Source organism: the organism of the source record quoted next, unplaced genomic scaffold (genome assembly GCF_019419815.1).
Source record: "Pyrus x bretschneideri cultivar Hongxiangsu unplaced genomic scaffold, Pyrus_bretschneideri_v1 Contig64, whole genome shotgun sequence".
Taxonomy (NCBI): Eukaryota; Viridiplantae; Streptophyta; class Magnoliopsida; order Rosales; family Rosaceae; genus Pyrus; species Pyrus x bretschneideri.
Window position 1 is genome coordinate 1,972,159 of NW_025999803.1, and position 142,811 is coordinate 2,114,969.

At 37.2% G+C, this 142,811-nt stretch overlaps 11 protein-coding genes, 3 long non-coding RNA genes, 2 other non-coding genes and 3 pseudogenes across 23 annotated transcripts; 8 read left to right on the forward strand and 11 right to left on the reverse strand.

The window, feature by feature from the left end:
- Window positions 1-6,455: 6,455 nt before the first annotated feature.
- LOC125472127 lies at window positions 6,456-7,795 on the reverse strand. The gene is made up of 2 exons (XR_007254058.1): window positions 6,924-7,795; window positions 6,456-6,824 (listed from the first exon to the last, which is right to left on the reverse strand). It is a non-coding gene; the product is annotated as an uncharacterized LOC125472127 (long non-coding RNA).
- Window positions 7,796-12,830: 5,035 nt separating this feature from the next.
- On the reverse strand, window positions 12,831-21,061 carry LOC125472100 (protein CHROMATIN REMODELING 25). Its single transcript, XM_048573164.1, has 21 exons — window positions 20,652-21,061; window positions 19,813-20,196; window positions 19,559-19,645; window positions 19,186-19,426; window positions 18,995-19,120; window positions 18,836-18,892; window positions 18,673-18,759; window positions 18,238-18,333; window positions 17,988-18,038; window positions 17,370-17,444; window positions 17,166-17,252; window positions 16,307-16,398; window positions 16,074-16,206; window positions 14,809-14,928; window positions 14,571-14,684; window positions 14,372-14,455; window positions 14,172-14,249; window positions 14,032-14,090; window positions 13,725-13,914; window positions 13,538-13,636; window positions 12,831-13,411 (listed from the first exon to the last, which is right to left on the reverse strand). The coding sequence occupies exons 1-21, from the start codon at window positions 20,876-20,878 to the stop codon at window positions 13,046-13,048; spliced, it is 2,853 nt and encodes a 950-aa protein (XP_048429121.1). The 5' UTR covers window positions 20,879-21,061; the 3' UTR covers window positions 12,831-13,045.
- A 465-nt stretch (window positions 21,062-21,526) lies between these two features.
- Window positions 21,527-21,599, forward strand: TRNAR-ACG. The gene has a single exon. It is a non-coding gene; the product is annotated as a tRNA-Arg (tRNA).
- A 1,422-nt stretch (window positions 21,600-23,021) lies between these two features.
- LOC125472091 (protein PLANT CADMIUM RESISTANCE 2-like) lies at window positions 23,022-24,688 on the forward strand. Its single transcript, XM_048573148.1, has 4 exons — window positions 23,022-23,264; window positions 23,372-23,443; window positions 23,541-23,753; window positions 24,315-24,688. Exons 1-4 carry the CDS (start codon window positions 23,024-23,026, stop codon window positions 24,389-24,391), a joined length of 603 nt encoding a protein of 200 aa, XP_048429105.1. The 5' UTR covers window positions 23,022-23,023; the 3' UTR covers window positions 24,392-24,688.
- Window positions 24,689-38,921: 14,233 nt separating this feature from the next.
- LOC103932595 lies at window positions 38,922-41,204 on the forward strand (annotated as a pseudogene).
- Window positions 41,205-41,579: 375 nt separating this feature from the next.
- LOC125472109 (calmodulin-like protein 30) lies at window positions 41,580-42,422 on the reverse strand. The gene has a single exon (XM_048573175.1). The coding sequence runs from the start codon at window positions 42,266-42,268 to the stop codon at window positions 41,714-41,716; it is 555 nt and encodes a 184-aa protein (XP_048429132.1). The 5' UTR covers window positions 42,269-42,422; the 3' UTR covers window positions 41,580-41,713.
- Window positions 42,423-42,446: 24 nt separating this feature from the next.
- On the reverse strand, window positions 42,447-45,128 carry LOC125472108 (annotated as a pseudogene).
- Window positions 45,129-52,642: 7,514 nt separating this feature from the next.
- LOC125472118 (putative leucine-rich repeat receptor-like serine/threonine-protein kinase At2g14440) lies at window positions 52,643-55,982 on the reverse strand. The gene is made up of 9 exons (XM_048573187.1): window positions 55,907-55,982; window positions 54,934-55,492; window positions 53,922-54,385; window positions 53,558-53,693; window positions 53,352-53,423; window positions 53,180-53,248; window positions 53,019-53,090; window positions 52,839-52,907; window positions 52,643-52,691 (listed from the first exon to the last, which is right to left on the reverse strand). Exons 1-9 carry the CDS (start codon window positions 55,980-55,982, stop codon window positions 52,643-52,645), a joined length of 1,566 nt encoding a protein of 521 aa, XP_048429144.1.
- A 531-nt stretch (window positions 55,983-56,513) lies between these two features.
- Window positions 56,514-56,586, forward strand: TRNAR-CCU. The gene has a single exon. It is a non-coding gene; the product is annotated as a tRNA-Arg (tRNA).
- Window positions 56,575-58,392, forward strand: LOC125472101 (EKC/KEOPS complex subunit Tprkb). Its single transcript, XM_048573165.1, has 8 exons — window positions 56,575-56,704; window positions 56,794-56,900; window positions 57,185-57,251; window positions 57,371-57,493; window positions 57,583-57,666; window positions 57,775-57,867; window positions 57,962-58,055; window positions 58,156-58,392. The coding sequence occupies exons 2-7, from the start codon at window positions 56,833-56,835 to the stop codon at window positions 58,046-58,048; spliced, it is 522 nt and encodes a 173-aa protein (XP_048429122.1). The 5' UTR covers window positions 56,575-56,704; window positions 56,794-56,832; the 3' UTR covers window positions 58,049-58,055; window positions 58,156-58,392.
- A 10,154-nt stretch (window positions 58,393-68,546) lies between these two features.
- On the forward strand, window positions 68,547-72,606 carry LOC103941899 (protein CYPRO4). The gene is made up of 2 exons (XM_009352098.3): window positions 68,547-70,305; window positions 72,002-72,606. The coding sequence occupies exons 1-2, from the start codon at window positions 68,659-68,661 to the stop codon at window positions 72,278-72,280; spliced, it is 1,926 nt and encodes a 641-aa protein (XP_009350373.1). The 5' UTR covers window positions 68,547-68,658; the 3' UTR covers window positions 72,281-72,606.
- Window positions 72,607-73,051: 445 nt separating this feature from the next.
- On the reverse strand, window positions 73,052-76,194 carry LOC125472132. Its single transcript, XR_007254061.1, has 2 exons — window positions 75,956-76,194; window positions 73,052-73,501 (listed from the first exon to the last, which is right to left on the reverse strand). It is a non-coding gene; the product is annotated as an uncharacterized LOC125472132 (long non-coding RNA).
- Window positions 76,195-81,969: 5,775 nt separating this feature from the next.
- On the reverse strand, window positions 81,970-83,013 carry LOC103941900 (ethylene-responsive transcription factor ERF109). Its single transcript, XM_009352099.3, has one exon. The coding sequence runs from the start codon at window positions 82,930-82,932 to the stop codon at window positions 82,108-82,110; it is 825 nt and encodes a 274-aa protein (XP_009350374.1). The 5' UTR covers window positions 82,933-83,013; the 3' UTR covers window positions 81,970-82,107.
- A 2,857-nt stretch (window positions 83,014-85,870) lies between these two features.
- On the forward strand, window positions 85,871-87,767 carry LOC108866836. 4 transcript variants are annotated; one of them, XR_007254066.1, is made up of 5 exons: window positions 85,871-85,926; window positions 86,263-86,390; window positions 86,499-86,581; window positions 86,908-87,302; window positions 87,506-87,767. It is a non-coding gene; the product is annotated as an uncharacterized LOC108866836 (long non-coding RNA). The 4 variants fall into 4 exon arrangements; XR_007254065.1 differs by having other exon boundaries at window positions 86,263-86,378; XR_007254064.1 differs by having other exon boundaries at window positions 85,894-86,390.
- A 16,772-nt stretch (window positions 87,768-104,539) lies between these two features.
- LOC103941902 lies at window positions 104,540-114,827 on the forward strand. Of its 5 annotated transcripts, XR_007254054.1 has the most exons (8): window positions 106,352-106,489; window positions 106,668-106,742; window positions 107,096-107,238; window positions 107,331-107,403; window positions 107,790-107,909; window positions 107,995-108,114; window positions 108,468-108,660; window positions 113,651-114,827. XR_007254054.1 is itself a non-coding variant. In XM_048573198.1 (7 exons), the coding sequence occupies exons 3-7, from the start codon at window positions 107,192-107,194 to the stop codon at window positions 108,549-108,551; spliced, it is 444 nt and encodes a 147-aa protein (XP_048429155.1). In that variant the 5' UTR covers window positions 104,540-105,161; window positions 106,668-106,742; window positions 107,096-107,191; the 3' UTR covers window positions 108,552-108,792. The 5 variants fall into 5 exon arrangements, 3 of the variants coding, with proteins under 3 accessions (XP_048429155.1, XP_048429154.1, XP_048429156.1); XM_048573198.1 differs by lacking the exons at window positions 106,352-106,489; window positions 113,651-114,827 and adding an exon at window positions 104,540-105,161 and having other exon boundaries at window positions 108,468-108,792; XR_007254055.1 differs by lacking the exon at window positions 113,651-114,827 and having other exon boundaries at window positions 107,331-107,473; window positions 108,468-108,792.
- LOC103941903 (alpha-amylase) lies at window positions 108,848-111,060 on the reverse strand. The gene is made up of 4 exons (XM_009352103.3): window positions 110,900-111,060; window positions 110,647-110,776; window positions 109,638-110,440; window positions 108,848-109,258 (listed from the first exon to the last, which is right to left on the reverse strand). Exons 1-4 carry the CDS (start codon window positions 110,984-110,986, stop codon window positions 109,004-109,006), a joined length of 1,275 nt encoding a protein of 424 aa, XP_009350378.2. The 5' UTR covers window positions 110,987-111,060; the 3' UTR covers window positions 108,848-109,003.
- Window positions 114,828-125,767: 10,940 nt separating the features above from the next.
- On the reverse strand, window positions 125,768-127,969 carry LOC103941037 (annotated as a pseudogene).
- A 547-nt stretch (window positions 127,970-128,516) lies between these two features.
- Window positions 128,517-130,971, reverse strand: LOC103941038 (alpha-amylase). The gene is made up of 4 exons (XM_009351222.3): window positions 130,834-130,971; window positions 130,570-130,705; window positions 129,187-129,992; window positions 128,517-128,948 (listed from the first exon to the last, which is right to left on the reverse strand). Exons 1-4 carry the CDS (start codon window positions 130,918-130,920, stop codon window positions 128,679-128,681), a joined length of 1,299 nt encoding a protein of 432 aa, XP_009349497.2. The 5' UTR covers window positions 130,921-130,971; the 3' UTR covers window positions 128,517-128,678.
- Window positions 130,972-131,563: 592 nt separating this feature from the next.
- Window positions 131,564-136,230, reverse strand: LOC103941039 (ceramide synthase LOH2). Its single transcript, XM_009351223.3, is given in 7 exon segments — window positions 131,564-131,983; window positions 133,031-133,209; window positions 133,302-133,387; window positions 133,389-133,488; window positions 133,612-133,767; window positions 133,990-134,198; window positions 135,776-136,230. Coding segments are annotated over 7 exon segments (867 nt in total). The 5' UTR covers window positions 135,893-136,230; the 3' UTR covers window positions 131,564-131,963.
- Window positions 136,231-142,811: the final 6,581 nt, after the last annotated feature.

Consider the following 142,811-nt stretch of genomic DNA (forward strand, 5'->3'; position numbering starts at 1 on the left):
GAAGTGAGCATGAATCTGAGCATGCCTTTGGGTGCTTAATTTATGAGCATGAATCTGAGTTATTTAGAATTTCAGAACGAAATTGCACTTGGGAGTTGAATTTATGAGCATGAATCTAAGTTATTTATATTTCTCCATTTGGAAGTTGAATTTAAGTCAAAAGTTATTTAGATAGCTACATTTGGGTGTTAAATCTTAATCGATCCTGAATATTGTTGCTCCTAAGGACCTCAGCACCTTGAATTTAGGATTTCTGCACTGGAAATTTTCTTCACACTCTTGTTGCTCAAGACCCCAGTCTCGAAGCGTACCAAAATACTGAATTTTTTTCAGGGAAGTGTTATTGGCACTTCAAAAATCTCATTCTACACTCCTCATAATATATTTCTTTTATAATATATAAAATTTAGAGTCTAGAATGAGATTTTTGGAGTGCCAATAATAATTCCCTTTTTCAAACTCCCGAAATTCAGGAATACTGAAATTTTGGTTTGGAATTGGTTCGAATTCTCGTTCCGAAGGTATTGGTTCAAGAATCAGTATGACATTAGGGTTTTATAGATGACACCTCCCAAGGAGGGTTTTCCAAATTCTTCTCACATGTTTTTTTAATGCTCGTGGAGGTTTGTTTTTCTTCCCTAATCTCTATTGTTCGTGTCATACAACCGATTCAACCCATTTAACAAGGTTAACATATGGAGATGATTTTCACACCTTCTTTTTAGCAATCAGATTAAATAAATCTAACAAAAATAATGGTTAGGATTGAACATGATAATGTGAGAGGCTAAAAGGAGTGTGTATTTATCATTTTTCTTAATAATATATAATTTGTGTTTCGACCTACCCGTTTAATCCAAATATGACATGCTTTAGACCTACTCTAACCCTTAAAGTAAAACTCAAATTTTAGGTTCTAACCCTACCCCTACTTGCACCAACCGTTTTGGGCCAAATTTGAGTTTTAACCCAAAACTCATTTGTGGGACAAATTTAGGCCAGAATCTCTCTGAGTTAGTGGGCTGACCGCCATATAAGTGTACTTTTTTTTAGTTTTATATTTATAAATTTATTAAATCCAACGGTAAGAAAAAAAGATCTAATTGTCCAATTTAAATCCAACGGCTAAAATAATTTAAAAAAAAAATTCTTTCATGTGTTTCATATTCTTTGATAGTGTTCTACGAGTCTCATGGTGTCGTTTTAGTGATGTTTCAATATTTAACGGAATCTAAATATTTTTTTGGTTAAAATGTTCATAAAATTAAATTATGATAGTCTACATAATTATTTTTCTTATAAAAAATTAATTCAAGAAAAAAAATATCTTAAATTCATTCTTTAATAATCTCAGGCTAAAAGTTTAACCCGTAAGGATTGGAGTAGAAAAACTGTTTCTAGGTTAAAAATTTTAGGTTTTAACCTAAGGGTTGGAGACGGTCCTAACATAAGCCTGGAAGCCAATTAAACCTATATAATGCGGGATAATTTGTTTCAATTGAATGCGGAAAGACAAGTTTAGTATATGGGTGACACTTAGTAGTTAATACTATAGTCTAATGTTGTTCCTCCATGACAGCTGTATTTGTTCTTATCTCTTCGGTTGTACTATGTTGCTGGATCCTTTCCCAAGTGGAAGGATCCCAACTTCTGAGGCTCTAGATGGTTGATATTGATCCCTGAAAAATAGGATGTCTCCGAGCCCTCTATATGCTAGGGTCTGATGAATGAAAATATAAATGAAATGAATTACTCTCTCTTTACCTTCTCTGTGTAGTTTTGTTCTTCAATTTCCAGATTTCTAAAACCAAGCTTTCTTACAAAAATTAACACTAAAGATCATAGTCTGGTTACCATTTCAACATCTGTTCCATGTCTAGTGGCGCAGCCACTAAAGGACAAGGGTAGTCATGGGTCTATCCCGCAATTTTTTTCCCCCTTTTCTATGTGTAAGATGTATCATAATCTCCTTTTATTTCTGGTAAGTTTAGTTGCAATCTTGAAGTTCATGGATTTGGGATTCTCTTGTTCTAGTTAATTATAATGATGTAGCTTCTTCTACTTGTTAATTACTTCACATTCATTGATAGAGATTTTACCACATACGCAAACCGGTTAAAAACTCCTATATTACTTGCAAGAAAAATAAGGTTGTTGTAGTATACAATGGTTCTCGCAAGGTCGTTCTCCACAGGGATTATTAAATAATTCGAAACAAACCAAATTCCAATTAATTATTGTAAAGCAGAAAGTTGAGATGATTGGTTTTATAAACTACTTAAATTAAAACGAATTTAATTAATAAAAATAAACTAATCTGTAATATTAAAGATGAAAGGGAAAGAAAACTGTTTTGGAAAAATCAAATTAAGAAAGCACTAGGGTTCCACCATCACCTGGCAATCCTATGTATTTTTACCAATTACTTATGATCTACACATGCCACTTTGAATGTTAGGTTTTCCTAATTTATATTCTACTTGGAACATCCAACATAGAACGTATATCTAACATGCAACCCGTCCGGACGTTCGGATCAAATCTGAACATGAGAGATTCATTATGTTTTATGAAAACCCTTTGAAAAACCATGCAACCCTTAAGATGTGGTGTTCATCTTAAGTGAAATTACAATTATTAATCATAAGAAACCAACCTCAATTTCAGGGAACTTTTCGACCAAAATTGCATCAAATTACTTTTCTAAAGAACCTAATGGTGATCAGGCATTAAGACAATTAGATAGTTTTAATCATGGTGATCAATAATTCAAAGTATGCATGCAATCAATCATAAGCAATTAAATAAAAATCACATATTCATGCTAAGGCTTATGGCTTCACCCTAGCAAAAGGAATTAGTTACGCATATTCATAATTGAAATCATAGAAAATATTATTAAGAATAAAAAGAATGAAAACACCTTAAAGTAGAAAATCTCCAAGAACCCTAGCAATTCTCTCTGTCTCCCCAAGTAGCATAAAAGAAAGCCTATCAAAGATTAAGAACGGCCAAGCCATCTGTTTTCTGAGCCCTTCACAAACCCTAAAACATAGGTCTCTTATTCCAACTAGGAAACTAAATAATAATAAAATATCTTAGAAAATAAAACCCTAATTAAACTAGGAGAATCTGCCAAGTACTTGTCCAGCCACGTTTTAGCTTCAAATCTCCTCCAAATCTGGCCCATAATAGCTTGTTTTAAGGATCAGGACATTCTGAACATATCTCCAGAAGGCCATGAACCCATCCGAGGTCATCTTGGGCTCAAAAAACACAATTCAAGCCCCAAACGTCACTATTATAGCACTGCACATTGCTCTTTTATTTTATTGCCAGAAAATAATCGATTGGTAGAAAAAATCTGATATTTTGACACGATCAAGCTAAGTGACTCACGAACGTCCTCCAATTGGAATTACTCCAAAATTCGTCCATTTGACCATGTTTTGCTCCAGAGGAAGTCGAAAGTTCTATATTGGAAATATAATTCAAAGTATCAAAATTCTTCCAAATTATTAACCAAAATATACTAAAAATAGGGTTAAATATATAATATATAATATACTCATCATTCATCTTTGGGCGAAGGAGATTAATCTAGGTCGAAGTTTTCGAGTGCGGTAGCTGATCTAAATGTCAGGATTTATCGCTTACTACTTTTAAGCTAAGAATGTTGGGTGATATATACATATTTTTTTTGTTAGCTTGAACTTCTAGTCCATCTGCTCTTAAATATTAGTTGGATTAAGTGACTATATGGTCGACACGGTATGAAAATTGTAATCTACCTCTATCTTGCATATTAACCTAAGATGTCTCTCCATCTAAGTTGAGATAAATAAATAGAAATACAATCAATTTACACCGTATTTGATGCATTAAAAAAATAAAGTTTCATATTTGTAAAAGGCCCTCTGTGACTGTGCATGTCTTCTGTTGGATCGAAAAAAGGATTCCAATGGATATGCTAATTAACAAAAAAATAAAATATTATCACCTTCGAAAATGTGAAGTTCTGGATGATTTGCTGCCCTTTCGAAAATGTATATGCAACAACTTGAGGAAGTTTAAGGTCTGAAACTCTATAATGGCATCAACAGTGGTGTCAAGAAAAGTCAGAGCCAATAACTTCATTCCCTTTCAAGCTCTTCCAGTTTTATGCGACGAACGATGTTCACTGAGGTTCCTGGATCAAGAGCCTGCAGTATAAATTTTATCCCCAGTTTTCAGCTTACGGCTGTAATATCCCATCAAACCACACTCACTTTAATGTAGGAGAGATTTCTCAAAGTTCTTGGAACCCCACCTTATCATTGACACTTGAAGCACCACTCCAATCATATGGTGCCCCCGCTCCTCTAAAAGCCACATGGTTTTATCTTTTCTAAAAAATACTAAAATTAAAAAAAATGATTCTATGATACATTTAATTAAACAAAAAAAGAAAAGAAAAAAGGGTATTGGTACCATTTTATTACACTGTAAAGGTAAGTTTTTATGCTTAGTCGTGATTGAATTACAATATAACAATGTTCTTTATTACCATTGATGTCCTATTGCAATATAGATGTAGGTTATTACTAGGAAAAGTCATGAAATATGACAATCGTGTTACACCATGACATAGCTTCAACATCTACGGTATGGTTATACTAGGGTACATCATGAAATTACACAACATCTTGATAGTGTCAGCAGAATGGAACATTCAACATCTAAAGTAAGGTTACACTATATCGTTCATTTACACTATAAGATTAAATAAACATTGTAACGTTATATTACAAATAATGACGTTGGTATTATGCACCATAACAAGGTTGCCTTTTATAGCGTTGATGTCAAGTTACACTTGTAAGGAAGAATTATATGTAGTGAAAAAAATCATGGATATCATCCTTTTGGTCATAATACCTCAAAAGTGATATATGTAGTGAGGAAAGTGTTAACCATGTATATGTGTGGTTGAGTCGGTTATCATTCTTAGTTAAAAAAGCGATTTACGTCCAAATTTTGCCTAAAAAATTTGGGTGTGAGGTTCACATGCAGGTTAAAAAAATACCATGTGAGCATGATTAACTCTGTCTTAACACGTGTCATTTTTTTTAGCCACAGTAGGGTATATATGAGTCCAGTCAAGTCGAATATTATGGTGGTCAAGCTCGATCATTTCTATGTTTTGCACTATAAATTTCTGTAAACGCATGCTCAAGCTCGTCTCGAATGATCATTTCAAACTTGCTCGGCTCAGCGCATTTGAAAACGAACACAAAGGTATAATTTATAAATGAGCTTGAACCTAATTTTTACTCAACTTAATGAATATTTTTTTTTTGTTTCCCAAAAGGTATAATTTATTATAGATGAATAGAAATGTTTACATCTTGCGCCAAAATATTAAATAGGAACTCAAGGTCAATATAGTCTCATACAAAAGAACGACCCTCCTTAAACACAAAAATCTAATTGTGCACTTCTTACAAGTGTATTTATTTTTCTACATATAGAAATTTTGAAGTACATAATACAAATTTCGAAGTGCTAATAACAATTCCAAGGAAAAAAAAAAAAAGTTAAACATAATAATTATATGATACCCAACTTCCAAACCTTGTCGGAGACTCCAAATTGTGGTGCAAAACATTTATTTTTTTCTTCTTCAAAATTATATGATTATTCTGGATTCTTTTTCTAAGAGGACAATACATGGATTGGTAAATAAGGTAAAGGAACATTTAAGAGTCAAGTTTTAAAGAATGAGCCGAGCTTGAACCAAAGTCAAGTTGTCTCATATAAAGACACAAGTTATTCACGAACTTTACGAGCCAAACATACTAAAACTCAAGCTCGACTCATTTTTCCAACTAGCCTAATATTTTGTTCAGCCTCAGCTCGTTTGACTTAGAAATCAAGCTTGAACGAGCCAAAAGGAAGCCGAACTCAAACCGTTTAAGTCGATTTACAGCCCTAAACCACAGGGATGATAAGTGCAATTCCGCCAAAGTTGCTATGTAGTCAACTCCTTGCTTAAATTGTTGCTTAAACGACAAGAGGTTTGAAGTCCAAATCAAAAGAACTCAAAGAGATCCATCATCTTGTGACTCTTCCTTAAAGAGAATGGCCATTTGGTTGGCTGGAAAGTTTAGTAGCAACATTTGATCGATTCCCATGACATAAGGGCTTACATGAAAGGGATGGCTATGTATTTATGCATCACAGGTTCCAAAGGTACCCCCGATCATGAGGAAAATTGGTTTAAATGATCAAATCAAACTTCAATTGGTGAACTGATAAAAAGTTAAATATTCACAACATAGTGAAAAAATATGAATTTTATATATTGATAACATATTAAAAAATTGATCATTTCAATAATAGAGATTACGATCATTTTCGTAAATTTCTCAATAAACTATAATGTCAAATGAATATTCGGAAGATCAAAACCCATATATAACAAAAGAAACCCGAATCAGATAGATCAAGACAATAGATTTAATTACATAAAAACTCATAGAACTCCATCAACTGCAAACATTTGTACAAAATGGAACAGCCAAATATACTTTCTTGTTCATCATCATCTTCTACTTCTCTGAGGAGAGAGAGGATGAATATGCTGTCTAGAATTAAATGGAGAAAAAATAGAACTAGGAATTGCTGAGCCAAGCCCTAAAACTCATACAACTCCCCACAAAAACCACTCTAATATTAAGATAACTAAAAAGTAAGCAGGAAATCAATTTTCCTTCCATAATGATACCAACTTTTGCATATCAGATTCCGTCGTCTCTACAACTGAACCCTCCAAATAGAAACTCCTGCAAAACCCCAAATCTTAAATTAGAGGTTTTTAATTAATTTCCATGTTACTTAGAAAAACCAAAGGGGGAACAAAACGAAAAAAAGAAAATTATTACCTAGCTTTCCTTGCTAATAAGCACAGCCTCATGAACAAACACAGGCCTCCTCTCTTCTGCAATCCTCTCCAACACTGAATGGCCTCTATCGCCTTTTTTCGCAACAATTTGAGCCCTCTTGAGCCCCAAACGCTCCTTCCACCTGCTCAAACTCTTTGTTGCCCTTGGCAGCACATCCCCATATTCTTCATCATCAACTAGTAGTTCATCTCTCAAAGTAGTAGTCTTATTCCCTTGCTGGCTGTTGATACCATTATCCTTCAACGGCAACAATGTGCCCTTGAATATGATCTCGTCTGCTGAGATCATTCCAAAGTTGTTCACGGAGAATTTGAAATCTGAAGAAACGGGCGCTTCTCGGTAGCTCAATTCGTGCTTGTTCGCTTGTTGAGTGTCTGCAAAGTCATTGGAGAAGGAGATTCTAGGATCCATTAGAGCTAACTAGATAGAAGTGTAGGAGTACTGCTACTAATACTACTACTAGTCAGTGAAAAATGCAAAAGGGTTTTGTTGCTAATTATTGAACATTTTTAAGCCTGGCAATGGACGTTGAAAGGAAGCCCTGGTTATAAACCTTTTTTAAATCGATAGATTTACTTGTATACAGTTAGATTCCACATGGAGATGTTTGCATTTATATTAGGGAGAACTTGTTTTATGCGTATGTCTGGTAGACATCTCATGTTACTCAGATTTGTCACCTTTTAATAAAAAATGCAAGTAAAAATTCATTTTGATCTCTCTTTGCATATTACCATAATATTTTAACCTAACTTTCAGTTAGCTGCACTTTAGTAATATTTCTCTTTATTTGTGTAAGTATAAAGTTTTGAGTTCTACTCCCATGAATGACGAGTTCGTGAGATTTGATCCCCTTTTGCCCCTTGAAACTTGAAAGTCGCCTTTATAAAAATCAAAATTCGTTCTACATTGCCTTAATCTGTTACTTTCTTATGTGTATTTGATTTGGGTGCATCATGTTAATCAATTTCTTTTTATTTGTTTCATCTCTTCAATTTATTTTAAACTTAATATTCTTTGATTGTTGAATGTTTACACATAATGAAGATTTATAATTAAATTTATTACACATGTGACATAGTCTTATTAGGTGTTGGGTTCCACATATGTTTTAGGAAGCGATCTATAAGTTTAAGAGAGAAGAAAGAGTCCACAAATTAAAATGAAACGAATTTTAAATTTAAAAAAAAATTAAGTAGTAACTTTTAAATTACAAGAGCAAAGAAATAAGCTTGAAAACAATAAAATTCTACACATAATAATATAGTTTTGCCTGGGGCTGGGATGGCCAATCTCATTCATTTGTAAAGAGGGATGAGTGGATGACAATTGATGGCAAAAGTTTTCATAGTTCCACATTAGTCAAATGTAGCAGACACTTTTATAAATTATTTTTTGCTTTCTTTTATGGCAAAAGAGTTAAATTTTCTATCTGTCCAAATAAGGAGCATGTGTGACAGTCACATGTCATGATATTGGGTCAGATCGCAAATCTCGTATGATCTTTCCAATGCAGCCCTTCTCCGGTTTTTAATTGGTGGTAGAACAAAAAGGAAAATGAAAAATATGGGAAAATGTTATTCCAACATGGTTTTCTTCAACCTAGTCATTAACAGATATATATGCACACTACATTACGCATCAAACAGATATCAGTTTCATAGTAATATGAGAATGCCCTTTGAGTTGTAAGAAGTCAAGTTGTCCGACACTCTTTCCTTGAGTTAAATTATAGCCCTAGCGGTAAAGTGCGTTTATTTGCTTTCACAAACCTAATTCGGTAATTTCAGTTCGACTCTCATTCTTACCTTTTTATGCATCTTAAAAGAAGAAGTGATACGTGGTCCAATTGCAAGTTCTTTTGAAGAAATAAATAAGTGAAATTTAGAATATCATCCCCACTTCTTGAGATTCCCCATGTGGTTTGACATATTCTTTTAGTGGTTTGTTTCTCATGTTACTTCACCTATATTTTAAGCTATTCCATATAATTGGTGTCATTAAATCTCCTAATTGAGTATTTTTAATCGCCACCCTACTTATTATCGTTGGATAAGTTTGAATTTTGAGATTTGTGTCTATCCACTACATAAATCTCAAAATATAAACTCATATAACAATAATAAAATCGAATGATAAGCATCACTATCACTTGAGGATGGTAAATAAAAATATTCCCTCGTAATTAGCTCACACAATCCCTTTTTCAAGTACTCTCTCTCTTCATTAGCAGAGAAAAAAAAAATAAAGGAGATGAGAATAAGAGAGGGAGAATCCTATCCCTTTTCTCACCCATCAAAAGAAACAGGTTAGCTCCAATCTAGGACCTTGGATAACCCTAAAGCTGTACTGAAAGAATAAAGGTTCTTTATTCCAACCCTAAAACTATATAAAAAAGACTAAAGATTCTCACCCATATCCCTAAGTTATTAGGGCTATTGACCTTAACAGTAGAGTTGCACATGGTTTACCCTCATCTAGATTGAAATTTTCTAATGGGTTTTTGACAAGTGGCTGATTCCCAATTGACAACTGTAACAACTCTAGCAGGTACTTGAAGTGAAGGCATTGCAATTAGGGTCATGGGACAGAGATAGCAAGAAGAAAGCTTGGTCAAAGGGCACTGTCTCCCTCCTGGTCTCCCTTTTTGTTAGCAAAACTTGTCTTTTGCCTTCTAGTTTAAGGGCTGCCCTGTCTTATCTTAAAATTTATCCAATCTTCAAGGCTCAATTTACAATGCCCGATTAGTATTTAAGCTGTATTATGTTAGGTGCTTTGAACGTTACCCTAATTGTGTTTATACTTTTCTAACATGCTTTGTGTTGAAGTAGTAGAAATTAAGTGGCTCATCACCATCGCAAATCATATATTCAAGACTACGAAAGTTGTCAAAGGAATAATCAAATGGCTAACCCTAAATTGGGGGTGCAATTGAGATTTTTAATAGTAAAATAATTAAATATTCTCAAATTTCAATCATGTCAGTATCTTTTGTTAGAAACAAATTTGCAAAGACACTATTACAAGCTCAAGATGACGGTTTTATCCTTGACGTTGTGACTAGGTCGTCTTCTCAACCTCGATGGGCCTAGCAGAACTGCCCATCCCAACATACCATTTTGAGCCTGTTGCAGACGTCATGACGCTTTTTCGGCCCATGAAGTCTCTTTCTCACCCCTCTGCCCATTGGGCTTGAGCAGGTTAGGAACGACTCTTTGGAGTCCTCTAGGATGTTTCCTTCCCTACAGTAGTCCACTAGCCAAATGACATGTCCTCCATCAGACCATCTCCAATGGTGACCTAAAACCTAAAAATATTTAGCCCAGAAAATTTAGGTTTTAGCTCAGAAACAGTTTTTCTACTCCAACCATTTTAGCCTAAAATTTTAGCCCCACATTATCAAAGAATGAATTAAGGCTAATTTTTTTTTAAATTAACTTTTTTTAAAAAAAAATTATGTAAACTATCCTAAATTAATTTTATGAACATTTTAACCTAAAAAATTTAAATTCCGATAAATTTTGAAAAATCACTAAATCAATATATGAAAATCATGATAAACCACACAAACTTAAAAAAAAAAAAAAAAAAAAAAAAGAGAGAGAAAAAAAAAGACAATTAATAAACCACATAAACTTAATACAATCGAAAACTCATAGACCACATAAACTTAATAATGATATCCACCATCTTGACTTGGTGATGGATTTGGGTGATAGTCTTGAGATGAATCATTATCTTGAAATATACTCCTTGTGACATTCCGTCGTAAAATTCCCTTTTGCTTACCACGTAAGTATTTCTTCCTCTCTGGAGTGTATTTGTCGAGGTCCTCCATTATCAAATTAGTTTCGTACCTTTCTTGCTCCCTATCCCCTTCTTCCTTCATGGCCAAAAACATTTGGGCGATTCTTCTTGTCGATGACACTAGGTTTTTATTCATATTTGTCATTTCGCTAGCAAATTGTGCACGTATTGGATCTTGGGACTTCCCTTTTCTCTTTGTTTCCTTTTGCTTATCTCTACCTGGGGACCTTGGAAAAGAAGAAGTTGGGCTCATTTGGTCGACACCTTCATTGTCGGCAAAATTCACACCTTCATTGACATCATTTGGGGGTGAGGCTTCATTATGAAATAATCTTCCACATTGTTGATTCCCATCGGTTCCCCACCTCGGACAATCCTTGAGGATGTTCCAAGCATGATGCAACTTAAAAGCTTAATTTTTTGGTGTAGTTCTTGTCTTGTAAATTGTCATTGCTTTGTCACCCTATGCAACAAATACATAAAAACAATTAGTTGCAAAATACTATTATGTACATGACAACTAAAATATCAACAAAGAAACTCACAATTTCTGAGGCGCCCTTTCCACTAGGCATGTCAACCATGGCTCTCTCCAAGCTTCCCTTCCACAAAGTGCACGCTTTGTTGATAATCTTCCACCGATCATAAACACCACCAACTTCCCTTCGACCGGCGTTGGAGTTTTCATGGAACTTATCAACGATTTTACCCCACAAAACCTTTCTATTTTGATTGGTGCCGATGGCACCATCTTCGCTAACAGAAATCCATGTCAAACATAAAGCAATATCTTCGTCAAAGGTCCAATTACAACCTCTAACATGCTCTTTTGCCATCTCAAAAAATTTGGAAATGAGAAGGAATGGTAGAAAGAAAAATTGGAAGAATTGTAGGAGAAAAGTGAGTTTTGTGTGGATGTTTGAACAAATACATAGGTATTTATAGAGTTTTTGGTTGAATTTTAAGTTAAATAATTTTTTTAAATTATTTTAGCCGTTGGATTTAAATTTGGACCATTAGATTTGATTATATTCGATCTAAGCCGTTAGATTCAATAAATATATAAATATAAAACCTAAAAAAAAATAATTTGAACTGGACCGTTGAATTAACCAACGGCCCATTTAAATGGAGCCGTTGGATGAAGAAAAGTAGTCGTTGGGCTACAGTAAAACTGACAGTAGAGGGGGACAACCCACGTGGGTGGGCCTTCAGTTGCACTACTTGTGGCGCGTGAGGGAGATTGGGTTTTGGGGTGTGGGCTTCACAGCCCACTTTTCACTCTCATCCGTGAGTCTCACTTCAATTTGTGGGCTAAATTTGTGACCGGTGTTTGCCTTCATTTTAAGTTTTAGGTTTTAATTTTGGTTTAGGTTTTGGGTTGGAGTGGATTTTAGGGGGGAGGAAAAAAGAAAAAATTTAAGTTATAAGCCACCATTGGAGATGGTCTCAGAGGTATGCTCTATTAGTCAACCTAGCACAGTGCATCCCTGCCAGCAAACAACGTATTGGCAACTTCTCCTGTAAATACCCCAAGTTAGCTAGAAAAATCAGTATTGGCAACTTCGCCTTACACCCATTTTCATCATTTTCTTCCATGTTTTTACACATCCTCAATAAGTTGCTTCTTTTAATAGTGTGTTTGAATGAGGAATTTTCAAGTACCAAGGAACTTAGGCTAAATTAGTTATAAATGCACCATATTACAATATAATGGTATCTTTTTATTATTTATAAATAAAAGATCTTAAATTCAAATATCGTAAATAATGAGTTTGATATCAATTTATTCTCATGAATTACAAATCTCTTTCAATGCTCTGCATGTATTGTAGTTCATTCCTTACTGATGTTGTCTAAACCTCTGCTCCTACGTTTAAACCCTCTCCCTTTTTCATATTGTAGATTTATGTAGAATAGTGTTTATACTAAAAAAAACCCTACATGCTTAAATTTTAGGTTTGAACTTTTGAATTTTAAGCTACTTGTTCAAAGCCAACCGAAAGGGAGCCGATCGACCGGTTTCGGCCTCTGCATGAAAGACCAGACGTTAAGGTCTAGATAAGGAAAAAGCACTAATCTCGCCTAATCTTTCTTCATTTAACAAAAAAAAAATGTAAATAGAAATTGAAAGTAGAAAGCTATAATTTGGTAAGGGCCTAATTATACACAAGGCAATGCCAATATCTGTGACGATTTCCTTTTTGGGAAACACGAGACTTGAATCCTGTATACATTAGCAAAGTAATGAAAATCAATGCCACTAATCACCTTATAAAAGCCAAAAACAAAACTCACACAAAATCGTCGTCGTGTTCCACAGAATCAGGAGACGATCTTTTCTGGGGCAATCGATTGTTAAGAGACAGTTTAGGCGTTAATGCAACATGCACTGGACCCTTCAAAGAAGTTTTTACTGATTTCACGGTGGACTTTTCTGAGGGCTTGAAAGGGGCAGATGTGTTTCTGATAGAATTTTCACCCGAAGGCACAGATTCGAGCGGTTTTCTTTGCCAGGACAATGGCATGGATTTCTGGTTCATGTTTTGTTTTAATCTGGGACAGTTCTCTTTTCCTTCTTGTTCCTGAATCTTTGGGCTTACTTTTGATTCAATTGGTACAAGCTTCCCATCCACTTGGTTTGTAAACACAAATGTGACCTGAAAATAATTATGTATCATTACTTCCGCTAATGGATAGCAGTGTGTGAAATTGGTTTTTGTTCTCTGAAATATCGAAAAATGAAGACAACAAAAACAATTTAACGAAGAACAAAGTATTCATACCTCATCTCCAGCTGAAGCTTGGAGAATAGAATCAGGTACTGAAGTTGGGGAGAAATGGTGCCCCCAATTACTTAGATCTTCTTCTAGAGGTGTCCCTACCTGAAAAGAAAATGTCTCTATAGAGTTACAAAAGCATAAGTTAAAGGCTACGAGCATCTATGACATCTCATAAATTGATGTGGCCAACCTGCTTCTCCGAGCTCTTTAATTCACGGAAGCATCCAGCACGTTCTGCAAATCCGCCTATATCAGATATTACTTGCCCAGACTGACCATTTTGATTGGTTGATTCGTTTGCTTCTCCCTCGGCTGTGGTCTGAGGTGTATCATTGGTATTTTGGCAACGGATGCAGTTCATCTTCTCATGCACGTCAGACCTACATGCATGATTAATAAAACCCATCAACAGGAAAATGAAATTTTCAGGGCATGAAAATGATACATAGAAGATATACAAATGATAATACAATGGTCAAGGACACAATAGGCATTACCTCACATTCTCATGAAATGTGAATAGATCGCGCAGGTCTTCTGTTGAAAGAAGGTTTCCCTGGAACAAAAGAACTGTTGTATAGTATGCACTTAAAGGAGAACACCAATCATGAAGATAGAAAGATGTACAATTTCAAACCTGTGCCTTCGGGTTATCTGTTTGTTCGTGCTGAATAACCTTTTGAAGCCCTTCTTTTGACATCTGGCGCTGGTACACCTGCAGAATACAAGGTTGGTTTATTAGCATGAAATTGATAGAACTGATTGCATAAATCATACAGATGCAGAAGGAAACAGTTAAAAGTGATTATGATAACTCGATTTGTGCCAAATCAAAACCTTTTCTTCAATTGTTCCAGTACTCAAAAATCTGTAAATGTATACTCTCTTCTTTTGCCCATCCCTCCAAACTCTTGCAGCAGCCTATTTACGGAATAAGAAAGAAAAGAAAAAGCTAAAACGATAAGAATATTATACGAAGAATGTGCATATTTTATGATCTCTTTTCAGCTGTGCACAAAGCACTTGACCTACGCACTTGTTTATCGTTGGCAGGATTCCAGTCAGGATCAAACAAAACTAGCCGATTTCCACCTATTAAATTAAGACCACAACCACCAGCCTTGCTGCTTAAGAGAAATACAAATTCATCCTGCAAGAAGTTGAGTGTTTATTTGTTTAACGAAATATGTATGCCCAAACAGAGCATAGAAAAGCATAAAGAAACTACAAGAGTGTATATTGCATGTATAATTACAAATGTTATAGCTATATACCTTTGAGGGGTCATTGAAATGGTTTACTAATTTCTGTCTTTTACTGATAGATGTGGTTCCGTCAAGCCTCAAATATGGGTATCTTCTTTCTCGACACAATTGCGCAAAAAGGTCCAGTGTCTGGTACATAACAATTGAACTAAATTACAACAAGGTAGGCTGCAAAAACCTAGTTTTTTCCACAAGGAAATTGTGGCAATTAATGCTAGAGTGAAATCAGATATTATGTCTTTTTCCTACATAAGAAATTGAAGAATATTATTTTACAAACCATGGACGAATGCACTGCAAGCAATCAACTGAAGGTACTATATAACCTATAGGATCTGACTAATAATATAACTAACAAGTAACAACAAATGACAATTAGGAGTAAGAGTGACTTGAGAATCATCTCCCTCAATTGACATGAAGAATGGAATGTCTTTATCGCATGACTTCCATTTCCCACCTCCTCTCTTCAATTCCCTAAAATAATCCAATACTTCTTTCAGGCCAAATTACCCAGAATATTGCCAATACAACACAATTACACAATTTCATAAACATTTGACCTTTTTTACCCCACCAAAAGCACAGACATTCTCATGAAATAAACATGCACTCGAAGAATAAATCACCCATTCAAGTTTGCCCCATGAAATACCTTATGCCAGAATCTCAAAGCAACATGACAATGAAGGAAGAGATTATGAATACTTATAAGCCTCTTTGTCTTTGCATATGATACACCAATGCAGTGATAAAGTAGCATAACACCTCTCTTTTTCTTAATAACATCAGATGCATTTTCCTCTTCCATGGTCAATAATCCAAGCAATTACTCATACCTAAATACCTCAGTTTCCAAAATAAGCACATATGGTTTGGAAAGGGTAAACATGAGTCATCAACTCGAATCAATGGACTAAATAAAAAATGCACAGAAAATGCAAAGGATTCCGTTTTCAAGGGTCGTATATCTAATAGCGACAGATGTAACAAAACATTTTCAGTCAAAAAAGGTAGAAATGAAAACTGCCAACTTCAAGATCATTCAAAATTAAGATACTAGGAAGTAAATCCCAAAAGAAATAATAAAAATAAAAACTTGTCCCTGATTAGCTATAATGTAATTTTATTACAGTAAAGGAATCCTGACTGGTGCCAAGAATGATTTATTTGTGAAAACCATGTGCTGCCCTCACACAAGAAAGGACAACCATCCAGTAACATATATACACATACATACATACATACATATGTAATCTAGGATCAATTTTTACCTGCGTATAGTTTGAGACAAGGACAATACGGTCATCAGTCTTCTTACGTAAATGGGCCAGTAACCGAGCTAAAACATGCATTTTTCCAGACAGTTCAACCCAAGCACCATCCCCGCCAGTCCATGATCCAGATCTAAGAACATAAGAAATCAATGGTATTAGACTATAAGTGTTGAGTGTTGGAATATTATTAGATATGAAAAATAAGAATAAAGTACAACAGGAATGCATACCTTCCAGAGAACATATCTGGAGGGAAAAAGCGAATACAGTCCTCAAAACCTGAAGTTCCCGGACTTCCACTTCTTATAGTATCATAGATGAGCTACAATGAACAAATTTCATGAGGATGAAAGCAACTCAAAGTAGAATAACTAACATGGGAAGGCCCCCGAGGTAATAAAAAAAGATGCATCAGGATGATAATGTAATAGAAAATTTGAAACCATAAAATATAAAACCCATGAAGACCTATGTCTTCTGAATTCTGATATCGCATAGCGCATGCATATTTTTTTCAAAAAGAAACAAATTTTAGTGCAGAAAACAATAAAAATACACGAGTGGACAAGATGGCCGCAACTTGGACGGCAACAGTAAAAGAAAAATCATAGAAATAATATTCTAAGGCACTACAACATAAACAGACCATACAATTAAAATTATAACAGCTTTCCAGTCCAACCAAATAATAGACTAAGATGAAGCCATTCGGTAGAGACTGAAGCCCATAAAGATGACGAGACTCGAATGGAGTTTTTCCCATAAAATATCTGTCCCACCACCGGCAACATCTTCAAAAATCATCTTGTTTCTTTGCAGCCAAACTGTCCCAAAAAGGCCAATACTATGCATCCCCATAAAACTTTGGCCTTCTTGCTCCTCCCTGGTATTGGGAGATGTGGTTTCTTCTTATAACTTATAAGAGATAGCAAAGACTTCTTTAGAATAAAAAATAAGGGCTATTAAAAAAATGTTACCATGTATCCTCAGAATAGGTCCAAAAATAATATTGACAGAAAAACATCTCGATGAAATTATGTGTTTGCATGCATATGTGTCAGTGTAAGTGTGTTTACATATATGCCATACCTTTGGATGATTGCATAGCTTCTTAAGAGCTGTAATATAAGCCAAAATCTTTGATTGCTTCGTGTCTTCAGAAATTGCTCGTTTAACCTGTGTTTGAGAAAAACAGAGTAAAAACCATATCCTGTCAGACAGTCTTTTCGCTAACTCCAAAAGTTCTGCATCTTTCAGGAACTGCTTGATGGCTCGATAAGAATGAGAACTCACATTTTTGGAATGTATGAAATGGTTGTATATGTCTATTTGGAGAGGGGTCAACTTGCAACAAACAACTTCAATTATCTGCAAGGGGATAACAAGACATTGAAATGCAGAATTACTTTTGCAACTTCTGTAACAAAAATAGACATTTTTTCATGTAATCCTGTCTGAGGCAAGACATTTGAATTTTGACTGCCTATATTAGAGCAAGCTGCAACCGAAAACAAGAGAACCATCCACTGCAGTAGAATTCTCTGAAGTTCCATAATGTAATGAAAGTAATAATAGATAGCCTAAGTAACTCTCTAGACATCCAAATGTAAATCCAGAAATACTCGGTCCTTCCAAAAGTACCTTTAAGTCACGCTAACAAAAGATTTTTCTATTCAGCTTATAAGTCAACTAGACTTGACTTTCCAAAATGTGTGAAGATTCATCTACCCTACCCGACCATATAGGTTCCAAAACTCAGATGAAGAGTAGAAAGTTAAGTTTGTACACGAAACTTCAAGTAAGGGGCAATTAATTATGCTTATATATATATATATATATATATATATATATATTATCTTTTTAATGAAAGTATACACGTATATTTAACTTCGTCTAACATTAGTGGCATACCTTTGGTGGGAGGTGATTTGATAGTAGTGCATTAGTCCGCCGCAATATAAACTGAAAAAGTTTGTTAATCATTACTCATTAATCATGAAAAAAGATTATTTACGTTAAAATAGAAGAGAAATGCTGATTTAAAATATTAGTTAGCCTTTCACAACTCCAACGGTCAGTGAAAGCTGTTGATACAACTTTATAAAACAAAGCCTGGATAAGGGTTATGTCTATAGCTATCGTGTCAGCAAGGAAATATAACCTGATTTACTGTTCCACTTAGTTCAGCTGATCGCTCAACACTTAGCTTCCTCTCTTTTTCAGAGGCATTAGGTTCTCTTCCACAAATAATGGGTGCCTTCACAAAACATATATGTAACAGTTCATAAAATTCATATACGGTAAAATTCAAGCCAACAGCGAGAAAAGAAGAAAGTAATTCATAAAATATTATATCTTGGTATATTTCAAGTATAAGAATGAGATAATCCTCATAAGAATTATGTCACTGAAATGATATTACCAGAAAGAGGCCCAACTTAATGGTTTCTGAGCTTGGCATATTTAGTTATTTACAAAGGGAGAAGCAGAAAAGAAAAAGGAAAAAGAGAAACTATAAGGCAGCCAATAAACATGGTGATGTAGATTCATTCTAAGGGTCAGTGGTCAGACATGAAATGTAAAGCCATCAGCTCACCTCATAGTAGCGGCGAAAATATGCAGCATCACCTAAGATTCCCGGATTAGTAAAATTGACCATGGCAAAGAACTCTTCTAGGTCATTCTGCAATGGTGCAGACGAAAAGAGAAATTAGGCATCAGTTTGGAATCGTAAGACAGCATGCACAATTGCACCCTACCTGCATTGGAGTTCCCGACAACAGAATACGCCGCTTGCATGAAAGAGCAGCCAAAGCCTGAGTTTTGTTGGGGGGGAAGGGGGGGGGGGGGGGGAGGTGGGTTATGTATAGAGGTAAAAAAAATAATCATAATGGAAAACAGAATTGTATGCATCATACCCGATTCGTCATTGTCTGATCATTCTTCAGACGGTGAGCCTCATCACATATGAGAAGGTCACAGGACTCGCTTTGGCTAAATTTTGCAGAATGCATCCGAAATGTCTCATATGAAACAATCAGTACCTGATTTGTAGTGACTGTAAGTTCATTGTTCAAAGATAAATGTCAGACCAGTTATGCAATTCTACCTGTACACGGCCTTGAGGACTTGTGAACCGATCAATTCCAGAAACAACATCATCTCTGGTACTTTCACAAAGGGCAATAAGATTAACTCTTTCTCCAACCCACTTCTTTATCTCAGCCTCCCAGTTGCTCACAAGACTGGTAGGGGTGACTATAATGGCCTTTTTAACCATTGGTTTCCCATCAAACCCTTGACATAGAAGAGTATATAGTAATGTGATAGACTGCAATGTCTTTCCCAAACTGCAAAAGCACCAAAATTAAGAACAAACCTGAATACATGATCCCCTATAGATAATAATGTAAAAGAAAATCTGCTGATATAATTGCACAGAATTCAGAGAGAGAGAGAGAAGGATGAAGATAGAGAATTACCCCATATCATCTGCCAGAATGCATCCATATATATTTGATGCACTATTTAACCCTGAAACACATTCAAACATAAACTGAACGCCTTCTCTGCATTAAAACTTCATCTCATCAATTTTACCCAACAGCAGCCAATGAAAACATTAAAGCATATTAGAAACTTTTCTCAAATTCGATGGATGCATAGCAAATGGTGAGCATTGCTATTAAAAATTTACTAAAACGAAGTAAATCAGTTTTAATAACGAGAGAAAAACCTTTGATGTGGTCGAAGGAAACGAACAAGCACTGGGTCCACTACTATCTGCACCATATTAGAAGCCGCAATTTCGAATTCTTCAGATTGCCACAAGACCAAAGGATCAATTCCGGTAGGTAGTGTCACACTCTTTTCCACTGGATCTTTCTCACCCTCATTTTCTATACTCAAATTCATATTAATATGTGGAATGAATGCTGCAGTTGATGAGCCCCAGGGAACAAATCGTCTACGTGCACAGAGACGACGCGTGAGCTGGTCAGTTCCGTCCTCATAGCCAATAGAGCATGGAGGTTTAAAGGGTTTCCTACAAACTGCTGCTCCTTCCGTCACTGAGAGAACTCGAGGAAGCAGTGGCTGCCTTTTCACGACAAGGTTACCTCTGACAGAGAATCATTTTACCCCAAATTTCAGTTCAAATACAAAACTTGGGATTAGAAAACACTTATACCAACAATTCAACCTAAAGGGTTTCCAGTTCCTATATATGATTGCACAATGAAACTTCATAAATTGAACGCTCGGAGTGTTTCAGATTCCAAGAACCTTAAGCAAGAATACCAGCACCAAACAGCTTAATCAAGCAATATCATTTCTTTAATCCCCCATTATATACCCAAAAAAGGCAATATCATTTCTTAGAAAGCAAATCCATCCGAACTCAATGATTCAAACAATTGGTTTTTCTTTTATCCTTCACTATTTTCTTAGCAACCAAACAGGAACGTAAAATCCATACAAAGACAAACCCTAGGTGACGCTTCAGCTGTGGAAAATTGGAATTTGAAATCTAAGTTCTTCAGCAAAAATAAAATTGAATATAGAAATCAGCGGTACCTGACGAGAGCATCGACGTTCTTCAATTTCCGATCTTCGGCGGAGGGCCGAGGAGGGTCTATGGGTTTTCGATTATTCTCGACCACCACGAAGTCGTTTTGGCGGTCTTCTTCTTCTTCTTGGTCTAGCTCTTCTTGGTCAGCCGAGTACCCCTCGCTGGATTCGGAGGAGGAATCGGATGAACCGGAGGCATCGGAGATTGAGAGAACTTCGTCTTCTTCCTCCATTTGTGCGAGCGTCCGAGTGTGCGAGAGACTTCTGGGAAACGCAGAGAAAGTGATTTTATTTGAATTGATGCGTTTTGGCGGTAAAAGGTTTTGGGCAGCTAAATTGGGTAGTGAAAGAGCGGGAGGATTTTATAACTCATCGTCCAAACAAAATTGAAAATTAAGTTCCATTAGAGCATCTTCATCTGTTAGTGAAGGATAATACAAAATGAAGAGTAAGAGTAATAAAATTATTCTTACTATCCATTTTAAGTAGTAATTGTTTTTGTGAAAGTTTACATGTTTAGAGGAAGCAGGGCAAGAGTAACGGTAAGGACGATTCTTATTTACAAACATAATTTTATATTTTTTTTAATGTTTTCTTCTTCTTATTCCTACATATTATTATCGATGTGGACTTTTGGGTATTTTCAAATGTTTAATTTGCAATTGTGCTGAACTTTGTAAGTTTTTTTAATTTTTATAATTTTTTTTAGATTTTTTAAAGTTGGATTAATCCTGGTTGTACAAAATCGAGAACTCATTGCTTGGGCCAGTTTTATTGGGCGAGTTTGATGTTAGGTTTGTCCTCATCATTAAATAAAATTATTGGATGACTACGGACTTGATAATAATAATAAAGGAATCATGGACTTTGAAGTCAAAAGGGACTCCATGGCCCAATGGATAAGGCGCTGGTCTACGAAACCAGAGATTCTGGGTTCGATCCCCAGTGGAGTCGTTATATTTTTGTCTAAATACCATGTGGAGTCGTTATATTTTTGTCTAAATACCATGTCATTGTATTTGACAATTTGTTTTTTGAGTTTAGAAACTAACTCATCAGTAGTTAATCATCAACTGTGCATCATAATATAAGCTCCACGTTTTGCATATAATATTGTTTGACGTTGAAGGATTATTAGGATAATTGTACCTAATAATTGTTAATCTATTGTATAATGATGAGATACAACTTGCTATATAATTGTTAATCTATTGTATAGGTGATTAATTGAGGAGATTATAAGAAGGTGCTCAAGTCCTTCCCTACGAGTGAAGACAACGACTTTACAACTTCCGACTAGATTCCCATTCTATATTTCATTAGTCGACGTAAAAAATATTAACAAAATCATATAGCTACGAATATTAATTACATGAACTAATCTATTATGATACAATGAAGGAAGTTGATGTTCTTATCCCAAAACAATCGACAACGAGAAAAAACGACTTTAATGCTTTGTATAAGTTTAAAGTTTTCTAAATTTCTGATACGAGACAATTTTTTACATTCTTTCACTGCGTGTCAAGTTAGCTAAGCAGGAAGATGAGAAAAGCCAAAACTAGTCATTTATCATACTTGTTCATAATGGACGTCAACCTATATCGGAACATCAGCTTTGAATTCAAACTAGCTTATATAATGATATTTATGGAGTATAAACATAACCAAAGCAAGTCAACGGAAGAAAGTAGTCGACCAGTGTCCTTTGTCTCCAAGCCACTTGTCTCCCACCAAGATTCTAAACAACTTCATAGGCTTGGATAAATGAGAAATTTTTAATATAAGTGGCACACTACATGTTATTATATACGTAATGAATTTTTTTGATTTTTATGTTAGTAATATTTTAACACAAGAATCTCACCAATTTTCTAGAGACACGTGGTGTATTACCCTGAATTCCAGACACATTGAAAAATATCTTTGAATAAAGGAGGCCTGGCCTTTAGCATAATTATGCATTTTTCCTATTAAATACTCCCTATCTATATACACAATTGATTATGAGCACCTTTGCATTTGAAACTTCTCCCTCATTTCCATTTTTTTGTTTGGTAATTTTTTACAAAATTATTCTTTAAAAGGTGGTTTAGAAAGTAAACGTTTCTAACCTACGTGAAACAGTGTAGGATGATAAGGAAAGCGGAAAAAACAAATGAAAAAAATCAAATGAGAAGGTCAGTGATCATATCTTAAATGCTTAAACCAGACCAAATATGTAGGCCTTGGACTATACGAAAGTTTCCACCAAATGATGACAATTGTTATATTTGTATAGCTGGTTGCCTACTATAATATATATATATATATATATATATATATATATATATGTTATGACTATTCTAAGTGCAATCTAAAAACTAGCCACAAAAACAATGTATTCAACTCCTACAGAACCTCATGACCATGAGAAATATGCAGTCGATCACAACCATCGCCATGCCCATGTTCCCAATCCAGTCTCAAGTGCCCCAGGACTAAATAGTTCTGCGGGTTCAGTACCCACATATGCTCCTCCCTACATCTACACTGTTCAGTCTAATTCTGTTCCTGCAGTTCCTGCACGAGGGAACTGGTCCACTAGTCTTTGCCACTGTTGTGACGATCCTGAAAATTGTTAGTGGAATATATATAAACATTACAGCTATATGTGTGTGTGTATCTGGTTTTATTTTCTTTTATTGTTTTTTCCTGATTAGTAATTTCAAATTCAATTTTTGAAGGTATGATCACTTTCTTTTGCCCTTGCATCACGTTCGGTCAGATCGCTGAGATTGTGAGCCAAGGTTCCACACGTAAGACTCAAAAATTGCTAGCTAGGTCTACTCATAAAGTTCGGATATGATCCTTATTAAGACTCCTGTTTGATTTTTATTGGCGGTGTGTGTTCAGCTTGTGCTTCAGGAGGAGTGTGCTATTGTATCCTTCTTTCGACAACTGCAAATGCATGCTTGTACTCATGCTCCTACCGCTCGAAGATGAGAGCTCAATATGACTTGGAAGAAACACCCTGTGCGGATTGCCTAGTGCACTTCTGCTGTGCTACTTGTGCACTTTGTCAAGAGTATAGAGAGCTCAAGAATCGCGGGTTCGATATGGGAATAGGTAAATTTATTATTGTGCTAACTTGATAATTTATAAGAATCTCACATCAAATATCTGTTTTGGTGTGCTACCTATATATCCGTGGCTGTGAATACAGAGTTTGTGCCACCATCGACTAGCAGTTTTCTGCCATTGGAACATGATCCGAATTCCGAAGGCGTTCAGAGGCCATCAGTGATTGTTCAGGCCGCAGACCTGGGTTAACCAAATCGGCTACAGCAGTGTGCTTTCTCCCTTTACACCCAAGTTTCAAAACCTGCTCCCTGTAGTTTAGATTAGACTAATTAGTACATTGCTCAAATAAAAAATACATATAACACCAAATTCCAGCAGAATAATACAATGACTTGGTCAATGTGTGAGCCTTATTAAAAATCTTCGGTACCTCCATTGTAGCTGCCAAGCTATGTCATCATTAAAACAAAAATCCTGCATAATAATACGAAACGGTTCCTGGATAGTTTGTAAACTTGCATTCAGTTTATAATTCATTGACTGACTTTGTTTCTTGTTATACGTTTGACGGAATTGTGGGCGATCGTTGTTTTGTCGGAAATGAAGGTTGGGAAGCCAATATGGACAGACGAAGGCGCGGCGTTACTGCAGCTCCAACTGTTGTACCGGGCATGACAAGATAAAGAAAAAGAGAATTCTACGGAACCATTCCTTGCGTATCAAGGTTCTGAACATCATTGAACTGTTGTGGCCGGACATTTTGGTTATGATACGAACTTTTATGTGTGTACTCTTTGATGCTTGTTCGGAGTGTGTAACTGTGTGTTGCTGATGTAAATTTCAATAAAAAATATGAATGGCGTTCAGGGATGATGATAAACCATGATAAGAATAAGATATTAACACTTGTTTTAGGTGTTAATTAATTATTATACTAGATCGGTTCCTTGAAGTTGGTCTAGAATGTGGAAGCTTAGGAGTTGTAGGCCTCGGCCGAACTGTATGGCTCTACCTCTAGTTTCAATGTATTTATGAATCATAAATTTACAAATCTTTGTGGTTGATTTAGAAAGGTTGATGGATGTCTGCATGACTCCTTCAGAATTTACATTGTATTGTTATGATTTATAAAGTATGATTTTACGAATGTTGCTTATAAATTGTGTGATCGATGGGCTTGTTTGATGATTATCACGTACTTCGGATTATTGTCACTCACACAAGTTTTGCAGCTTATCTAATAGAATTGTATTTCTCAATAACTTGAATGTTAAGATTACAAGAGTATTTATACAAAGTCTTGACCTCTGCACATGTGTGGACTCCACACTCTAACAAATTATAACTACCAAAACAGAAAGGACAAAATATCTTGACAAACTTACAGACTCAGTTTTTATCCTGTACAGCTAAATGATTCTTATTAGCCCCTAATTTGTGCAGATGCAGATGTCTGCTAAACTGAGGAACTTGAAGTGATAGTTTGTGTCTAAGAAGAAGAAATCTTGGTTTTGGCAATGACTTTGTGTAGATGTCTACGATTTGATCTTGAAAATATACAAAATGCACTAAAATGGCTTTGGAGAGGATTTAAACAAAGCCTTGACCTCTGCATACGTGTGGACTCACATTCTAACAAATTATAACTAGCAAAACAGAAAGGACAAAATATCTCAACAAACTTACAAACTAATTAAGTTTTATCCTTTACAACTAAATGATTCTTATTGTTATATGGGTTGTTACTTTGCTCGATGCACCATTCCTACGGCATAGGGACAATTGTGCAGGTGACAGGTGTTAGTTAATGGGAGAAGCTCTTGGGGTACCAGTAAGAGGTCAGAGACTGAGGAGTGATTAGGTTATCCCAAATCTTTCCTTGTATTTTGTTGAGACCTTTATTTTTTTGGAGCTTACAAGCATGTTATCCTAATAAGGGTTATGAGTTTTTGTTGTATATTTGTGGTAGAGACCCCACCACTTTACTTTTATTTGTGAATTCAGTTGAGTATTTCTTTATGTATCTCGTTTGTATTCCTCGCACCCCTACAGTCGAGTGCCTCGCGTCAATCTTGGACGTCGGGATCGGGGCGTGACAATGTTCATCTATTCCTCTTTATCTTTTATTTCTCCCTGCTTATCTCCTTCGTCTTTAACCACATCCAACAGGAGAAGGATACGTGAACTATACACTCACTCTTGCAGTTTTATCCTTGACGTCGTGAGCAGACCACATATTACCTCAAGTGAATGTGACATTTGACGCCTTGTGAGTAATAAGCCTTTGGGCTACCAATATATCATAGGTGTTTCAGGCCCATGATATGTCTTGTCATCAAGGCATACCCAGTCTAATGGTGGCAAAAAGTCGACTCTTTGGAGTCTCCCCTTGGATGTCTAACGCGCCAGCGCTCATACCAACAATGATCTTTTGGACTACTAGTTGGCAGGTTTACGGAGATTGGCCTACACCACCAAGGACTGCCTAGTATGGTCTGCAACCTTCCTTCCTAGCCGCCTGCTAGGGTTCAAATCTTTATGAATAACCAAGTCAATCAAAAGAAACGATAATCACCATTTACTACTCAAAACTTTCTCAAGTTCTCTTTTTCTCTCAAACCATTTTTTTGACTTAGGCATTGAAGGCCTTTTGGCGGACACCCTCTCTCATTTTTCAGGGTGTTTGCCAATTAAGCTAACGATGTTTGTTCTCTTATATGTAAAATTTCATCAAATCAACCGTGTACGTAATTTGTATCTGCACTTACCATAATCCACCTTCTTATTTTGATTACTGTTGCATATTAATAAACACATGTCACTAGAAAGTTATCTAAAATCAAATAACTATTAAGAGTGTAATCCCATTTGCATGACTCATATGCACCCAATCAGTTGATACAAACCACTATGCACCCAACTTTATTTGATATGGTCTTCTAAGTATTTTCATATAATAAAAGAAAACTATATTCAAGATCAACTACATTTATTCGGCATCTTTCCAAAATAAGCCATGAGATTTAATTATTAGTAATTTCACCATGAATTGCATCAACTTAAACCTTCCATATAAAAATATTTAGTTTTGTTGTTAAATTGGTAATGTGGCAACTACATACCTATACTATTTATGCTAATATGTGGAAAGCGAGTGGGACATACTTTCCTCTTAGTGGCGAGCATGCTGTAATGAAAGACTGAGATTGGGTTTTTTTCATGTATAATGAAAGGAAGAAGAAAAGACACTCAACTCAATGTATAAGAATACTTCTAACCTTCGAAAGCTTTTTTTCATTCATCTCTTTGTAATGCAAACACCATTTACCTTTATTGTTCTACTACTTCCCTTGTAGTATTGATTTTCTGTACTGAATTTTCCTTTCAAAAACACTTCCTTTGCTTGTAACAACTTGCCTAACTGGCGGTCAATGTTACCCGAATAGGTGCAAACTTTGCTCGAATGCTTGTGTTTCTCATTTCCTTTCAAGTTATTACCCTTTGTATGCAAGTTATCATTTTGTTGAATAAACATTTAACAATTGCTTGGGTTAATATTTAGACTTTGGAGTTAGAGGAAAGAAAGCCCAAAAGAACTAAAGAAATGAGACTTGCCCGAGGCCCAGCACCAAGCTCATCCATCTATCTCAAAGACAATATGACAGGCCCTCATTAATGCAAAGGTTAGGTCCTTACAAGGGAAGTGACAACCGATGGAAATCAACCTACTCTCAGCCCAAAAGCACTTTCTGAATGGCATAACATGTAAAAAAGGTGATGACTCATTGAAGTGCTTTTGGGTAAAGCTTGCAACAGCTAAGGTCATTGCCTATAAAAGGGAAAATAGGGCCCAGAGACAAGGACACTCAACCAATCAAACAAACAAGCATACAAACTCTGCTCTCAAGGCAGATTTGCATTCAAAAGTTGTAATCAGCCCAGTCTTCAATCATTTTCAGGATAACTCCCTACAAAAGCCATCTTTTGTCTAGTTTAAAGCTTTGCTATCACCCCTAGTAGCGTAGTATCGATTCTTTCGTAAACTTGTTTATCCATCCATTCTAAACACAAAACACACAACCCTTTGTGATCACAAAGAGAAGAGATTGCAAGACGTTCAACCTTGCCCGACAAGGTGAAATCTTGTCCGATTCTTTTTATTTCATCTTTCTATTAGTAGATTGGTATTATGATGTATACTCCAGTATATGTTCAAGTTATTTCCAGTCTTTTGGTGATCAGAAGCTTCATTGGTCCTCAGATCTGGTTCATTTAGTGGTTTTACTATCATAAAAGATGAACGGGAATTTGACCGATGGATTAAGCCAGATCTGGACTTTCATCCTTTAAAGCATACAAGATAATGAACTAAAAGTCCTTGGTCTTAAGGCACAAAAAAGAACTTAATGTAGACTTAACCCATCTACGACAATCATTTGATAACAAGAAGTCATAATAACTTGGGGCGCAAGTAATTGACTTAAACACTTGTTCTACATCTGCCATACTGAGATGGCAGTGGCACGCCTAAGCACTTAGTTTTGATTGTAAGCCTCAAGGCTTACACCTAAGGCCCCACAAAGGCACCTTTCAGAGCTAACTTTGTTCTCCTCTTACAACCTCTTAGCAGGAAGAAGCCCGACAACCAACTAAAGTGCCAACTCCTCGAGGAGCTGTGTGCTTGAGCCAGGAACCTTTCCCAGTGAAATTTCTGCCCGAACAACAAGTATTTACATTCTTGTACTTTTAATTCTTTACTTTTCCATCTAACTTGTCTTGTTGTTTTTACTGTCAAACAAGGATTGCAAACTGACTTGGACCAGTTCTAATCAACTTGTAGTTGTCTCTTGGCATTAACAAAAAGAGAAAACATAAAGTCCTTGTCCCCAAGGCGTAAAAAAATCAAAAATAGATTTAACCCTCTATGGACAATCCTTTGATAAGAGGCTCTGTGGCATAGGCAAACGATCTAAGTAACAAAAATCAATCAATCTGTTATCTTGGCCAATAGTGGCATGCCAGAAAACAACAACTCATTTAAGATAGACTGGATGCCTGCTCACGGCTTCCCAGGGGCACCCTTAAATTAACAAGAATTCATCTTCGTGCATAAGGAATTATGCATCCAATATAATTTTGGCACACCAGGGGGATTCCTTGTGTTTTATGCCAAACCACAAGAAAAGAGACAGATTCCACATGAAGGTTTAAAGTAGTTCTACCACACCTTCTTAGGCGAATTAAGATGGTTGATAAAGTGAAAAACCTAATCCTCGGCAAAGCCCTAAGGTAGTTGATAGCCCGACTCATTCTAATAGGTGGGGCAAAGAAGTGTCCAATGGAGAATTGCAATCAACAATGACCCAGGTGATAAAGAACATGGTGAAAACTGCAATAGATACCAAATGAGAGATCAACAAGTTGTGCTTAGTCACTTGCAAGTTACAAAGAAGGCTGGAGACAAAATTCTCTAATATGTCTCACTAAGTGATCAACACCAAGATTACTGCTGAAAAGCCAAATTAAATATCGGAAAAGAAGAGGTAGTTGCAGTCCTTTCTTTTCCCCAAAGAAGGGAAAATAGACGTTGCTAGGAGTTTTCTTTCCATTTGTTGCCCGATGATGATGATAAGGTCCTCATAAAGTTTGCCCGCACCAGTTCCCATCTCAACTACTAGAGCAATGAAGGTCCTACCCTGAAAAAAAGTTGGCTTCAACAAAAAATGGTCAAAAGTGGCTTCTTGTTGGAAAAAATAAACGATGCTTGGGCATCAAGGTTCTTTCTCGATCTGAACTGAAAAACCAAATTAAGTTCGGTACTTCTGAGTTTTGGGATTCCTAAAATTTCGGTTCAATTTTTGAGTTTGAAATTCCCGCCCCAAAATATTTATGTTCCACTTTTGGGATTGTGTTTTCGAATTGGGATCCTGAACTGATTCAACTCTAGGTCTTGGTCAATAGTGGCACGCCTGAAAACAACAACTCGTTTAAAATAGCCTAAAGACCTACTCAAGGCTTCCCAGAGGCACTCTTAAATTAACACTGAATTCGTCATTCGCGCAGGAGGATTTATGCACTCAACAGTAACTTAACAATCAATAAGACATAAGACTTAAATTGGTATTGAAAACTCGTTGACCATTTTAAAAACTACCTCAAAACGAAGGCTTAAAATGTAGTTAATTCAGGTTTTAACAACCTGACAACCAAAATGGAAAACGAGAACTACATACTATTTTTCTCACTATATATTTTCTTGCTTAATTATGTTTGGGTGTAGAGGAGAAAATTAGTGTATCATTTTCTTTAAAAATAAAAAAAAAAGCATAAAATGCCACTTAGCACTATAATGTAGTGGTATTTCTCTTTATTTGTAAGTGAGATGTCTTAGATTCGATTTTTAGGTTTGACTCTCGCCAGAGAAAAATTTGAACCATCTTATTATTAGGTCATTGTGAGGCATAGCCTAATCTCACACCCTTTTTTTTTTAGCACATTGATATATTTTACATAAGGTGAGGGGGAGTTCGGCTAAGCCACACAATGGGAAACCTAATTTGGTATTGAATAGGGGAGGGGGAGCTCGGTTAAGCCACACAATGGGCAATCTAGTTTGGTATTGAATTTGTGACAACCCGTCCCTAATTTTAAGTTTTATAAAATTTAAAATAGTGATTTTACGAAAATTCCCCTAGAGGCAAATATTTTGACTTTCGTTGACCATCAGTTAAAGAGACGTAAGACTCATTCTTTTAGCGTATCCTCGCAGTACTCGTCACTACGAGTGCATAGGCGAAAGCCGTTTGCGAATTTGGGTTTTAACGGTATAGTTACATACATTTGAAGTCTCAAACACATAACTTACATAAAACACATCCCCAAGGACATTCTAGAATGATTTGAAACCCATTGACCAAAAGTTAATCGTCAGTCAAAGGTCAACAGTAGGGTCCACAACACTAATTAACTTGATCCGGAAGATCCACATCTCAGATTTCTGATATGAAACTTCCAAAGATCCACATTATACTTCTAAAACAATATACTAAAATTTCATTATGATCCAAAGGTTAGATCTCCGCCAATTGCAAATTCAAGTGGCAGTCGACGTTTTATTTTATGAACTTACAAATCCAATTCGGGAAGATTTGTATGTTGGATTCCCAATATGTAAGTTTCTAATGTCCTCAAATATTACGTACTATAACATATTAAAGTTTGGTGACGATCCAACGGTCAGATGGTCGATTGCTATAATATTCAAGTGGCGGACCTTAATGAAATTATACCCAAACAATGGAATTCTGTCAATTAGATGTCAAATATGGAATCAGGGTATCCAAATTATCCTAGGATGGGTAGGTGGGTCTCAACCCACGCGCCGCTGCATGCGGCGGTCGGCTGCCCCGACTTGCCGGAAAAAAACCAACTATTTCCAAAAATTACCAAATTTTACAAAAATGAAGATCTCAATTAGTAGAGCAAGTTTTATAACTATGACCAAATCCAATTTGGCCAGGAAAAGCTCCAATTTCCCTTGAACTCGCCATAAACCCTAGAATAGTTGAGCTTCGATTCTCCTTCCTCGGTGTTCCGACGCACCAACCAAGGCTTGGGACTTGTTCCTGGGTTCAAGAAGAGTTGATTAAGGGTGGTAATGGGTGGTGAAACTTTCCAAAACAAAAGAATCGCCGTTGAGAACCACCGAGTTCTCCAGTGAGGTTCTACACGATTTTGGACCTAAAACCCTTCAAATTTTGGTGGAGATGGTAGATGGGAAGTTGTGGAAGAGGTTGCAGGTGTTGGATGGTGGTGGTTCGATGGAAAAAATGGCGTGAATCGCTGGAATTTGGTCGGGTTGGGTGTGCGGATGTATGGTCGACAAGAAGGAGAGGCTAGGAGCTTTCTCTCCCCTTCCCTCATTGGCTGCTGCCTTTTTCCCCTCATTTTCTGATCGGTCCTTGCCTTTAGTTTGATTGGTCCATAATAATTCATAACTGATTGGGCCTCTTTCCCACAAGGTGGGAGTTTAATTAATTTCTAATCTAAAATTTAATAAAACGACTCCAAATGTTTGTAACTATACCGTTAAAACCTAGGTTCGCAAACGGCTTTCGCCTATGCGCTTGTAGTGATGAGTACTATGAGGATACGCTAAAAGAATGAGTCCTATATCTCTCTAATTGATGGTCAACGAAAGTCAAAAGCTATGCCTCTAGGGGCGTTTTCGTAAAATCACTATTTTAAAATTAGGGATGGGTTGTCACAATCTACCCACCTTAAAAAAATTTTGTCCCTGAAATTTAAAATCATTTGATATACATAATATACTCCAAAAGATAGAAACAAAGTATATATAGAGAAGAAGTCAAGCTAGAGTGGTTGCATAAAAGAGAATGTTATTCTGTCGCGACAGAATTGCAATGATTTCTCTTTCATGCCTCCAAACTCAAACTTTCATTCTCCTTCAATACAATACCAAAATATACTGCTTTTATAAAATCATAACGTCGAAAATATTTATATATGCATAATAACATCCCGTCAAAATACATATATAAAATAACGTAAAGTTAAATAAAGTAAAGTTAAAGTAATTGTACTAAAATTAAAGCTGAAGATAAAATATTTTTCACCTACGCACTTGTTGCGTCACGTACTCCGAGAATAAGCGTGTAGTATCATTGGGTTAAGCCCGAACAATAAATAAATAACCAAACGTATAAGTAAATAAAAATACTAATGTAGACGGACCTAAATGTCCACTTGCTTAACGCGTTCAACAAATAAATTCTTGATATTACAGTCTGCAACCCGCGATATCGACAACTCTTTATTGTCACGTTAAACAAGCAAATAATTCATGAGGGTGCAATAGTACCATCTTGCCCCTCCTTGGGAAATACACATACATCGTCTGATTAGGGCCTTAGTCGCGCTCATGTACTACCCTCTCGGGTGATAACGTCAATAGCACACAAATTGCTACCTTGAAATCTTGACCATTTAAATATGTTATCGCAATATTCACCTGTCAATCATGTGCTATGCATAAAATCTCCATACTATGTCTCAACAGTGTCTTACAAAAAAAAAAAAAAAAAAAAAACCAAAATGTAACCGTAGTTACATGCAACTAAAAATAAAGATATTTGTATGTTGCAACCATGCTAATTGTAGGATGAACAAAATGCAACACACCTACTAAGGTCTAAGTAGCTCATTTCAGACTAATCGTTAACTTAAGGGTAAAAATGTGATACTAGCATAAACTTAGTACACATGGCCTTCAAGAAGACTACCAAAGACTTGGAAGTAAAACACATGTCACGATGAGATATAGTAGTGACACACACATCATATAGCCGAGCAATGCAGTTCACAATGCCATAGTGAGCCGATTCATATTGAATTCCTCTCGAATTTAGCGAAGAACTATGTTGAAAAAGCTAAAAGAACACTCAAGAATTTGAGGGTCCAAACAAGTCCATAAAATTTAAAGTTCAAGATATCTAGGTTGATTGCGTGCCATCAAACTACAAAAGCAACTTTCGGAAAATTTAATCACCAATAGTAACGATTCATTCAATGAAGCATTTGTCAGTTGATTGAAGAATTTACGATCACAACTAGATTTCAATATTCAAGCAATTCTTCTTAATAGTCTACCTACCTTTGAAATAGTACGAACCGCAGTAGAGTAGACACATACCCAGAGTTGATTAGAATGTCTTATAACACAATGAGGTGGCTATGGTATCATGGTCAAAGTAGATGTTGATCAAAACGCCATAAAACCCGATAAAATAAAAAATGAGCAATTTACCCAGAGATCTAAACTGTTGTTCATCTGGACCAACGTAAGTGAGTTGACTTGTCAAGTCGATCTATAAACATTGATACGTCATCATAATCTCCACATGTACAAGAGACCTTGTACCGAACGTGTATGATGATATTTCCCAACTTCATCCATGTACAGGAAGTGATTATAACCATTCGAACGATTTCTTGGTGGTTTGTAGGTAATGCCATGTCAATACTCGTGAATTCCACTTGAAATGAGATAAGACAAGCTGAAGGTATGCAAAGGTACACACGTCTTTTGATGTGGTAAATAATAATTACATTTGCACAACCAGAGAAATGCACGGTAGTGCAATCGTAGATGTTGATTTGGCTCCTCTAACGCCATTGTCAAAAATCTAATTCTTTTCAAATGAATATGCACTTGAGAGGTCTAAGACTGATAAGGATTTTGGACACGTTTCTCTATATAGAAGTGTCATCCGGTTTTCAAATTAAGGTGACTACTGTTGACTCCAGGTCATGAATAAGATGGTTCACATTCGGACGGTTCTAACCGTTGGAAAATATAAGTGATACTCCACTATGCTAACTCTGCACAGTCGGAACGCCCAAGGAACACATTAACATGGATTTCCAAAATGATCAATGTCATCGAAAGGTGTAAAACAAAGGTGAGATGAGACAATAGTTCAATTGTCAGAAACTTTATTCATATCTAACATCACAACTATACTAACTTTCCTCGATCGATAAGTGAGGAAAAATACTATAGCCAAAAGATTGCTAACAAATTGTCGATAAAATCGACAAGGCCAAAGATATCTCGAATTTCATAACACTTCATGAGAATTTCAACTTTCTTCCATTACAACCTTTTGGGAATAAGAAAAGAATATCATCTACCAAGATCACATCTCCCAAAAAATGTACCAATTTAACCAACTAACATTTGAGAAATTTGGTATAAAGCTGACTGTTGGTATTTAGGAAGTTTGATCTTGCTGCTAAAGTAGGTGGGAAAATCATCTGTAAGACTACAACGAATTCAACAAGCTATGAAAGAAAACTCGAGTTCCAAAAGTGATCGGGTAGGCCATCAATTCAAAGTATTGGCTAACGGTTTTAATCGTCACCTGATTAAGTTGCTAAAATCTAGGTACGAACCTAAAGTTCGATCTTTTGCCTTCGCGAATAGGTTCAAGGTTCCCTAGATAAGGTGTTTGGTTGGGTAAATTCCTAATAAATAAGCTTTAGTAACTAAGTTATCTCAATAATGTAGGACTTCTTCGAAAAGATGCAAGGAAAACTGATGTAGTACGAGAAAGTGGATTGATCGTGTACTCTACTTCTTGCATTCAGTGGCATCGCAAGTAAAATTTTGAGACATGACGCCAAAGGTATATGTCCTCGAAATGTACTATACTACTAATCAACTCTATGACACGAACTAAAGGTCTTCATTGTTTTCTTGACACTCAAATCACTCTAACAGTGAGATATCATCTCGTATTTTGATTCTATTGTCTACTTGTGGACGTGATTGAGAGGTGGCTAGTCGAAGAAGTTTTGATTACCTAAATGGGTAATATAGTTAACATAACTGTGAGTTTACTGTCTTATTACAAAGTATGCTCCTAAGTTTCCACGATTTTGTTTCTTCGACTCAAGTAGTCACTGTTAATCAGTCTATCAGTCGGGCCACTAATTAACATAATTATGATATTTTGATATTGTTCGCTACACTGAAACTGTGAATCGCATTCTGGCACAAAGGTATCACTCCCAAATACTAGCATGTGTCTGGTATCAGAAATCATACTGCCTGAATACTGGTTGACAGTTTTGGATATCGGACAGTATTGTCAATTAATAGTGCTACCATAAGCTAATTACAGGCTAGAGCCCGCTCGGATAGTTGGTTAATGGACGATTGGTAAGGAACTGGTCTGGTGAAGTGGTTTCATTAATTCTAGGGAAAGTACTTACTACTTCGGGGATTTCTACTGACCGTAGGTATAACAACTCGCACATATGTGCCTATGCTCGTCGAAATGACGAGTACATCACCAAAAGAAACTCCAGAAACTAGCTTTGGCTGGAATGTCCTAAGGCCGGAAAAATAATTTTCTAATAATCTACTTTAGGACGAACTTAAATGGAAGTTGATCTTCCTCCTGAAGATCTGGAATTATCACTAGTGGGTTTGGAAAGATTAGTGCTGTTCAGGGACCAAAAGTGATTGTCCCCCTGATGTTCTTACGTCGAGTGCTACCTTTTTAGCACCACATTGACACTAGAGACATTTCTGAAAATTTTGACGAAAGTACAACTTCGTAGGAGTTTCGATAAAAGGTATACTAACGGATACTGCTAAGGGATCAAAACTATTATTAGCTTCCATTCTCAAAAGGGTTAGTAGAAATGACTAGATGGTAGTGGAATTGGTGGGTAAATCCCCCGTGATGCACAACTATCGATATAGTAGCCCTACTTCAGGGCCATCAACTTGTCTCAAATCCACATCTTTCCTTGGCAGGGAGGTTCGTCGCTTAAATCTAAAGGCTTCTGCCAAAATGATGTTCTAGAATGTCGATAAGTCGTTTAAGTCACTCAAAACTTAGAGAAAAAGTTAATACATTTTTTGTACTTAACGAGGTGGCAGGATTCGGAAATTAGGCTCAAGAATAAAAAATGCTTACATCACACGTGTGATGAACGCAATACTACCCAAATTTATGCTCTTATACCAAACTGACACACCCCGACCTGAAACGTCCACCTAGACTCCAAATCGAGCTGTGCTAGTTGACAACTGGAGGGTGACGAAGCTATAAAGTGTAGTGATGTAGAAATGTGAATAAATTTAAACCTAAAAGTGCCTAAATATAAGAGTGTGCTGTGAGTGGGAATGAACCCAATTCACATGGATGCTAGAGTATAAGTACAGTACAGTACAATAGGGTGAGAAATTATACCATCGAAGGTAACCGTCTACCCCAAGATTTTCCAAGAATCGTCGTCGATATGAAAGCTCAACTACTAAAACGTGGAGGGGCAAAAAATAAGGGTGAGTGGGCCTGAAAATAAAGTTTTAATAAAAACCTTTGAAAACATTATAACTCCTCGCTGTAAAACTTGTATAGTTTCCAAAATATACATACTATGTATGGTATGAAAATACTTGTCGTACCCTGCAAAATGTAAATAAGGCATGACATCCCAAAATTACAAACTCTTAACAGTAATATAAGTAAAATCAGGTGCTCAACAAACTATGCTAGCACAACAGTCGGAGTCGCCTAATGCGACCTGTACGACTGTACTAATGCTTATCAATCTATGCTAGCACACGAGTCGGAGTCACCTAATGCGACCTGTACGACAGGACTGGGTGTAATCATAATATAGACTCTAGTGCTTCGATCATGTGAAGACTGGCGATAAATCGCGGTCACCTACGAGTTGGAGTCGCCTAATGCGACCTGTACGACAAGACTTGCACCTACTTGGATCTAAGGCGAACGTGTGGTGTGGAGGTGAACATACCAGTGCATGACTGGCCCTAGCCCGGGGTGAGCACTAACAACGGGGTGCAGTAATGATGAGCAGACTACATAAATATAAGCATGCCATAACAATTCAATAATTATAATCAACATAATAAACTTACCTGAGTATCCCGTAGGATTATTTAGGCATCTCACAACAGTGCAACATTTCTTATAACATTATTTAATCAGGGCATCAAAGATTATAAGCATACCTATGCATCCCGTAAAATTTATGATAACTTCATAATTTTCTGTTATTTCGTTAATTCTTATAAACTTTAGTCTAGACCAGGCGTACGTAAGAAATTCTTTTCCAAATGCATAAATGGAAACTATCAATCATACACACACACACACACACACACACACACACACACACACACACACACATACACTATAAAAAGAGAAAAACCCACTCACTTGAAGTCTGCGCTACAACTCCCTAGCACGAATAACCAGGCATCACTAACGATTGTCGCCTATAACAAATATCAAATCATGTCTCAGAATTCTTATCGATAGAACATGTAGCTTACATAAAACACATCCCCAAGCGTTCTAGAATGATTTGAAATTTGTTCTAGGTGACGATCATTAATGACGCCTCGATGTTCGTGCTAGGGAGTTGTAGCATGGATTCCAGGTGAGTGGGTCTTTCCCTTTTTATAGTGTACATATATATATATGATTGGTAGTTTCCATTTATGCATTTGGAAAAGAATTTCTTATGTATGCCTGGTTTAGATTAAAATTTATAAGAATTAGCGAAATAACAGAAAATTATGAAGTTATCATAAATCATACGGGATGCATAGGTATGCTTATAATCTTTGATGCCATGATTAAATAATGTTATAAGAAATGTTGCACTGTCGCGAAGTGCTTAAATAATCGTACAAGAAGCGCAGGTAAGTTTACTATGTTGATTAGAATTATTGAATTGTTATGGCATGCTTATATTTACGTAGTCTGCTCATCATTGCTGCACCCCGGTGTTAGTGCTCACCCTGAGCCAAGGCCAGTCGTTCACGTGTATGGGTCAGTCTTGTCGTACAGATTACATTAGGCGACTCCGACTCGTGTGCTAGCATAGTTTGTTGAGCACCTAATTTTACTTATATTACAGTTGAGATTTTGTAATTTTGGGATGTCATGCCTTATTTACGTTTTGCAGGCTACGATAAGTATTTTCATATTATATGTAGTATGTATATTTTGGAAACTATACATGTTTTACGGCGAGGGATTCTAACGTTTTCAAAGGTTTTTATTAAAACTTTATTTTCAGGCCCACTAACCCTTATTTTTCACCCCTCCAGGTTTTAGTAGTGAGCTTTCATATCGACGAGAATTCTTGGCAAATTTTGGGGTAGACGAGTTACCTTCGATGGTATAATTTCTCACCCTATTTTACTGTCATCACGTGCGAATTGGGTTCATTCCTGCTCACAACGCACTCTTGTATTTAGGCACTTTTAGGTTTAAATTTATTCACATTTCTACATCACTACACTTTATGGCTTCATCGCTCTTCAGGTATCGATCAGCACAGCTCGATTCAGAGTCTAGGTGGACGTTCGGGGTCTGGGTGTGTCAGAATTTGTCATCCATGAGATTTGAACCTAAGACCTCTCATTTTCAAGTGAGGAGGAATACCATTAGACCGTAGTATTGACTATTGAGTGACTTAAAAAAAAAAAAAACAAAACAACAAACAAAAAAAACAAAAAAAAAAGCAGAGCATTTGTTAAAATAGGTGGCTTAATCTCAACAGTAGGATGATGTTGGACTGTCAAGATTAAAAAGGCTTGTATGTACAGTCGAGCACAAACCGAGTCTTAATTTAAGTGGCGGGTTTTACACACAAGGATTGAGCAGAGCATTTCATTAGGGTTTAAGCTAAAATCTCCCTCAGAAATGGCGTCTCTCATGGCGATTCGACGCGCACGAAGCCCTTCGCTGTCTCCTTTCTTAAAGTTACGGCCTCTTCACCATTCTCATTTCGCCTCCTTTCACGGCAACAACACCACCGCCATCCCAACCCTAACATCAGCGAAAACCCTAAGCACCTCCGCCGTCCCAAATGAGTACCCGAGGCCTCCTCAGCAGCAACCCCCGCCGTCCGATCCTAGGTATTTCAATGAGCAGGCGAACCCTAACCAGTGGAGCCCAGAAGGTCAGGGATACGGCAACCCGAACCAGTGGAATTCGCAGACCCAGGGCCAGAGGCCTGGGATCAGTTCAGTTATCAGGGTCAGAACCAGAGCTATCCCAATCGGGGATATCCTAATCAGGGTTCGGACTATCCCAATCGCGGATATCCTAACCAGATTAACCAGAATCAGAGCTACCCACAACGCGGAAACTCGAATCAGTGGAGTCCGGCTCAGGGGCAGGGGCAGGGCACTCCTCAGTATCAAAACCCTAACCAGGTGAATCCTCCTCCGCCGAGCCCCAATTTTCAGCAACCCAGAAGCCCAAATCAGTGGAACAATCCCAATCAAGGATACCCACAACCTGGAAACCGTAATCAGTGGAGCCCACCAGCTCAAAACCCTAACCAGTGGAGCCCCCAACCTCAAAACCCTAATCGGTGGAGCCCACAAGTTCAAAACCCTGCTCAGGCTGTGAATCAAACCCCGGAAGTTGTGCCCCGTTCGATCGATGATTTGAGGAGGTTGTGCCAAGAGGGAAAGGCTAAAGAAGCCCTTGAGTTGATGGATAAGGAAGGGGTCAAGGCTGATGCTGATTGCTTTCGTTCTTTGTTTGAGTTGTGCGGGAGGTTGAAGTCGCTCGAGGACGCAAAAAAGGCTCATGATTTCTTTTTGCAGTCTACCTGCAGGGTTAATCGTGAGTTAATCCATAAAATCATTGAAATGTATGGAAAATGTGCGAGCATGACTGATGCACGGAGAGTATTCGATCATATGCTTGAGAAGAATATTGATTCTTGGCATTTAATGATTAATGGGTATGCGGATAATGGGTTAGGAGATGATGGATTGCAGATGTTTGAGGTGATGAGGGAGAAAGGGTTGCAACCCAATTCCGAAACTTTCCTTGCAGTATTCTTAGCTTGCGCTAGTGCAGATGCGGTGGAAGAAGCATTTATACATTTTGAGTCGATGAAAACTGAGTATGGAATTTCTCCAGGAGTGGAGCATTATATGGGAGTTTTAGATGTGCTTGGAAAATGTGGTCATCTTTATGAAGCAATTGATTATATTGAGAAGCTCCCATTTGAGGCTACAGCGCGGTTTGGGAGGCATTGAAAAGTTATGCTCGGATTCATGGAGATATTGATCTTGAAGATCATGCTGAGGAGTTAATGGTTGCTCTTGACCCGTCAAAGGCTGTTGCGAATAAGATCCCAACTCCACCACCGAAAAAGCATACTGCTATTAGCATGCTTGATGGGAAGAACAGAATTAGTGAGTTTAAAAATCCGACACTCTATAAGGATGATGAGAAGTTAAAGGCTCTTGCTGCGATGAAAGGAGGAGGCTATGTGCCAGACACAAGATATGTCCTTCATGACATTGATCAGGAGGCTAAGGAGCAGGCCTTGCTTTATCATAGTGAGCGTTTGGCAATTGCGTATGGTCTCATCAGTACTCCGCCAAGGCAAACTCTTAGGATCATCAAGAACCTCCGCGTCTGCGGTGACTGCCATAATGCCATTAAGATCATGTCGAAGATTGTTGGAAGGGAATTGATCGTCAGGGACAACAAACGATTCCATCATTTCAAGGATGGAAAATGCTCTTGCGGGGATTATTGGTGAAGAGCAGATGTCACCTCAGAGCTGTCTAAAGAGTTCTTCCCAGTTGCAGTTTGGTGTGTAAAAATTTCGAACAATGCCGAGCTATATACGGGATCCTTTGCAGACCAGTACCCGTGCTTCTAGTTGGTAGGAGATTAACCATCCACTGCTTGTTTCGACATACATACTGAGCTTTATATGCATTGCATATCTATTTGTCAAAATGCCAAATCACATTTGCTTATCCTTTTTCAGCCTTCTGATTGCTTTCTTCCTATGAGATGCTTATGGAAATAGCTGTATTTTGGTTAATGATGTCTTGAAGCTATTAGAACATACTGTCAAAACATGTCAGGATGGTTGTTTCTCTAACTTTATGGTGCACAGATGGTGTTTTGGTATTTAGTTAAATTGCATGAATTTTTTTGGTCTGGTGGTACTATTTCTGCTCAATATTAGAAGACGTCCCGAATTCGAATTTACGGTCCCCATTTATAAAACAAGAAAGGAGGGACTTTGGCATGATAGATGACCAGTGTCCAATTTAGATGATGTTCATAAGACTATATTTTGATGAGATTCTTAGCTCTCTCTCTCTAGTTGTATATCCCTTCGTGCCTTTGATCATGTGATGAGTGAGATAAACACAATTGTGTCTTGATCATGTGATGAGCGAGATAAACACAAGGCAAATTATACCACCAGTGACAAGGCATATTATCTCGAAGAAAATAAGAGAAGCATTTGTTGTCTTTGGGAAACAACGTAATCTCAAATTATGCTACTGCCATTCACCATACAAGGCAAATTCCACACAAAAGTGCTTCACATGGATTTACATAAACACACACAAACACAAATGAAATTAGGTCTCTATTGCTCTATGCTGGTCTCATGGAACGAGTCATCATGTTCATGAACTCATCTAGGTCAACCATACCATCCCCATCAGTGTCAACCGCTCTCACCATCCGCCGGCAGTCTTCAAGGTTGCACCTCTCCCCCAACCTCCTCAGCACTTCCATAACTTCTTCTGCACTAATCTTTCCATCGCCGTTCAAATCAAACGTCCGAAAAGCATCCTGGATGTCCATCGTTCGAATCCCTCCCTTCTTGTGTACTTCCATGAACTCCTTGAAACTGATAAAGTCATCCCCATCCAGATCAACAATCTTGAAAATCTTCGGCACTTCTCCAATCATGTTTCCCTTTCCCAGTGCTCTCAGTATCGCCTTGTACTCCGCCTGAGATATCTTCCCATCTTTGTTGGAGTCGAACTTTTCAAATACTTTCTTCATCTCATTGGGATTTGGCTCGAAAGTAGGTGCTATGCCGGAGTTTTGCCTGTCTCGAAAGGAAAACATCTGAGATGGTTTGCGCAGAAACTTCCTCTTTGAGAGGTTGTATTGGAAGTCGAGGAAGTTTGCATTCGCCATATTCGTCTCAGCTGATCAAGAAGAACTACGAAAATCAAACTTCGTTGCAACGGTCCAGGTAGCCCTCACTAGAGATTGCAGAAACCGGGTGTCTCCGATCTTTATATACTGAACACAACAATTTGATTCCTTTACCAATTTGTGGTAACTCAAGAACAAAAGATTCTTAGGTGATAACTGACGGAAAAAGCAAGGAATAGATAAGAAAGAACACATTCTTTAGAAAAGCTACAAGCAACTACAATCTCCTTTCTCCTACTCAAAACTCTCCTTTTGAAGAGTGGCATTACTTTTTTTTCCCGGTATACCAAACTAATCGTAAAATATTTCCTGGTATACGAAAAAATCTCGTAAGAAATAACTCCGTTTAGCTCATGGCGGTTTTCCGTTATCCAAATCCTCCATCACTTCAATGTCCTTGCGAGCTGTTATCTTCTGTACATATCCTGCAATGGTGAACGTCTCGGTAAGAAGTCGTAGGGTTGTAATTCAAAGCCACAAGGATTACGAAAGAATCAGTAAAGTTACAAAGCACGCATTAAACGCAAAAATGAGGACCCGAAGGAATCAGTAAAGTTTCCTTTTGAGCTTTGAACAATCTTTCAAGCCCTTTAAGCATCCTACCCATAAAGGCTTCCTTCATAAAGTAAATACCAAAGTTACATTGTCCTTGATTCTAGTTTTAGCACTAAACCACCATCCAATAGAAAAGAAAGTTGGCAAAAAGGAGAGGACGACAACAACAACAAAGCCTTATCCCACTAGGTGGGGCCAGCTATATGAATCCTAAAATGTCATTGTCCTTTGTTTTGTGCCATGTCTTCCGTTAGATCCAAGTAGTCCAAGCTTTTTTTTAGAGTCTCTGTCCAATACTTCCTAGGTCTTCCCCTACCTCATTGGCCCTGAGCCTCTGTCTCGTAATTGCATCTCCTAACTAGAGCATCTGTAGGTTTTAGTGCAGAAAAAGAGAGAATTGAAAAAAAAACAGTAGAGACATGCTTATGTTAGTTAATTTAATTCCGTAAATCTTGAGATGATATATTTTATCCTTCACCTAAGTTGCAAACTTAACTTAAAGAAACATTTGAACGAGAAACTAATTTGAGGACTGGACTCAAAAACTTACACATCAACCAATACAACTCATGATTACTAGAGGAAAATCTCAACCAGCCAACAGGAACTGGTTTCTCGCTTCTAATTGTCTCTATAAATTCTATTGAATATAGTCATAGATGAGAGATGGAAGAATTGCATATACCAGAAACCACAAGGATGCTTCGTCCAACATTAGCCAGTAAGTTCATTGTACTCAGGATAACTGTCAATCACTACCTTATACAGTTTCATTTCCAATAGGAGCGATTCTTTGCCTTGACGCTGTGAGAGCTTCCGGTTCATGAGTATGAGTACTATCCGCTCTTCACAAGCTTAGATTGTTTATAATTCACTAGATAGTAACATAATACATGTAATTAAATAAATTAGATGATAACATACTATCATAGCTCCTTATATTTATCTCTCTTTCTCACACACACACAGAGATGGAGTCAATGTTTATGCCAACCGACAATGGTTAAGTTGTGCTACCGCCTGTTGGCCTCAGTAATTGAGAAAATGAGAGGTATGACAGGGAACTCTATAAGTTCTTGACATAATTTATGTATACGAGAGAGAATTCAGAGAAGCCAAATGGCAAAACGTACAACATAAAAATTTCCCAGAGGTATGCAAAGAAACCAAGTAGAACTTCCAGATACCCGAATAAATCATATCAAAGGATTATTCCCAAGTAAGAAGGCCTTTTTGTTCCCACTTGCCTACGTTAGAGAATTCGAACAATGACTTCGATGATGGCTCTATTCCCAAGATTTGCACTAAGCGTGTTCAGTTTGGCTGTCAAGCCTACCAGTCGGAGTATATAACTTAGCCTTGTATTGTTTAGAAGGGAGAACGTTGACATATTCCGACAAGCCAATCGGTATTTGTACCAGTCTATGTTAAAAATCAAAATACGCTTCTAAGCGTTTTAACAAAGTATCAGAAAATCTACTGTTTAAGAGATAAAACCCGTTTACTTACTCTTCGTGTGAGTGTTTAAAGTAGTAAACAGTATGAACACACACACACACATATGTAATGAACAATTCAATAAGCCCCCCATAAGAGAAGAAAATGTAGAATCATACATACCAATTCCTTGGCAGGGTACGCATTTGCGGACTGTCTCTTTTCTTCTTTTGTTGTAATAACTTACAAATCCCGAGCCTTGGCAACTATTGCACTTTCCTGTCCATTCGTACACAACTTCCTTGCAATCCTACAACAATTTCCTTATCTTTTTAATAAATATTTTGATTGAATGATCCACAAGCAACTTTGCAGAATACAAGAAGTTAGATTCTGACCTCAAGTACAGGATCGCATCGGAGCCTCCGGTCAATCTCCTCCACCGAGACCGGAGACGTATTGGGATAAGTCATGGGGAGCGGGAGGGCGTCGCCGTTGTCGAACAAGTAGCTCTCTCTATCACGCGACCATTTCCTCTCCTTGGCGTTCACCTTAACACCAGAACTGCCACTGCTGCCGCGTCGAGGTCAAAGTCTTGGCCAATTTGGACGCCGATGGAAGCCCCGTCAGCGGTGGCAGAGGGGAATTGGATTGGGCGGGGAATGTGGGGCCCCGGGGGAGGTCGCCGGTGCCGGAGCCGCAGCGGAGGGGTGAGGGTCTGGTGGGGAAGAAGAGGCGAGGGTTAGTAGCCAACATTCCAAGAAATGCTTAGGAGGTCAAGAGCCAGAGGAGAGAGACAGAGAGAGGGAGAGAGGTGATATTTAGAAAATCAACCGTCATATTTGAATATTTAAATCTTACTGTTACGAAAAGTTTAAAATTTAGATTATGCGGCTATGAATTTGGGGCATTCAATATGCCACATCCTATGATGCAGTACGGGTAAAGAATGCATGTGCATCACTTCATCTAAACATCTCTGGAAAAATTCATCTAATTTATATAACTTTTAGTCAGTAACGTATGTCAAATAAATTGTCATTTATTGTAATTTGGAGCATTCAATATTAGTGCGCATTGTAGCCACAATATGTGATGTAGAATGAGTAAAGAATGCATATGCATCACTCCATCTAAAGATCATCTAATATCCTCATGATTATTGTCAACTTGTTTGATTCACATATATAACTAAACAATTTTCAAATCAAAAGAAATTGTTTAAAGATGATCTTTAGATAATGATAAATGGAATGAATAATTCATATTATGATGTTTGCAAGGAGTCAAGTATTATCTTGAAAAGAATGAGTCATTCCTATTCCGCAATACTTTTTTGTTTATCAAAACTAATAGAATGGAAAGTTGTGCGAAATCCACCTACCGTTGCATATGAAAGGACAATATTGCCCTCTTACTCAGGAATGAGGACTTTCTTTCTTCTCCATAACATTATTTTGTTAGGATGCCATATGACATCATCTGTTTGTGACAAGCGTACAATGGATATAAGTTGGTTAGACGTAATTAGTTGGTAGTTACCACAAATAGTGCATTGCATCTGTTTGTGACAAGTACTATGTTAAACCCTTCTTTGTGCAATTACGAAGACATAGAGCAAGGAATCTATCATTGTTATCAAGCCAGTTTGTTCCTCTTGATCCTTAAACGTTGTATGACACAGCAAGCTTTGCAAAAAAGTATGGAATCCAAGATTTCCAGTTTGGAGACTGAGATCGATGAATTCAAGAACTTGCAAGATGAAGTTAAAGCGACTCAAGAATTGATCTTGGTGCAATTGCAGTCACTCATGGCACGTTGTAATGGCGGTCCTTTGGGTGAATCTTCTGAAGCTACCTTTGGTGAGAACCAAGGTCAGGATCACATGTACCCGAATTTTAATCACCAAGAATTTGGGAACAATGGTAATCAGCAGATTCAATCTTCGTTCTTGAAATTGGATTTTCCGAGATTTAGTGAAGGAGATGATCCTTTGGTGTGGATATACAAAGCAGAACATTATTTCGATTTCTTCAACATTGAAGAATCCAAGAAAGTGAAAATAGCTTCATTTCACATGGAGGAAGAAGCTTTACAATGGTTTCAATGTGCTCATTGCTTGATTAATTACACGAATTTGGAAGATTTTATGACAGTTATGTATCAAGAATTTGGTCCTTCTGAACTCAAAGATTTAGCTAAGAATCTGGTAAAGTTGAAGCAGTTAGGAACTCTTAAGGATTATGTGCTCAATTTAAGAAGATTAGCTAATCGAAAAAAAGATATCAGTTTTGCATTACTAAAATAATGTTTCATTGGAGGATTAAAGCTAGAATTATGACATCATGTGAAGTTACTGAAACCCAAAAATGTTCTTAAAGCTGCAGCTTTTGCTCATCAAATTGATGCAAAACTCATAGATCTTAAGTTGAAATCTAAACCTCCTTTTTGTAATCAAAATTTTGATCTCCTCTACAGAACTTGAATACTAATGTTGTGAGTAAAATTCGTCCCAAACCTCATAATATTAGGCGATTAACTCCTGAAGAAGTAGATTATTATAGAAAAATTGGCCTATGTTTTTATTGTAAAGAAAGATTTCTAAAAATGCATACTTGTGAAAGGAAGCAACTTCTTTTGATTGATGTGCAAGATTTTAGTTTTGTGAAACTGAAGACTTGGAATATGAAGAACAAGAGATTATTGCTCGTGCATTATTTGGTACCTCTGCACCTCCAACAATTCAAAACATGAAGGTTTCTAGTTACATTAAGAAATGTCTTGTGACTATTTTGATTGATTTAGGAAGTTCTCACAATTTCATAGATGTGGGATTAGTCAAGAGGTTGAAAGGTTTTTTTAGATAAAGGTCATGTTTTTAATGTCAAGATAGCTGATGGTGAGAAAGTAGCTACTTAAGGTACATTAGCTCAGACCTCTATTACCGTATAAAAATTCACTCGTATCTCATATTTATGTCATTTCTTTTGGAGGGTGTGATGTTGTATTAGGAGTGCAATGGCTTAGAACCTTGTGGCCTATACTTTGAGATTTTGATAAGATTTATATGTAGTTCACAAAAGGGTCTCAAACCTTTTGTATCACCAATCATAATTCTAGTGAAGAACAGATTCAAGATATTTCTACATAACAATTGCAGAAATTGTTAGAACAAGACACAACAATTGTTGCAGTTTTGTATCAAATGGAACCTGAAGAAAGCAATTTGTTGTAGTTAGATGTGCAGTTTTGTATCAAAATTCTCAAGATCTCACTAAATTTCAACTGCAATAGTTACCCTTTTTAAAAGATTATGAAATAGTATTTATCACTCCTACATTCTTACCTTTTCACAAAAGCCATGATCATAGAATTCCATTGATGCATGGTAACAAGCCACCTAATAGCAAACCTTACAAATATAGTCCAATATAGAAGGCTGAAATAGAAAAATATGTTACAGAATTGTTAAAGGCTAGATTCATCAGAGTTGGCAACAATCCTTACTCATCTCCAGTGATACTTGTAAGGAAAAAGAAAGGTACTTAGTGCACGTGCATGGACTACAGAGGCCTGAATTGCATCATCTCAGTTAAAGATAAGTTACATATGCCTCTAATTGATGAGTTATGAGATGAGCTATATGGTGCACAATACTTCTAAAAATTCGACTTAAAGGGTGGGATACCAACAAATTCAAATGCATCCAGATGATGTTGAGAAAAATGTATTTAGACCACATGATGGACATCATGAATTCATGATGATGCCATTTGGTTTAACAAATGCTCCATCAACCTTTCAATGCCTTACGAATGAGATTTTTAGACTACATTTAAGAAAATTTATTTTAGTTTTCTTTGATGACATCTTGGTCTATAGCTTTACATCGTAGTTGCATTTAGATCATCTTAGATTGGTATTTGATACATTAAATGAGCATAGTTTGTTTGTCAAGCAATCTATGTGTGCATTTGGCAAATCTAAAATGGAATATTTAGGTCACATTGTATCTAAACAGTGAGTTTATACAAATCCTACCAAGTTGGAATCAATTGCAAAATGGCATGTACCAAATTTTGTGATAGTATTAAGGTAATTAGTCCATTGACTGCTTTGACTAAAAATGATGGTTTAAGTGGTCTTCAGTAGCTACTAAGGCTTTTCTTACTTTGAAAGAGGCAATGCTACCTCCACAAGTGCTTGCATTACTAGATTTTAGTAAACCATTTGTAATTGAGATTGATGTAGTACTCCAACAAGAGGGTAGACCAATTGCTTTCACTAGCAAGACCCGTTGTCCAAGAAATCAAGTGTTGTCAGCCTATGAGAGGGAAATGTTGACAATTATTCATGCCATTCATAAGTGACAGTCATACTTAGTTGAAAACCACTTCATTATTCAAATTGATCATGACAATTTGAAGTATTTTCTTCAAGGAAAAGCACACATTCCATTTCAACAAAAATGGGTGACTAAATTTTTAGGATTTGACTATAAGATCTAATTCAAGCAAGTGTGCAATAATGAAGCAGCTAATGCTTTAAATAGGTCTCCATTGACTACTATAACTCTTCTCTGCAATCTATACAAGAGTTGGAACTTCAGGTTATTTCATATCTTTACTCACGGTGGATCGATGATCTCATAAGGGATTAGGGAATGATCCTTGGGTAATTTAAAAAATCCAGAAAATTTTGGTTGTTGATGACAATAATCTCACTATTTCCAATTTGAAGTTTCAAGTTGATATGGATTTCTTAGGTATAAAAATAGAATTATACTAAGTCCTGCTAGTACTTGGAGAAAGAAGATCTTCACATAACATCATGCTACTTCTACAACAGGCCATGAAGGTTTCTTGAAGACATATAAAAGAATTTCTAGGTGCTTCTATTGGGAAGGGATGAAAAGATTTGTTAAAAATTTGGTTACTTGTTATCCTACTTATCAACAAAACAAGTTCGAGACATTAGCTTCTCTAGGATTGCTGTAGCCTCTTCCTATACCAACCAAAATTTGGATTGATATATCCATGGATTTCATTGTAAATCTTCCTTCTTGCAAGGGTAAGACTATGATTTGGGTGGTGGTTGATAGACAATCTAAATATGCCCACTTCACTGCTTTGAGTCATCCCTATTCTGAATCTATGGTTGCTCAGCTTTTTGTTGACAACATCTTCAAATTACATAGAATGCCTAAGTCAATAATGAGTAATAGGGATCTAGTTTTATTAAGCAAATTTTGGAAGGAATTCTTTCACTTGTAGGGCTCTTCTCTTTGTTATAGTTTTGGTTATCACCCACAATCAGATGGTCAAGTACAGGTATTAAGCAGATGCATATGAAAATGGCACTACTAAAGTAGATTCAGTGGATCAATCTTTAAAAGACAAAGATAGAGTTATGTCAATACTTAAAAGCAATTTAGAAAATGCTTAGTGCAGGATGAAGGTACAATCTGATAAGCACATGTCTGAAAGAGAATTGAATGTTGGTGACTGGGTTTACTTGAGATTAGTTATATACCAGCACATGTCATTAGCTTCACATCCATTCCACAAACTTCAACCAAGACTTTATGGCCCATTCCAAACTCTGTATAAGGTGGGATCTATAGCTTACAAATTACAGCTGCCTGAGCATTTTAAATTGCATTGCATCCTATCTTTCATATATCTTGCCTCAAAACACATTTGGGAGCTACTATCCAAGCTACTGTGCCATTACCAATTATCATAGATTCTGGAATTCTGCAGGATGTCCCAATGACAATTTTAGACCGTAGAATGATTAAGAAGAACAATATTGTAGTTACTGAGGTGCTAGTCCAATGGCATAATCATTAGAAGAAGGATGTCACTGGGAAATTGTACTAGGATCTAAAGCTCAAGTTTCTAGAAGTGGTGCATTTGTAATTGTAATGTTGTTCTGTGCTGCAAAAATTTTCTCTTAGTTGTATTACTTGTCAATAGTTCTGCACTGCAATTTCTGTTGTTGTTTACTATTATTTGTTTTGCTGAGAAGGTATAACTTGTGTTTCAAGAAAGGGTATTGTTAAATGCCAGCTGACATCATCTGTTTGTGACAAGTGTACAATGGATATGAGTTGGTCAGAGGAGGTAGTTATTTGGTAGTTACTATGAGTAGTGCATCGTAATAGAAGTTGGAACAGTTGAAAATGTTGTTAGTATTATGTTAAACTATTCTCTGTGCAATTACGAAGATGTAGAGCAATGAATCTATCATATTTCATCATACATAAGGATAATTAGAACATTTCATTCTCTTTGGAAACCATTTTTTCATCCATATGTATCAAAAAACTTGACAATTATGGTAACAAGTGATGAACTTTCAATTCATATGAATGATGAAAATATCACAAAAACAAGGGTTGCACGAAGACTTGCCCAAAATCTAAGGGGCCAATGTAAGAAAATTGAAACTTCAGGGTCTATTTTAAAAATCACAACAAACATGGAGAGTGCAAAATGTGGTTAACCTAAACAATATAGCTCAAGAAAAGGATAAAAAAAAAAGGAAAAGAAAAAGAAAAAAGAGAGCTTGTTGGATTGGAATTTCCATATTTACCATTAAAATTTTCAATTTGAAATTCCAATTTTTTTGAAAAGATTAAATAGAAATTTGAATGCATATAGAGATTAAGAAAAATTACTAATATTCCAACTAAAATTTTCGAAATATTTCAAACTTATTTCGAATTGAATATTATATTTTTCTAATTGCTATTTACTAAATTATGTAATTTCTAATTAACTTTGTATTTTATCATGTTCATTGTTAGTTTTAGTTACATTTAATTCATTGTGTTTATACACTTAAATAAATTAAGATTATGAGAGGAGGGGATTGAGTTAAACCGCACAATGGTTCAGACACTAAATAGGTATCGAACTTAACACAATTATGTAATAATACGTCATTACCATTTATGTAAGTCGAACTTGAGACCTCACTCACAAGTGAAAAAAAAATATTGTTAGACCTGATATATAGTACGATTACAAATATTAATAAAGAACAATAAATTGTATATAATAAAGTATATGAGAATATAATAAAGTATATGAGAATATGCTTACTCTTTAGACCTACCACATGGAGATAATAACTATAGAAATATATTCTTCAATAGTAAAAGAAGATATTATATATATATATATATAATCCATTATATATACTCTCTCTCTCTCTAGTTCTTCACATTCTGCTTACACCTAACAAATCTAATAGAGAGATATATTAAGGATGAAGTGATTGGCTATGCCTCCGCATTCATATTATGTTGGTTTATAGAAGAGCAACACTTGTGTTCAAACTTCAAAATAGCAAATGACAAGGGAAAAAAAAGGAATCTGGATTTTAATGTGGTAGAATATGTAAGCTGGTTGTAAGTTGCTTTAGACAACTTTATTTTAACTATTTGCAAACTTTATTGCTAATCCAATCACTTAACAAGTTATTAGATTACATGTTTAATGCATCGTTTGTTCAAGTTTTATTGTGATTATAGTCAAATTGCACCTTTCTTAAGTTTGAGTTCTTTGTTTTTTAGTTGATTTTCGGAAGATAATGACATCGTGCCTGATTAACGAGATATAGTGTGAAAGGATTTCGTCTTTACGTTTGACATGATTAACAATGCAATGCACGCATGAACTTAAGCTTTTGGAATCCACTGATTTTCAAACATGATTAGCATGCAAAGTAATGTTGTTCTTCTACTATTTCCATCGATATGCCTCTTCATGCACATGACGTCATTGCAAATGAAAGAGGGTGTTAGTCGATTCCCTAGCTCTATTAACAGCACCTCTTTTATTAGTGTTCCAGCAAAATCCTCCGAGATCCTTTGCAACTCTAACATCAATTCATATGATAATTATTCTCATAGTTGTCTCTCCTAGGCTCGACTTTTGGCTGAATCGAATCAGAAATAGGTGTTTCCAATTTCAATCCAAAAAATATCGTATCTCCGATTTTTGTAAACAATGCAATTTAACAGAACAAAATAAGACTAGCTATCGGGATATCAATAGTTATGCACTTAGCCTTTCATAACATTCTCATTAGTAATTAAGTAAATTCTGTTCAACATGTTAGTGGTGAATATGTTACTCATATCGCATATGCTGCACTTGGTTTGTTGGTTTTACAATTATGGTATGACATTTTGAAAAATTAGATGCATATATAAACATGAAGACCTTCCTCCAAACACATTAGTATTGAAGCGGGGCTCATACATCTCACTCTGCCGTCTCTCCACGTTATGGTGATCCGTTCCTGTCATTTGACTCTTGTAGTCTGATTCCAGCGACTAAAACTTCCCAGTCACATGTTAACTGGAGATTCTGGTTCACTGTCAACCTCATTCTTCAACCTGAAATATTAACCACCATAAGTTGCAAAAGAACCATAGCCTTTTCTTTTAGCAGAATAGAAAATATATGCTCTAAGAATGATATAATGCATAGAAATTGACCGATTTTGGGGGAAAAAACTAGAGATTAAGGTTGTTGTTTCTTACTGAATGTTTATCTTTGTATCCTGTAGCGTCTCAGGGACATCACCCTCAAGCTTGTTATCCTGAAGGAAACTGTAAAACCAAAACAGGTCACCAAAGTAAGTTGATGCCATAGAATAAGTCCCAAAAATCGAATGATTTGCTATTGGATAACTATTTGATGATGGAAGACTATATACTCACATCTCGTGCAGTTTTGGAAGTCGGCCTAATGATTCAGGAATTGATCCTTCAAGCTGGTTTTTCTCCAAATGCCTTTATCATAACAACAACAAAAAACTAGAGTTAAAGGTTTAGCTATCTAAAAGAATGAAGAATGAGATAGAACTTTAAATATAACATACAAACTCTGCAATTCCTTCAATGAGCTCATGTCTGGGATGTTGCCTAAAAGTTTGTTCCCCCCAAGCCAACTGTAAGGAAATCATTCCATCAAACACGCAAGTTAGGAAGCGACCGTGACAAGGCAAGCCAGTGAACACTGGTAGTGCGACTAACAAGTGCATGGTTACTTACATATGGTGGAGTGCAGTTAAATTTGCTATGTTTGGTGCTAGTGACCCGGATATTCCAGCGCCGGTTAGATTCCTTCACGTAATAGGAAAACATTTGACTACGAATCAAATTTAAATCCCCTAGCATTAATCATTATCTAGGAAACATCTAATAATTATATTATTATATCTATACTCAGTTGTGCCATAAATCCTTGTGAAACTCACAAAGTTATTACTCGAAAAAACTTCCCGCGATCACACGTAACACCAGTCCATGAATTCCCTTCAGGTAGACAAGGATCGCCACTCCAATCGGGAGGTGGGTTGTCAAAGTTTCTTCTCAACTCATTCATTGCCATAACTAAGGAACACCAAAATTAAGGGTCAAAATCAACAAGAGAAGATGGAGTGTTTGATAAAAATAGGTTAGCGATTTTTGCACTACTGTTTCACCTTCTGCATTCTGCCCTTTGATCCTTTATTCATTTATTCAATTCTAAGGCTATAAAAGGAGGGCAGAAGTGCAAGAAGAGAAAAAATGAGTGCGTAATGACTTCGCTAAAAATAATCTTAGGCTTGAATGAAATACCATCTCTAGGGAGAGTCATTCCTCCAAGAGGCAAGACCTGCAAGATCTCACCAGCACTGATGACAGGCCCGACTGGTACCCCTTGACCTGGAGTCATGACAATCTCAGTTTGCCCGGATAGAGGCCATTTCGGCGCGTAAACTGTCAAACCCTTGGTGGTAACATTGACATTGGAATGGAAGTTCTTGCCGTTGATAGAAACATTGAAGACTCTCCAACTAAACGGGCTCGGGTTTCGATTGTCCTGGAAGTATAATGCAATGTAGTAAGCTGCACTGGGGAGTGGCCAGGATGGCCATTTGACATGCAATTGCTTCCCTCGGCTTGTTGTGATAGAATTGTGGAATGCTTTTGCTGGTGGGATGTTCCAGAAATCGGAAGGAGTTACATTGGCCTTGCATCTCACAATAGGGTTCTGGTCCATTTGTGGTTGCCATAACCGGTTGAACTTGTCATCTGGAAAACTAAGTTCATATTTTACATATTCAACATTAGATAGTTCAATTCTTCGGCATGTATACAATTTTCTGGTTAGTTCTTCATATATATATATATATATATATATATATATCCTACCACTTAGTTCAAAATCCAACATGTAAACTTAGGTTGGTATAGGATATGTGAGTCACTAATGAACACATGAACCACATTGTAGATTATGTCACTAACATAGGTATGACTCGCCTATAAACAATTATTAGACATGTAATCTACAACGCCGATCGATGAAAATGTTAGAACTTCAGACAATTTTATTAGCAAATGTGACACGAGCAGTATCATAAGTACCATATAATTCCAACGAAAAATTTTCGGATAACTTTTTTTTGCCGCATTATCTCTATTAAAGGTGAAACGTGACTCCCAAACTCTCTCACTAGTACGTACCTACACCTAGTTACACTTCCATAAGAGATCTAGTTTACTACGTATAGTCAAATTGCATGGCTCTTAAATCATAAAAATGCAGCAAGGAGAGTACTAATTAAATAAGGAGTTGAGTTTCTACCCAATTATGTCACCTTCAGATGTTCCAAAGCTACTCCTAACCACTGTGCTAAGTGCATACTTGTTAAAATCTGTGGTATTATACACTGAATCATCCAAGTACTCCAGCTCAAGAGCCGAGATAAAGGGGCTAGAATCCGACCCTGTCATGTTATTCCTCGCAAGGCACACGCTAAACGTCTTCGACTTGGCATGCACCACAATTTCATAATACGAGCTCAACCCATTTGCATAGTCCTCCGTGGTGTTAACCACACTCCATTTAGTCCCCTCCACAATTTGATCAAATACCGGAGGCTCCTTCCCGCCATCAAAATTGCCATAATAGTACGTGGTGCGCACGAGGTACTTACCACCTTTGATAACAGGGATAGAGTAACAGTACTTACGTGCGGACTTGTTAGGGAAATAGCGCAATGTGGCAAGTATGGGGACAAGGTCTTCCTGTTTGATGGTGCTGGTGTTTCCTACCAATATAAAGCCCTCGTCTGTCGTGTACTTTAGGTTCCCTACTGTTACGCTCTCAGATGTCGGCCCAGCTCCACAGTTTAGGAGGTAACCTGCATTTAAAGACATTAATTTGCATGTATAGCTCATAATTTGGGTACTTCAAGTGTATATTAAGAGTTTGCTTGTTTTATAAAACATATCAAATTGTGTTACCGGAAGTGGGAGTGAAATAAAACCTTAGAAAATTTTGAGTTTTGGTTATGTCCAAAAACGTGAGTGAAGAGAGATGATAAAAAACATTTGCGATTCATAACAATTCTAACCCTACAAAAAAATTGGATTATGCTTGTTTATAGAGACAATTAATCCTAGCAAAACCCTAATTCTGTCCAATCAACAAGATCACAAAAATGGTAGGGTTGGTTTTGTTTTGGATAAAATAATGAACAAGCAAGAACCCTAAATCCAAAATTAATGAGGAAAATATAGGATTTCATTAAAAAAGGAGGATGTGTGGTACCAACCTCTAGGGTTAGGTTGAGAGTGGGCGAGGAGAGGGATGGAGACTAGCCATAGGAGGAAAAGGAGGCAGAGGGACATATTGTCCGGGCAAAACTTTTCACCCAAAAAATAACACAGGACACAAAATTTTGCAAAACATTTGCCAAGTTTTTTTCTTCCTGCTAAATTTGACGAATGGGCGCCATTGGGGGGGGGGGGGAGGTTGGGGATTGTCTGGTTTTGGTTGCCACGTGGACGTCTTTGCTTGAAGATAGATAGACAAATGTTTGACCAGGTCAACAATTTCATTTAAAGGTCCGCTTTGACCGTTAAGAGTAAATAATTCGTTCCGTATGTCTTTTGTTCCACAATTTGAGGTTATGTACAACTATCAAATTAAGAATTCTCATATGTACTACCAAGTGCATCAAAGATACAATCATCCATTCGCCTGAAAGGCCACAATTAGCACGAGCAAACATATTAATGACGAGGAACACATTTTTGCTATGTTACCAATAGTTGTACTTGCTTTGTTATTCTGCCCCAGCCTGGCTGAGGAAGAACTACGGGCGTACTATAGTTAATAAACTAGTGATGATCCATTTTAGTGGATAGATGGATAAGCAAGCGCCTGTAGCTCAGTGGATAGAGCGTCTGTTTCCTAAGCAGAAAGTCGAAGGTTCGACCCCTTCCTGGCGCGCGATTAATATGTTTTTTATTTTATTTTATTTTTTCTTTTTTTTTTTTCGATCGAAACCTGGTGCCTCTAAAACCCTAGGAAGTGGCAGAGCAGCAGCCAGGAAATATATCAACTGCTGGTAAAAATCCATCTGCTGATTTTCTTTTGGATTTTTTGTATTCAATTCAGATAAGAAATTTAAGCTTCAATTCAATTGTTTTGTTGCAGATTTGCAGTGTAGAAAGTCCGGAGCTTGAAGACGCAACAATGAAGGAGTTTCAGGTCAATGGGAACACCCTCTATCTTGCTCTCTTCACTGAAGTCACCAACTCCAAGTACTCTCTCTCCCCTCTCTCTCTCTCTCTCTCAAGTTTTTAAACTGGCTTAACTGGGTTTTGCTTTCTCGTGCAAAATTCTCCAACCCCAATTTTGTTCCCCTGGATTTTCCCACCAAAACCTTGTTTAGCTTGAGAGTAAAATTGGGTATTTCGTTACCAAATGCCAGTAGGAAAATTTTGTTTCTTTTTCGGGATCGATGACGATTTTCATAAACAATTTGAATGTGATATCGAATTATCGATGCTATGCCAGGGGGCCTAATAGATTCGTTATCCTGCAGGGAGCTTCTTGGTTTGATGCAATCAGGGACACTAAACCCGGAAGTTGCATTCCTGAATGCTTCACTTGTATGATTCCGTGTACTTTAACCGCCTTTTGTTTTGCCTTCACTGTTGTGTACTTCTTTCTGCTGAGATGCTTGTTGTTGCGTTTCTCTAATGTTTGCCATTGTCCGCAATGGAAGCAGATCCCGGATGTTTTCCCTTTGCTTGCAGCTGCACATAAGACGCTCGTATCTAAGTCCCGAGAGTCACTGACAACGCGCACTCTTCATTCTGAGCTTGTTTACAATTACTCGGGATCCAAGCATGTAATTCTCTACCAATTAACTAGTTTGCTTTATGGTCTATTGCTTCTATTGCTGCAAATATGTAACCCCTAGCTTTGATCATGGCTTAGATCACAGAGTCCTTGAAAAGATGTGGCATCTCTGAAAGCTCGACTTATGTGCTTGCTGCTCGTTTCAATGCTTCTTCTGAGGAGGTAAGATCACTGTCTCATGGAAAGCCTGGTAGATCAAGCGTTGCATTGCTTCAGTATGTCAGAAGATTGTTAGCCATTCCGATTTTAATATTGTTCATGTTATAATAGATAGAACAAAAGGCAGTAGAGAAACTTGTCAATGGAAAAGAGATTGACTTGGAGGAGTTAGCAGCAAGAGCAGATCAAGCCCAAATACAAAAGGTATATATGTATGTTGGTCTCTTTTTATACTGGCAATGAGTTCTATTGCGATGGTGTATCTAGTTAGTGATCATCAAAATTTTTTTTCTTTCAGCACTATAAGATAACAAGTGTGGAACTAGGGATATCATCACTTGCTGATGCTATTACATGCCGGATTGCTTCTCGTGATGCCTTGTGAAAAGAAGGTCGAAAGTTGTTTATGTTCTATCCGTTTTCCCTTAAATTTTCTTGTGCCCGACTACTTTGATAGATTACATCTCTGACTAGAATGAGGTTGATGTTCAGGGAATCGAGGGCAGAATCGCAGAGCTATGTTTGTAAGGTGGCAAAGGAAACAGAAAAGCTGTAGCTTATTATTTCTGTTTGGGCAAATCCAACTGTCTGCTGTAATATGTAGAATACTTTTAGACAAAGCCGAAATTTGGAAGACGTGATTATGCTATAGCCTTCATCCGGTAATGTAATCTATGATTAATTTAACCTTAATTGCAGTGATAATGTAGTTGTGAGTTTTGTGACCTATTAATTCGCCTGATATTATCAAATGGAAACCTGCAACTAATGGTTCCCTTGTGCTGCTTCTACTTGAAACGAGTCAATGAGATTCGTTATTGCAAGCCTCTCATGATTTGGTCTAGGTTTGTGCAGTTGCCACAATCTGTCCAAGAACGAGTTTTATTCTGCCTATGGCGATTAGAGCTCGACTAACTGCTAACTGCTATAAGATGCAAAGGTAACCTGCAACTAATGTCGGCAGTTAGCCCACCGTGTTCTTTCTTCTTTATTATCTTGTTAATGATACTTATGGGTACTTGTTTTTCATGTGCTCTAACACACTGAAAGAAATGGTGTCTTTCTTATTCAATACTCTGCATTCTCTACTCATTCATATGGCTTCTGCTAAGTCGTGGAAATCAAACATAAAACAATCGTTGGTTGTCAAAGAAATTGGATTGGATAACTCACTAGATTCAATACGTAGTAAGTACATTCGCCTCAGCACCCAAAAGTCATGTGCTCAATTTCATCCATCCTGAATATCTCACAATGTTAAGGTGAGAGATTATGAGGTTCGTCATTCGATCTTTTACATATTTTAAATTTGAATTTTATCGTCGTGCCAAAACTAGCTTGAACTTGTGTGCAAGGGCCAACACATTACTACGACAAACTATCATGATCCACACTTACCAAGTGTATGATTCTTTATCATTATCGTAGCTCATTACTCCACATTCTCTCACCATTTATAACAACTGTAACAATTTCGAGAAGTGCCCTTGTCTTCTTTGGCAAACAAATAATATCTGTTGCTGGACATTTATGTCCATTAACTAATTGGTATAACTATTAGGTTATTAATTAAAATTCAAGTTCATGTCAACCTGAAATTGTGCGTAACATCCCATGAAAGTTTTGATATTTTCTTCTCACTTATGTGATTTTTATGTTTATCGTATTGTAATTTTTTTTTTCTATTTTGCGAAACCCTCACGTTAAGAAGAATCACCATGGTTCATGAACCCCTTAAATCTAAACTTGTGCATATTAAATTGAAATCAGTTGTTTGTGATTTTTGGTAATAAACATGTCTATATCATCTGGATGCTCCAATGAGCATCCCCATGCATTCCAGTCGAATGCCAAATTGCCTTTCCTGTCTAAAGCCCAACTCATATTTTAGTCGAATATAAAACCCTCATTCCAATTGAACGCATATTTTTTTTTAACTTTGTAGTTGAAAGCCCAATTAGCTTCTAGTCAAAGCTAAATCCATATTCTAGTCGAATATGTATATAGCCCAAATAATTCATCAAGTTACATGAATTGAGTTAATTTGTTTTGAGTTTCAAACTCACTTGACTTTAGAAATATTCCAAATCAAGAAGAAACAAAACCCAAGCCCAATTAAACCCATTAACTTGTGCTTCACTATGAGTTCACATCTTTGATCCAAGTTCACACCCTTAAGCTCATATTCACCGAATGAAAATCCGAAATTTTTTTTTCCAAGCCAAACATTTAATCCGGTTTTTACATCTATTTTGATTAAACTTAAAGTTTTAATCCACCTATTTCTCGGCAGAAAAAGATGTCAAAATTGAACAAGTTAGACTTTACTGCTCTTGATATCTTTGGCACCAATTACCTCAAGTGGGCCCAAGATGTCAAGATGCACTTAAAGGTGAAGAAGTTATCAGAAGCAATCCTAGATGATGTAGCCAATGAGTCTTTGAAAGCTAGGGCCCTCATTTTCATTCGGAAGCACATTGCAAAAGCCTTGCAAACCAAATTTTTGGTTAAGGAAGACCCGAAGTCTTTATGGGAAGCCCTAATGCACCACTCTGATCACCATAAGTTGTAATCTTGCCTCAAGCAAGAAACGACTAGTACAATCTCCGCTTCTAAGACTTTAAGACTGTTGACAAGTATGTCTCTGAAGTTTGTCGAATCCAGTCGATTCTAAAATTTTGTGGTCAGAAACTCATTGATTTTGACTTGTTGGAGATGATCTATTCCAACTTTAGTGCCTCGAATATTGTGCTCCAGTAGTAATACAGAGAGCATAACAATTAAAGGTTCTCAAACCTCACAACAGTTCTTCTTTTAGTTGAGAAGGACAACTTACTGATGCAAAACTATAACTCTCGACCTACTTGTTCCAACGGTGTTCCATTGCTTGAAGCAATGCTAATATTTCCAAGGGAAGGAAAAGAACCGAGTCAATGAGAAGGGCCAGTCGTCCTAAGCTTTGAAGAATAGCAAGGGGAAAGGCAAGCAAGGTTCAAACCAAGGGTCCCAACCTCGCAAAAAGTCTAGAACATCATCGATAAGGCTAATCGTCTTGAACCAAAGAACAAGCCGAATCTTTAATTTTGTTGTGGTGGAATTGATCACTAGCTAGCACTTGTCCTGCTCTGTTGATGTTGATTTCCAACACAACTGTCATTAGAAAAAAGCCAAACTTGTTGAGCATGACAACTTGGGAACCGAAGATGTGTAAAATGACACGGCTGTAGTCGTTTCAGATTTCATTGAGCAAGATAACTGCTAGTGAATGTGATTGGCATGTTGCCGACTTAGAGTTTTCCTTAATGTTTTTGGATAATCTCTATTTTACTTTTGGATTATTGGGCCATTTTGGGAAGTTTTTGGTTTCTTAAGCCCTTAATGGTTATTGTTTGTTTCTTTTGAAATTTTTATTCTCAAATAGTTTAAGCTGATAAAGTTTACCTTGGAAAACTTGTTGTGTGACTTAACTTAAATTTTCATAGGAATGTCCCACAAAGTTTGTTGTTTAGCAGTTCAACAACACACACTGTTTTATGTAACTGCATTTATTTCCTCAATTTCACACCTATTGTATCCTGGTGACAACAATCGATGGCCCTATGTAACTAATAGAGGGGCATGGAAAGACTCAACTCATGTTGCCCAATGGTGCTTTGCTTACCCTTAACGAGGCCTTATATCCTTCTCGTTATGGTCGAATGTTGTTGAGTTTTAAGGACATCCGAGTGAACAAATTTCATTGTGAAACATTGGAAGAAAATGGCGTTTAATTACTTTGCCTCACTTTCACTTCATGCAGCTAAAGCCAAATCTTAGAGAAGTTGAAAGCACTCTCATTGGGTCTTTATATGATGACTATTCAAAAGATCGAGGCAAACCTAGCCATTTGCCTGAAGCTAATTGATTCGAGCACTTTCCAACTCTGGCATGACCATCTTGGACACCCTGAAAGAAAGTATGACGTGTCCCATAATTCGTGCATCATCCATTGGTAAAGATGAAATACGTGATACTATTGATTACACCATGTGAAGCTTGAAGCCGTCCTATGAAAACAGCTATAAAGAGCATGCCACTTTCTTAGAAAGGATCCAAGGAGATATTTGTGGACCAATCCAACCACCATGTGGACCTGTCCTCTACTTTATGGTTTTAGTTGATGCATGGACTCAATGGTCACACATCGCCTTTATTATCCACAAGGAATGTTGCATTTGCAAGATTCATTGCCTAGATCATTAAGTTGAGGGCACATCACTTGGATTATCCGATAAAATCTATAAGGCTAGATAATGCCACGAAGTTTATGTGGAAAACATTTCACGATTATTGCAGGAGTTTGGATATTGAAGTTGAACATGTAGTCGCTTATGTCCACACCCAAAATGGCCTAGTAGAAATGTTTATCAAACATATCTAGACGATAGGCCAAACCTTGGTAATGAAGTCCAAGCTTCCGGTTTTTGCTTGGAGTTATGCAATAATGCATGTAGCGAATTTGGTTAGATTGAGGTCCACTAGTACTTAACCCTTTTCTGCACAATAGTTATTGACAGGGTACAATCCAAACATATAGTGCGTGGCTGGGTGTGATATATGTGCCAATTGCGCTGGCATAACGTTCCAAAGTGAGCCTTCAACAGAGGAAATTGATTTATGTTGGTTATGTGTCCCTTTCCATTATCTGTTACTTAGAACCCTTAACATGAGATTTACTTACTGTCTTGTTGACTAATTGTGACTTTGATGCTTCAACTTCCCGTTGTTAGGAGAAGGTCACACTCGTGTTCTAGAAAAAACATCACCAAGCCTACCATAACCACTACCACCACCACAAATGCACAATCCCACCGTATACACCATCCTTACCATTGCCACAACCAACAAAAATCTAAATTGAAAAATTAATCAAATTGAGGACCTAATAACTAAAATCCCAAAAATGGCAAATCTATGACAACCCGTCCCAAATTTTATTATTTATAAATCTTAAAATGTGACATTTACAAGAATACCCTAGAGGCGAAGGTATTGATTTTCATTGATCGTTAGTTCATGATGCGTATGAACTATTACCTTACCGTATTCCAAAAGTGCATTGGTAAGAATTGTTATTTATTATCTTATTCATTTCTTATTATTATTATTTTTTTTGTTATGAAAAGGGTTGTGGGAGATTAATAAAAAGGAAAAAGAAGAAAGAAAATGGAGGGATGGCTGCCTGATGGCAGTGAAAGAGAAGGAAAGGAAGGAGATGGGCACTGCCCAATCAGAAATGAGGAGAGAGGGAGAGTGACGAATGGGAGAGAAGAACCAGGAGGGAAAGGAGGGAAGAAGAAAATGAGGGAATCCAAAACGGGTCTTCCTTGACCCGTGTGACCCGAACGGCAGGAACCATAGAAACCAAAGGTTTCCCGGCCAAATTCCAGTGAATTAAGCCAAACCATCAACTGGAAACACCTCCCTAGCTTTCTCTCTACCATTCCTACCCCTAAATTCATACAATTTGGCCTTAGATTTGGGAGAAATGCACCAGTGGTGTGTACGGGTGTTCGGCGGTAATTCATAAATCGTGAAGCTAACATAGCCAATTTTCACTACCAATAGGCTCCCCTTAACCTCAGGAAAAAAGCCCAAGTGATGGTAGGGGCGTCGGAGCTTCCATGGAGTCGAATTGAGTATACCTAAAAACTAGGGTTCCGGTGGGTTTTCGTGAAATTGGAGCCTTTCCAAGCCAAATTGGTCTTAGCCGCAGGTATAAAGTTTGTTCTACTTGCTGAGATCTTCATTTTGTGAAATTTGGTAATTTTTGGAAATAGTTGGATTTTTTGATGAGTCGGGGCGGTCGACCGCCACTCACGGCAGCGCGTGGGGCGGCGCGTGGCCAGTGGGCCGCCAATACTATTTTTAGGCTATGTTAAATGTCTTGAATTCAGTTTTGATATTTGAATGACGTAGGTTGATTGTTGGAACCTAAATTCTCTATGATATGTTAATAGGTATTTATGTGAATTGACGATCTGACCGTTGGATCGTTACCAAACTTTATTACATTATAGTACGTAATATTTGAAGAATGTAGGAGGTTACAGATTGGGAATCCGACATACGGATCTTCCCGAATTGAATTTGTAAGTTCGTAAAATAAATGTTAACTGCCACTTGATTTTGGGCAATTGGCGAAGATCCGATCATTTGACCATAATGAAATTTTAGTATGTTATTCTAGAAGCATAATGTAGATTTTTGGAATTTTTGGATTAGAAATCTGATATGTGGATCTTCTAGACCGAGTTATATAGGTAGACCCTACCGTCGATCTTCGATCGACGATTGACTTGTGGTCAATGGGCCTCAAACTATTCTAGAATGTCTTTGAGGATGTGCTTTATGTGAATTACGTATTTTGTTGATAAGAGTTCTGAGATGTGATTCGATAATTGTTCTAGGCACCAATCGTTCAGACTCCTCGATGTGCGTGCTAAAGAATCATAGCGTGGACGCCAGGTGAGTGAGTATTTTCCTTTCTATCGTATATATATAATTGATAATTCCACAAACGTTTATAAATCGATTATTGCTTATGATTACTGTGAATGCTTTGAAGTAATTGATGTGAACTATGAATGACTTGATCCCTATTTAAGGTATGTAGACAGTCTAACGAGACGTTAGATGCAACCATACAATAAGTGAGATACAATAATTGAGACAAATACCTTGCTTGGGAAATGGAGCAATGTGAAGAAAATTGGTGGAAATGTGAGTTTTAGCTTTATGAATTGGTGGTTAAATGTGGTCATAAATCGATGTGTGAGGCATAGAGAATTGAAGTAAGAAATCATCAGTTTTGATAGTTAGTTAAACTAGTGTTTAGTTGGGTTTATCACCGATAATTATTCCTGAAAGTAAATAATTGGGAGTAGATTGTATATTTTACGCCGTATTATATATTTTGGGAATACTATGAAATGCCTGATTCTTAGATTTGTATCATGACATATTCTTATATATATATATATATATATATATTACCTGAACCTAATTATTGTGAATGCTTTGAAGTGCTAAATGACGCTGCAGACGCTTAAGTAAGCTTCAGGTGAGTACATGTTGATGATAGTGAGTATGATTGTGTTTAGATGTATTTAATGCTCATTATCCTGCACCTCAGTGTTAGTGCTCCGCCCGTGGCTAGGGCCTAGCCTTCACGTGATCGTTCACCTCCCGCACCACACACTCACCTTGGATCCAAGGTAGGTGCCAACCTATCGTACAGACCATATTAGGTGGTTCCGACTCGTAGGTGACTTGCGATACTTCGCACAGCCTTCACGTGATTGTAGCACTTGAGCGTATTTATTTACACCCAACCTATCGTACATACCACTTTAGGTGGTTCCGACTTGTGTGCAAAACTTGGTAGATAAGCTGATTGATGAGATATGGGTAAGTCGTGTTGGAAATGTGCCCTAAAACCAATCATATGATGATACTTTATGGACATTTCACATGTTAAACTAATCTAGTTTAATATTAAGGGCAAACATTATTGTTTGAGCCGTCTCATATAAATGTTATATGCTTAAACGATAAGTCCAAGGAATATGTGATTGGAAGAATGCGATCTAAAGAAGTTAGATTCATGAGACCATTCTTTCGTTGACACATCCTAAACGTTCCTGATCATAGGATTGTCAATTGGGCATTGACAGTCCGTTAAGATCAGTACGTGCTATGTCTTCTCTCAGGGAGAGTGACTAGTCTCGAGTCATTGGTGTGTGTGACATCAAGACAAGTACGTAGGTGCTCAATAGAGAATGAGTTCACTGAACACGATCAACGAAGAGTTCTCATATTCATGTCACATTAGAACTCATGGTTGGGATAATGCAAATTAGTCTTTTGACCTGAGGCATCACAGTTGTCTTGTGGTTAGGTCCTTAATCTTTGATTATGTCAAAGTCACTCCATCATGAGGGTGTCCACGGCATCGTTGGGGTTAAGCCACTTAGCCATGGAGGCAAGTGAATGCGCAACAAGGGATCTCTAACCTTCAAACTGTTTGAGGGAGAATACTCTATGATATGATTGAGAATCTTTGGCCAAAGTATGAATGAGATTTAGGAATGTGTTCCAAATCACATTCAAGGTAATCATATAAGCACAAGACTCACATTGGATAGTAGACATGAATAAACTATCAAACCAAACAATGTGGTCAAGAGTATTGTATTAGAGAAAGACCGTATTGCATTTGTAATCCTAAAACTGAATAGGTTCTCCACCTCTTCTGATTAGCTTGGGTAACCATGACATGCTGCTAGGCGTCAACCATGGTTTGTGGAAGCCTTAAAAGTGTATTATCACTAACGGGAGAATTGAAAGTAAGTTTCAATTCACAATCGATTAGAAAGAGTTTTAATCGCCCACTGCCTCGCTAAAAGGAACCTAATGGATCGTTCACCGAGTAAGGTAGAGTTTGAAGAAACAACGGAGATGAGTAAGAATAATTAAATGGTTTAATTATTTATCTAAGGCTAGGATTAATTAATATGTTAATTAATCAAACGAATAAGTTCGTTAAAGACCTCGGGTTAGTTTTGGGCCGCAAGGCCCAATGAGATTTGAATGTCAAGCCCATTAACTCAAGTTGTATGACAACTTGAATAAACAAAGGGCTTGAAAGCCCAATAAACCTATAGGCCGGCCATGTGTAAAAGGATAGGGCTTTTGGTCCATTAGGTCACTTATTTGAAGGGACTATATAAAGGACTTTATAGCCTAAAATTTACTAAGGGTTATTTTTAGGGAAATGATGAGAACACAAGCTCTCCTTTCTCTCAAGAATTTCGGCCACCTTGGAGAGATCATCTAGCAATCAAACTCCTCCAAGGTCACTCATTTCTTCTTCATTATGCCTTGGTGATGAATTATTAGAGGTTCTCAATTTTGGGAACTTGGAGAAACCTTTTCATCCATCCAAATCCATGGATCTAAGATGCAAGGAATGAAGGCCCTCTCTTTGGGTGATTAGCCTTTGCTTATGCAAAGAGGAATCTACAAAGGTATTGATTTCTCAACTCACTTTGTTTTGAGTTGAGTCTTGGTTCACCTATCTACTAGGCTTTGAAGTTCATGGGTTAAGTTTTGTTTTTGAGTGCATATAAACATGATTCCGCCTTTTAATTGTTAATTGCATGTTGTTGATGTTGCTCAAATGAACTTGTTTTTCACAAATCTTCCTTCAAGTCGTACATGTCACTATAGGTGACTCCGACTTATATGTGCTAGCAATGATTAATGAGATATGTGATGAGTTATGGATAAGTCGTACAAGTCACTATAGGTGACTCCGACTTAGATGTGCTAGCATTGATTGATGACATATTGATTTAGCCGTACAGGTCACGTGAGGTGACTCCAGCTAACATGTCGATGAGATATATATGTTTATTGAGATCTATGGCATGATATTCATGTGGACTTTGTTATGCCGTGTATGGGATTGAGATAGATATGTATTATATTTTCTAGGAAATTATACAGGTGTTACGGCAAGGAGCTACTGCCTTTGGTAATTGAAATTGGTTTGAAAAGTTTTGTTCACTCACTCACATTTTCTATTTTTACACCCCTCCAGGTTCTAGCAGCAAAGTTTCGTATCGACGAGGATTCGTGACACTTTCTAGTACAGACGTCTTCTTATGATGGTATAATCATTATCTTACCTTACTGTACTATACCTATGCTCTGTATCACGTGTGAAATGGGTCCAGACCCGCTCACCGAGCACTTGTGTACTTAGGTACTTTTAGATTTCAATTGATTCACATTTTATACATTATCACACTTTATGGCTTCGTCACTTTTCAGGTGTCGGCCAACACGCCTCAATTTGGGGTCCTAATGGATATTCCGGGTTGGGGTATGTCAAAATCGGGTGACTAACAAGCATAAAAAAGAAATAAAAAAGAAAACAAATTGGGGGAAATATAAAAGGAGGATAATACCGTGAGGGATAAGAAAGAGAATGAGCGAGAGAGAGCAAGTAGTTTTTTGAAACAGTAAAAATTAAAGCGTTACCTCTGGTATAACTTCTAGAGGTATCGTTTGGTATGTAGACGGGACGGGACGGAACGGAATTGGACGGAACGGAATTGGACGGGACGGAACAGAACGGGAGCAAAGATGTCCTCGGATGGAAACAAGGAGGAAGAAGAAGGAGACGGAGAGGTTATAATTTTGTGTTCCATAGATGTGGAACGAGTCGTTCCAGGGGGGTGAGGTGGAACGAAAATTCACCCAAAACTCGTCCCGTGGAACAGCTCGTTCCACCCGTTTTAGGTGCACCAAACGTGGGACGGAACGCCTTGTCCCACTTTGTTCCGTCCGGTCCCACGTACCAAACGGTACCATATGTGCCAAGGGATAAACTTATGAATAAAATTTTAATTCAACAACGGGGTCCTGGATATTGGGGATGGTAATTAGGAGGAGTATCTGGCATGGATTTCTTAGTCGAGTCTGATTGTTTAACTGGGCAAAAGGATCATCGTAAGAATTTAAGCGAATAATTATAAAAGGGGTGTACTATCTAACACTCTCTCATGGACTCCTTATTAATTTATGTTATTTAATTATTTTCAATTTATATAATTCGAAGATCGAAAATTAAAAGAGTGTGATTCTTGAACAATGGGGGAACGGATATAACAGCACTCAAAAGAAAACAACTTTGAACATAGACGTGGCATGTGTCTCACGAAATGAAAGATGGACGACACCACAGCCAATTCTTTCCTTACCCAAGAAGCAATCGCCGCGTGAAATCAACGCCACGCGGAAAGCAAAGCCTATATAATAATGCAGATTCGACCGAGTCAGCATACAACTCTGCACTCACTCCCACAAAATCATAACCTCTAAAGCTTTCGCATTTCTCCATTTCTCGATCTCTCCGACAAAAATCGGATTTCGAATTTCCAAAAATCCATGGGAACCGCTCAGAGCCGGGAGGATCACATCACCGACTCCGACGACTACGAGTCGGAGGAGGAGGAGGAACAGAAATCGGAGGACGAAGACCAATACGACGACGCAGAGGACAACTACAAGCCACCGCAAACCGCTTCTTCCAACCCCAACTCCAAAACCCTAGAGTCCTCCGTCGACGACGTCGATGCCAGGCTCAAGGCCCTCAAGCTCAAGTACGGCTCTTCTTCCTCCTCTTCCTCCGCCTCCGCCGCTCAAGGCCAGAACGCCGTCAAGCTCTACCTCCATGTCGGTGGCAACACTCCCAAGGCCAAGTGGATCGTCTCCGAGAAGACGGCCTACTCCTTCATCAAGACCTCTAATGTCGACGGCGACGGTGATTACGACGACGACGGAAGGATGGACCGCGAGGGGGAGTGGGTTCTGAAAGTCGGGTCGAAAGTCCGAGCCAGGGTTTCCACTGACCTGCAATTGAAGATGTTCGGCGATCAGCGCCGTGTCGATTTCGTGTCCAAGGGCGTCTGGGCTCTGAAATTTTACACCGACGAGCAGTACCGGAGGTTCGTGACGGAGTTTCAGGACTACTTGTTCGAGAACGTGTACGGAGTCAAGGCCACGGAGGAGAACAAGGTCAAGGTCTACGGCAAGGAGTTTCTCGGGTGGGTTAAGCCGGAGGCGGCAGATGATTCGGCCTGGGACTATGAGGATTCCGAGAAAAGCCCAAAGTCGGCCACGCCGGTGCGGCCCAGCCACGACTTGATGGAGGAGTTCGAGGAGGCCGCCAATGGAGGGGTCCAGAGCTTGACTCTTGGCGCATTGGACAATAGCTACTTGGTGAACGAGAATGGTGTTCAGTTTTACCGGAATTTCAACCATGGGATTCATGGGAAGGGAGTATGCGCCAAATTCGATACCGGAGGTTCGAGTTTGGGGAAATCAACACCCAAGAAGGCTTTGTTAATGAGGGCTGAGACTAATATGCTACTTATGAGTCCATTTAAGGAAGGCAAGCCTCAAGCTAATGGGCTTCAGCAGCTCGATATTGAGACGGGCAAGATTGTCACTGAATGGAAATTTCAAAAGGATGGAACAGATATTACAATGAGAGATATCACTAATGACACTAAAGGTTCGCAATTGGATCCTTCTGAATCGACCTTTTTGGGTTTGGATGATAACAGGCTTTGTCAGTGGGATATGCGTGACCGTGCTGGAATGGTTCAGAACATTGCTAATGCGAATTCCCCGGTCCTGCATTGGACTCAGGGGCATCAGTTTTCTCGAGGGACCAATTTTCAGTGCTTTGCTACTACTGGAGATGGGTCTATTGTTGTTGGGGGTCTGGAAGGGAAGATAAGGTTGTATTCCAAGACCTCCATGAGGCAGGCAAAGACTGCTTTTCCGGGGCTCGGTTCTCCCATTACGCATATTGATGTAACTTATGATGGGAAGTGGGTGTTAGGTACCACTGATACTTATTTGGTACTTATTTGCACTCTGTTCACTGACAAAGATGGAACGACCAAGACTGGATTTAGTGGTAGAGCTGGAAACAAGATACCGGCTCCCAGGCTGTTGAAGCTCACCCCTTTGGACTCACATTTGGCTGGCACAGACAATACATTTCAACGGGGCCATTTCTCATGGGTAAGCATACTTATTCTCCTTTTAAATGCTGGAATAATTAGACTGTTTAAAAGTTTATTCATCTAGAATAAAACCTTGGAAGGTACAATACATCGTTTTTCTGTAATTGGAAATTTTGTTCAGTTACATGTATTTAGGTTTGACTAAATGGTGTAAAATGACTGTTGAATGATTCTTTCGGGTGTTAATAAGTTATTCAGTTCAGTTTCATACGTGTTTGTTAAATTAAATGTCCATCCATGTTAACGAGTCTTGAATGAGATTTTTTTGGGTGTTCGTGCTTTCCATATTTATCATTCAGCTTTGTGTTCTACCTATAGTTTTTCAAGATCTTGTATTGCCTGGATAATTTATTTACTCACGATATATCCATCAATAAGTGCTTTATTGTTTTGATTCAGGTAATAGCTGTATCTATTTTTTCGTACTATCATTTAACCATGTATATGCATGCGATAACTACACCATGTCTTAACTAGTGTGTACACTAAAATGAGAGAACAAAATCTCAAGAACACCAATGTGTGATCATTCAATGCCAATTAGGCAACATAAAAAAAGTACACATTGGTGAAACTTGGATGCTTTTGAATATATTTTTATGGAAAAAGATTTTGACTTGTTTATGACGGAGGGATTTCATGACTAGTGATTGTAGATTCATATTGCTGGAAAAGATTTTGTACACGTAGCACAATGTCATAAATGTGTGTAGCCAGAGAGTGCCTTTCCTTTCCTCTCTAAATTTGTTGGTGATAAACTTTCATGTCTTCTTTAAACAAAGCTTGGATTTTTCTCTGTTAACATGTTGTGGGTTTTATTTCGAAGTGTTTAAAAACTTAAGATGCAAATTAGATCATGAAGTGAGCACCCACAACACAAAAGCAACTAACTTGGCACATAGGTAACTAAACAGAAAACAGAGGAACAAACACAAGCCAGCTCTAACTACTTCTCATTTCTTATGATATTCACTCTTAAGTAGGGCCAATGGCTTGTTTTACAGTGCATCATACTGTAAGAAAAATCATATTGGCTTTATAACTATAGGTTCCGCACTAGCATAGAGTCGCCCTGCATTATCTCGTTTCTCAATGGTAGACTTGTTTCAGTAGATATAGATGTGAGATGTAAATCATTCAATTTAGTTTGTGTAACTGATTCCCGCCCATGAATTGCTTCGGTGAACATCGATACGATCTTACACTGAGCTTGCTGTGGTTCAAATGAATTTTTATGGTTCTGGTTCTGATTCTTGAGAAGATGACCTCAAGCATTGATTAAACTAGTTTTAATATGCATCTATTAGCTTACAATTGTGCATTAAATGGGAAGTTTTGAGGTATGCTACTACTTACAAGTAAATGTTATTGGTTTTAGAAGTGCAGAACTAGGTCTAACTTCTGCATTTGCATAGATTTACTGCTGGATTTTGTCTTTCTTGTCGCATTGTCCTGCTTTGTTCTCCTAGAAGTAGACTCATCCATTGTTGTTCTGAAAGTGTTTGCATAGAATGTTCAGTTATGTAGCTCTTTGAAATTGATAGGAATAGGAGCAGAAAAATCTCACTTATCTGAATAGGTACCAAACAGTAATGCACTGATTTGGGAAGTTGAAAACGTAAATTGGATTCTTGATGAAAACTGTCCTTATTGAGAAATTCCTTTTGTTGAAAACACGTAATTTCTGTTTACAGGTCACGGAGAACGGTAAACAAGAGCGCCACCTAGTCGCAACAGTTGGAAAATTCAGTGTGGTATGGGATTTCCAGCAGGTGAAGAACAGTGCTCATGATTGTTACAGGAATCAGCAAGGCCTCAAGAGTTGTTACTGTTACAAGATTCTGTTGAAGGATGAATCCATCGTTGAGAGTCGCTTTATGCACGACAATTATGGTACCAACTCCCCCGAAGCTCCGCTGGTGGTGGCAACCCCGATGAAAGTGAGCTCAATCAGTCTCTCCGGCAAACGATGATCTTCGCCACCCCCCACCTTTGTATATGAGAGTTAACTTCGTCTTGAATCTGGTGCATCTGGGATTTGTTCTTTGCGCGTTTTTATTTTTTTCCTGTCTTGTACTTAGCTTGTGTTTGTGTCCATGTACATGTTAGTTGTTCTAACTGATGTTTGCGTACAAAAGTTCCAAAATTTGGTTGCAACTGATTTGTTCATAAGTTGGATACTTGATTTTCTAGATTTGTGACTGGTTTGTTCTAATTTATTGCAAATGTATCTCTTTTCCCTTGGGACTTTCAGTATGTATTTCTGCTTAATATTTTGAACTTAAAAGAGTTAAAATCACCCTTGTACAATTCAAATTTATTTGCGCGAAACTCTTTTTCCTTTCGATAGGGTTGAAATTCCCGGTAAGGTTTTTATTGATAGGGTTGAAATATATATATATATATATATAATATTTGTAAATATGGAAAAACCAAATAAGAAAAACTATAAACAGTCTCTCAATTTTAACCCAATTGGAGAAATAGTCTCTTAATTTTACCCCAATTGGAACAATGGTCCCTAATAGTCCTTCAAAAATGACTCATTTCGACGGAAGTTCTAATGGAGTTGACGAAAAGAACCATAGCTGCGCGTTTTGATGAGTTAAGAAACCAATCTTCATGGATTTTTAGTTGATGGACCATTACTCCGATTGTGTTAAAATTAAGGGATCATTGCTACTATTTCCTCAAAATTTATCTACATGTTTGAATGATTTGCAGTTGAGAAATTGAAAACAGAATGAAACTTACCAAGTCACACACTCATATTTCGAAATATACAGAAACATGGAAATTCCAGGATCCAATTAATTAACAAAATTTCCCTTCAATACACGTCGCAGAATCACAGCCATCAACAGAGAAAATATACGCAAATATGCAAATCGATAGAACTATTTTTAGCTTCTTCTAGTTGACGAAGCTTCTCCAATGGGCTTTTCACGAATCCATTACCAAGGGAAAACAGTTCTGGCTGTCTTTTTAACCCCGAAAGCATTGTTTTACGTTGGCGAGATATCTCGAGAGTACTTCACTGGTGGAATGCTCGCAGAAGGTGCCATCCAAACCAAGGAGTCTCTTAAGTCGGAGTCTCTAGCACCCGACGGAGAAAGAATCCTTACCTCCAGTTCCTTGACGTTACGCAACGGTGAAGAGCACGTCTTTGTGAAATCTTCCGGAAAATTGAGAGCCTGCACACCAGTCATTGAGTCAACAAATTAAAGCACAACTTGAAATACAGAAGAGCATTACAAACTGATTAAAGAGATGGCTACTTGCCTCAACATCACGAACAAAGAGGGCTACTTTTTCAGAGCAAGCAAAATTATGGAGAAAATCGCTCAGGGTAGAAAAATGATTCCATGACCAGTTGATGGCAGGTTCTGAATCCCCAAGTTGGATTCTAACCTCCGAGAGATTTGGAGCTTCGACTGAAATGTTGTTCATAGACCTCAAATGACCAATAAAAGTGAAACAGAGTTGATTTGGAGCAGTGATTGTGGCCTTCACCGTATCTTGGCATCCATCTCTTATACAAATTTTTGCAGGTACCGAGCATAGATGTTAAATATCTTAAGTTGCGGCATCCAGACAAAGAATTCTCAACGGGTGGATATTCTGAGACAACTTAAGATATCTTGCTCCCACAGCCTTGGCATTTTGGCCATCTTGATCAATATCTTGCTCTGTTGTATCATCCTGTTTTCTGAGCTTTTTATTTGTGTTTTGACATTCTGGGATGTTGCTAAATGGCTTCCCTTCAGTATCCATAATGCAGAAATGAGCAGGATTTGTGAAGGGTACAAGAATATATATTGAATCTGAAAAAACAGAAGAATATATTCAATCAGGATTTTTAAAAGGAATTTTACAATGAAGGATTTTGATGGTTTTGGAGGAATTTCATAAAATGTTTGGAGTGTTGTCAAATTAGATTTGATAGGATCTTAATAGACTTTAAAATCTCGGTATAATCAGTTATATATAATCTTAAAAGATTTTTAACAAACTTTTTATCTACATTAAGGAGACGGGGTGGGCTAAGCCTCACAATGAGTTACTAATAATGTGGTTCGAATTCGCTTTTGGCGAAAATCGAACCTAAGACCTCTCACTTACAAGTGAAGAGGAATACCACTAGAAGTGGCAATTTTAAAAGATTTTAAATTTAGTTGTGGTGTTGCTTTAGGTTTATTCGAAAGATTTGAATGAGTTCAATTCCTTATTTTTATTTTGTAGGTTGAAATTATTATTTTCAAGTTTAATTTTATGATTGATTGGGTATGAAGTGGCGAGTTGGAGGTGGTTGTAAGTCAATGATCTTTGTTTTAGTTGGTTGATTTTTTTTTTTTTTAATTATAATTCAAATGAGAAACGGAAAGTCATATTTGATCATTGTTCTAAAAATCTACCTAGGCGGTGAAGGCCCACCACGATTTAGTGCAAATCATTTCGAAAAATCGATCTGGAGTTTGGTGGCCGCTTAGGTGGGCTAAGTGGTCCTAGGCGGCACCTAGGCGACTCCTAGACAGTTCTAGGCCGTTTTTTTTTTTTTTTTTTTAATTTTTATTAATTGTGTGTTTTTTTCTTTTTTGGTTTCATGGTGATATACTTATGGAAATGGTGTACCTAATTTGCAAATGATGGATTTATTACAAGTTCATCCAATAGTGAAACGAATTGGAGCACTTTTGAGGGGATACATACAAAGAAAGGAAATAAACTAGATACAATAAGGTTAAATAATTTAGTCTATGTCCAATCCAATGCAAGGATCTTGAACAAGAAGAATTTAGTCTATCATCTAAGAGTCCTCCTCATTATGATTATATGTTTATTGTTTTTTAAATATTGAACTTTATGGATGTATATACTTTGTGTATTCTTCTACTTCTATTTTTGCATTTTATTATTATTTTATTATCCATACAAGTATAGGTTTTTTTTTTTTTTTTTTTTTTTTTTTTGAAGGTGTAAATAGGCACTTATTTACAAGATATATAATAAATTTACATAAATCCGCCTAGGCGCTAGGTTCCTGCCCGCCGCCGGACTAGCACCTGTCGTTATTTAGAACCTTATATTTGATTGGCTTATATTTTTGTATCAATATATGTATGTTTATGTTTATGTTTTTATATTTCAAATTGTGCACTGAGAGAAATTCATTTGATGTTGTAGATGTCAACTAAAAAATCCTAAGAAATCTATGAAAGAAGTCCATACAAATCTATAATATAAATCCATATAAATTTGCCAAAATTAATCCATATAGTATTGTAGAGTCTATTCAAATCCTTTGAAATCTGTCACTTAAAAAAAGTCTATTAAAATCCTTCGAAATCAAAATTGGCTACACCATCATGTCTCTCCGCGTGAGATTTAAAAAAAAATTCACTATAAACATGGAGTCTATAGAAGTTCATTAAAACTCTAACAAACTCCAGGATTTACGTGTCTTCTAAAATTCTTCAAAATCCCAATCGAATGCCCCCCTTACTCATTACAGATTAAACAATTAAACATGGAAATGAGCAAATTGTATGAAGAACTCAAAACCCCCAAAACCCAAATAACAGCTTGCTAACAGAAAAACTGAACAATAAGAGAGAGGAGATAAAAGGAGAGACAAGTAGGAGGCTGACCTGAAGACCTTCACATGGCCGTATGTCTGCAGTCGCGGCTGATTGAATGGTTTTAGGGCAGGGCTGTCAAGAGGATAGGACTAGGAAGAGTAAAGAGCTCATGAGGAGTGTATTGAGTGTTGATTTAACTTCGCGGAAAGTGATTTCGCACACGGTTTTTTTCCTTTGCACACCCTATTTATTTTTGTTCCTTAATTATTGTATGAATTATTAAATTTGAAGGCCCATAATAACTCAGCTCAAAGCTCCATTTTGCTGGTCGTTAAAGAGACCTATTGATTAATTTACTTGATATGAGCTATATATGTGCCTTTTGTTCTTAAATTTAGGGACAAGACACCACCATTGCTCATCCTTCACGATTCACTTTGCCTCTGCCCATTAGAGTTCGACACGCTGATGAAATGAAATGGTCAACAAGTAGGTTTTACGTACGCAAGTTTGTCTACGAGTTTTAGAAGATCATGGATTTGCTAAATTGGAAATAGAATGAAACTGTAGACATACAAATTTTGGTGAAAATAAATGTTCATCGAGCATTAAATTTTGGCATATGAAGGCTTACATGGTATGTACTATGTATCCCACAAATCGTATGGATATTTAGTATGTGACTCATCAAAACCAGACAAGCTATTAAGAGGACACATGTCAACACTTGGCAGAAAGGAGTTATTTGATGTTAATTTAAATAAAACAAATTAAATAATTTAAATTTAAATCTAGTAAAGCCAAAATGGGATGATTGATTTATTTGATTTTATTTGATTAAGTCAAATATTAATTGATGAAGTCAAATCACAAGTCACGAATCAAGACACAAATCAAGTCTTGGTTCTTTGTAAGCAAAGCTTGGAGAGTTTATAAATACAAGGCTCCAGGACAAAGTAAAGAGGTCCAAAATCAATCCAAACACCTAGATGCTGAAGCTCTCAAGCCTCAAACACTCAGAAGACTCAGAAAGCTCTTTGCGTTATTCATCACTCTCGTAAAGAAACACCAAGCACCTCTACACGTGTTTGTTCCTTCATTGCCAAGAGCCAAAATCTCGTGGCATCCATTCATCCAAGGTCAAGTCATTGCAACACTTGGATCAACGACCATACACATACACACTTTGCAACCCGAAGATCAAATAAGAAGATCGAAACTTTGTATCAGAGGTTTTAACCCTACATTTACATTAATACAAATTTACTTTGTACACGTGTTCTTGTTTGATTTGCCACAAGAAATTCGTGTTTACAAATTTGGCATGCCTAGTGGGACTATCTCAGCCTTTCATCTCTTTCTTCATTCAAAAAATCCAATTACATTTAGAAATCAATGGCTTCAAAGAAGGGACAAGCTACTCTCACGACCAAGGGAAGAAGCGTCAGCACTTCTACTGCAAGTGGAGAATCCATCGATGTTACAACTCGAAGCAAGGCAAAGGCCATGCTTCAACATGCCATTTCAAGTTGGTGCTGCTGAAGGAGTAAGGGGAGCTTCAGAGGCGTGAGCCTGTCGTCAGCCTAGCCTCACTCGAGGCACCAAAGCATGGTGCTGTGGCATGCGCGAAGGCATCCCAAAGCGATGAGCAAGGATCTTTCGCATCAAAGAGTTCATGAAAACGCTCATTATCACTGGCTTGAAAAATACTAAAAAATTGAAGAAGAAAGAATCAACTTTGAAGCCGCCAAAAAAAAAAAAAAAAAAAAAAACGCCAACACCCCCTCGAGAACCCTAATCCCCCCTCAGCCGCTCCAAATCTCGTGGCCTCACTTCCGTCAATCCCTCCAATTGTTAACCCTATCCAACCTCATCGGTGTGTCGCTGAAATCCTTATCCCTTATTCATATCGCTAAGGATTTATTCTCGAAATTTATGACGGCTCTTCCACATGACTAAGTTATACTGCCAATACCAACGACGACGATGACAATGACATCTCCAAAAAAAGCTGAAAAGACCGAAAGGTCGACCTCACTAAGCCCATCAATTTCACCTCCACCAAAATCATCATGCCCAAGGAGGTTGACGACAATTCAAAGCAGTAGAACGATGATAAGCGGCATGGCCTCGACGCCACCACTAGGTTTAGGTTTTGAAAATCATAATTCGGGTCCGTTGAGGGCGAGGACGACGACGAGGAGCAGAGTTTTTGTCGACGCCGTTTGAGAAGAAGATGAAGGAGGGAGCGGAGAGGGGCCACAAGGAGAGGGAAAAGTTGAAATTGCTACAACAGACTAGCAGTCAGTCTTAGGGTTGCGGAGGTTCTATAGAACGTCAAATTGTAGGACTAGGAGCAAAGGGCGGCGACGGTGGCGGCGAGGATGTGATTTAGGAACCTTTGAAAAACACACCAAGGGCATTGGAATGAAGATGCTTAACAACACGGGTCGCTACCAACAATTAAATAATTAAATTTCTGGTTCATTTACTTTATTAAATAATTACTAGCATATGGGCACACACAATTAAATTTTTTATTTTTGTTTTTGAAATAGAAGGAGAGAGGAAGAGAATGATAGAGAATGTGGGGGTGGGAAGTTTTATTTTATTTTTTTTTAATTAGATATATGTTAGGATTACATGTAAGTGAGGCTTTGAAAAAAAAAAAATTTTGGTTGTATGAAATTATATTTCTGCCCTATATTTCTTATTCATGTTCTGTTTTAATTAGAGGGTTAAATTGGTAATTTCATAGGGTTTTGGTTGGCAATGAGTGTTTATTAATTAGTAGATATATATATGTATTTTATTTTTTTTTTTCATTTTTTTTTAAATTTTTTTTTTGCTTTTTAGCCAAAATGGTTTTTGAGATTTGTATAACTCATGACTTTGGTCGTTGAGATTTGAAATCAATATAAGTGGTCCTTAAGTTTGTCCACCATCAATCATTTTGGTCATTCCATGAAAAGTTATATTAAATAAGGACAAATATGACAAAAATACTGTCACATCCCGGCCCGGGCGGGACCACTTCCCGGGCCCGACTCCACCGTAGCACAATATTGTCCGCTTTGGGCCCCCAGCACACCCTCACGGTTTTGTTTCTGGGAACTCACACGAGAACTTCCCAGTGGGTCACCCATTATGGGAGTGCTCTCGCGCTTTACTCGCTTAACTTTGAAGTTCCCATGGAACCCGAAGCCAGTGAGCTTCCAAAAGACCTCGTGCTAGGTAAAGATGGGAATATACATATAAGGATCACTTCCCTCCGCGATGTGGGATCTTACAAATACCCTCAATTTAATAAACAATGGGCAAATGATTTGACAAAAATTGAGGGTATTTTTGTCATTTTAGTCTTATTTAATGGAGATTTTCATATAAGGATCAAAATGATTGATGGTGAACAAACTCAATGACTATTTCTATTGATTTCAAATCTCAAAGGACCAAAGTGAGGAGTTATGCAAATCTTAATGAGCATTTTGGCTAAAAAACCTTTGCTTTTTATCAACTTGTCACAAATTTGTGTTCTACATCAATAAAAATGTGGGGGGCCGCATCTGTTATGTCATTACTTAACTGTCAATTTAATAGAAATATAACAGAGGTCGACATTGCAGTAAATTTGTAAGTTAATGTATGTTATTGCAATATTTAAAAGATGAGTTATGAGTTTATTAGGAGATCTAAAGTTGAGGTAGTAAAATGTAATTTAATGAATAATCAAACAATCAATTTGAACCCCTTGTCTTGATGCTCCTTAATTTAATGAGTAATCAAACAATCAACCCAACCAAAAGCAATACAATTTTAAAATCTTATAGTGCAAAATAAGAAAATTGAAACTTCATGACCATTTGAAATCATCCAAAATTGAAGGGAGTAAAATCTAGTAAAATTTCATATAAAACGTAGAGTAACTTTTATTAAAAAAACAAAAACAAAACAACATGGGCTAGCATTATTCAGTAAATTATCCACAATTACTAGTGTTCTAAAAATTGACTTAGGCGACCATCTTGGGGCAGAACGGTTAGCTACCGTTGCGATTAGCTCCTAATTGTTCATAAAAATCAGAAAGAATATTAAGCAGATACCTAGGCGGAGTTAGGTAGTACTAGATGGGGTTGGGCAGTTGCTAGCGGACGAATGTGGAGAACACCTAGAATCTGAAAGTATTTTTTTCAAAGTAGGTGTTGAGAGGAAGAAGATGACTTATTTGTCTTTGCATGATTTCTTTATAAGATGGTCCGCACGATCTTTTAATTTACTTGTTTTTATATTTCTTTAATATTTTTTCCATTGCTCTTAGGATCTCGTGCGGGAATTGCGTGTATAACTAAATAGAAAGCCATTTGGTTTATTTGCTACATAAAATTTTCATTATGATGGGAACACAGATGGTATACCACGTATTTTTATGTAAGTGGTGCAAAATTTTATTTTTTAAGTTATTAACTTTTTAACATACAAATTCTACTATTTGTATAATAACTACATGATATACCACATCGTGTATCAATCACATTGAAAAATCTTTCCTTTGCAAATCCAATACAATTTGTAGGCCTTTTTGGGCGGTGAGATCTGTGGACCTTTTGGGTTTTTTAATCAATTTATAGGCTTTCTTACAGATTGGTAGAATAGCAGTTGTTACAAACCAACTTGTATTCTTTTGTTTTATATTTTATTTTTTCTCACATTTCTAATATTATTATTTTGAAAGTGGAAATATCCTTATTATGAAATAAATAATATATTTATTCAAATTTGTCTAACCGTCTAGGTGTTAGGTTTCAGTCTGTCGTTCGATTAGTGCCTAAAGTCTTTTAGAACTTTGATAATTATTTAGATGATAAGTAATGGCGTTACAGTGTTTTGAACGAAATCCAATTTTACCTTGAAAAAGTTAAGGTGGATTAACAAGTGTTAATAATGTTCGAAAAAAAAAACATGTGTTAATCATGCTTCCTTATTAAAAAAATATTTTTAAAATGTCAAATTAGATGACCCTACTCGGTTTAGCCACACGTCCCCACCAATAAGACTATATTTTCTAGTTTCTCTCTCTTTGGATAATCCATTAATTTTTGTTTTATTTGAGAACGTATAATCCATTAATTTAGTAATGATGCGGTTCACATTAGCTAATTAAAACGTGTAAGACGTGATCCCTATTAATTTACTCCGGAAAATAAATGCGCACATGTCGTGTAACTCTCACAAGCGACTCAGATTTTACGCTTTAATTGCACACGGCCGCCTGCGGTGGGGCCTTCATAATATTTAACCGCACATGTTGTATTACATCGTCACTTTTATGTTCTTTCGTTTACTTCACAGCGAAACGACCAGCAATTGGATTGCTACCTGTGGATCCCACTTATATGTCTTGGTAAATGTCCTGACATTTGTCCCTAAGTAAAGAGATCATCTCCTGATCTATTTCCGTTCCCCTGGTAACAAAAGATAAATATTAAGGAGACTTTCTTCAAAAGTAACATTGTTAATTGATTTTTTTTTACTTCATGTTTTTTGCACAATATTTTGTAATGTTGACATATGAATCGACGTTAAACTGTTAGGTGACATCAAGTTTATGGAGAGTCCCAATTTGAGGATGAGGATCATCTTTGTGAGGATCTGAGGGATGAATTCATTTTAGTCGATCATCGTACATCCTAAGACCAGCTTTCATTATGTACTGTTTGTGTTCAATTCTAAATAAAATTTTCAAAATGATTTTTAACTGTATGATGACTAATGAATGGATATGATGAATTAATATCTAGGATCCTCACAAAAAGATCCATATAGGATCCTGTTCCTAATTTGAGAGTCTTTTAGCATTTCTAATAACAAAAATCAGACTTTTCTATCAGAAAGCATAACGGTGCTAGTGCAACTTGAATAAGAATATTCGATTTTGATCGATTTCGAACTGGAATATATTGTAAAATATACTATCGAATTTAAATCCAAAATCTGAAAAAATTCAAAAGAAAATTGAATTAGAATTGGAATATATTTAATATTCTGAATCCGGTCTACAATTTTGAAACTTGCACAAGTCGACATACACTTAATTTGTACTTATTGACTTTCCATTAAAATTGATCGCATCATTGGCAATTGAAAGAACAAATGAACTTGTTTCAGTCACATACAAGCTACAATTGAAAGAAAAAATCAAAAGAATATGAATTTTATTGTACTCAAATACTATGAGCATTCCCCGAATCTGAGGAATTATCAGTAGCAAAATCCAGCATCGTCATCCACTGGAATTCCTCTTCCCCAATATTTTCCCAGAACTCATTTTCCTTCAAAATCGCCGTCGTTTCGACTTCCCTTGAAAATTCGACATTTTTGTTTCCTTGCTCGGTAACTACTTGCTGCTGCTGCTGTTGATGTTGTGGTTGAGTTGAATTACTTTCTTGGTCCAACAATGTTGTGTCCGGAAACTGAAAATTGAGCTTTGCTCTGGGCCCACGGAACTCGATTGCAGCTTTGTCGTAGGCTCGGGCAGCGTCCTCGGCTGTTGTGAACGTGCCGAGCCAGACCCGAGTCGCCCGTCTCGGGTCTCGAATCTCGGCTGCCCATTTGCCCCAAGGCCTCTGCCTCACTCCCCTGTAGTTCTTCTTCACCCTCTTCTTCGGCCCCTTTTTGTAATTGCCTCCCTTTTCGTCCTGAGAGTGAGCTGCTGGCGGTGGCGGGAACAAAATACACCCGAGACACCCCTTGATTTTGCACACGTGGCAGGTGTCCAAATCGGACGGCGCCAAGAGAGTGTTGCTGTGGCAGTTAGTACTAGTATTATATCGGGGTGAGTAAGTGGCGTGTGAGGAAAGGAGAGAATTCAAGTCCATGGTGGCTGATGTGGCGGTTCCAGCGACGACGTTTCGAAGCGTGGAGACCATTACCGCGTATTCTTGGTCTTGGGTAAGGCGGTGAGGCGGCGGCGGAGACTGAAATTGAAGTGTGGCCGGGTCGTCGGGCTGGGTGTCGGAGAGCTTGAGTCGCTTGTAGGGATATTGCATGCTGTTTTGTTAGGATAGAGAGACTGTAGAGAGAGAAAGTCGAGAATGTTGTTTCAGTGGGAAAAGCGTTAAAATTGAGTTGGGAGAGAGAGTGGCGGGCGTTTATACTGGGAGGATGACATGGACGGCAGTTGTCTAACACCGTTTAGACACGGATTGGTCGCGCACGCGGGAGTTTTGGTTTTAAAGTGCGTGACAGTGGACTGTCGTTTGGGTTTCGAAAGGGCAGGAGACACACGCGCCTTATTGACTGTCGTTTGGGTTTCGAGGGGCAGGAGACACACGCGGAAATTAACGACCGTCTATGGATAGAGGGTACACGTGGCGCCTTCTGAAGGGTATAGTGTCTGACTTTCCACTCGGGACAAGAAGGTGTGGACTTTCCTTGTAGTTCTCGACCAACAGAAGATGTCTGACGAAGTTGTTGTCATCGTCATTGGTTACGCCTGTGTTTACGTCATCATCACTAGACAAGCACTTTCTTGACTTGTTGTACAGTATTCAGTCAAATATTTTTCTTGGGAATCTTGGAAAGATACGAAAGTCATGCCCGGCGTTCCATTTCACTGGGACTTGCCCATCTTCCTATGGTAGATTATACGGAGTTCCTGAGCCAGAAAGAAATTATCTTTAATATTCTACCCTTCAACACAATGGGAAGTAGGGGCATTCGCATCAAATAGATTTGCAGCTTGCAGACGAGGAGAGAGAGGGTCATTCAATTGGGGATTGCAGAGGACTTCAGAACTGCAGGGTTCTTGGTGATTGCAGAGGAGAAGGGAAGGAGATGGCGCGTTGAACATATGAATTGATTTCTGTCCACACAATTCACTACGGACCGCCAGAATGCTCTGATCATGCGGATCCAGATATAATTGATCCGGAAAAGATCTTAGTCCAACGAAAAGACCATAATTGACTGACAGTGGCAATTGAGCAAGCTGATGCAGTGCTACAAAAGCACAAATATGTGTTTATTGTAGACCCTAGTAACAGTATATGTCATCGGTGTTCACATCATGACCTATACGTGCAACTTTGGACTTTCCAATGGGAAAAACACTTCCAAAGGGTGAAGAGTAGGACCCTCTGCAAACTGTCAAACTATTTGCCGATTGATGGCCTTATCTAAGGGACGTTAAGTGCTGAATGGATATTTTTAATTTAAGAAATAATTTTCGCATACCATTTTCTACTTTATGGCACATACTATTGTTTATTTTTAGATTTTTTTAGTTAAAATGATTTATGAGATTGTTATAATTTTTTACTTTAGATTTGAAATTTAAAATCGATATAAAATGGTCCATAAAATTGGTCACTGTCAATTATTTTGAACCTTCTACGAAAAATTTTCATTAAATTGATTACACCATCGGTTCAAGTGGAAGTGTTGATTGACAAAAATATCCTCAAGTTAATAAAAAATTCTCACAGAATGACCAAAATAATTAACGGTGGTATGTGGACAATCTCGGAGGCCACTTTTATTATTGATTTTAAATATTATAGACCAAGGTGATGATTTATGTCAATCTTAATGATCGTTATGGATAAAAAAAAACATTATTTTTTTCTTTTTATTTCATCTTTGGTTTTTTTTCAATGTAAAGGAAATAAACTAGAGTGTACTGGAAAGAGTGACTTTCATTTAATAGTTACATGATCACAATGACATTTTAGACTAATAACTCAATGTTGTGTGTATGTTTTTCTTCACATGAAATTGTATTACTATTGGCCTGAAATGTCACCGACAACCTCATATCCATTTCGCGACAGGTTACTCACATAACTCAACCTCGAATAAAAATTATGAATAGAGATGCAAAAGAAGGATAGAAACATCTCTTCCCCCACTTAAAAAGAGGTATGAAGAAATACCAGTGCTATATACACGCGGTGCATGGAAGTTTTTCAAATAACTCATCTAGCTTTAGCACTAAAGATTGTTTATAAGCTATTGATTTAAAGGAAAACTAATGAAAATGACTTAAAAACTTTAAGTTTGAACGATAATGACAAAATAAAGAGTAAAGTAAATAGTACCATAATTGACTTTTTAGTGTAAAAATATAATTTTTCGTTAAAGTGAACAGTAATATGAGTTTTTCGTTAAAATTATCTTGATTTAATGATAATATTTCTTTTATAACGTTCAATCCGACTTGACCCTACCACTTATCAAACATGTGCTTATAATTTATGCAGTGCGGTACATTTGAAAAGGGGTTAACAGCTGACTGGGTCTGGACCGCACTGAAAGAGGATGGTTGATGTAGACATTTAGGTCCAAATGGTGTATAAGCTTAAAAAAAAAAAAAGAAAAAAAAAAAAGGTGTATAAGCTTTTGTCACATCCAGTATGCGACGTCTCCTTGGAATCATACTATGGTTCCAACTCATTATCGCAGAACATTCACGAAGTGAATAGAAATCTTCGAGAAGTACCACTTGATCAATCAATATGTGCAGCACTTCTTCTGAATTTTCTTGTATAAGTGTTATTTTGTGCTGGTTTATCTATTATGTACATTAAGTTTTCATGTAATGTTGGAAGAGAATCGAAAGCTTGATCAAAACTAACCTAATCTTAAACAATTTATCTATTTATCCTCATCACTTGGTAAAAATAACTTTTTATTACACAAATGACTTCTTTTACAATGACTTACTTTCTTTACGAGACTTAAAATTTATAGTAGCAGATAACAAGACTTACTATTAAAGAGTCCAATATATAACAGCCAAATGACCTTCAAAACCCTAATTAGTTGGTTACAAACAGTAACTAACAATATTACAAAACTGCCACATTATGATGATGCCAAGTGGCATCATTACTTTACTCTAAAGAAGGGATTCCAATTGCACTGTTCAAATGAACACTGTTTGGAGCAGAATTTCACTTTATTTATAAAATTGCCTATTCTTCCCCCCTCTCTCTCTCTCTCTCTCCAGACTCTCTCTTGTCAAATGAACAATGTTATTTTGGGTTTGAACGCTTGATCCAACTACTCTTATGAGCAGTGTTATATTAGTTCATGATAATTATAATAGATTATAATTTTATTAATTGGATTGCACATTATTTAGTGAATTGAAGGATACTCGGAGATTTGAGCTGTTGGGTTTTTTTTGTTTAAAAGACTCGGATTGAACTTCTGAAATTAGTTGGGTGAAGAATTTGACAAAATATGTTCTTTTCTCTCTTAATTTTCGAACTTTGGATTTGATTGAGGATCATCATAAGGGAGGGAGGGGTGAATTACCATTTTATAATCGATGATATATAAATAATAAATTGAGTTCCCTAATTTTTCTGTTATAGGTGAGGAAAGCACCGAGCCTGCAGCAGCATGCACCAGCTCAACTGAAGGTCGAAGGTTGCATTCTCATGGCAAAAGGCAAAAGTGAAGGACTCTAAGCTTCCAGAATGTCAAATTTGTAAAACTTTCGGTTGTTCTGGCAAGTTTTATTGTAGTGTGTGTGTGTGTGTGTGTGTGTGTGAATTTGGATTTGGAATGGTTTTTCTAATGTTTGTATTTTTTGTACATTATAATTCAGTGCAGGTTTGCGTTGGATATAGGATAGTCATGGATCGGTTTGAAGCTCGGCTAATGATAGTTTCAGATCTTGATCATACAATGGTAGGTTCTGTAGCTGGTTTTGTCATCGTAGGTTATCATGCATATCATACATGTAATCTGAATAATATAAATTAGGGTTTTTCGGTTAGTGTCCAATAAGTGAAGAAAGGATGATTCTTTTTGTTATCATGCATATTTAAGCTGTAAACATCTGAAAAGCTGCTTAATTGAAGTGAAATTTCCAGTTTTTGAGCCCGATTTCAAGTCTTTATGCTAAAAAATTCAAGGATATACTTGATTTTATGCGTTTTCTCTGTTTCCTATCTGTGTTTTATGTGATTGTTTATTTTTGGCTATGGAGTTGTCTTAATAGTTCCCATTTGCAGTTGTGGACAGGCACAGTTGAGGGAGGTGACATTGCAGGAAGAGAATGCTGTATATGAAAGGGCAGTATCGTGGGAAAATAAAATACAGGAGAAAATTCAAGAAGCAGATTTGCGGAAGAGGAAGCTAATGATGAGACTTGAGTATGTCGTATTTTTGTTAATGGAGACCAACAATCTTTCTGAAAATTTATGATTTTTGTTATCAGGAGATGGAAGAGAATGAAAGGAATTTGAGATATGAACTCGAAAATGCACAAACCGCATTGGATGCCAGTTGATCTGGTCAATCAGATGAATCCATTGGTGACCCGAAGACAACAGTTGAAACCGAAAATGACGTAGAAGCTTTAAAGAAGGCTATGCTTGAAAAATTAGAGGAGAGGAAAAAATAAGTGGTCAGTTTCATTTTTGCTTTCAATCTTACAGTTGTTTCGTCTTCGTTCATTGCAAATGTGTTTGTATTTTGAATTTATCTTAGAGCTCAATGGAAGCACTCGAATCCATTGTGTGAATTTTATGATAAATTATGCAGTTTTGGGTTTGAATCTTTGTTTGGTGATTGGAGATTGATTTCTCTGTTTCTTCGTTGCCGATTCAGGTGCTCCCATGGCTTCATCGGAGAAGCCTGTGCCTGCTGCTGGTCTGCTTGCTGTCGTTTCTCACACTGTTAATTGTTTTTTTATTTTTGTTGATTTGATTAACGGTAGAAGCTATCTTTATTTCTATTAGTATCTTGATTTGCATAACAGTTCAAGCATATCTTTTCTGTGTTTATTGTTTCCTTGGTGTTTAATTTTATTTGAATTTCTTAACTTGTTCAAAGGATGCTTTGGTTAGTAGCCATTTTTATTTACTGGTTTTTTATTTGGATTTATAGCACCAAGCGTATAGGTGATCGGTGAAGCGGTTTGTATGGGTTCATGTATCTTAAACATGTAGTGAGAAGTGAGGGTTTTGTTTTAGTGTTTTAGGTAATCATCGATGCTATGATTTGGGTTTGCTTTCTTAAACCATGATAAAGCAGTCCAAGTAATTTTAACATGGATATCGTTTTATATCTTTTTTTATCTAATGCATGAGTACATGAAATGTTAAGACAATAACACGTGATTTAAAATGCTAAGAGAGACATTGAACCGTGTTTGATATTTTGTTTTTGTTGGTTGATTTGAATTTGAGCTTTTTTGAGTTGGATTCGTGAGTTTTGTTTAAGATTTCATTTTGGGGTTGTGAATGGTTTGCCAACGCGTAAGTTTACGTCTTTGACCTCTGTAAATTTCCAAGTTGTTCGGGGACTTTGTCAACAGCGTAGAGTTCTCTTCACAGCCCACCACTATTCCGTGCAGCATAGCTTGATAGCAGTTTTGGTTGAGTCTCAATTGCCCATTGCATATGATTTTACTTTAGTTTGTTCATCTTCTTTCGAATTTCTGTGCAAATATTTTTGAAGCCCAAGTGATTCAAATTTCAAATTTATGTGTAAGTTGGTAAGTGTGGGTGTTAGACACCCAATATGACTTTTACATGGTGTTGCTATCTAGTTTTGGTCAGAATTATATTGGGGACTGTCTAAATTTTGGTTTAGCTGCAGATGAAGCGAGATCAAAAGGTTATAAATTAGAGGTATAATTAAATTTTTGTATTTGACGCATCGTTGAATTAATGAATACAACAAGAACATTGACTTGACATATATGCTTTCATTTCATTTTTTAGAATGGAAAACTGAATTTTGTGTGTTTATGAGTGTGTAAACTTTTAATTACAGCGGAAGTGATTGAAAATTATCGGGAATTAGTATTAAGTTTACACACCAAAAGAAATAGATCGAAAATACCATTATTTGGTAGAAGGAAAATTTGGTTTCAATTAAAGGATGGCAGGAGGAGAAAGAGGAAGACCTTTGGAGCAAACACCAACTTGGGCAGTTGTCGATGTTTGTTTTGTTTTGGTTTCGATCCACATCGAATATTTCATTCATTTAATTAGAAAGGTTTCCTTTCACATGTAATTAGGTTAATTTCATCTTATGAAGTCATTTTTGGGTTTATTATGAATGCGAAGTGAGATATTTTGATTAAATTTTAATTGCACTCCTTCGAGTGGTTGACAGAGAGAAATAAAAGAGCTCTCTATGAAGCTCTTGAGAATATCAAGTGGAGCTTATGCTATTAGGGCTCCTATCTTTGCGTCTAACAGTAGGACAAGACCGCATTTTAGATCTATGTACATCGAAGGCTGTTGGAGCAACTTGGCATCCATGCAAAAATAAGCAAGAAGTTGTTGGAAAATAATAGATTTAGGATTTGGGCTCAGCCTGTTAGAATTAGGTTTTGTTAGAGATTAGGGTTAGTTTATTATAAACAGAGTGTTTTGTTACTCATTAGAGAATAAGTTAGTCACGTGTAATCTCTTAGGGTTTTGTAGCCGCTCCGGCTTTCCTCTTTACTAGCCTTTCTGCACATGCTTTGTGCATGTGAAAGACCTTTTTTACATTACAGCGTGCTACGCGCGGCATTCAGGGTTTTTTTTTCCTTTCACATCTATGCATACGTAAGGACATCTTTACTACAAAAAGAATTCATATGTTTTCTTAATGCCTTGCGCGTGCGAAATGTCTTTTTTACATCACGGCAATCTAAGCGTAGCATATATAGTTCTTTTTTCTGTTCCACAATTGTGCATGCATAAATACATCTTTACTACAAAAACTTCAAAAAGCATACAAATTTCGTTTGAAAAAGCTTGGCTATGGTTCGTTATAACATCAATTCATATTTTTTGTAATCCAATTTAAAGTTGCGAGAACCTATTCAACCAATTTAAGGTTGTCAATAAAAGGTTGTTGACTGAAGTCAACTGAGGAAGAAAAACTAATTAGATTTTATAAGACAAATATCAGTACACTGCAATATTCACCACATTGATTTTTGTTTTGTTTAGTGAAATGAATAAGTCAAATAAAAACATTAGAGTTGGAAGTCCATTGGAAGTTCATACTCACTCCGAAACCCACTAATTGACCCTACGAATATGAAATGTTGGCTAATTCAACAAATTTCCAAAATGCCTATGGGCTTGTTGACTTCTGAGGGTGTTAATCCACAAATACATGGATACTTGAAAAGGCCAAAGGAACAAACAGAGATTCAACAATTGAGCACTAATTGAAGAAATTGATCCGGTTAGAAAGAATCACCATTCTTAAACCGAATTGCCGATGTTTGCCTTGGTTTTTTTTCGTACTCTTTGTTTGGCTCTTTTATAACTTCAATCAACGAACCTCCTCCTAATCCAAAAAAGCAAGATTTTTTTACTCAAAAAACAAAAACAAACGCTTAATTCGGAGTAGTAACCTGAAGAAAACAGAGTGTCATAAGTGTTGTGCTAAAACAAATGGCAAATGTTTAGTTTTTCTACCTATTTACTCTTTTACAGTAGTAGTAATTGGCAAGAAAATATATAACTTGAAATGAAGAGTATTCACAATAAAGAAGTAAGGATGATTGTCTAGCTTTCGAAGGGCTGGCTTAAGTTGTGGTCATAAAAAGCAAGAGGATCGATACATAAGAAAATAAATACGGATTCCATTTGTTGAAGCTCTCAATTTGTCAAAATTTGACAAATTAAAGAATGAGTGAAAGCTATAGAAACTATACATATAAGAGGAAAGAGTTATGTATTAGGGTTACCACCTCGATGAATAAAAGAAACGACAATGGCCAAAAGAATATCTAATCTAGGTGCTAATCCTCAGCTTCCTCCGAAGTCCCTCCGCATCCTAGGTTTTGAGAGAAAATTTGGCGCCCATAGATAAGCATGCAATGGCTGCTTTTAAAAATCATTCAGCTATTCCTTGTGAATTCTACTTCCATTGAACCTCAAAATCAATTAGCGGTCAAGGGTAAAGCAATTAAATAATTAATTAGTCTGAACGATTGTATTAGAAATTTGACGATGTATTAGGTACTGAACCCCACTTATGAAACTCTGCATAAAATTACATGTGCAGATAACCCACTCCACTCCATACAGATCAAGCAAGCATCTTACTGGTTGTTCTCAAAATCCGGTTGCGCATAAGATCACCAACAACAAATAACTCCTCCCTTGACGGAGGAGAGACTCCCACCTTTTCTACACAAAAATTTTTTCAACATTAATTAAAAAAATCAAAGAGAGTAACAATTCTAACTTTCGCATGATAAAACCAAAAAAATAATCAATGCAATGGCAACTTAAAAGATTAAAAGGGTCAATTTGGTTACCTCTAAAGTCCTAGAAAATTTGAACGTAAACTTATTATTTCCGTATCATCACAACCATACAAATTGAAGAGAACTACGCAACCATGGGCAATATAAAGCTTTAAACTTTCTCCAACAAATGAAATCACAGGGCTCGAACTTAAAGCGTGGAGCTAAGGCTAAACGTACCAAAATACCCATGATCTTTCATAACACACTACCCCTCGCCATCAAACTTCACTAACTCATCTCTCGAAAACTCCTCAAGTCCTTCCCACTGCCAAGAACCAGAGTAAATCCTTCCTCCGCCGCAACCAGCAACTTCACTTCATCACTCCAGAATGCTGACTTTAATCCCTATACCCTAGTATCCGTTCCTTGCGAGCAAACAATCAAAAACCATATATCTCAGGTCAGCTCATAATTATAAGAGTGAAAATGTAAACCCAAGTTCTGAACTTTACACTTGGAATTTAATACAAACTAAACCCAACTTTTGAACTTTAATTAAAACCCAACAAATATCGGAAAAAAAAAAAATTCACTTTACAGAATCTAATGCAGCAATTTTGCATAATACTACTTTTCTCAGTAACCAATTAGGCCAAACACCCCAAAAAATCACAATGAAAAACCAATAACAGGCTAAATTTCTTCACAAAAATTCAAGAAAACTTACTCAATCTGCAGAAGAATTTTCTAGGAATCCGGATAGAGATCCCCCCACTAGGTACCATAACTCGCCGAAGTCTTGTGTGGCTGTTGAAACAGCGGCGTCTGTTGCTGCTGCGGTGGTTGTTGGGAGAAGAAGGAGTTGCTTTGCTGAAAAGGTTGTTGTGTCGCATCCCGGCCCAAGCCCCCACCATATTCCGGGCTCGACTCTACCGTAGCACGATATTGTCCGCTTTAAGCCTCCACCACGCCTTCACGGTTTTGTTTTTGGGAACTCACACGAGAACTTTCCAGTGGGTCATCCATCATGGGATTGCTTTCGTGCGAACTCGCTTAACTTTGGAATTCCAATGGAACCCGAAGCCAGTGAGCTTCCAAAATGCCTTGTGCTAGGTAGAGATGGGAATATACATATAAGGCTTACATGATCCACTCCCCGCCGAAGTACGAGTTATTATACCTATGATTAGTACAAAATCTTTGAAGTAGTGAGCATTCCCTCCAGAATTATGGAACCCCTTCACATGACCAGTTCCTTATTAGTTGTCCAAAATCACCTACCCGAGCGGGCCCTAGTATGTAATCAACCTATGGTGGCGCTACTAATTAACGATATTGTCCGCTTTGGGCCCCGATCATGCCGTCACGATTTTGTTTTTGGGAACTCACACGAGAACTTTCCAGTGGGTCACCCATCCTGGGATTGCTTTCGCGCCAACTTGCTTAACTTCGGAGTTCCGATGGAACCCGAAGCCAGTGAGCTCGCAAAAGGCCTCGTGCTAGGTAGAGATGAGAATATACATATAAAGCTTACATGATCCACTCCCTTGGGCGATGTGGGATCTTATAATCCACCCCTCTTAGGGGCCTAATGTCCTCATCGGCACACTTCTGGCCAGGGATTGGCTTTGATACCAAATTGTCACATCCTGGCCCAAGTCTCCACCACATCCCGGGCTCGACTCCATCGTAGCACGATATTGTCCGCTTTGAGCCCCAACCTGGCCCTCACGGTTTTGTTTTTAGGAACTCACACAAGAACTCCCCAGCTTTGAGCCCCGACCTGGCCCTCACGGTTTTGTTTCTGGGAACTCACACGAGAACTTCCCAGTGGATCACCCATCATGGGATTGCTCTCGTGCGAACTCACTTAACTTCGGAGTTCCGATGGAACCCAAAGCCAGTGAGCTGCCAAAAGGTCTCGTGCTAGGTAGAGATGGGAATATACATATAAAGCTTACAGGATCCCCTCCCCTGGGCGATGTGGGATCTTACATGTTGAGTTTGAAATGGCGATTGCTGCTGCTGCTGTTGTGGCTACGGTGTAGAGAACGATATGAACGCCATTGTTGTGGTCACTGTGGGCTGGTTTTGGGATTGTGGTTAGAAAATTGCGAAAGACTGCATAATTTTCTTAAAAAAATAATCAATGACTTGAATTTTGACATAGTCTAGAATGTCAATTCAAGAATAGCAAATCAACCATGAATACTTGGCATTCGATTCATGGAAACAAAATTGAGAAAGTAAATGAAATAATTTAAATTGTAACCAATAAAGAGGAACTTACAAACCAAAACGTACGGACGATTTCTCGCTAGATTTCCAAGGAAGCAAAATCTTTAGCTGATGCAAAACCTATGTCGTTTGGTTGGTTTTAATGAAATTGTCCTTAATTAAAAAAAAACTGAAGTAAGTAGAGCGGTTGTATTCAGGAAAACATGGGAGCGATTGTGTGTGTAGAGAGACAAAGAGGGAGAAGAAGGGGTTGTGGGTTGTTATCTTTTTTTTTTTTTTTTTTTTTTTTTTTTTTTTTTTCTAATTTTTAATTCTCCTTTTGTTTAAAATATTTTTCTTTTTTTGTTTTGATAAAAGTATCCCTACTATTTTGTTTCTATTATTTTCAGTTAGTTGTGAATTTTTTTGTTTGAAGGTCTTTATAGTCCAATTTTTTTTGGTGAAACCTTAAGACATGAAACAATTCATTCTGGTTTTCTAATATTAAAGATTAAAGAATTAAAGAACTAATAATAATTTTATTATTTTGTAATCTTGTTTATTCTGCACACTGATATTCACCGTTTTGAAGCCGTACCACTGCAAACTGCTACCCAGATCCATCTCGCCACCGCACACCCGTCTCCCGCTGCATTTCCGCTGCTGCCTACACTCTTACACGCAGTCGACTCCCATGAGTCGGATTTGTTAACCCTTGGATCACTGCCGCTGTTTCTAACCCGCAAGCCTACTACACCATGAATCAGACCCCGATCGAACCCGCTTGCATCAGCACCCAGATTTCTAGCCGCCGAGACCCCATGTTGCTGCAGTCCGACCCGTTTGTATCTGTACCTTGTTCTTGCACTCGCACTGTTAAGATCCAAAATCAGAACCTTAACTCAGACCTGCAAGTATATGACAATGACGGATGAAGGAATACAGAGAAGAGCTAGAGAGATATAGAGAAGAGAATTTTTTCAATATATTTCTTTTATGAATATTCGTCCCCTTTTCCCTTTCACAAGTGACTACATATATGGTTCCCCAAAACTCTCAAAACTAGCTAGCATAACTAATTACAAAACAACTTAATCAAAATGCTTATTTAATTGCTAAACTATGATTAAGATAATCACAGATATAACTGTAGACATCGAGAATTTTTCGTGTTTACAATAACATTGCCTCGCCCGTCAATTAAACCTTGTCCTCAAGGTTGCTATTAAAACTTGAATCTTGGAAATTTTGTAGTGAACTCATCATAATCTTCCCAAGTAGATTCTTCAGCGTTCTTGTCCTTCCACTGAATGAGCAGCTAAACACCAACTGCATTGTTCTTGTAGACTCTTCTTTGTAGCATTGTTGCGGGTTCTTGAGCTTGTAGTCCATCATCAGTCACTAATGGTAGCAGTGGCATAAGATTAACATCAGGACCCACATGTTTCTTCAAGCAACTGACATGGAAGACAGGATGTATCTTAGAGGTCTCAGGAAGCTTTAGCTTGTAGGCCACACTACCAACTTTCTTTAATACTTTGAAGGGGCCATAGAATTTTGGGTGGAGTTTGTGGTATGTATGAGTTGCTAGTGATTGCAACTGGTAAAGAATAAGCTTCAAGTAGACCCAATCTCCCACCTCAAAGGTTTTCTCACTCCTGTTTTTATTTGCCTGCACCTTCATTCTGTTTTGAGCAATGATCAGATTAGTTTTGAGCATTGTCAACATTTTGTCTCTTGCCATCAATCCCTGTTCAACACTCTCCATTTTAGCAGAACCAAGCTCATAAGAGGCAATGTGTGGAGGAAGGTAGCCGTATACAATTTTGAAAGGTGTGAACCTGGAGGCAATGCGAAATGAATCCATATAGCCCAAGGAAGCCACTGGAGCCATTTCTTGGGTTGGCAACTAGTGAAACATCTTAGATAGGTTTCTAAACATCTGCTGACAACCTCCGTCTGTCCATCACTTTGTGGGTGATAACCTAAGCTCATGCATAACTTCAATCCTTGTAGTCTAAAAAACTCCCGCCAAAAGGCACTAAGGAAAATAGGATCTCTGTCACTTACTATGGTTAGTGGCATGCCATGCAATTTGAAAATGTTTTCCACAAATTCTTGTGCTACCATGCTAGCAGTATATGGGTGCCCCAATGTTATGAAATGCCCATACTTAGAGAGCCTGTCCACTACCACTAAAATGACTGACTTCCCCTTGCATGGAGGTAATCCGCAAATGAAATTCATACTTATATTTGTCCAGGCTTGCTGTGGAATTGGAAGAGGCTGCAGTAACCCAGGTGGTGATATTGTTTCATACTTATTATGCTGACAAGCCCTGCATTCAGCCACCCAAGCTTTTATATCTTTTTTCATCCCAACCCAATAAAAGCCTTTTTTCAGTATTTGGTAAGTCTTCAATACCCCTTCATGACCTGCTGCGGGAGTAGAGTGATGCTCCTTGAAAACTTTTCTCCTCCAGCTAGAATCAACTCTCAATGCAATCCTATGCTTGTATTTCAAGAAGCCTATTATCCAGGTGATACTTAGAAGCAGTAATAGCAGTTCTAGGATCTTGACCTCGTACCTTTACTTCTTGTTTCTTTGATCTCACACACGGATCCTATTCTAAATCTCTCTGAGGTCATCCAACCACCCAAAATAGGGATAAGTAACAGCCAGTAATTCTCCCTTCTCCTCTAAAGGTAGCTCAGAAAGAGGTGGTGACCTTGGAACCTGAGAGAGAGCATCTGCCACAATGTTTTCCTTGCCATGTCTGTATTGCACCTCATAATCAAGTCCCAACAGTTTGGACACCTATTTTTGTTGGAATAGGGTGTTGGTTCTTTGACTCAAGAAATATTTCAAACTGTTATGCTCTGTTTTGATAATGAAATGGCGCCCTTGTAAGTAGTTTTGCCATTTTTTACTGTATAAATGATGACAATTAGCTCTCTCTCATAAGTTGACAATGCCTGATTTCTTGGACCTAAAGCTTGGCTGGCAAAAGCAATAGGCCTCCCACGTTGCCGCAAAACTGCTCCAATACCTAAACCATAAGCATCACACTCAATTATAAATGGTTCTGCAAGTTGGGTAAAGCTAGCAATTGGGGTGAAGTCATGGCTTGCATTCAATTTCTGGAAAGCTGCCTCAGTTGCTTCTGGCCACTGGAATCCTTCACTTCCAGTGAATTTGTACAAGGGCTGGCACAATTTGCCATATCCATGTATAAATTTTCTGTTGTAGCATGTTAACCCCAAAAATCCCCTTAACTCTTTCACATTCTTAGGAACAAGCCACTCCAATATAGCTTGGATTTTTGCAGGATCTGCAGAGACTCCCTCACTGGATACTATATGGCCTAGGTATTCCACTTGGTGCTGCCCAAAAGAACACTTTTGTTTCTTGACAAACAATTGATGTTGTTGCAATAATTCTAGAGTTTTTTCTAAGTGCACTAGGTGCTCCTCCCATGACTGACTATATATCAATATGTCATCGAAAAACACAAAGATAAACTTCCGTAAGTAAGGTTTAAAAATGTCATTCATGAGGCTTTGAAATGTTGCAGGGGCATTAGTGAGGCCAAAGGGCATAACCAGGAACTCATAATGGCCCTCATGAGTTCTAAAAGCTGTTTTTCCAATGTCATCCTTATGCATTCGAACTTGGTGATAGCCGAACCTTAGATCAAGCTTTGAGAAATAGTGAGCTCCATATAATTCATCCAAAAGATCATCAATTAGTGGAATATGATACTTATCGTTGACTATGATTCTATTTAATTCCTTGTAGTCCATGCATAACCTCCATGTCCTTTCTTTTTCTTCACCAACAGCACAGGGAATGAGAATGAACTGTGACTAGAAGTTCCTGCACTACTTTCTCAATTTCATCTTTCTATGCAGGGCCATAATGGTAAGGCCTAATGCTTTGAGGCTTAGACCCTTGGAGAAGAGGGATTTTGTGATCATGTGCTCTATGTGGAGGCAACTGTGAAGGAATCTGAAACACTGCATCAAATCTCATTAAGACTACTTATAACTCTTCCATTTGTTAAGCACTGATGATGCTAGTATCCTCTGGTGTAGACTATAATGAATACAATAAAACTCCCAAGTTAGAATCATATAATTCCTTGTTAAGCTGCTGCAATGACATTTCTTGGATAACCAGCCGTGGTGGTATGCTATGGGACAGTTTGAACTTGTTTTGGCCCACTTGAAACTCCATTGTGAGTAATTGAAAATCCCAGAGTACAGGACTCACCGTAGACAACCATTGTACTCCTAACACCAAGTCACAACCCCCTAAAGGCAATGCAAACAAATCAGTGTGACAATGGTATCCTCCCAATTCCAACGGAATGTGTCTACAACAACCTTGACTTTTGATTTTGCCTCGATCTGCTATCATTACTTCAAATGGTTTGGTTGTTTATAAAGACTACCCTAATGTCTTAGTGAACCTAGAATCAATAAAGTTGTGGGTACAACTCGAGTTGAGGAGGATTCGCACGGGTTGGCCTTTAACACTACCCAAAACATTCATAGTTTGTAGGAAGCACTTAGCATTCATGCCATAAAATGAACATTCACTCAGTGCCATTCCTTGCAACTCAGCTTGCACAACCTCGTCATTCTCCTCACACAATTCCCCATCATCACACACATCTAACAAAAGCAACTGTTTATGTGTGCATTTATACCCCATTACCCATTTCTCAGGGCAAAACCAACATTCCCCTCGGCCTTTCTTTCTTTGTACTTCCTCAAGAGTGAGCTTACGATATGGTAAATTGGTAGTTTTAGGTCGAGGTAGCATGATGGGCAGTGGAGTGACCTTAGTTGCAGGAAGAGTTCTAAGATTGTGGCTACGCATTGCAGAAAGTTTAGCAACAACCTGAATAACTATAGAGATTGCATCATGAACGGACGCAAGCCTCAATAATTTGACATCATAAACCAATTCCCTTTTTAAACCCCCAAGGAAACAACTCTTGAGGAGAGTAGGACCAACATTGGAAGCACGATTGGCAAGCCGACGAAATTGAGTCGCATATTCCTTTAGAGTACCTGTTTGGTGCAACTTAAATAATGACTCAGTATAATCCTCGAACTCAGAAGGTCCAAACTCCCTACAAAGTTTATTGGTAAATTCCTCTTAAGTAAGAGTACTGAGTAAGCAATTGCACCATTTGAACCACTGCATCGCCTCATTTTCCAAGTAAAAGGAGGCTGTAAAGACCTTTTGTGGATTCGCACGGGTTGACCTTTTGTGGCTCGCCCCTGGGCTCAAACCGATCATGATGAGAATGTCGATGAGTCTCCAAAAGATGGAAATCAGTATCATTCGTGACTGGAACTGGCGGTGGGATAGGATCGGCGGTAAAGGAAGCTGGATTGGAAGATTCGACACCACCGACAAAGGATTGTTCACGCCGGAATTGCTCGAAGGAGAAAGCTAACTTAGCATCGAAGTCAGCAGATATCATGGTTGAGAGGTCGGGGTTTGCGATTGCTATAGAATTTCGAAGGAGGTTGGGGAGGTCTGCCAAGATAGCTTCAATGGCAGTGAGAAGTGCATCTATGGTTGTTAAACGAGTTGTCGGAGCGTGATGGGGCATACAAGAGGGAATCGAGGATCAAGCAAGATGATACCAATTGTTATGATCCAAACTCAGAACCTTAACTCAGACCTGCAAGTATATGACAATGGCAGATGGAGGAATATAGAGAAGAGCTAGAGAGATAGAGAGAAGAGTATTTTTTAAATATATTTCTTTCACGAATATTCGTCCCATTTTCTCTTTCACAAGTAACTACATATATGGTTCCCCAAAACTCTCAAAACCAGCTGGCATAACTAATTACAAAACAACTTAATCAAAATGTTTATTTAATTGCAAAACTATGATTAAGATAATCACAGATATAACATGCACCATTTTCTGATGAAAACCCAGATTTCTGCACTCTCGTGTTTTGCAGGTTCTTTCTGGATAAGACCACATAGAAAGAAAGAAAGAAAAAAAAGAAAAGGATGAAGTTGTCGTAGTTGGGCCATTGTTTGTCTGTTGGGCTACTTTATTGGATTGGACCGATAAAATGGGCTAAGAAGATAAGGTTGCCTATATTGGGTTGTTGGATTTTTGTCTGAAGTATGTGATTTGTTTGAAGTATGATGTTTCCTGCTTGGCAATCACTTGAGTGCTTGGATCAGTGACTACTCGAGTGATTATTGTCAAAGTTTTCATCTTTTTGTTTCTTGCTGTTAGGTTATAGGAATCTCGTCGTTAAGTGATAGGCTCTATACTTCCAACATTTGTTTGTTGAAATCTGTATCTGTTATCATTAGTGCATGTCTACTTGTAGCGGATCTTGCCTTGTCCGCTTGTAGCAGATCCTGTTTGCATACCTACCTATCCGCTTGTAGCGAAGCTTGTTTGTTCGTTTGTCGGAACCTATTTGTCTGTCCGCATTGTGGAGCCTGTCTATTTGTTCAAGTTATGGAGCTTGCCTGTTTGTCTGTTCACGTTGCGAAGCCTGCTTATATGTCCAACTAACGAAACCTACATCCACATCTACTTGTTGGCAAACTCATGTTGTTTACCGCTATGAGTTTGACGAGGTGATGTTGGAAAATAATAGATTTAGGATTTGGGCTGAGCCTGCTAGAATTAGGTTTTGTTAGAGATTAGGGTTAGTTTATTATAAATAGAGTGCTTTGTTATTCATTAAAGAATAAGTTAGTCATAATGTAGCCTCTTAGAGTTTTGTAGCCATTCCGGCATTCTTTTCTATTAATAATATTCTTATTATTTTGTAGTCTTGTTTATTCCGTACTCTGATATTCAACTGATGTCAGGTCAGACAAAGGCAAAGAGATTAGAGTAGTGCTTCAGATGACAACTCCCGCAGAAGGTTTTTCTCAACCTTGGATTCCAGTGGGGGGAGAGGGGTGGCTGATATGAGCTGCTAGATATGACAAATGTGCAACCAAGATACACTGAATTGTCCATACTTTTAGTTTTATAAAATATGACAAGTTGATATACATGTATATAGAGAACTGATATCTCTTGACAGATTTGGGTTGCTAGATAGTTTTTCACATTTCAGATCAAAATAAAGTTTTTCATGTTATACTGTCAAACTGTCGTTTGGTACAACATTATGTAAATATTTTTATATAAATACCATGTACACGGAGTATGCAATTAGTATTCATATAGATGCTTATTCGTGTTAACGATAAAAGCATCTGGTTTAAGTTTGTCCTCAAAATTTATGCTTAGTGGTAATAATGTTTTTGCTTAGTTGTTCATGTAAAAATGAAACATTATTTTGTACATATATCATTTTATATTCGTTTAGTTTTTCAATTTATGCTTATTAACTTGGTTATTGGTAAGGCTCTTCTAGAGGCAGTGTTGGCGTGTAGATGATGAGGAATTAGGCAACGAGGAGGAAATGATGAAGGCGGAGGACCAAAAGGCGTTGGTTGTTGGGATAATTGGTCCTCCGAATTCCCCGGGAAGTTTGGGATCACTATTATTATGGTTTGTTCTTAAATTCCTCTTTTCCCCACTTAGTGGGATAAAACTTCGTTGCTGTTGTTCTTCTTAAATTTCTCTTTTACGATTGCATGTAGAGATATTACAATTTTTAGTCTTTTATGCAAGCACTGTACCATTTTGACCAAGACTTTCTCTATACTCTCCCCTTTTGACAACCATTATTGAATCACCATGAGGTTTCATTTCCCACTTTTTATGAGTTCTATCTACATCTTTTTTCAAGCCACAAAAGCGGACTTCATACAGTACAACATGAGAGAAAAACCTATGTACAACCAATTTTTTCAAAGGACCAGAGATTACTTTATAAAGGTATCTTGATATCTCATAGAATTCGTAATGAATTTTCAACTCACCATTGAAAAGTTGTATTGGCTGTTTCAACTCATAGATAGTTTAAAGTATTTATGATGTAGGTGACTATAATGTATATTGGGTAAACAGTTAATGAACGCCTTCAAGAGCATTCTGATTGGTTCCTTATGTATCTATGTAGTATCTAACAATACAACTTTCTTTTGTATGATCCTATACTGTATTTCTTTGATGTTGCACTAGATTTAACCTTAGTTCTTGACTAATGTGTAATGGTGGATTTGCAGTGCTTTTGTATGATTCATAGCTGTTGTGGATATATTATAGCAGCACTTCATTTTGATTTCTAAACAAACTATATACTTTATCTTTGTCTTGGGTTACAGTATAACATTTAACAATTGAATTTGTAAGACGGTTTAGCAATTTTTTTAGAGACTTACTATTCCTGCCAGATGTTCAAGCATTATGTCTTCTACTTTTCTACTTTCCCTTTTCTGTGTTTTTCCTCCATGTAGTAGGCTGATTACTTGAAACTAAGATATTGATGACACAATACGATCTACAAATGAATGTTTCTTATAGCTATCCATATACAGTAAGCAAAGTTTGACTTCATTGATTCTTTGGTACTACGTCTTTTTAGTTGCTTTGTGTGGAAACTAATGAATGTTTCTTATAGCTATCCATATATAGTAAGCAAAGTTTGACTTCATTGATTCTTTGGTACTACGTCTTTTTAGTTGCTTTGTGTGAAAACTATTCATGTATGTTGCGACTAATACATTCAACACCCGTAGCAAAGTGCGGGCACATTTTCTAGTTCTGCCTAACAAAAGATGGTGACTCACTATTCAAAGTCTCCGCTGCCTATGAATTTTCCACCAAAGACTAATTGGTGTGCCAAGACTTCCACATTTAATTAATGAAAAACAAATTAGTCTACACTCTAGTATCAGCTAATCCCAACTTGTAATTGTGTTGCCAATTGCGACCTAGAAAATTTATTTTCCATGTAATGTATGCACTTGTTGAAACAGGAAAATTGAAAAACTTTTCTGACAAGTTTTGTTTTACACACACACACACACACACACACACACACACAAATATATATATATATTATAAATTTTATTATTAGTAAAGAGAATGAAAGATTTCGAAATTATTATAATAATTTAAAGAATAGAGTAGTATAATAATTGAAAGAATAGAGTAGTTTTCGTTTGGTCGAAGAGATACAAATAAAGTGACTCACTGCCTAGCAAGACCTAGTTCAGCTCTCGATCATCTAGTTTCTTGGTTCGAGGAACCTCCGGATGTAATTTCTAATTTATTATTGAAGGATAGTATTCGTAGTTAATTTTGGTGCATGACAATCTTTTTCCCTTCGATCAGGTTGAAAGCCTCGGCAAGGTTTTTATTGAGGCCCACTGTTTGCACCTTATCCTTGATTTTGTACGTACTTACTTCACTATTCAATGAATATTGTACTTCATCTCAAAAAAAGAATAGAGGAGTTTTGAACTTGGGACTCATGGGTGTAAACCCATGCTTGCACCCATGCTTGTGACAAGTTAAAATATGCAACAATTGAAAGCGCACTCAGAACATGTTTGATGTTTTTTATTCGGTTCACATCAATTTCAACGTCGATGTCACATCACTTAACACATTTTCGAAGAACATTCACCCTCTGCAGTGCACAGAAATACTTGAGAATTAGTGCTGAATAAATCAGCAGGTGTCCTTGTTGTTGTAAACAGGATCGTATTCAAGATAATTCGATGTCTCCGAAGAACCCTAGCATCTAAGTTACACATTTCGCATTTCTTAGAAGTTGAAATTATGTATATACTAAAACTTAGCAAAAAATGACCGTTCATCATGTGAGAGTAAGCACTGTTCATAAACAGTGAAAGGGCGGAACTGCCCTTGATTTCTGCTTTGGTCCCCTTACTGTTCACACTTTGCTACAGTAAGAAGTCCGTTTTGTCCTTGATGGTTGCCCATCTCTCGTTCCTTTTCAGTACATGCTTTCCACGCGTCGTCGATCATCATCGTAGTGCATCGACTGCTTCCACTTTTCTTCTCCGACTTTTTCCTTCTGTTGTAGGGCAGAGCTTCCCTGTGATTCTTTAAAATCAGAGAGCTCCCCTATTACCACTGCAGCAGAGGTTCTTCAAATTCTCCCCATTTCTCATCCTAAATCCTAATTTCCAAACAACTATTTCTTAATTTCAAATTTTTTAATTTGTTCAGGCACGAGTACCTCACGTATTTCTACAAGGTCTTCAAGCTTTACACAAAGCTATGGATCGCAAGACACTCCACCCTCTGTTCTCTCACGCATCTTCAGCTCTGTCTCTTTCACTCTTGAGGTACTTGCCGCTGTTGCCGATCTGCAGGTAAAGCTTCAATTTCCATATTAAGGTTCCATTTTTCTTAAATTTGGTTATTTATGGGATTTGGGTTTTAATTTCAGTAATTTATTTTTATTAAATTTGGTTGTGTGGTTAATAATTTTTCTTCTTAATTTTACTAATATTTTGAGTTCTTTTTTATTTTTCTTTACAAATTGCATGCAGTTGAATTAATTTAAAATTCCCTGTATATTTATTATTTGTTTCCAGTAGGTAATCAAGTAGTATATTTTATGAAAACTCTAATTAATTTTTACATGTTCTTCTTTTTCTGGTGAGAAGGTTAGGGATAAGCTCGCACCCAAACTTGAGAGTGACCCAACCTGTTTGCTCTGTTTTTGGATTTCGTTTTTAAATTTGATATATATATTTTTTTAATTTCTCTTCTAGCAGTTATCGAGGAGCTGGGGAGGAAGAACAGAGTCTTCAGCAACTGAGCTTCAAAGCTACGTCGCTTTTTCCCTCTTAATGTTTCATCGAGGAAGACGATGGTCAGTTGGTACTATGTTTTCGAAAAATGATTTTTGAAGAAGTTTTTGGAAAGTTTTGAGATTTTTTAGCTTATGAATTCATATTTTTTAGGAATCAAATGGTCCCAAGATTGGTATTTTGAAATCCTCAAAATCTTCACGCCTGTAGAAGAAGATGAGGACATTGAGATTGAGATAGCTGACGTTCTTTATGGTCTTAGACTCCTAGGAAGCAAACCCAAATTGAAAAACTTCGAAGTTCGAAATTAAAGAAAGAAATGGTATTAGTGATGGTTTTCTGTTTTTTTATTTTTATTTTTATTTTTGATACAAGGGATGATCTGCTTTAAACTAATCTAATCTGCGGTTGCAAGTAGGGTGTTTGAACTCGGGTACATAGGGGTGTGTATCCGCTCTAGCCAAAATGACTACGCCTACGTTTGAGTCTAATGAATTTTATCTTTGTCTGTTTGCGTTTGCAGAGTCTGAGAAGAAGAAAGTGGAGGCTGAAAGTCAATGGATTCCCACAAGGAGAAAGTTGAAAATCCATTCGTAGATTTTTTTAATTTAAATTTCTGGGTTGTGCTCAAATTTTTGTTAAATTTGTGGGTTTTTTTGGTGTGATTTTATCTGAAAGTTCTGGTTGCCTTGAAGGATGGTAAGCCTCTTCACTCTCTTCCTTTTTTTCTCTCTAAACTCTTTTTGTGGAATATATTTTGTTTGATTGCAGAGTTATTGGTTCTTAAAAATCTCCAATATTTTTTATTTGGTTTCCTCTTGATTTTTGTTGCCTAAAACTCTATGAAGGGTTTGTTTTTTTTGATTGTGAACTTAAACAGTCGAAGAAGGTTTATTTAATGGCCGAAGAAATTGACGATTGTTTGGTCGTCAAATATTTCTCCTCTTTTGTTTGTTTGATTTCTTTCTAATATTCAAATAAATATTGTTGTGTAATCCTGATAGCACCGTTGCTGCAGCTCAAATAGACATGTACCAGAGCATGGGAGATGCTCTTGCGCAGCAGTATGGCTCTGCAGCTCACAACACTGTATGTTCTTATTTTATTCTTGGGTTAGAGCATGCATATGTTATCACTTGGTAGATGTCATAGATCAACCCCTATATTCTATGTGAAGTGAAAAAAGAAGAAAAACTCTTAACTTTAATCAGATGTCCACTGAAAAGAAAACAAATCACATTAGAGCAACTCTAGCGTGGGAGCCCTCCCCCCAGGCTATTCACTATTCAATCCACCTGGTGAACAGTAATTGGCTTTAATGAATAGTAATCGCCTTTTGCATCTCCACCGTTGCACTTCAATAGCCATGGCAATAGATAATAAAATTTTAGTATTTTTTTATTTATAAAATAATACAAAATAATTTTATTTGTAATTTCGGATAAGATTTTTAATCGTTCTCGTTGCACCACGTGTTATTATCCGAAAAGTTATAAAATAATACAAAATAATTTTATTTGTAATTTCAAATAAGACTTTTAATCGTTCTTGTTGCCCTACTTGTCATAAAATCCGAAAAGACAATTATTGGTGATGGAAAAAAAAATTGGATTGAAACTTTGAAAGAAAGATAGGAATGTGGTTGAAATTAGTTGAGAAAATATGAAATTGTGGTGTAAGGTAGAAGATAATGAGAAGGTATTTATAGAAAAGTAAAATCAATTTTTTTTTAATTTTTTCATATTTTTTTTTTCTGATTTATAATAATTTTTTACATTTTTTTTTAATTTTTATTCACCTAATTAATCTCTGTCGTTGGATTAAAAAATTGGAATTTCCAACACTCCAGATTGTGCCACGTGGCACAACCGTAACATTTCAAAATTTTAAATTGTTTTTTCTTTTTTATTTTTTTAAATTTCCATAGCCTAATAACGTGGACTGTTGATCTCAGATACTTTTGAAAATCCAACGGTCCATAAAATATAGCCGTTGAAATCCAACGGACATGGGAAAGCCATGTGGCCTCCCCAACGGTAAGAAATTTGAGTGGGCCGTGGGCCCCATTTCTGAATTTATGTCTCTTAACGCACGCCCACGCACGCTTGAAGGCCACGAATCTGAAAGAATAAAAATAAAAAAAAGGGGCTAACGTTGCCCTGACGTCACACTCACTTCGAGCTCTCGGGCTGGCAACTCGTGCCAGGCCTCTCCCCGGGCTGGGCCTGTCCCTCGGGCTACCACACGCTGGACCAAATCAGTCGGGCTCTCTAGCCCTGTTCACTGGCCTGTGCCCAGAGCAAAAGCTCCCGCTGGAGCTGCTCTTATAGACCAATACCTTTTTGCAGTCTTCTTGACAACAACTTATCTGGGTATTTTGCGCCAGAGTTCTCGGAGTTGCCAAGCTTATTAATATTGTATGTTTTCTTACTTCAGAACATAAATTTGTGCCTTAATTATGTTTTCATCCTTTCCTTTCTTAAATTTTCGTACTGTTGGGAACAATTCTCTAGACTTTCCTTTTTCTACAACATAATTTGAGGGATGCAATCCCGTATCAAGTTTCCTAGCCCTATAATCTTATTTGTTTTGCAGTCAAGTTGACAACAACAACTTTGGTGGGACTACAATTCCAGATTCGTATAGCAACATGTCTAAACTGTTCAAGTTGTAAGTGCTGCTTCTGATTCTATGTCTTTTAGTAAGTTCAAAGGTAAAATTGTGTGATCTAAGGACTACAATCTCTATTTATTCATTCATCAGATTTAAAACTCCAACTACGGAGGTGTAAATCCAAAAGATTTGTGATTTATCATAGCAACAATAGAGGGAATCATAGTTTTTGTTGGGAAACACATATTTCCAACCACTGCAGGGAACATCTCCTGTTTCTATCTGATGTTATATCACATTAGGTGATGGTGCTGGTTGTTTGGAATGACAATCGAGAAGTAGCTCTTAATATTTAACATGACGAATCATGTCAAGATTGAATATGTTTGTGTTTTTGTTGTTTCTTTCAGGAGTTTGAGGAATTGCAACTTACAATGGCCTATTCCTGATTTCAGTAGGATTCCAAACCTTGGTTATGCACAGGTTCAAGTTTAATTGTGTAAAAAATGGAGAGATTGATCGCCGTCACGCATACCTGCGTTTCAGGAAACAAGTTTGTCTCTTGCCAATTTTGTGTACCCACTTTTTACAATCTGTTCATGCTTAAACCTCTTCCAATTTTGCATTTCTCTGTAAATCTTGTAGGTCAAGATGGGACACCTATCTGGGCAATGTTGGGATGTCTAGGCTTGGGTGGAGACGTGGACTTATGGAAGTGGTGAAGTAGCTTAGCTCTATCCCATTAGCTCTCATCTGTTCTGTTTAAACTCATTGGTGCTGACTCTGAGGTTTTTCGAACTCTCCGTTTTCGAAGTCTGAAGCTTAGAATCCCATTCAACCACAAGGAACTAGAATAATTGAAAAAAATGTTTTGGCGTCCAAAAAGAAGCATGTGCAATCCTCTAATTTCATTAATATAAAAGAAGTGATGCAAATCCAGTAAAGATGTAAATAAGAGCTATTAGTGGAAAAAATAGTTGTATAATTCCAGGCCTTGAAGAAGGCTACAAAGTATACGAGAGTAACGTATCTATATAGTGTTTATGTTTGTTCATTTCTCCCTTACGGTTTTGTATGCCTGTTAACGCTTAAACAATGATGCAGGTCAATCAAGCAGATAAGATTTGGAAAGAAAACTCCACCTCTGTTGCCAGCAATGCTCATGGGGAGAAGTATAGGAAACCAAAGCCTACAAATCTGAAGCCTTTTAGGTTTAGAACTGATGTATGTGAAACCTGTTGCGACCAATTTCTTTAATAAGTATTAATAGCGTTGATGCTTAATATGATATTTTGGGGTTTTTTTTTAGGAAAGAGGGATGTTTAAGGAAGCAACTTTGGAGGAAAAAGCTCATGCACCACTGAAGGAGATCACATTAGTCATGACTCCAGGAGCAAAGTCAACAAGCAACCATCATAATGTAATACAGGTATACTTGGGAGCTACAAGTGCTTTGTGTGTGGTTTGAATCTGAACATTTACATTGTGCATCACCGTCATATAGGCAAATTTGTTATGTGTGATGGTGTATTTACACATGACTGAAATGGATGATCTAATTTCATACAATTTAGAATTTTGGGTTTATCTAATTTTCTGCTTTTTTTGTGATTTATTTGATGAAAGTTTCAATCTTCAAGTACATTTTTCATATATGTACTCATCAAATGTCACGACTACTGATCCTTTGGTTTTTTGGGCTACAAATTAAATTTTGGGGTTGTTTAAATTTGTTTAATGTGGTCCAAGATTAATCGATTTGATGTTCTATGTTCTTTGTAGGCAAAACATTGGAGCAGTTGGTCATATTTAGAAGAGCAAACGAGGATGGAGTTCTTGGTGTTGCATGAAGTTGATGTGCATTAGATGGACATCCATCCCGTCTCCAATGGAAGAAATTTGATGTCACCATCTTCAGCTTTCCTCATGCAGGCCATTACTCTTGGCTAAGTGAAAAGTACTCGGACCTTATTGAGTAAGTCACTAATTATTCATTTCAATTAAATGCTGATTAGGATATTATGTGTAAATAGGATTGTAAATATGTTGTACATATAATTTTTAATCCCGCAGCAACGTGCGGGCACCACTGCTAGTGTGACTCTAATTGTCATGTTTTTAACGTGAAGGGTCTTGTAATTTTGATGGACTGCAAACATATATAGGAGAAAACTCCACTTTCTTGGTTATTATTCTCCATCTTGGAGGAATATAAAAAACAAAACGTTGGGAAATAAAATATATGATAAACTTTTACATTACTATAACAGAGAGTTTATTTAATTCAATAGTAGTCTTATTCCAGATGATACAGACCCTCATGCCTTTCTCTCCCACACGGCATAATCCTTTCCAGAAGTCGAAACTTGGAAGTTTGTAGGTATAAGTTGGCCTAAATCCATCTTCGGACCAATCTTGACTATGATTTTCTCATCTATGGAAGCTACATAGACATCTGCATCAGCTGCTAGAATGCGCAAGGCACTGTGGGGTTTGATCCCATTTCTCGATCTGATTGCAGTGATTTTAGATATCTCCTCTTTCAAGCCCCAGTCAAAGTAGTGATCATAAAACTGTCGCAAAAGATAGTAAGATAAACAAATTTTAAGCTTGGACCATAGGTATCAGTTATAAATAAGTTCACCAGAGCAATAGCAAGAACTCAAATGCTAAACAGTGAGTGCTTGACTCTGCCTCAATTATCACATTCTTTCATATTTATATAGATTGGGAAACAAATTCATTATAAAGAAGGATGGCAATGTTATAGCTTGAGAAAAACGTAAATAATACTATACGCAAAACTGATGCAATTGCTGACACTCTTTAGTATAGGTGGCCCTACATCATTTGTATATGGGGCCAACCTGTATAAAAGAATATGTCAACAATGATGTCGGGTTTGCGTGCCTATAGCATTACTCAAAGTTAAATGAAAGTGTACGAGCTTACGATTGATGGGATCCCTGGATGAGTGAGAATGTAAGCGTATCCCTGCATGACCTTATCAGATGGAAATGGCCACATATGTTGTGTGGAACCTGTATCATGATTGTCAATGAAAGTTACACTATTTCCTGGCTTCACGCCAATCATCCCCGAAGCGCCACCCTTCGAGTCCTTCAGCCTCCAAAGCTCCCCTTGGACTGCAGCTTGAAGTATCCCTTTAGTTGTAAAATCAAATGCTGTAACACCTCCTCCAGCGCTCTCCACCCATCTGACTAGCGCTTGTCGATGTGCATCTTGATCTGGGTTCGGTTTTCCATCACTTCCATAAGAAAGGGAATTCCAAAGTTCTCCTACCGCAAAATTTGGACTTGTGTTTGTCATGTACAGCTTGGTATATTCAGGAGCATATCCCTTAACAAAATCAAATCTCCAACCACTGAATCCGATTTCAGTCTTTAACCAATTCATCCAATCCGAGAGCTCTTTCTGAACCCTTGTGTTTTTGTGGTCAATGTCAGGAGCACCACCGAAGTCCTCTCCAGTGTCAGGGTTTCCCTTGCCATCAGAATATTTTGTATCATCGCTGCAAATAAGAGACGGCCCCCAATCAAGGCGATCATCATCAGTTCCTCCTTCAAAGATGCACCAAATTCCTCTCTCGTCTTGTTTCTCTGCAGTTCTGTGGTTTATAACTATATCTGCCACAGACTGTATCCCACTGTCGCGGTACGCACTTACCAGTGACTTCAATTCATCTTTGTTTCCATATTTTGTATTGAGATCATAAAGCCTTCCCGGCATGTATCCTTAGGAAATATATGAGATGAAGCTTCAGGACAAGAATTGTCATATAAGAGTCGTACAAGACTATTCTTTTGAAAGTAAATACTTAAAACCGGACTTTGCGTACTAGTTCGGAGATCATATTCTAGCTCAAAAACCTTAAACAAAATCTGGTTTGGACTAATGACAAAGTTCAAAAGGGAGTTTACAGTTTAGGACATAGAAATACCTTCATCTGAAGCAGCTTGAGAAGATGGAGGAAGCCAAACATGTGTGATTCCGGAACTAGCTAGGTCTTTTACAGACTGCTTTAAAATGTTGTACCATCCTCCTTTCCTGCTTGATTCCCAGTTGAACCCCTGACCATCATACACCCGAAAACTCGTTAGTCCTATTGAGAGAGAGAGAGAGAGAGAGAGAGAGAGAGAGATAGAGATAGAGAGAGAGAGAGAGGGAGAGAGAGGGTTTAAGTATTCATATACCTGAAATAGGATCTGGGAAGCAGCGAAATTGGGTGTGAGAAGGATAGAGAGTAGGAAACAGATGAGGGAAACGATTCGAGCGTTCATGTCTCCTTTGAGCTTGAATTGCTTTGTGAACGTTATGGTTCAAATACTGTTTTTCAACGTTATATAACAAGATGGAGGGTGTGAAAGCTTGACTGTTATCTGGCTCAAAAGAGGTGCAAATTTGACTTTTTTGGCAAGTGATTTGATTTGTTAAGGATAGAAACGAAGGTATGAGATTAACGAGAATAGTCAGACCAAGAATGATGAGCCATCATGGGAGAAAAATTGGGATGAGACTTGACTTGGTTCCAAAATCTTGACTAGTTTGGTAAGTGGAAAGCTGACTGTTACTTTGCCAAAAGACGTGAAAAAAACTTCGACTGTTTTGTTAAGTGAAATCCCAGCTGTTCTGTTTAACTGTAACCCTGACTGTTATTTTTCCTAAAAAACGATGATTAAGGTTCCGTTCCTACTTCAACGCGGATCATGGACCATTAGTTAAGCTTTCTGTGTGCTGGTTTGTGAAGTTAAAAGTGCAGTCTGCTGCATCTGCTGCTTTCACGCATCAAATTTCAAGCAAGAATGCATCAAAGTTCAATTGAATAGAGAAAGTAGAATGGTATTTTCAGAGATACAAGCTTCCGTGTGTGAAAGCTGTCAAGTAAAGTGGTAGCGTGTTCATTGATTCAGATTCGGGGTCTACTAGTAACCCCATTTTGCTTTTAACAACTAAGATAGGGACATGAATACTCACACACCATTTGGCATACAAATTTAGTACAAAAGTTAGGTGTCTCTAATACTATTCGAGATTGCTAGCAATGATGGTTCAACTGGATTCTCCATCGATAAGAATCATTGCAGAAGGTCTTGAATCAAATCAGGCAACATTAACACTGTCCTGACTTCGGCCAAATTATTGCTTCCAGAAAATCTACGCATGTTATAGTCTCAAATCGGGGCTTAAAAGACCCCGATTTCTATTTTGGTTGAGGACTACTATTTACTTTATCCTCAATAATTAAGCATATAATGCACTTGTAATACAGAAATTTGTAATTAATTAGTTCATTCCAACAAGGCTCCTGCTTTTTTCTCCTACACAGAGTAATCGTTTCCAGAAGTTGCAATTTGGTAGGTTGGAGGTACAAGGTTCCCAACGTCATACCTTGGACCAATCTTTGCTATGATTTTCTCTTCTATGGCAGCTATATACAGATCTGCATCAGATGCTAGAATACACAAGGCACCGTCAGGTCCGATCCCGTTCCTTAATCTGATTGCAACGAGTTTAGTGATCTCCTCTTTCAAGCCCCAGTCAAAGAAGCGGTCATAAAACTGTTACAAATATGTTCAGATACGGAAAATTTAAAAATGTATAAGTGAAAAAAACATATATAAGTTCACTAGATCAACATAGTTGTTGACTAAATGATAACAAAGTTAACTTTTCTGTCCAAAGAGATTTCTGTTGCAATAACTATAAATCTCATATTGTACTCAGCTAGACGAATTATAGCAGTTATGAAGATGCCAGCTTTCCAGCTTGGAAGAAAGTAAATCAAATTTAGAATCTTAGGGGATTCCCAGATGAGTAAGAATGTATGCATGTCCCTGCATGACTTTATCTGATGGAAATGGCCACATGTTCTGTGTAGAACCTGTATCATGACTATCTACGAAAGTTACACTCTTTCCTGGCGACAAGCCAATCATTCCTGGTGCCCCTCCATTCGAATCTTTCATCTGCCATACTTCCCCTTGGACTGCGGCTTGAAGTATCCCTTTCATAGTAAAATCGAATGCTGTAACATCTCCACCAGCACCCTCTACCCATCCCACAAGTTCTCGACGGTGAGCATCCTGATTGTACTCGAGTTTTCCATCGTTTTCATAAGCAAGGGAGTTCCAAAGTTCCCCTATTGAGAAACTAGGCCTTGTGTTTGTCACAACCACCTTGGTGAATTACTGAGAGCATATCTTTATTTGTATTAGTATCTTGATTTGCTGAACAGTTCAAGCATATATATCTTTTATGTATTTATTGTTTCCTTGGTGTTTAATTTTATTTGAATTTCTTAATTTGTTCAAAGGATGCTTTGGTTAGTAGCCAGTTTATTGGTTTTTTTTAATTTGGATTTATAGCACCAAGCGTATAGGTGAATGGTGAAGCGGTTTGTATGGGTTCATGTATCTTAAACATGTAGTGAGAAGTGAGGGTTTTGTTTTAGTGTTTTAGGTAATCATGGATACTATGATTTGGGGTTACTTTCTTAAACCATGATAAAGGAGTCCAAGTAATTTTAACATGGATATCATTTTATATCTTTTTTTATCTAATGCATGAGTACATGAAATGTTAAGACAATAATATATTGGGCAACACCACATAATTTAAAATGCTAAGAGAGACACTGAACCGTGTTTGATATTTTGTTTGTCTTGGTTGATTTGAATTTGAGCTTTTTTGAGTTGGATTTGTGAGTTTTGTTTAAGATTTCATTTTGGGATTGTGAATGGTTTGCCAATGCGAAAGTTTGCGTCTTTTTTATGGTTGGATTCATGAGGTTTTCTTATGTTTTCAACTTCTTAGTTTTGTCTAGAAATTTAATTTGGGTTTCATTTATTTGTGAAACTAGACACTTTTTTTGTGAAGATTTTTCTTTATAATTCAGTAAATGATTGCTCCTTCGGTTGTAAAATTGACCTCTGTATATTTCCAAGTTATTCTAGGACTTTGTCAACCACGTGGAGTTCTCTTCACAGCGCACCACTACCGTGCAGCATAGCTCGATAGCAGTTTTGGGTGAGTCTCAATTGCCCAGTACATATGATTTTACTTTTGTTTGTTCATCTTCCTTCGAATTTGTGTGCAAATATTTTTGAAGGCCAGGCGATTCAAAATTTAAATTTATGTGTAAATTGTTGAAGTGTGGGTGTAGACACCCAATATGATTTTTACATGGTGTTGCTATCTGGTTTAGGACAAAATTATTGGGGACTGTCTAAATTTTGGTTTAGCTGCAGATGAAGCGAGATCAAAAGGTTATAAATTAGAGGTATAATTTAATTTTTGTATTTGATGCAGCGTTGAATTAAAGAATACAGTAGGAACACTGACTTGACGTATGTGCTTTTGTTTCATTTTATATAATGGAAATCTGAATTCTGTGTTTATGAGTGTGTATACTCAGTACTTATTTTAATTACAGTTAAAGTGATTGAAAATTATTGAGAATTAGTATTAAGTTTACATACCGAAAGAAATAGATCAAAAATAGCATTATTTGGTGGTAAGGTAAATTTGGTTTCAATTAAAGGATGGCAGGAGGAGAAGGAGGAAGACCTTTGGAGCAAACACCAACTTGGGCCGTTGTCGATGTTTGTTTTTTTTCGGTTATGATTTTGGTTTCGATCCACATCGAATATTTCATTCATTTAATTGGAAAGGTTTCCTTTCACATGTAATTAGGTTAATTTCACCTTATGAAGTCATTTTCGGGTTTATTATGAATGCGAAGAGGTATTTTGATTAAATTTTAATTGCAATCCTTCCGGTGGTTGCCAAAGAGAAACAAAAGAGCTCTCTATGAAGCTCTTGAGAATATCAAAGCGGAGCTTATGCTATTAGCCATTAGGGCTCTTATATTTGCTTCTAACAGTAGGACAAAACCGCATTTTAGATATATGTACATCGAAGGCTGTTGGAGCAACTTGGCATCCATGCAATAACAAGCAATATGTCAGATCAGACAAAGGCAAAGATAAGAGTAGTGCTTCAGATGACAACTCCCGCAGAAGGCTTCTCTCAGCCTTGGATTCCAGTAGGGGGTGGCCGATGTGAGCTACTAGATATGACAAATGTGCAACCAAGGTACACTGAATTGTCCGTACTTTTAGTTTTATTAAATATGACAAGTTGATATACATATATATATATACTTTTAGTTTTATTAAATATGACAAGTTGATATACATATATATATATATATATATATATATAGAGAGAGAGAGAGAGAGAATTGATATCTCTTGGCAGATTTGGGTTGCTAGATAGTTTTTCACCTTCCAAATCAAAAGAAAGTTTTTCATGTTATTCTGTCAAACTGTCGTTTAGTACAACATTATGTAAATACTTTTATATAAATACCCTATACACACCATGCTTATCATATGTTAGTGAGTATGCAATTAGTATTCATATAGATGGTTATTCGTGTTAACAATAAAAACATCTAGTTTAAGTTTGTCCTCAAAATTTATGCTTAGTTGTAATAATGCTTTTGCTTAGTTGTTCATGTTAAAATGGAACATTATTTTGTATATATATCATTTGATATTCGTTTAATATTTCAACTTATGCTTATTAACTTGGTTATTGGTAAGGCTCTTCTAGAGGCAGTGTTGGCGTGTGGATGATAAGGAATTAGGTGACGAGGAGGAAATGGTGAAGGCGGAGGACCAAAGGGCATTGTCTGTTGGGATAATTGGTCCTCCTAATTCCCCGAGAAGTCTGTGATCATTATTTTTATTGTTTGTTCTTAAATTTCTCTTTTCCCCACTTAGTAGGATAAGGTTTTGTTGTTTTTCTTCTTAAATTTCTCTTTTACGATTGCATTTAGAGACATTACAATTTTTTGTCTTTTATCCCTTGCAAGCACTGTACCATATTGACCAAGACTTTCTCTATACTCTCCCCTTTTGACAGCCATTAATGAATTGCCATGAGGTTTCATTTCCTACTTTTTATCAGTTCTATCTGTATCTTTTTTCAAGCCAGAAGAGTGGACTTCATACAATACAGCATGAGAGAAAAACCTATGTACAACCAATTTTTTCAAAGGACCAGAGATTACTTTATAAAGGTATCTTGATATCTCATAGAATTCGTAATAAATTTCAACTCACAATTGAAAAGTTGTATTGGCTATTTCAACTCATAGATAGTTTAAAGTGTTTATGACGTAGGTGACTGTAATGTATATTGGGTAGACAGTTAATGAACGCCTTCAAGAGCATTCTGATTGGTTCTTTAGGTATCTATGTAGTATCTAACTATACAACTTTCTTTTGTTTGATCCTATATTGTATTTCTTTGTTGTTGCACTAGATTTAACCTTAGTTCTTGGCTAATGTGTGATGGTGGATTTGCAGTGCTTTTGTATGATTCATAGTTGTTGCGGATTATAGCAGCTCTTTGTTTTGATTTGTAAACAAACTATATACTTTATCTTTGTCTTGGGTTATAGTATAATGTTTAACAATTGAATTTGTAAGATGTTTTAGCAATTTTTTCAGACTTACTATTCCTGCCTAATCCTCAAGTATTATATCATCTACTTTTCTACTTTTTCTTTTCTGTGGTTTTCCTCCGTGTAGTAGTAGGGCTGGGCACGGGCCTAATTTTGAAGGGATCGGACAAGATCCGGGTTTAAAAGAAGCGGGTCGGGTACAACAAATTTTAATACAGGAACCGGACCTAACCTGGCCCTTTTGAAACGGGTCTGGTTCACGGGTTCTTTTTTTTTTTTTTTGGTTCTCTTATTCTTTAGCTCTCTTGACGAGCTCGTCCGGATCGAAGCAGTGGAGGGGCGCGTGATTTACTGGGATGGTGTGAGCGTTCTTGGAGTTCTCACCATGTTGAGGGCCATCGACGACAACTACTTGAAGTCGTACATGTTCGAAGCAGAAGGTGATGGTCTGACTCATCACTCCCTCTGCCACTGAAACTCGTCCTCATTCTGGTTTTGGAACTCGTCCTAGAGGCTCTTTAGCTCCTATCTGCAATATGAACCATCGTAAATCCCTAATTGTGCGAAGATTCCAGAGAGCTTGAAATGGTCGGGGATGATTTTGCTCCTGAGGCTGTCGAGCATGGAGAAAACCTCGAGGTGGAAGACATCGTCTCTCAGATCAACGAGCAATTTTGTGGTGTTGCGGGAGCATTGGGTGCGGATGAGGGATGTGAAGGAAGATTTGTGAAAAACAAGTTCATTTGAGCAACATCAACAACATGCAATTAACAATTAAAAGGCGGAATCATGTTTATATGCACTAAAAAACAAAACTTAACCCATGAACTTCAAAGCCTAGTAGATAGGTGAACCAAGACTCAACTCAAAACAAAGTGAGTTGAGAAATCAATACCTTTGTAGATTCCTCTTTGCATAAGCAAAGGCTAATCACCCAAAGAGAGGCCCTTCATTCCTTGCATCTTAGATCCATGGATTTGGATGGATGAAAAGGTTTCTCCAAAGTTCCCAAAATTGAGAACCTCTAATGATTCATCACCAAGGCATAATGAAGAAGAAATGAGTGACCTTGGAGGAGTTTGATTGCTAGATGATCCCTCCAAGGTGGCCGAAATTTTAGAGAGAAAGGAGAGCTTGTGTTCTCATCCTTTCCCCAAAAATAACCCTTAGTAAATTTTAGGCTATAAAGTCCTTTATATAGTCCCTTCAAATAAGTGACCTAATGGACCAAAAGCCCTATTCTTTTACACATGGCCGGCCTATAGGTTTATTGGGCTTTCAAGCCCTTTGTTTATTCAAGTTGTCATACAACTTGAGTTAATGGGCTTGACATTCAAATCCCATTGGGCCTTGCGGCCCAAAACTAACCCGAGGTCTTTAACGAACTTATTCGTTTGATTAATTAACATATTAATTAATCCTAGCCTTAGATAAATAATTAAACCATTTAATTATTCTTACTCATCTCCGTTGTTTCTTCAAACTCTACCTTACTCGGTGAACGATCCATTAGGTTCCTTTTAGCGAGGCAGTGGGCGATTAAAACTCTTTCTAATCGATTGTGAATTGAAACTTACTTTCAATTCTCCCGTTAGTGATAATACACTTTTAGGGCTTCCACAAACCATGGTTGACGCCTAGCAGCATGTCATGGTTACCCAAGCTAATCAGAAGAGGTGGAGAACCTATTCAGTTTTAGGATTACAAATGCAATACGGTCTTTCTCTAATACAATACTCTTGACCACATTGTTTGGTTTGATAGTTTATTCATGTCTACTATCCAATGTGAGTCTTGTGCTTATATGATTACCTTGAATGTGATTTGGAACACATTCCTAAATCTCATTCATACTTTGGCCAAAGATTCTTAATCATATCATAGAGTATTCTCCCTCAAACAGTTTGAAGGTTAGAGATCCCTTGTTGCGCATTCACTTGCCTCCATGGCTAAGTGGCTTAACCCCAACGATGCCATGGACACCCTCCTGATGGAGTGACTTTGACATAATCAAAGATTAAGGACCTAACCACAAGACAACTGTGATGCCTCAGGTCAAAAGACTAATTTGCATTATCCCAACCATGAGTTCTCATGTGACATGAATATGAGAACTCTTCGTTGATCGTGTTTAGTGAACTCATTCTCTATTGAGCACCTACGTACTTGTCTTGATGTCACACACACCAATGACTCGAGACTAGTCACTCTCCCTGAGAGAAGACATAGCACGTACTGATCTTAACGGACTGTCAATGCCCAATTGACAATCCTATGATCAGGAACGTTTAGGATGTGTCAACGAAAGAATGGTCTCATGAATCTAACTTCTTTAGATCGCATTCTTCCAATCACATATTCCTTGGACTTATCGTTTAAGCATATAACATTTATATGAGACGGCTCAAACAATAATCTTTGCCCTTTACATTTAAACTACATTAGTTTGAAATGTCCGTAAAGTATCATCATATGATTGGTTTTAGGGCACATTTCCAACAGGATGTGGCCTATTCGACATCGTCGTTTAATCGGAGCTCCTTGACGGGGAAGCTGTCAAGCAAGGTGGAAAGGTCGAGGATAACTTAGGGAAACTGTTGGCAAGGAATTCCGTCTGGAAGAGGAGCCAGATCCATCTCTCGTTTGAAGAGTCTTCGATGAAGGTTTGGATTCTCTAGAGTAGGATGTAGAGTTCCTAAAAGCAGAGGAAGGCAGATAGGGAGAAGATGGTGGTGGAGCTTCTTACGATGTCTTCGAAGATCATTGAGGGTGGAAATTGGTTCAGGCTGGGGGCTCGTTTCTTCCAAGATTTGGACTTGCCCCACCCTGCTATTAACCTGGACCCACCCCGCCCCACCCCGTGTTGAATTTTAAAAATTTGGAACAGCCCCGTACCCTCCCTAAATCTCTTAAACCCACCTTAATACGCGGGTCCAGGACCTGTTTGCCCACCCCTATGTAGTAGGTTGATTACTTAAAACTATGATATCGATGAAACAATACAATTTACAAATGAATGTTTCTTATAGCTATCCACAAATAGTAAGCAAAATTTGACTTCAACTTCAATGATTCTTAGGTACTGCGTCTTTTTAGTTGCTTTGTGTGGAAACTATTCGTGTCTGTTGCGACTAATACATTCAACGCCCGAAGCAAAGCGCGGACACATTTTCTAGTTCTGCCTAACAAACGCTGGTGACTCACTATTCAAGGTCTCCTGCCTATGAATTTTCCACCAAAGACTAATTGGTGTGCCAAGACTTCCACGACTAATTAATGAAAAACAAATAAGTCTACAGTCTAGTATCAGCTAATCCCAACTTGTAATTGTGTTGCCAATTGACATCTAGAAAACTGATTTTACATGCAATGTATGCACTTGCTGAAACAAGAAAATTGAAAAACTTTTCTGACAAGTTTTGTTTTACACACACACACACACACATTATTTTAAATTTTATTATTATTAAAAAGAGTGAAAGGTTTCGAAACTATTACAATAATTTAAAGAATAGAGGAGTTTTGTGTTAGACGAAGTTAGTATGCTGAGTGCATCACCGCAACTTGAGGAGTTTGACTTAGTTCAAACTTCTTATCCTTTTAGTTATTCCTAGTTTATAAGACTTGTTTTTTTGAAACTCTGTTGTAATCTGAAGGTGCGCATGTAATCTAGGGTTTTCAAACCCAAGCTATAATCGTGAAAGTATTATAAATACATGCATCCCATCACTACTACAATATTAACTTTAGATGTCGGATGATGATGACGGTTTAATAAGCTATTATGTCAGATAAAAGATATCCGACACATCATTCAGTTAGTGTCAGATAATAATGAAATCTTGTCGTTTGTATCCGACATAAATTTCTGACGGATATTTAGTGTCGGATGCAACCGCTAGTATTTTTGAACATTTTTTAAAGTATTTTTAACATATTCTGGTGGGTTTTAAGTTAATGGTGGCGGTTCTATTTTATTATTTTAGTTTCTAGCGGTTATTATTTTAGTATTCTGGCAATTATAACGGACAGAAATTGACTATTTTATTATTTTTACGCCAAAAATTTTTCCAATTTGTTGTTCATTCAGATTCCAGTGTGAGAGAAACCCTAGCAAATTAGTATACAAGCTGAGTTATCAGCTTCCCTTTTCTCATGCACCGTTTACCCCATCTCTCTCCACTTTCTCCTACAATTTCTTCCATTCCTCTTGCTTTCAGAAAAGCCTTACCCGCCTACAATCAAAACCAAAGCTTCCCTCTTTTCTGTTAAACCAATCCATCCAAGCCGAAAGCATCCGTCATTTCTCTCTGGTTTCATATTATAGCTCTATATTCTGAAACCTACAAATCTAAACACAGATCTGCATTCATTTCTTCATAGACCCGAGCCCAGCTCACCTATTTCAACCGTCTCGATTTGCCGATGCACAAAGGTAAAATGCATCGATCTCGTTTCCTCATTAATTTCTTAATTCAAGCACAAATGCAATAGTGAAATCCAAGCCTAGTCCGTGAGGTTGTGTTGTAGACGATGATCGGAGATGATGGCAAACACAAGGAACGGTAGCAACGTCAGACTTTAAATCTGCAAGAAAAATGAGCAGCGGTAACCACGATGTCCACATATCTTAGAAATACAGGTATAAATGCTTAACGCAGAATGAGCATGGTTTCTGTATCCATATATCTAATAGTTTTCATTAGACTCGTGTATTTTTTTTTTTTTTTGGTATGTATGCTGCCGTGAGTAATTGTGATGAAGTTGAGAAAGATGAAGTTGTTTGTGAGGTGCAAGTCTTTTGAGGAAGATGAAGTTGTTTGTGAGTAGCAAGTCTAGGATGAGGTGCAAGTCTTTTGAGGAAGATGAAGTTGTCAACAAATGTTTGTTGTTTCTTTTACTTTATTTTTCAGATTTGGTTTGGCCTAGTGTAAACATTCAAGTAAACTCAACGTCTTCAAGTAAATTTAAAATATATTTTTTTAATGGATGAAGAATGGATTTGTCAATTTAAATTTACTTTGGCTGTTGTCGGTAATTGCACCGCCCAAGCTTTACCTCCCTGTATTCACACGAAAAGTGAAATACAAAATCAAGAACAGAAGTAGTGTGAATGAGAGGACATTGAATGTAAAGGAAACGAGAAAAAGAATACTTTAAATTGAGTAAATTTCAAAATTATGCCCTATCGGTTTTATTCGATAGAGAATGCTCTTATTTATTCATTATTAATATATTCTCTGTCGGTTATATTCAATACAAGTTTTGTCGGTTTTAGAGTATTTTCTATCGGAAAATTCATTTCCTGACGCCGGCAATTCTGTCGCTTATTATATCCACCACTGCATCCATTTTCTGTTGGATTTTGCTTAATATCCTACAGTAATATATGTTTCTTGTCGGTTATCATAACAACACTAATAAATGGTTTTGTAGCAGTGCATTATTGATTGGGTATGCAATTGAAGTGAAACATTGAGTTGGTAAGTTTAACATGGTATTGAGCCTTTTTGTCCAACGACAATGATCCTTATTTTTTTTTATTTTCCAGGCTTCAATGGCTGAAAACAATGTTATCTCCTCATCCTCAGATCCCACTCCCCCCATTCCTAATAATCTGTTCCACCCATTCTCCACTGTTGTCAACATCAAACTCGATAGGACCAACTACCCACTGTGGTTGGCCCAAATTCACCCAATTCTAAAAAGCAAAGATCAGATGGGATACGTTGATGGTACTTGATGTCTCCTCCAAAGCACCTGCTTAGTGTAACAACTGTGAACCCTCTGTGGGTCCAACGGGATCAAATGATCCTCAGTTGGATAAATGGATCATTGACTGCTTCTGTACTGTCTATCGTGGCGAGCAAGAGGACTGCTTGTGCCACCTGGGAAGCACTCGAGCAAAGGTATACTTCTACTTCACAAAACAATTTTGTTTTTTTTTTTTTTTTGAGAAATGAATTGCTGCAGACAAAGAAATGTGATCTTATTGTGGCGGATTATCTGGATCGTATGAACGCGATTGCTGACAACCTTGCCTTAGCCGGGAAACCAGTGAGTGATAATGAACTGGTCCAGATTGTATTGAATAATCTAGGACCTGCCTTCGAGATGACTGTCAGTGCTGCTGAAGCTCGTGATTCACCATTCACTTACCCAACTCTTGAGGGGCTGCTGTTAACCACTGAGCGTAGAATGACTGAGTACACTAATCCCTTGGTGGAATTTGCGTCAGTCAATGCATTTGTTGCTTCTCGGGGCCGAGGTGGTGGCTGCACTCGGGGGATTAGGAGAGGTGCTTCTTCATTCTATCGAGGTATTCCTTTCAACTAACAAGGAAACAGTCCTCATAACAACAACAATAACCCATGTAGTGTGCCATGTAATGGAGAGAAGGTTGGTTCCAATGGTGAAAGAATTGTTTGCCAAATCTACGGCAAACTAGGCCATCCGGCCCTTGACTGTTATCAAAGAATGAATGCTGCCTTTGAAGGAAGAATTCCAGCAAAAAGACTCGCATCAATGTCGTCTTCTCCTATCACCCTCAACAAACAACAAAATGGTACCTGGCTATTAGACACAGGCGCCAATGCTCACATCACTCCTAAAATTCAAAACCTGGTCAATCTTAAAGAGTACAATAGTAATGACATTATTGGAGGTGTAGGTAATAACCCTGGCATCTCTATCTCTCATTCTGGTTTGAATAAACTACATACTACAACTTGCTCATTTGACTTGCATAATATCCTTCATTGTCCTATTGCGTCACAAAACATTATATCTGGCCATAGGTTTACTTTAGACAACCATTGCTACCGACTAATTTTTCCATATTTTTTCCTTGTTAAGGACCTCAAGACCCGGAAGATGATTTTCCAAGGGAGATGTGAGAATGGGTTATACTGATATGGTAGAAACTAACACACAAATTAAACCCTATAAATTATGCAATCGTAGGACGAGTAAGTAAGGATCGTTTTATTTTGGGGATTAGAAGGGATGCTAATCAACATAAATTAAACTTATAAAACTGAAAACTAAGTTAAATTAACAACAAAACAATGACTGGGGGGGGAATTTGGACGAATTTAATTAAAACAAAAGTAAATGGCAGCAAGTCAATTAAGTTGTGAATGAAATATAGATGAAAGGATGGCTAAAGGATTTTTCTCCACACATGAATCATATGCATACAAATCGATTTCCAGTTGTTCTTCCTATAAATCATGAATGACAATGCCCCAAATTAATTGTGAACAATACTAATTAATTCTCAGATTTTCCTAAGTTCATTGAATTGGACTCAATGACGCAACCAAATTATTCTTCATAAGTTGCCTAACTATGCAAAGAATGATAGAGATACATCTTGAAGATCATTAAGTTATGTGAAAATCATAAGTATTGACAAATCATTTGTAACTATGAAAACCATGATACTTTTGCCAAGAATTTACTTAACTCAATCATGACTAGTGACTTTTACTACTTACAAATATAAGTTCATAACGATTAGGTGAAATTCCCTTATATCCTAGCATCAAATCCCTGCATGCAAACTAAGTATGCATCCTTAATAAACATACGAGAATAAGTTCTCTACAAAGCAAATAAGTAAATCACACTCATGTTTTATGAAACAATGACTGGATGTAATCAATTTATATAAAACATATAATCATGGCTTCAAATTCACCTCTAGCTAAAAAGAAACTTAGTAACACATGTTCATCATAACTGAAAAACAATCTAAAATAAACATTGAAACTTAAAACAAAGATAGAAAGAACTTTGAAAATTTCAACAACTTCAATGGATGAATGGTAGGCATGGCACACCCTAAAGCATGCATAAATTTCATATATATATAGGGAGGGGAACGGCTAAATCTAAGGAGGAAAAAGTTTTGGCGTTTTGAATTATTTTAGGACTCTAAGAATCAGGTAGAGAGTGTTGAAATGTGATTAGGATTCCTCCTTGCAGTTAGAGATAATATAAGGTTGGATAAGATAGGATAAGATAGGATAAGATATGATAAGATATGATAAGGTAATGTTCCTCTCCAACTAGGATTCCTCTTTCTTGTGTAATTCTTTGCCTTCCAAGCCTCAACTTTAATTTCTGCAGATTTTAGCACATGTCTAACACCATTTAAACACCAAAAACATCCAGCCCATATGCTATCCACGCATGCTATCCAATCCAAGTCCAAAACTGCTCCAAATTGCTCCATTTTGCCATTTATTGTCATCTTTACCAACTGGACCTTCAATAATACGGAAATAGCTTAAATCACTACAATAAATGGAAATTAACTAGGTAAATGCAAAGAAATAAGATAACAAAATCGCATAAATATGCTTTTATCATATACCTATTTCCGAGTGGCAGTGGACAACTCAAGTATCCAATCTCAGCCTTTGTAGGGATTCGGTCTTTAGTAAAAAAATGGCATGCTAGGCTTGGTCACCCTGCCAATTCAATAATTAAGTTTTTAATTTCAAATAATTTGGTACCAATTCATGGTACCTCAGATGTAAGCTTTTGTGAGTCATGTCCCTTAGGAAAGAGTACTAAGTTACCTTTGAAAGTGTGAATCAGTTTCTCATTTTCCTTTGCAACTTCTGCATTCTAATGTGTGGTGCTCTCCAATTATTTCTAATAAAGGTTTTCGTTATTATGTGTTGTTTGTGGATGACTATTCTCGTTACTCTTGGATTTTTCCCATGAAAAACAAAAGTGAAGTATTTGAAATCTTTGTCAAATTTAAGGCAAATGTTGAAAAAATGTTTAATTTGCAATTTAAAACCCTTCAGTGTGATGAAGGCGGAGAATATAAAAGCCATGCATTTTAAAAAATTTCACTGTTAATGGCATTTCACAACGATTTGCATGTCCTAAACACCCTAAAAAAAAGGAATTGCATAGCAAAAACATCGACATATTGTTGAAACAAGTATAGTTATGCTTTCTCAATCTCACATGCCTAATAAATTTTGGTTTGATGCATGCTTCACGGCTACTTACTTGATAAATCGCATGCCAACTAGACTTTTGTCTAATTCATCACCCTATGAGAAACTGTTTCAAAAAAAACCAATGTATGACATTTTAAAGGTGTTTGGCTGTCGACGTTTTCCCTGGTTAATGTCCTATACACAAAATAAACTTCAACAAAAATCAAAAGCTTGTGTTTTCTTAGGTTACTCAGTGAATCATCAAGGCTACAAGTGCTTGGATCTGTCTACGAGACACATGTATGTGTCTTGCCATGTCCTATTCGATGAGGATTTTTTTATTCGGTTCACATCAATTTCGACATCGATGTCACAGCACTTGACACATTTTCGAAGAACACTCACCCTCTGCAGTGCACAGAAATATATGAGAATTAGCACTGAATAAATCAGCAGGTGTCCCTTTTTGTTGTAAACCGGATCGTATTCAAGATAATTCGGTGTCTCGGAAGAACCCTATCATCTAAGTTACACTTTCCGCATTCCTGGGAAGTCTTTGCAATGTGACTCTAATTGTCATGTTTTTTACGTGAAGGGTGTTGTAATTTTGATGGACTGCAAACATATATAGGAGAAAACTCCACTTTCTTGGTTATTATTCTCCGTCTTCGAGGAATTTAAACAAACAAAACGTTAGGAAATAAAATATATGATCAACTTTTAAATTACCATAACAGAGAGTTTATTTAATTCAAAAGTAGTCTTATTCCAGATGATACAGACCCTCATGCCTTTCTCTCCCACACGGCATAATCATTTCCAGAAGTCGAAACTTGGAAGTTTGGAGGTATAAGTTGGCCTAAATCCATCTTCGGACCAATCTTGACTATGATTTTCTCATCTATGGAAGCTACATAGACATCTGCATCGGCTGCTAGAATGCGCAAGGCACTGTCGGGTTTGATCCCATTTCTCGATCTGATTGCAGTGAGTTTAGAGATCTCCTCTTTCAAGCCCCAGTCAAAGAAGTGATCATAAAACTGTCACAAACGATAACAAGATAAACAAATTTTAAGCATGGACCATAGGCATCAGTTATAAATAAGTTCACCAGGGCAATAGCAAGCACTCAAATGCTAAACAGTGAGTGCTTGACTCTGCCTCAATTCTCACATTCTTTCATATTTATATAGGTTGGGAAACAAATTCATTGTAAAGAAAGATGGCAATGTTATAGCTTGAGAAAAACGTAAATAATAATTCTATGTCCACACGCAAAACTAACACTATTGCTGACACTCTCTAGTATAGGTGGGCCCTAAATCATTTGTATATGGGGCAGGCAGTATAAAAGAATATGTCAACAATGATGTCGGGTTTGCGTGCCTATAGCATTACTCAAAGTTAAATGAAAGTGTACGAGCTTACGATTGATGGGATCCCTGGATGAGTGAGAATGTAAGCGTATCCCTGCATGACCTTATCAGATGGAAACGGCCAGTTATGTTGTGTGGAAACTGTATCATGATTGTCAATGAAAGTGACACTATTTCCTGGCTTCACGCCAATCATCCCCGAAGCGCCACCATTCGAGTCCTTCAGCCTCCAAAGCTCCCCTTGGACTGCAGCTTGAAGTATCCCTTTAGTTGTAAAATCAAATGCTGTAACACCTCCTCCAGCACTTTCCACCCATCCGACTAGTTCTCGACGATGCGCATCTTGATCTGGGTTCGGTTTTCCATCACTTCCATTAGAAAGTGAATTCCAAAGTTCCCCTACTGCGAAATTTGGACTTGTGTTTGTCATGTACAGCTTGGTATATTCAGGAGCATATCCCTTCACAAAATCAAATCTCCAACCACTGAATCCGATTTCAGTCTTTAACCAATTCATCCAATCCGAGAGCTCTTTCTGAACCCTTGTGTTTTTGTGGTCAATGTCAGGAGCACCACCGAAGTCCTCTCCAGTGTCAGGGTTTCCCTTGCCATCAGAATATTTTGTATCATCGCTGCAAATAAGAGATGGCCCCAATCAAGGCGATCATCGTCAGTTCCTCCTTCAAAGATGCACCATATTCCTCTCTCGTCTTGCTTCTCTGCAGTTCTGTGGTTTATAACTATATCTGCCACAGACTGTATCCCACTGTCGCGGTACGCGCTTACCAGTGACTTCAATTCATCTTTGTTTCCATATTTTGAATTGAGATCATAAAGCCTTCCCGGCATGTATCCTTAGGAAAGATAGGAGATGAAGCTTCAGGACAAGAATTTTCATAACCGTCATACAAGACTATTCTTTTGAAAGTGAACACCTAATACCGGACTTTGAGATCATATTCTGGCTCAAAAGCTTTGAACAAAATCTGGTTTGGACTAATGACAAAGTTCAAAAGGGAGTTTACAGTTTAGGACATAGAAATACCTTCATCTGAAGCAGCTTGAGAAGATGGAGGAAGCCAAACATGTGTGATTCCGAAACTAGCTAGGTCTTGTACAGACTGCTTTAAAATGTTGTACCATCCTCCTTTCCTGCTTGAATCCCAGTTGAACCCCTGACCATCATACACCCAAAAACACGTTAGTCCTATTGCGAGAGAGAGAGAGAGAGGTACAGTATTCAGATAAATACCTGAAAGAGGATCTGTGAAGCAGTGAAGTTGGGTGTGAGAAGGATAGAGAGTAGGAAACAGATGAGGGAAACGATTCGAGTGTTCATGTCTCCTATGAGCTTGAATTGCTTTGTGAACGTTATGGTTCAATACTGTTTTTCAATGTTATATAACAAGATGGAGGGTGTGAAAACTTGACTGTTATCTGGCCCAAAAGAGGTGCAAATTGGACTTTTTAGGCAAGTGATTTGATTTCTAAGGAAAGAAACTAAGGTACGAGATTAACGAGAATAGTCAGACCAAGGATAATGATCCATCATGGGAGAAAAATCTTGGGAGGAGACGTGACTTGGTTCCAAAATCTTGACTATTTTGGTAAGTGGAAAGCTGACTGTTACTTTGCCAAAAGACGTGAAAAAAAACTTCGACTGTTTTGTTAAGTGAAATCCCGGCCGTTCTGTTTAACTGTAACCCTGACTGTTATTTTTCCTAAAAAACAATGATTAAGGTTCCGTTCCTACTTCAACGCAGATCATGGACCATTAGTTAAGCTTTCTGTGTGCTGGTTTGCGAAGTTAAAAGTGCAGTCTGCTGCATCTGCTGCTTTCACGCATCAAATTTCAAGCAAGAATGCATCAAAGTTCAATTGAATAGAGAGAGTTGAATGGTATTTTCAGAGATACAAGCTTCCGTGTGTGAAAGCTTTAGCAATGCCGCTAGCATTACTAAAGTTTGTTTGTCAAGTAAAGTGGTAGTGTGTTCATTGATTCCGCCAAATTGTTGCTTCCAGAGAATCTACACATGTTATAGTCTCAAATCGGGGCTTAAAAGACCCCAATTTCTATTTTGGTTGAGGACTACTATTTGCTTTATCCTCAATAATTAAGCATATAATACACTTGTAATGCAGAAATTTGTAATTAATTAGTTCATTCCAACAAGGCTCCTGCTTTTTTCTCCCACACACAGTAATCATTTCCAGAAGTTGCAATTTGGTAGGTTGGAGGTACAAGGTTCCCAACATCATACCTTGGACCAATCTTTGCTATGATTTTCTCATCTATGGCAGCTACATACAGATCTGCATCAGATGCTAGAATACGCAAGGCACTGTCAGGTCCGATCCCGTTCCTTAATCTGATTGCAACGAGTTTAGTGATCTCCTCTTTCAAGCCCCAGTCAAAGAAGTGGTCATAAAACTGTTACAAATATGTTCAGATAAGGAAAATTTAAGAATGTATAAGTAAAAAAAAACATAAGTTCACTAGATCAACATAGTTGTTGACTAAATCCTAACAAAGTTAACTTTTCTGTCCAAAGAGATTTCTGTTCCAATAATTATAAATCTCATATTGTACTCAGCTAGACGAATTTTAGCGGTTATGAAGATGCCAGCTTTCCAGCTTGGAAGAAAGTAAATCAAATTTAGAATCTTACGATTGAGGGGATTCCCGGATGAGTAAGAATGTATGCATATCCCTGCATGACTTTATCTGATGGAAATGGCCACATGTTCTGTGTAGAACCTGTATCATGATTATCTATGAAAGTTACACTCTTTCCTGGCGACAAGCCAATCATTCCTGGTGCCCCTCCATTCGAATCTTTCATCCGCCATAGTTCCCCTTGGACTGCGGCTTGAAGTATCCCTTTTGTAGTAAAATCGAATGCTGTAACATCTCCACCAGCACCCTCTACCCATCCCACAAGTGCTCGACGGTGAGCATCCTGATTGTACTCGAGTTTTCCATCACTTCCATAAGCAAGGGAGTTCCAAAGTTCCCCTACTGAGAAACTAGGCCTTGTGTTTGTCACAAACAACTTGGTGAATTCTGGAGCGTATCCCTTGACAAAATCAAATCGCCATCCACTGAACCCGATTTCAGTCTTTAGCCAATTCATCCAATCTGAGAGCTCTCTCTGGACTCTTGTGTTTATGTGATCAATGTCAGGAGCAGCACTGAAGTCAGCTCCAGTGTCAGGGTTGCCCTTGCCATTGGAATAAGCTATGTCATCGCTGCAAATAAGAGACGGCCCCCAATCAAGGCGATCATCTGGAGTTCCTCCTTCGAAGATGCACCATATTCCTCTTTCATCTTTCTTCTCTGCACATCTGTGGTTTATGACTATATCTGCAATGCTTTGTATCCCGTTGTCATGGAAGGTGTTTATCAGCGCCTTGAGTTCATCTTGGTTTCCGTATCTTGATGCATTCAGATCATAGAGCCTTCCAGGCATGTATCCTTGGAAAAGTGAAGAGTCAAATGACAGTCATCAGCTGCTGCAAGTAGCTAATGACTAGATAGGAAGAATGTTATAAAACTAAAGTTCAGTGCCGTTTGGGCTATAGGATATTGGGCTTGTTTGATGCCTAGGATTGGAATATAATTTAATACTTTCTTGTACTCAAGGTATATATGTCGACGAAATAAAGGAAGTACTTGTGTTCAACTTGAAGGCAGAAGATAAATTACTCACGAAGAAAATTTATCCCTTTTAATCCCCTAAAAATAAAAAAAAATCATTCACCTCTACCTACACGCATTGAATTATATGACCTATTTGACGAATTCTAAGTACCAAACTAGCCCTATATATGGAAAATTGAATTAGACCAAAAGATGAAAACGGATGGATTTAAAACGATTCCGTATAAATCAAAGTTCATTTCAAATATATTGTATCGAATTGAATGCATCCTATCTGATGTTTAACAGATTTGTTAAACTAATTCGGCTGCGTTATCAAATTGTAATCTGGTTTTGAGTAGTAACTGAATTGAAAAGTGCTAAATGGGGGAGGTGAAAGAACAGCATATACCTTGAGGTGAAACAGAATGAGAAGGTGGAGGAAGCCAAACATGCGTAATCCCAGAAGAAGCTAGTTGTTGAGGTGTGCACTTGCTTAAAGATTTGTACCATCCTCCTTCCTCCTTCCATGATTCCCAATTGAACCCCTGATCATCGCTCGCCGGCCAGCCCCAGAAGAACCGGTTAGTCATTCAAACACACACACACACACATATATATACATATATATATATATATAGAGAGAGAGAGAGAGAGAGAGAGAGAGAGAGATTACCTGAAATAGTATCTGGGGAGCAGTGAAGTTGGGGAGTAGAGGTATACAGAAAAGGAGAAAGAAGAGGGAAGTGGTTAGAGCTTTCATGTCTCTTTCCTTGCAGAATTTATTACCAGAATGTTTGTTTGAGGTTAAATTGTAAAGATTATCGATCGATCTAACTCTTAACTCCTAACAATTCAGATGGATTGGATAATTTGGATTGGAGGTGTGAAAAAGTTACTCATATTCCACTTCAAGTCTTCGCGTCATGAGTCAAGACATTGGAATTCCTAACAAGATAAGCTCAAGCATTATATTGAATTGGCTACAGTTTTGTTTGTGGTGAGTTGACACTTCCCACAACACCAATGTCACGTATCCAAATGGAGTGCTTTTGCAGTTAAGTCGATAGAGAGAGAGAGAGAGTTTAATAGTATCTTAAAAGATAATTCTCTCTCTCTCTCAATCTAATAAGAGTTGGTTGAGAGAGAATCTCTAGAAAACACTTCTGCTCATAAATGCTTTGTATTTCACGAAAAAAAAGCCCTTGTACACATAAACCGAGGATGGAAAACAAAGGACCCGTTTTGAAATGTTTTTATTTTTGTTTTCCGTTAAAGATAGAGAAAAAAAAAGTTTCTATTTTTGTTTTCCGTTAAAGATAGGGGAAAAAAAAAGAAGAGAGAGAGAGAGAGAGAGAGAGAGAGAGAGAGAATATAGAGTACGATGCGCTACTACACAGGAGGTCTTGAATCAAATCACATAGCATGCCATAGAAAATTTCTCTTTTCTATATTGTGAATACCTTTCATTTCCCCATACAAAGGCCAAATCGAAACAAGTGATTATCCAGAGAAGAATTATACAGGAACTGCCTTCTATTTATACACCCGAAAGCTTAACAGAGACTCCACCGTACAAGGAAAACAAATATATCATGAGATGTGCTCCATGTCCCTACCTCCACGTTCCTACCTCTCCACGGTTATCCGCACTCACCAAAGAAAATTTGTAAATGGAAGAAATTATCAAAGCCCTTCCTACAGATAATGATCATTTTAGAGTGCAGCGATAAACCAAGGAGTCAAAAGTAGTCTCCCCATCATACTAGAACAGCCACACAAAAAGAACTTGGGAAAATCTTCCGCCTAATCATCATCCTCTGAATCTGTAAGAAAGCAAAAACAAAATCTTTAGAAAAAGGGCGAAACAAATCCCATCTAAAAAACACGAGAGACTTCACTTTTCACTTCTAAACTGTGTTCCATTGTGCGTTAATGTAGATGTTATATACGGTGGGTTGAGAGAACACAAGATGCCTAGTCCAAGTACAACAATAAAGTGACAAATTTGAAAGGTGGCCATCAAACCAAAATCCTTAGCTTAGATATGGACAGAGCCTTCACCAATACTTGGTCTGGGAATCGGGGGATAGCAAAACGTATCAGACAATGCCAGAGAACCCAAATTTACTTCCCAGTTTTTCTTTCCCAACTTACATGCATGCTCACATTGGGTTCTGTAACATCGTGTTCCTTTTCTAATGCAATCAACTATATTGTTTGACATTAGGTCAGGAAATAAAAGTGGCAAAAGTAGCATTGTCCTTAGCCATATCCCCATTTTCCGACAAGCTATTTCAGCATGAGCCGACAACCATCAGGCCGCTTGGGACAAGCCATACCAACTACTATAGGCGAATTGAAAATTAAATTACTAGGACTAGTAGCAATCATGAAAATTTTAATTCAATATGATGTATCCTATCCACCAACCCATTCGTATCAATATATAAAATCTAAGTAGTACTTACATTGCAGCAGAACTACGTGCTACTTTCTTGATCAGTTGCCTGGACCCTGATCAAATTTCCTTAAACTATCCATGTCCTTACAACTAAAACAAACTCTAAGTAGCCATTGAAATATAGTATAGGTAACGTACGTCCCAAATTTATCATGTTCGAATAAGATTAGTAACATGAGGATTTTTTATTGCATGCAGGTCTTATTAAATATCAAGGCACACACTTCTTAACATAGTGTCTTTTACGGAAGAAACTCTGACTAAATGCTTCCAGCCATTACTAAATTAATGAGATCAAGAGACAGAAAGTATACTTTCCAAAATATAATATCGTGCTTCACAAAGTAATTTCATAAGCACTATTAGGATTTGTAATATTTAAAACTCTCAAGCAAAATATATGGTTTACCAGATCTAATATCTTCTCCAACTTGTCCTCTATTGTTCACCTGTCTCCTTATCATTGAACAAATCATAACCCACCAGTATATGTGGAACACAAAAAGCATCAGTAACATTGTATTGAATGCATAATACAGAGCTGTGGGAGAGGGCTTCGATAGATCCAAGCAGTCACAAAGATCATAGCTGGAAAATATCAACCATAAGAACAGATAAGTTGAAGGAGCCACAATACATGTAAACGCGGTTTAATAAAATGATTTACTATGAGAGCAGACCTTGATGCGCTTATGACCCAGAAAGGGAAGAATATTAACCGCAGTATGGCCCACGAAACAGCAAAAAATCCAAAGAACACACTTGCCTGCAAGCTCCTTCTCAGAATACTTGAAAACCTTAGCAGTTTCCATAAATACATCACTTCCGTCGTGTAGGGCAAGAACGATTGAGCCAATCCGAAAAAAGCTGAAAGTGGATAATAACATGAAAGTAATTGCATGAGATCCTTCACATCACACAAATAAACACAGCTAAAGAGTTGTTTTTTGCAGTACTCACATAAGTACTTGCAGAAAACCTGAAATATACCTTGTTATGTATGAGAACCCAATCAGGAGAACAGTAATTACATGGTGAGACATCATCACCGAGAAATCCTTCCTTCGAGTCTCCCATGTAAGGAGGGCAGCAATGCTGTAGCTGTAGAATCCACATTGACACATATAGAAAAGCTTTATGGGAAGCCTGAAATGAGAAAGGATAGGGTCAGAATACACAATTTTGCCCTGCTATATCTGTCAAACTCAACTCATCATAAATCTTGAGTTTTACATATTCAGTCATTCCAAACAATATGCAAAATTAAAGACATAACAAAGCCATTTTCAGCAATTAAAAAAAAAAAAGGTTTATCTAACCAGTAGTGAGAGTTTAGGACTATTAAGCCCAACCGTATGAATCACTAACCGCAGCTCTTGGTTTGGCCAGCCTTTAAAGTACTCTTTTGTATCTCTGAACCATGGCTCATGGTAGGTTATGCTGAGAATGCATGCTTCAACAGTGGCATAGTATGTTAGCTTCCACATTGACTCCGAACATTTTACAATCTTTGCCTGTGTGGCCATATCAAGCTTCAATGGAGCAGATCCCTTCCTCAACAACCAGACGGAAATATTCTGAAAAGCAGAAAAGAAAAACATAAAATATTGTAGTATGAGGGATACAGTTTTAAGGTAAGATAAGGTTATAGTTTAACCTAAGATCTGATCACTCTGTTTGCCAAAGACATGCTACTTGTCAGACTTGGGATGATTATGGTATGAAACTTTTTAAATTTGGATCTCACTTCTTTTGCATTTCATTTATGAATCATGTGAAAAACATATAAATCTGGTAAAGCTGCATTCTAGTTACAGATGGTGTGGTGGGTTGTTTTTTTCTTTTTTTTTTTTTTTTGGGGGTGGGGGGTGTGGTGGAATGGGTGGGGGCGGGGTGTCTAAGTTTAAGCCCCTTCAAGGTAAGATAAGGTTTCGAGAGGCAGATGTGAAGTTACAACGACCATATTCCTCTGTTACCATGGTCAAATAGATGTCATAGAATTAAAGGAAGATCATTTTTATAGATCAAGAATAGAGTACATCGTTGTACATACAGTAAAGAACACAAAAATATCAGTTCTCCTAGGATATAGAATTAAATTAAGCAAACCAAACACAGGGATGAAGCCAATCTAACAGTCTGTAAACAGCCTATATTACCAACACTTGGAAAACCAAATTACAATTCCCAGGGTATCATCTATATCACCTTAAAATCTACAGGTTAAGGGTCCATAACAAACACCCCCTTCAGATGCTACACCAAAACTTACTGTACCAAAACCTTGAACAGCCCGACATCAGCAAGTTAACATTTAATTACTAACTAGTAAACCTATACTCCAAGGACCAAATCTAACAACTCAGCACAAACAAATCTCAACTTTTCCCAGAATCAGAAAAAGTTAAGCAACTATCAAGTTTAAGGCTTATGAAAATCACCGTTTCCAGATGCTAGACCAGAAACGAGCACTAACAGAACCTTAAACATCCCATCATCAAACCAAGTACATAATAAAACCTCACAACCATTATCACGGATCTGATAAATCATCGAAATCTCAAAATCTCCGGATGATTTCCGCCACAAACCATATAATCCTCAAACCGGGCAGTTTGTTTTTTTTTTTTTTTTTTTCTTTTTTGTGCTCCAAATCACCGAAATTACTGGACTAACTCAACTCAAGCAGATCACCATAATAAAAAACATACCTGCTCACCCATTAAGGGACCAATTATGTTAAGATTCTTTCTCAACCATTAAAAGACCGAATTCAATTATTCAAACGCATAGCTTAGTGAGAAACTTAAAAGTCCTGCTAAATGCCTCTACTTAAACGCGTCATCAATGGAGTCCATTAAACAAAAGCGCCACTCTAACTAAGCTACGCAGTTAAAACATGAAAAAGGAAAGATTTTTCTACAAAAAGAAAAAGAAAATACTGCTAAAAGTCAAGAAAGTAAAGCAGGACAAGATATGTGATCATACAATTCAAGATTTCCTTTCTCTCTCTCTCTCTCTCTCTCTCTCTCTCTCTCTCTTTCCCACAATTTTCTCAGAAGCCAAACAGAACCCACCAAACTGTCATAGAAAATTGAACAGAAACCTAACGTTCAAGCTACTTGAAATGGCAACAAAGAGCTCGAAACCTTACGCGAAAGATGAATCTGTCGAAGATGAGGCGAGCAGCGAAAAAGCCGAAAGCGAAGTAGACAGCGACGAGGAAATCCCATAAGCCCGGGGCGGCATTGTGGCTCCAGAACGAATCCATGGGCGGTGTCTTGGAACCACAGCTCGGGCGAAGAGCATCAATCAGCGGATCAAATTCCAGTACAGCTTCCGACCTCAATGGAATGGATCAATGAGCAACAATTGCAGGCGATATTCTTCCATTTCCCAATCTTGGGGATCTGTATTGCCCTAATTGTCTGTCAGTGCGGGAAGAGAAGTCCGGATTTTGCTGGTTAGGGAGGGGAGTGTGTGAGCATGTAAGACAGAGAGAGAGAGATATTGCTATTTGCAGAATTTCAGGAATTCCATTTTTAGTAGTAATCTTCATCTAATACCATTAAACAGGAGTCAATTATTGAAAACAAAATTAAATATTAAAATACCATTGAAAGTGATGATATTGCTATTTGGTCCTGTCATTTTAGTTTTCTCAACATTTCTCTTGTTGTTTTGTTTACCATGGCAATCAGGTCCTATAAGTTTAAGTGGTTGCAGGAAAGTTATGATTTTAGGGGTCAAATTTTTTTAGAGAGAAGCATATATGTTATACTTTTTCATGAAACCGCTTAATAACTATTTCGTTTTCAACTTTTAGTTTTAGCTGTTTTCAACTTTTACTTTTGGTTTTTAGTTTTTAAATAAAATCTTCAAACTAAAATTTGAAAGCAAAAAAGTGAAAATTACTCTATTGAATTAAGATCCTAAACAGGTATACGGGACAATTTCGAGGTGCAGAAATGCTATTATCGTGACCGTTCATCATACATCTTATGGTCAATTTTTGTTAGGTACTATTTATATTTAATTTTAAATTTTAAATTTTAAAATGATTTATGATCGCACAATGTACGATAGACTGTCCCGATCACGGGATCCCTAGGAAAAGGATATGGCGAGGATCCTTTTCCCTAATATCGTATTCGCCCAATCAGGCTTACAAATAGAGGATCTGTGAGGTGATATTGCACTTTTAACGTAATTTCTATGGTGAAAAGTTATCAATTAAATCATGTTGTTAGCTCTGGTAAATAAACACACGTGACTCTCATGTGAAGAGGTTAAAGTCATCTCTTGGAACCAATAGCTAGGATAAAGTCATCCTTTGAAACCAATGGCTAGGATAAGAGGTCGTGAAGGCGACGTTATGCCTTATTTCTTACGTTTGAAAGTATTGACGTTGTAACTTGTTTAATAAGGCAAGGCTGCCGGCTGCCGAAGAAAAGCAAGAGAAAAATTTGCACTCTCATGGTCCTCTACCGCACAATAACAACAGAATTTTCCACATATTATTAAGTAGACAAAGAACACGCAACCTTTTGACAAGTCGATGGAAAACAAGGATGCACATATTGATTTTTTTCACACACACGTCGGTGATAGTTGTCTTCCACTTCCACGGAATGTTCTTATAAGACTGCATTCGACAACTACGTGTGGGAAAATTACAAAAGCCACTTGAATTTTGATTATTTAAACATTATAAATCAAATTATTGAAGTGTAATTATTAAAAAATATATTCTTACACACTTCGCTTGAATGGTCAAAGAAGGTGGCAATAATACTTGATCTCATTTTCCGTAAGGAATATAATGCAAGTGATATTGATGTACCGTACATCGCAATTAAGTTGATTACAATAATGTGCTCTCAACTTTGAGCTTTTATTTGTATTAAATTTAAATAGTATTAATTAAAATACAGACTAATTGTATTTTACATGCTTAATCTTTGTTTGCAGTGAGTTTAAAAATGAGTCATGAAGTTCTAATTTTCTCACATTGCACCATGAAGTTTTGAGATTGAATCAATTTATCTCTTTGAACATCTAATCATATATTAAATTGATGGGTTTTTTTTTTTTTTTTTTTTGTCAACATTATGTAAATGTGGCTTACACGTTAGCCTATATAAAAATCTCACGCTCACTATGTCGTCAATTTAATGAAGGTAAAAACTAATCCGGTCCAAGATACACATTGATACAATATCAATATTTTATGGTGTAAAATGGATCAATTGTATTCAATTGAGTTACTCCATGTGAATTGTTTTGGTGAAATCTTTTGAAATCTTAGAGGGATTGGCCTGATTTCTTAAAGCCTAAAAAACACTGTTTCCATATCCATTAAAATCCGTCATCTTTCAAAATACGTTGATCCTAATTGAATACACATGGAGTTTCATGAAGTATTTTAAAATTCGAAATGAAGACACTCAAATTTTTATGGAGTTTTATAAAGTCACTTAAAATCTTGATTAAATACTCATGAACTTCCATAGATTCATTTACCTGCATTTCGCAGCTTTCTAGGAAGATGTGTAGAGCTACAGCTCAGGTGTGCACACCGCACCTTCCAACCGTGTGTTGTTTTCGGCATTGTTACTGGTGAAAAGTATTTTTCACTGGCTTATTTTCTTCGGTGAATGCGGATTCAATTTTTGTGGTGTTTGGTGGAGGAAGATGGAGTTCTTCTTTTGTGATTATGGGCTGTGTTTAGTGAGATCTTTGGCGTGGGGTGTTGGTTTTTGGGGCATTTTTTGTTTGTGTGGTTTCATATTTTGGGCTCTTACTTTTGGTTGGGCTTCCGTTTGGCGTTGCCTTGGGGTTCACTTTTTGTTTTGTGCTTTAAAGTGTAATTGGGCCCTAGTATGTACTTGTCCTGTTTTTGTAATAAAATATTACCTTCGACTAGTGTATGTGTATCAATTGACTAGTGTGCTTCATAGCAGTGAGGGACCAAGCAAAAGCACCACAGACCTGTAAGTGCTTTCTTTTGTGGATTTCCACATCATGTTCAAACACGAACACATGTTTTGATTATCTTCCACCATGATAGTCACCACCATGCTTTTTGTTCAGAATCACCACCATGATAGTCATACTTCTCAAACATTGAATAAAAACACCATGGAATATGAATTAGTAATGGTCTGACAGAGAAATTGTTTAGCTACAGCTTGCAGCAGTACTGTTGAGGGATTTTGATTACTTGGTACGTCTGTCTTTGAAATAGATTACTTCTGTGGTTGTAAACAATTTTAGCAACTTGACTCATTCTTGCTGTTTCAGATATGTATCTTTTCCATTGTTGGAATGGTGATAGTCCAATCATCGCCATTTTATTAGAATTTGTTCTGCTTACTATCTTCTTACCCCCAGCCCAAGGAAACATAAGCACTGCACGCACATGCCAAGTACACCCTTCCAACCCTGTTCTAAATTACGGTGCAATTACTCTGTCATTTTGTTTTTTAACTTACTAAATTTGAATACACATTTGTCGACAAACTTGATAGAGATGATGTTTGTCTAGCTTGAAGACGAGATACAGATCAACGTCATTGGAAGGAAAAGGAAGACGAAATGCAAATTCTATGAATTAAGAGTGAATTTGGAGTCTTGACAGCAGAAACAATGTACTGTTCGTAGTGAGATGGCACAAAGAGTCTGCTAGGGACGTCGACAGTAAATCGCCAAATCCCATTAAAGTGTTTGAGGGGAATCACCAAAATAATGTATTTATTCATCTCTTTTAATAGGATCTCTTCTAGATTTTAAGATATGCGGTATCAGATTAGTTCTAATAATCATTTTATTAACGATAGATTTTATAATTTTCTTGAGTTTCCTTTCTCTATTTTACTAGATAATATACCAGTAAATCCCCCCATATATGTACTTCTTTTAGTGCCCCTCAGAAGTGCAATAAGTGTGTGACCAGTGCAGGCAATGCTCTTCTGTCAATTGCTGCTCGGCCTGGCTTCTGAAATCCATCTTGGCCATCTAAGATCCTAAGATCATTTTAAACTACCTTCCATTGTTTACCAAGGATTTTACCTGCATCTTTATCCACGTACTTATTTTCATGTAACTGTGCTTATTACTGACTTTTTAGTTGTGAAAGTATTTGTTCATTAATATATTTTTTACTTTTGTTAAACCTTTTTAGCTGATTAAACTTAGGTGGAGCTAGGAATTTTAAATAATGGGGTCATCATATAAACAAAAAAGGCTTTCAATTAACTCTTTAGTTGTCGAGTAATGTTAAGGACTGCCAAGGCTTTTTAACTATGGTATTTCATTGAGCACATGGTGCACACAATAGAGTCGCATACAAGAAGAGAGAAAGACAAATATGATAGAAGAAAATAAAAGTAGGAAGAGGTTGTAATTTAGTTTGCCTTAACTGTTATAGAGGTCAAATACAATACACAAGCAAATATACATGGGCATTTTGAAGTCATTGGGGTCAAAAGCAATCAATGACCCATGCTAGTGATAGGAGCATATTTATACGACTTTGTTAGCCTATTTCCTTGCATTTACTCAATTAGTTTCTATTTATTATAGTGATTTAAGCTATTTTTCGTGTGTTTGTACGTCCAAATGGCAAAGTTGACAAGAAAAGACAATTTGGAGCATTTTAGAGTAGTTTTGGGCTTGGAATGGATAGCACATGCATGGAGCAAGGTGGATGGACGTTTTTGAAGATCAAAAGAGGCTAGGAATGTGCTTAACATCTGGAAGAATTGATTCAAGACATTGAAGATAAGGAATTAGCTAAAAGGAAGGAACATTATCCAACCTTATCTTATGTTATCCTAACCTAATCTTATCCTACCTTAATTCCAGCTGCAAAGAGGACTCAATTTCACATTAAATCACCTAAATATCTAGTTCTAGAAGCCTTATCATCTGCTCTAGATTATTGCCGCATACCCTATCCCTTGTCTTTCTAGAAACCTGTCACAATTCCCTCTTTCTAGTAGCCCTATTTTTGCCGCACCTAACCCTAGTCCTTTTCCTCCTAGGATTGTGCTATCCTTCTCCTTTACAAATTATGTCGTGCAATCATTTTCCCTTCAGAAATTGTGCCGCATCTAGCCCTATAAATACCACTTAGTGCCACATAATTCTACCACCACACATCAGAGAACCTTAGAGAAAAAAACTAGAAAAATTACATTGTGCCACAGCAAGGAGGGAAGGAAAGAAGGAGCTTTGTGCTGTGCCTTGCATCCAAGGATTGTGCAGTCTGCCATTGGAATGCTGGAGCATTTCTTGGTTCTTTCTATCCTTAGTTTTAGTTCAATGTTTAAATTAAATTGGTTTTGTTAATTGCAAACATGTGGAACTAATTTCTTTTTAGCTAGAGGTGAATTCGAAGCCATGAATATATGTGATATGAATTGATTTCCTCCAGTTATTGTTTCATAAAACATGAATGCAATTTACTTATCTGTTTGATTGATAAAGTATTCTTGTATGTTGATTAAGGATGCATACTTAGTTTGCATGCATGAATTTGATGCTAAAGTATAAGGGAATTTCACTTAATCGTTATGAACTTATATTTATAAGTAGTGGAAATCACTAGTGATGGTTGTGTTAATTAAATCCATGGTAGGAGTATTATGTAGTTCATAGTTACGAATGCCTTGTCAGTGCTTATGATTTTCATAAAACTTAATGATCTTTGATGTGTATCTCTATCATGCAGTTCATATAAGGAACTTGATAAGAATAATTTGATTGCGTCATTGAGTCTAATTCAATGAATTTAGGAAAATCTGATGGTTAATTTGTGCAGTTCACGGTTAACTTGGGGCATTGTCATTCATGGTTTATATGAATAATAACTGGAAATCGATTTGTATGCATATGTATCATGTGTGGAGAAGGACCCTCTAGCTTGCCTTTCACTCTTTAATTCATCCAAATTTCGTACCCTTTACTTTGTTTCTGCAATTTACTTGTTTCAAGTTAGAATTCGTCCAAACAAATCCCCATTTAGTATTTTGAGTCTTTTTAGTTTAAATTTCAGTCCAAGCTTCTCTTTAGTTCATGTTTTGAGGCAATTTAGTTAGATTTTCATCCAAATCATTCCTTAGTGCTTGTTTTGGGTTATTTGAGTCAGTTTTGTGTTATTTGAGTTAGTTTAGCTTGTTTTGAGTTGTTTAAGTTTAGTTTCCTATTTTTGAGTCTAGTTTAGTGATTTAGAGTTTAATTGGTGTAGATTAGCATCCCCCCTAATCCCAGGCCTAGAACAATCCCTACTTTCACATACTACAACTATCAAAAAGAGAGTTTAATTTGTGTGTTAGTTTATTTCACATCAGCTAGCTCTACCACTAGAGAGTAAGCAGTGTACACTGTCTTCCAACATGCACTACTATGAGAGTAAGCAAGCTACCTTGCTTACTCTGCTACATATGTCATTGAAACAATTCACTCTGTCCTTTTTTTATTTTCGATTATGAGGTTTAGCCGGCCAATCCTAACTTCATTTATGAAGAGACGGACAACGAAGCCTCCTCCTCAAATAAAGATGTCTCCGACGTGGCAATAAGAACTTTTTCAGTTGTTATTTTTTGGGAGTCAGAAGGCTAGTTTGGTTTGCTACATATGAAATTATCTCAAATTTAGTGTTCCATGTATACCATCTTGAAGCTTACGTTTATACCGGAAAGTTTAAGATTGATTATAAATCTTCATCTGATGGTTATAGATTTTCAATTATCCAAGTTTATAATGAAAATATCATATTTCTCTACACAAAATTCGTGCCCATTTTCAGATGGAAGTTTGAATATCATTTGTCACTCCAGAAAATTTATTAGTTTGCACGTATTTTATGCCCAATAAGAAAGTTTGTATATCGTTCGTCTCTCCAGGAAAATTCATAGTGGGGGTACATATTCATGCCCATTTTGTTTGTTTGCTAAAAGTTCAGGGGGAGTTTGGTTACTCTCACCACAAACATTAGGACATATCTACAACCCCGAAGCGGAAGGATTTACGCGTAACACTTAATTGTCAACTGTCACCGGTATAGATTTACATAGGAATTTATAGATCGCTTACCAATTAAGACTGCTGGTAGTGAGACTCGAACCAACATCCTACCCAAATTTTCCAAAAGTTCCACAAATATCCACTAATTTCAACTAATTTTA

Coding starts and splice junctions, on each gene's coding strand:
- LOC103941900 (XM_009352099.3), bottom strand. CDS start 82,932: ATGCAATATCCCTACAAGCGACTCAAGCTCTCCGACACCCAGCCCGAC.
- LOC125472101 (XM_048573165.1), top strand. CDS start 56,833: ATGAAGGAGTTTCAGGTCAATGGGAACACCCTCTATCTTGCTCTCTTC. Junction 56,901..57,184: donor ACTGAAGTCACCAACTCCAA/GTACTCTCTCTC, acceptor GTTATCCTGCAG/GGAGCTTCTTGGTTTGATGC. Junction 57,868..57,961: donor ATCAAGCCCAAATACAAAAG/GTATATATGTAT, acceptor TTTTTCTTTCAG/CACTATAAGATAACAAGTGT.
- LOC103941903 (XM_009352103.3), bottom strand. CDS start 110,986: ATGAACGCTCGAATCGTTTCCCTCATCTGTTTCCTACTCTCTATCCTT. Junction 110,777..110,899: donor CTTCCCAGATCCTATTTCAG/GTATATGAATAC, acceptor TATGATGGTCAG/GGGTTCAACTGGGAATCAAG. Junction 110,441..110,646: donor TCAAGCTGCTTCAGATGAAG/GTATTTCTATGT, acceptor ATATTTCCTAAG/GATACATGCCGGGAAGGCTT.
- LOC103941899 (XM_009352098.3), top strand. CDS start 68,659: ATGGGAACCGCTCAGAGCCGGGAGGATCACATCACCGACTCCGACGAC. Junction 70,306..72,001: donor AACGGGGCCATTTCTCATGG/GTAAGCATACTT, acceptor TTCTGTTTACAG/GTCACGGAGAACGGTAAACA.
- LOC125472100 (XM_048573164.1), bottom strand. CDS start 20,878: ATGGAGGAAGAAGACGAAGTTCTCTCAATCTCCGATGCCTCCGGTTCA. Junction 20,197..20,651: donor AACGTCGATGCTCTCGTCAG/GTACCGCTGATT, acceptor ATTCTCTGTCAG/AGGTAACCTTGTCGTGAAAA. Junction 18,334..18,672: donor ATTTTCGCCGCTACTATGAG/GTGAGCTGATGG, acceptor TGTTTTGTGAAG/GCACCCATTATTTGTGGAAG.
- LOC103941902 (XM_048573198.1), top strand. CDS start 107,192: ATGGAGAGATTGATCGCCGTCACGCATACCTGCGTTTCAGGAAACAA. Junction 107,239..107,330: donor ACCTGCGTTTCAGGAAACAA/GTTTGTCTCTTG, acceptor TAAATCTTGTAG/GTCAAGATGGGACACCTATC. Junction 107,910..107,994: donor CTTTTAGGTTTAGAACTGAT/GTATGTGAAACC, acceptor GTTTTTTTTTAG/GAAAGAGGGATGTTTAAGGA.
- LOC125472091 (XM_048573148.1), top strand. CDS start 23,024: ATGTATTCAACTCCTACAGAACCTCATGACCATGAGAAATATGCAGTC. Junction 23,265..23,371: donor TTGTGACGATCCTGAAAATT/GTTAGTGGAATA, acceptor CAATTTTTGAAG/GTATGATCACTTTCTTTTGC. Junction 23,444..23,540: donor TGTGAGCCAAGGTTCCACAC/GTAAGACTCAAA, acceptor GTGTGTGTTCAG/CTTGTGCTTCAGGAGGAGTG.
- LOC103941038 (XM_009351222.3), bottom strand. CDS start 130,920: ATGAAAGCTCTAACCACTTCCCTCTTCTTTCTCCTTTTCTGTATACCT. Junction 130,706..130,833: donor CTCCCCAGATACTATTTCAG/GTAATCTCTCTC, acceptor AGCGATGATCAG/GGGTTCAATTGGGAATCATG. Junction 129,993..130,569: donor TCATTCTGTTTCACCTCAAG/GTATATGCTGTT, acceptor CACTTTTCCAAG/GATACATGCCTGGAAGGCTC.
- LOC125472118 (XM_048573187.1), bottom strand. CDS start 55,982: ATGTCCCTCTGCCTCCTTTTCCTCCTATGGCTAGTCTCCATCCCTCTC. Junction 53,249..53,351: donor TTAACTGCACTCCACCATAT/GTAAGTAACCAT, acceptor ATTTCCTTACAG/TTGGCTTGGGGGGAACAAAC. Junction 52,908..53,018: donor CTTCCAAAACTGCACGAGAT/GTGAGTATATAG, acceptor TTGGTTTTACAG/TTTCCTTCAGGATAACAAGC.
- LOC125472109 (XM_048573175.1), bottom strand. CDS start 42,268: ATGGCGAATGCAAACTTCCTCGACTTCCAATACAACCTCTCAAAGAGG.